Here is a 121,930-nt window from a genome sequence, read left to right on the forward strand (position 1 = left end):
AAAAGTAGGTGTATGCCTCAAATACATACAATTAAACCTCTGGAGCTTATTCAAGGATTTACGGTTTTCCACCCACTCTTGTCAGTTTGAGTGCTGAACATGCTCAAATACTGGTTGGTTGTTTATTTGTGTTTTTAAGTGGTTTTATAAAACATGTTAAGAATGGTTTAATATGAGGATTATGACCAGATGAAACTTCGGAACCCCATAGATGGTATTTTTTAAGCATGAAAACAGGGTGTGTTATGATAATGTTTTTTACAAAACAGCCCTAACAAAATAGCTGACATGTTTGTTGTTTGAATGATTAAATATTTTATAACTTTGGATACTTGTTGCTTTGTGATATAGTGTGAATGGGTTGTTGCCCAGATGGCCTGTACCCGGTTCCTCAACTTACATATACTGTGGGGGCGTTCAGGTAGCCTAGTGGTTAAAGCATTCGCTCGTTACGCCGTAGACCTGTGTTCGATTCCCAACATGGCTACAATGTGTGAAGCCCTTTTCAGGTGTCCCTCCACCGTGATATTGCTGGCATAAAACCATACTCACTCACTCACTCACTCACACTGTGTGCTAGCCTAGTGGTCAGGTTCGATTCCAAACATGGGTACAATGTATGTAACAAATGTGTGGTGTCTCCCAGCGTAATATTGCTGGAATAGAGCTAAATGCGGTGTAAAACCAGACTCACTCACTTTGAAACATTTACATATCCTGCTCACTTACATATACTAATTCCAGTCAGTGAATTTTACACTTTTACATATTCTGATACCAATCAGTAAATTTACAGTTTTACACATTTTGATGATCTGTGAAGAACCGTCCTAGAATAGGTCTTCAGCAACCCATGCATGCAAAAAAAAGCCAACTATGCTTGTCATGAGAGCAATGGATCAGGTGCTCAGGCTCGCTGACTTGGTTGATGCATGTCATTGTATCCCAATTGCATTGATCGAAGCTCATGATGTCAATCACTGGATTGTCTGGTCCAGCCTCGATTAATATTAACAGACCGCTGCATATAGCTGGAATATTTCTGAGTGCAGCGTTAAACAACAAACAAACAAACAAACATATACATCTTCAAACCAGCTGGTGAATTTTACACTAATAATACTTGAATACAATTTCCATTGATCAACACTCAGACTTGTAACTCTTAGAATTACTTTCATAAAGCCATCATAGGTTTTGCTTGTGGTAGATATCTGTTTCACAGCTTAACAAGTGTTCTACCATCAGCTATTGCTGTATCACAAGTTTTTTGGCATGTACCCTGTTCTGACTTCCACAATCCACCCTGTCTTTCCAACATTGCAGCTGAAATTGTGTATATGAACCCAGCAGTTGTGTCTCCTGAACCAGCAGAGTTCCAATACAATGTTAAATATCACTGCCACATTATAAATACCATTTGTGACCAACACTAAACTATTATAGGTGCTTGTCCTATATTCAGTCAGCATGTGGATATATAGTGAAGATGACAAGTTTTCTTCGGAAGAATTCTTGAACCACCTTGTCTTCTTCCCACTCTGAAACAGAAGTAATAATAAAGGATTGTATATGGTAAGAAACAAGACAAATCACGGTCAAGTCGACAATGGGATCTCAATTTGCAATAAAGAAGCCATTTTTTCCTTACACCATGGAAGATATTAACCATTTCCTAGGATAAACCGTGGCCTATGGTATATGTTTGCTTAGTAATACATTTAAGGGTTCCAGGTGTTTAAAAAGGCTCTCATGGTGACCACTGTACCAACAGCAAATAAAATTCAAAGTATGATTGGTTGGTTTGTTGTTTTACGCCACACTCAGCAATATTACAGCTATATGACGGCGGTCTGTAAATAATCCAGTCTGGATCAGACAATCCAGTGATTGATATCATGAGCATCAATCCACGCAATTGGGATTGATGACATGCATCAACCAAGTCAGCGAGCCTGACCACCCGATCGCGTCAGTCGCCTCTTACGACAAGCATAGTCGCCTTTTAGGGCAAGCATGGGTTGCTGAAGAACTATTCTACCCCGTATTTTCACGGGTCATGAGTGCTGCTTTTTGCATGTTTTATATGGAAATGTCCTTGTTAGAATGGACTCTCTGAACATCGTCAAATTAGTTTTAATCTTTCAAACATCCATACAATTGTGAAGATCATGAAGATCGGGAGTAGAATATGCCTTCAGAAACCCATGCTTGCATTAAAAGGTGTCTATGATTGTCATAAGTGGCAACTTACAGGATTGGGTGGTCTGGCCCGCTGACTTGGTTGCATGTCATCTTGACCTAATTGCGTGGATCGATGCTCATGATATCAATCACTGGATTGCCTGGTCCGGACTCGATTATTACAGACAGCTGTCATACACCTGGAATATTTCTGAGTGTGCATTAAACAACAAACAAACATCCATACTCCTTTGTGTCGAATGGGACTTACAGCGGATATTATTTGCATCCATTAATATTTATGATATAGGAGACAGTATGTTGTATCTGGTATGACACTATTTGGTCTATATTTGTTCCTCTTACAAAGGGAAAGTCGGGTCCTGTGGTCCCCAGGCACTGAAAGCCAAAGTTTGGGTTTCAATCTTGTATTCATTTTAAAGTACAAAGATCAAATTAAGGTCAAAATTTAAAATATTGCAACACCTGGATGATATATGTTGGACCAAACTACTTACTCAACGTGTACCATATTGTATTACACTGTGAACAAAAAAATACTGAGCAAAGGTTAGAACTATTATTTTTTTCAAAATGGCTGCCCTCGCAGCCAATATCGAAAATTAATTAAAACCTCTTGAACAAATTGGTGTATCATTATTGGTGGGAACAAGCACATCAAGTTTCAGCTTCATTTGTTCTGATGTTTACAGTGCGATGCATTTTGAGACAATTAAGGAGTGTGGTCAAATAGCAATTTTACATATATATCAAGCCTAACTAACTACACATGTACCAAATTTAACTACATTTTGAACAAAAATGGCGTTATAGGTCCAAAACAAAAAGTTTTTTCAATATGGCTGCTGTGGTGTCCATTTTGAAAATCTGATCCCAAACTCTCGTCCAAATTGGGGTTTCGTAGTTGGTCAGAACAAAGATGGGAAGTTTCAGCTTTTTTCAATATGGCTGCCGTGGTGCCCATATTGAAAATGTGATTTCAAAACTCTTGACCAAATTTGGGTTTCATACTTGGTCGGAACAAAGATTTTAAGTTTCAGCTTTATTGGTCCTGTGGTTTCCGGAGAGAAGATGTTTACCACCGATGACGCACGACAGCCAAGCAGGCCACACCAAAACTCACTTGACTGAAGTCATAGTGACGGATACAACATTCTCAGCCGGTGAGGTTGTCTGTACATGTAGTATTACCTATTTAAAGTAGAGGGTGGACTTCAGTGACACGTGGTCGGATGGGAAGCCCTGGTTGGGGAGTCCACCGTTCTTGTCAATAACCGAGCTGTCCACTATCCCGAGGATGTCGGCCACGCCCAATCCCTCTCTGCCGTAGAAGATGTAGTCCAAGCAGCCGGTGAAGCTGTAGTCACGACACGTGATCTCAGGCTCATGTCCCTGCAACAAGCATGACATTCACTGACCATGATGTGTATAGAGTGAGTCGGATTTTGCGTCGCTGTCAACAGTATTTGTGTTGTATTATGTCTGTCGGTTTCATAGGGATGAAGGTTCTCGTGCTTACCGCCGTGTTGAGGTGAGGTGAGGTGAAATGGGGGTTTAACGTTGCGTTCAAGATTATAGCAATTATATTGCGACGTGCATGCGCGTATGTGGGTGTGTGCCTGCTTGTACTAGTCCGGACTAATGTCAGTTTTATAGCTTCAGCCCACTGAGATACCATGCCTCAGTTTAACATGAATACCAGACTCAGACACATGTACAGTATACTGACTACGAGCCGATCAGTCCTTGTTTTAGCCCCTTAATGCCGAGCACCAGGCAGGGTACCACAAGTACCATCTTTTAACGTTGTTGGTATGACGCGGCCGGGTATCTAACCCACGACATTCCCCCTTCCGGGCAGACGTTCTATCCACTAGACCACGGAGGCGGTTCGCCGCGTTGCAACATACATATACATGTTTGCTGCTGACCAATCATACCCGTGAAGATTCCGGGGTAGAATAGGCAACCCATGCTTGCCGTAAAAGGTGACTTTGCTTGTCGTAAAATGCGACTAACGGGATCGGGTGGTCAGGCTCGCTGACTTGGTTGATGCATGTCATCGACCCCAAATGCGCGGATCGATGCTCACGATATTAATCACTGGGTTGTCTGGTCCAGACACGATTATTTGCAGACCGCCGTCATATAGCTGCAATATTTCTGAGTGCGGCGTTAAACAACAAATCAAAAGCTGACCAACCACGATCTATAACCCATGAGCTAATCTGAGATTCAAAACCCTCGGCAGATCCTGCCATGTCTAGGTTACGCAACCCTGCACATCTGATAATGCCACCTTACACGAGAGGACATGGTGAGGTGAGGTAAAAATGTAGTCTAACGTCGCATTCAAGATTATTGCACTTTAATAGCGATGTGTAAGTACGTATGTGTGGGTGCTTGTACTAGTCTGGACTTACGCCGGTTTTATAGTGCTAGTTGATACCATGCCGTAGTTTAACATGGAACCAAACTCTGACACAGTATACTGACTCCGAGCTGACCAGTCTTTATTTTATCCCCTTAGTGACGAGCGCTAGGCAGGATAATAACAAATACCATCTTTTAACGTCTTGGGTATGGTGCGACCAGGGGTTAGAACCACCGACCTTACGCCTTCCGGTCAAACGCTCTATCCACGAGACCTCGGAGGCGGTGAAGAGGAGAAGTGGACCACCACCGATAAGGTGTTTTAAGCAGGAGTTGACATGAACATGATGGTTTTTTTGTTCCATGTGAGTGAATGAGTTAATGCTTTACGTCACATCGGCAATATTTCAGCCATATCGTGACGATTTGTTCATGTAGTTATGTGAGATGAGTGCAAGGATATCATGATTTTTACCAGGCAGGTTTTGTAGGCACTTGCTATGTTCGATGAAGTGTGTTTGAATTCCTCCAAGAGATAATTAATCAAAGATTTCTGAAACAAATGGAAACCACATTGAGAGCACTGAACATCCCAGTGAATGTCAAATAAAAATAGGAACACGATAATTAAAATGAAGTAATCGTATCAATGGCATCTCTTACGATATTATTTTCAGATGATCCCAATGCTCATATGGCCAAAAATAGTTAAGCGGTGATATAAATGCACCACCTCGTGGTACAGATTCAGCACAGAAAAAAAACATGGGGTATGCTACTGTAAATATGAACATTACTCACAGGTCCTGTTGAACTCTTAATGTTTTTAACTGATGACAGAAATGCCTTGTTAGTGTCTAAAAGGGAGCCATCACACATCAACTGATAGCCAACACTTGTTGGAAACGAGTTGAAATCGCCACAGATTATGTGAGGGAAAGCATCTCCTCCTGCCTGTAGGACGACATGCTTGACTGCAGAGGCTATCTGAAACCAAACATGAACACACGAGTAGGATCTCATTCCACCAACCACAGAGCTGTCTGAAATGAAAGCGACTCAAGCCATTTCCATCATCACATATTTTTGTGCTATGAGCAGAGTCCACTGCACTCTTCCGACTCATGAGCATGTGTTGATGAATCACTATCAAATAGTGATGGTACCATGTGTTCGCGAAAAGGTGAGTGTATCCTGCCCTGCCGGTGGCACCCGTCACGAACACATGCAAAGGCAAGTCAATTGTTCATATGAAACAAAAAAACATACGGTTAACTTAGTAAAATACATCGGACATATTTTTTGTCACTGATGGGTCAATTTTGGAAATGTCCTCCACATGCCTACCATAAAGGCTTTTGAAAGCTTTACTTGGGCCTTGTTGTGGAGATTGCATCGTTTCGCCGGTCTTTTTTATTTCTTGTTGAGGTGGATAAATCAGTGGCAAGGACTTGGCTTGACCGTTATTGAGTGAGTGAGTGAGTGAGTTGGGTTTAACGCCGCTTTTAACAGTATTCCAGTTATATCACGGCGTGTCAGTTTAATGTGGGAGGAAAACCCGAAGTGATGCAGGTCTCAGACGTTTACCACTTCGGTGAAACCCACGAGCACGGGCATGGTGTTGAAAACCTAGAAACATAATCAGGACGAACCACAATCATAGGTTTGTGGCGTGCCCATGGGACGCAACTCTGCACAGCGAATCGCGGCGCCTTAGACGACTGGGCCACCCGTTCCCCCTTGACCGTTATTGAACGATATCATAGCATCGATATCCCTGAAGCTTAATAAAGTAAACTTCTTGGCCAAATTGCCTTGTGTTGATCTTGCTAATCCGAGCAGAAATTCCGATTGATATGCATAAAGAAACAGATCAGCAAGGATGGGAGCACAATTGGTGTCCATGGGGATGCATACTTCTTGCCTAAATATCTTATACCCAAATTCCACATATATGTTATCAATGAGAAAGTCCAGTATTTCACAGATTGTCTTGGCATTAGGCATTTTGTTTACCTTACAATGTACAATGGAGATAAACCTGCCGGAAAAGTTATAGCTATCAGTAAGCAACATGACATTCAAACAAGGAACACCAACCTGTAACGCCTGCACATCTTGTTCACCTTACAATAGATATAGCTATCAGTAAGCAGCATGACATTCAAACAAGGAACACCAACCTGTAACGCCTGCACATCTTGTTCACCTTACAATAGTTATAGCTATCAGTAAGCAGCATGACATTCAAACAAGGAACACCAACCTGTAACGCCTGCACATCTTGTTCACCTTACAATAGATATAGCTATCAGTAAGCAGCATGACATTCAAACAAGGAACACCAACCTGTAACGCCTGCACATCTTGTTCACCTTACAATAGTTATAGCTATCAGTAAGCAGCATGTCATTCAAACAAGGAACACCAACCTGTAACGCCTGCACATCTTGTTCACCTTACAATAGATATAGCTATCAGTAAGCAGCATGACATTCAAACAAGGAACACCAACCTGTAACGCCTGCACATCTTGTTCACCTTACAATAGATATAGCTATCAGTAAGCAGCATGACATTCAAACAAGGAACACCAACCTGTAACGCCTGCACATCCTGTTCACCTTACAATAGATATAGCTATCAGTAAGCAGCATGTCATTCAAACAAGGAACACCAACCTGTAACGCCTGCACATCTTGTTCACCTTACAATAGATATAGCTATCAGTAAGCAGCATGACATTCAAACAAGGAACACCAACCTGTAACGCCTGCACATCTTGTTCACCTTACAATAGTTATAGCTATCAGTAAGCAACATGACATTCAAACAAGGAACACCAACCTGTAACACCTGCACATCTTGTTCACCTTACAATAGATATAGCTATCAGTAAGCAGCATGACATTCAAACAAGGAACACCAACCTGTAACGCCTGCACATCTTGTTCACCTTACAATAGTTATAGCTATCAGTAAGCAGCATGACATTCAAACAAGGAACACCAACCTGTAACGCCTGCACATCTTGTTCACCTTACAATAGATATAGCTATCAGTAAGCAACATGACATTCAAACAAGGAACACCAACCTGTAACGCCTGCACATCTTGTTCACCTTACAATAGATATAGCTATCAGTAAGCAACATGACATTCAAACAAGGAACACCAACCTGTAACGCCTGCACATCTTGTTCACCTTACAATAGATATAGCTATCAGTAAGCAGCATGACATTCAAACAAGGAACACCAACCTGTAACGCCTGCACATCTTGTTCACCTTACAATAGATATAGCTATCAGTAAGCAGCATGACATTCAAACAAGGAACACCAACCTGTAACGCCTGCACATCTTGTTCACCTTACAATAGATATAGCTATCAGTAAGCAGCATGACATTCAAACAAGGAACACCAACCTGTAACGCCTGCACATCTTGTTCACCTTACAATAGATATAGCTATCAGTAAGCAACATGACATTCAAACAAGGAACACCAACCTGTAACGCCTGCACATCTTGTTCACCTTACAATAGATATAGCTATCAGTAAGCAACATGACATTCAAACAAGGAACACCAACCTGTAACGCCTGCACATCTTGTTTACCTTACAATAGTTATAGCTATCAGTAAGCAGCATGACATTCAAACAAGGAACACCAACCTGTAACGCCTGCACATCTTGTTTACCTTACAATAGTTATAGCTATCAGTAAGCAGCATGACATTCAAACAAGGAACACCAACCTGTAACGCCTGCACATCTTGTTCACCTTACAATAGTTATAGCTATCAGTAAGCAACATGACATTCAAACAAGGAACACGAACCTGTAACACCTGCACATCTTGTTCACCTTACAATAGATATAGCTATCAGTAAGCAGCATGACATTCAAACAAGGAACACCAACCTGTAACGCCTGCACATCTTGTTCACCTTACAATAGTTATAGCTATCAGTAAGCAGCATGACATTCAAACAAGGAACACCAACCTGTAACGCCTGCACATCTTGTTCACCTTACAATAGATATAGCTATCAGTAAGCAACATGACATTCAAACAAGGAACACCAACCTGTAACGCCTGCACATCTTGTTCACCTTACAATAGATATAGCTATCAGTAAGCAACATGACATTCAAACAAGGAACACCAACCTGTAACGCCTGCACATCTTGTTCACCTTACAATAGATATAGCTATCAGTAAGCAGCATGACATTCAAACAAGGAACACCAACCTGTAACGCCTGCACATCTTGTTCACCTTACAATAGATATAGCTATCAGTAAGCAGCATGACATTCAAACAAGGAACACCAACCTGTAACGCCTGCACATCTTGTTCACCTTACAATAGATATAGCTATCAGTAAGCAGCATGACATTCAAACAAGGAACACCAACCTGTAACGCCTGCACATCTTGTTCACCTTACAATAGATATAGCTATCAGTAAGCAACATGACATTCAAACAAGGAACACCAACCTGTAACGCCTGCACATCTTGTTCACCTTACAATAGATATAGCTATCAGTAAGCAACATGACATTCAAACAAGGAACACCAACCTGTAACGCCTGCACATCTTGTTCACCTTACAATAGTTATAGCTATCAGTAAGCAACATGACATTCAAACAAGGAACACCAACCTGTAACGCCTGCACATCTTGTTCACCTTACAATAGTTATAGCTATCAGTAAGCAGCATGACATTCAAACAAGGAACACCAACCTGTAACGCCTGCACATCTTGTTCACCTTACAATAGATATAGCTATCAGTAAGCAACATGACATTCAAACAAGGAACACCAACCTGTAACGCCTGCACATCTTGTTCACCTTACAATAGATATAGCTATCAGTAAGCAACATGACATTCAAACAAGGAACACCAACCTGTAACGCCTGCACATCTTGTTCACCTTACAATAGATATAGCTATCAGTAAGCAGCATGACATTCAAACAAGGAACACCAACCTGTAACGCCTGCACATCTTGTTCACCTTACAATAGATATAGCTATCAGTAAGCAGCATGACATTCAAACAAGGAACACCAACCTGTAACGCCTGCACATCTTGTTCACCTTACAATAGATATAGCTATCAGTAAGCAGCATGACATTCAAACAAGGAACACCAACCTGTAACGCCTGCACATCTTGTTCACCTTACAATAGATATAGCTATCAGTAAGCAACATGACATTCAAACAAGGAACACCAACCTGTAACGCCTGCACATCTTGTTCACCTTACAATAGATATAGCTATCAGTAAGCAACATGACATTCAAACAAGGAACACCAACCTGTAACGCCTGCACATCTTGTTTACCTTACAATAGTTATAGCTATCAGTAAGCAGCATGACATTCAAACAAGGAACACCAACCTGTAACGCCTGCACATCTTGTTTACCTTACAATAGTTATAGCTATCAGTAAGCAGCATGACATTCAAACAAGGAACACCAACCTGTAACGCCTGCACATCTTGTTCACCTTACAATAGATATAGCTATCAGTAAGCAACATGACATTCAAACAAGGAACACCAACCTGTAACGCCTGCACATCTTGTTCACCTTACAATAGTTATAGCTACCAGTAAGCAGCATGACATTCAAACAAGGAACACCAACCTGTAACGCCTGCACATCTTGTTTACCTTACAATAGTTATAGCTATCAGTAAGCAGCATGACATTCAAACAAGGAACACCAACCTGTAACGCCTGCACATCTTGTTCACCTTACAATAGATATAGCTATCAGTAAGCAACATGACATTCAAACAAGGAACACCAACCTGTAACGCCTGCACATCTTGTTCACCTTACAATAGATATAGCTATCAGTAAGCAGCATGACATTCAAACAAGGAACACCAACCTGTAACGCCTGCACATCTTGTTCACCTTACAATAGATATAGCTATCAGTAAGCAGCATGACATTCAAACAAGGAACACCAACCTGTAACGCCTGCACATCTTGTTCACCTTACAATAGATATAGCTATCAGTAAGCAACATGACATTCAAACAAGGAACACCAACCTGTAACGCCTGCACATCTTGTTCACCTTACAATAGATATAGCTATCAGTAAGCAGCATGACATTCAAACAAGGAACACCAACCTGTAACGCCTGCACATCTTGTTCACCTTACAATAGTTATAGCTATCAGTAAGCAACATGACATTCAAACAAGGAACACCAACCTGTAACGCCTGCACATCTTGTTCACCTTACAATAGATATAGCTATCAGTAAGCAGCATGACATTCAAACAAGGAACACCAACCTGTAACGCCTGCACATCTTGTTCACCTTACAATAGATATAGCTATCAGTAAGCAGCATGACATTCAAACAAGGAACACCAACCTGTAACGCCTGCACATCTTGTTCACCTTACAATAGATATAGCTATCAGTAAGCAACATGACATTCAAACAAGGAACACCAACCTGTAACGCCTGCACATCTTGTTCACCTTACAATAGATATAGCTATCAGTAAGCAGCATGACATTCAAACAAGGAACACCAACCTGTAACGCCTGCACATCTTGTTCACCTTACAATAGTTATAGCTATCAGTAAGCAGCATGACATTCAAACAAGGAACACCAACCTGTAACGCCTACACATCTTGTTCACCTTACAATAGATATAGCTATCAGTAAGCAGCATGACATTCAAACAAGGAACACCAACCTGTAACGCCTGCACATCTTGTTCACCTTACAATAGATATAGCTATCAGTAAGCAAGATGACATTCAAACAAGGAACACCAACCTGTAACGCCTGCACATCTTGTTCACCTTACAATAGATATAGCTATCAGTAAGCAGCATGACATTCAAACAAGGAACACCAACCTGTAACGCCTGCACATCTTGTTCACCTTACAATAGATATAGCTATCAGTAAGCAGCATGACATTCAAACAAGGAACACCAACCTGTAACGCCTGCACATCTTGTTCACCTTACAATAGATATAGCTATCAGTAAGCAGCATGACATTCAAACAAGGAACACCAACCTGTAACGCCTGCACATCTTGTTCACCTTACAATAGATATAGCTATCAGTAAGCAACATGACATTCAAACAAGGAACACCAACCTGTAACGCCTGCACATCTTGTTCACCTTACAATAGATATAGCTATCAGTAAGCAACATGACATTCAAACAAGGAACACCAACCTGTAACGCCTGCACATCTTGTTCACCTTACAATAGATATAGCTATCAGTAAGCAAGATGACATTCAAACAAGGAACACCAACCTGTAACGCCTGCACATCTTGTTCACCTTACAATAGATATAGCTATCAGTAAGCAGCATGACATTCAAACAAGGAACACCAACCTGTAACGCCTGCACATCTTGTTCACCTTACAATAGATATAGCTATCAGTAAGCAGCATGACATTCAAACAAGGAACACCAACCTGTAACACCTGCACATCTTGTTCACCTTACAATAGATATAGCTATCAGTAAGCAACATGACATTCAAACAAGGAACACCAACCTGTAACGCCTGCACATCTTGTTCACCTTACAATAGATATAGCTATCAGTAAGCAGCATGACATTCAAACAAGGAACACCAACCTGTAACGCCTGCACATCTTGTTCACCTTACAATAGTTATAGCTATCAGTAAGCAACATGACATTCAAACAAGGAACACCAACCTGTAACGCCTGCACATCTTGTTCACCTTACAATAGATATAGCTATCAGTAAGCAACATGACATTCAAACAAGGAACACCAACCTGTAACGCCTGCACATCTTGTTCACCTTACAATAGATATAGCTATCAGTAAGCAGCATGACATTCAAAAAAGGAACACCAACCTGTAACGCCTGCACATCTTGTTCACCTTACAATAGATATAGCTATCAGTAAGCAGCATGACATTCAAACAAGGAACACCAAGCTGTAACGCCTACACATCTTGTTCACCTTACAATAGATATAGCTATCAGTAAGCAATATGACATTCAAACAAGGAACACCAACCTGTAACGCCTGCACATCTTGTTCACCTTACAATAGATATAGCTATCAGTAAGCAGCATGACATTCAAACAAGGAACACCAACCTGTAACGCCTGCACATCTTGTTCACCTTACAATAGATATAGCTATCAGTAAGCAGCATGACATTCAAACAAGGAACACCAACCTGTAACGCCTACACATCTTGTTCACCTTTCAATAGATATAGCTATCAGTAAGCAGCATGACATTCAAACAAGGAACACCAACCTGTAACGCCTGCACATCTTGTTCACCTTACAATAAATAAAACTATCAGTAAGCAGCATGACATTCAAACAAGGAACACCAAGCTGTAACGCCTACACATCTTGTTCACCTTACAATAGATATAGCTATCAGTAAGCAATATGACATTCAAACAAGGAACACCAACCTGTAACGCCTGCACATCTTGTTCACCTTACAATAGATATAGCTATCAGTAAGCAGCATGACATTCAAACAAGGAACATCAACCTGTAACGCCTGCACATCTTGTTCACCTTACAATAGATATAGCTATCAGTAAGCAGCATGACATTCAAACAAGGAACACCAACCTGTAACGCCTGCACATCTTGTTCACCTTACAATAGATATAGCTATCAGTAAGCAGCATGACATTCAAACAAGGAACACCAACCTGTAACGCCTGCACATCTTGTTCACCTTACAATAGATATAGCTATCAGTAAGCAGCATGACATTCAAACAATGAACACCAACCTGTAACGCCTGCACATCTTGTTCACCTTACAATAGATATAGCTATCAGTAAGCAGCATGACATTCAAACAAGGAACACTAACCTGTAACGCCTACACATCTTGTTCACCTTACAATAGATATAGCTATCAGTAAGCAACATGACATTCAAACAAGGAACACCAACCTGTAACGCCTGCACATCTTGTTCACCTTACAATAGATATAGCTATCAGTAAGCAGCATGACATTCAAACAAGGAACACCAAATTATAACGCCTGCACATCTTGTTCACCTTACAATAGATATAGCTATCAGTAAGCAGCATGACATTCAAACAAGGAACACTAACCTGTAACGCCTACACATCTTGTTCACCTTACAATAGATATAGCTATCAGTAAGCAGCATGACATTCAAACAAGGAACACCAACCTGTAACGCCTGCACATCCTGACACCTCAGGTCATCCCATGTGACGTGTACATTGCCTACAGTCAGCTTCTTGTCGGTGTTGCGACAGCGAAGCGTACAGACGCTGATGACGTCGGAGCGGTCCAGGTATTTCCTAACAGCGTCCCAGAGAAACGTGTCCTGTCCTGCACCTTTCACCTTCTGTGGCCAGACATCAATGAGGCATTTATAGATGTCGTTTTGCAGAATAGGCTAATCTTTTTACTTTGTATGTATACACTTATTCACCTACTTTGTCAAGATATGGATGCCAAGATTATGGCCATTATTTTACGATCTACATGCACTGAGAAATAACTTCAGACCTCCAAGTCAATAAATGTTTACATTTAAAATATAATCGGCATTCTTAGTATGTTTACTCACTTTGAAAAAAATAACTGAATAAATAATAGATCTGTTATGGCGTGACTTAGAAGTGACTAACCATTAAATGTGATATCAGTACAAAGTGATATTCAAATAGGTTTTGAAAAGGCCTTGTTCAGTTAATAGGATGTTCTCAAAAAATGAAATTAATCTTCTTTCACTTTGGTGCTCAACCAGAACAACGTAATGCCAAAAACGATATACAGTAGAACCCTCTGAATCCAGACCAGCGTTCACCGTTAAATCACCTGGACTAACAAATGTCCAGATTAACAGATATCCGAGTTTATAAACAAAGTAATAGCAGGTTCTGAACTGAAGAGCTTTCACTGAAAATTCAAAAGTTAAATCATATTGATTTTATAGGAGTAATTTGTTACAACATTTTGACCATGCCTGTGTAGTATCTCTCTAGAAGAATAGCATAATTGATTTCGAAGACAACAGTTTGCCAATGTGAGTAGGAAAGGAGAGGAGTATCACTTTTCACTTGTTTGGTCATCTTATTGGTAAAGAAAAACAAGTTATTTAAATCTTGATCCTTATTATCATACGTTCTCAATAACGACAAGTGATACTAATGTGTTGATTGGAAACAAGGTATAAATTATGTCGTTTCAAATGTGCCATATGTCACTGACAGAAATATAGAGGCATGTTAGGCGTGCCCTTTGGGATAAAAGTGTGCCACGAAAAGAATACTTTTGAACCTTCATCATGCTTGATGATGTCACTTCACCAAGGTTAGAGTATAAATAGTCATTGTTATAATGATAATAATCATTGACTGATATGTTCACATGTTAATCATTTTCTGTGCGTTTGTCACATTTATTTGTAAACATTTCTAAGTGAGTTCTTCAGACACAGGGAACATATTTAACGATGCCATCGGCACTAAGAGCCCTGGGAAATAGTTCCATGCACTTCTTTCAAGCCATGGAATTAATAGACGTTGCAGCAGTATCACTCGCGGTATATGCTTCCCGCGTATGTGCTTGTGGTATGAAAACGGGGGACGCATAAAACTACAATAACCACGAGTGGCACTGCTGCAATGAATTTATCTTGCGGACATGTTTCAATCTGCCATTGTGAAAGAATAAAAACAAATTAGAAATTGAAAGAAAATAGCTGTTCGATTGAGCTGTGGTAACCTCGAGCTCTGTCATGTGATTTTCATTGGCTCGTTAACAACGTGCAGTTTTTTGCTTCGTGGCGGGGAAAAAGGAATGTATTCTCCCTCTCCCTTAATCTCTCCCAGGGGGCGGTCGGGTAGCCTAGTGGTTAAAGCGTTCGCTCGTCACGCTGAAGACCCGGGTTCGATTACCGACATGGGTACAATGTGTGAAGCCCATTTCTGGTGTCCCCCGCCGTGATATTGCTGGAATATTGCTAAAAGCGGCGTAAAATCAAACTCACTCACTCACTATTCTCTCCCAGGCGAGATCGCCAAGCAGATCTCGCCATTCTGACAGGGGCGGTCGGTTAGCCTTATGATTAAAGCGTTCGCTCGTCACGCTGAAGGCCCGGGTTCGATTCCTCACATGGGTACAATGTGTGAAGCCTATTTCTGGTGGCCCCACTGTGGATATTGCTGAAATATTGCTAAAAGCTGCGTAAAATCCAACTCACTCACTCAACATTCTGACACAAAGGTTAAATAAGGAAATGTGTGATAATCTGGATAACGTATCTGCCTTTACGTATGAAATACATAACCTCTGCTGAAAGTAAGTCATATTTAAACAATAAAATCTACATGTATTTGATTGACTGACATTGATACTAATCACGATATAATTGCAGTTCATTGATATGACAACTTGAGTTCGTACATTTCTGAACACGATGTCACTGTAAAGGGACTCCGCTGGTTAGAAACACGTGAGGTATGTCTATATAACAGACACAATACGACCAATGTTGAGTGCCACACTTGCCGTTATCAGATCTGCTGTCAGAGGGATTCCTTTATGGCATTCCAGTGAAAATCGTTTTGTTCTGAAAAATGTTGCTTCCCCTTCATCGAAGAAGTCCTTTGTCCTCTTGATAAAGACTCCTTCATATCCATGTCTGGAAAAGTATAATATGATGTGTTTTTGTCTTAGCAGACTTTTTACTACCTTAAACACTATCAACAGACCCCTGTCAGCTTTGAGCCTCAAACACTGTCTACATGCAGACCGCTCTCAGCTCCACCAACAATATATTCCTTACAATTTCCTGCTGGGACAAATGGGTGATCAATTAACACTTAATAATCAAACTGTCAAAGATGTATTTCATTAAATACAGTAAAGTACGGTTATAACGAACTCAAAGGGACTACTAATTTTAGTTCGTTATAACCGTAGTTCGTTATAAGCATATATACAGCATAACTAAAGCAAATAGTCGGGACCAAAAAAGTAGGTTCGTTATATCCGTCGGTTCGTTATAAGCGTGTTCGTTATAACCGTAGTTTACTGTAGGATACAACAATACTGGCCTTCCCATTGACTTCAATGCAGCTGGTTCACCACACCCACTCTCTCAACTTCCCCCGACCTTAAATTCAGTAAAGCCTGATATGCATCTCGTTTATAGTGAACATGATACTGCAATATCCAGAACACGTATGCTCCAGTACACATAAGTATCACCTTGCAACCGGTATTTGTAACCTGACCGTCATATGCGCAAACAGATGTGTATATTGCATATACAGTTAACTAGGATGACCCATTCAGACACCCAGGTTGATTCAATACTTTGTAGTAAAATGTTATCCCAAATTAGAGATGTTTGTCCCTAATCACACAGACCCACTTACTTGAGCAGAGCTGGATGCAGATGCGTGTTGTAGTAGCTGGGGTTTACCTCTTGCAGGCAGATGACATCAGCGTCCAGGTAGAGCAGCTCCTGCAGCAGCAGCTGATGGCGGAACTCCTGCGTGAGGAACCTCTCCTCTGTGTACAGGTGGTAGTCACCCAGCTTCTTGTGACACTCCGCGAGGATGTTGTAGCTGACCACGGTGAAGCTGTGAGAGGCTGAGCTGTTACAGTCACGGAGCGGATTGTGTATACAGCTTCGATGGAAGATGTCTGGAGATGAATCCATGCTGGAATGTGTCCTTAAGGTGGATGCTATATGTGTGGAATCAGAGGAAGACCCTTCAGCAGGCTTAGCAGCTGTGGGTAATTCTGTAGACATGTACAAGTCATGTGTCTCACCCATGTCAAGCTGGCGACAACACAGAACATCTGTGCTTTGCGTGGCCATGGTGTTGCTGTATCGAGTGGGAAAAATAATAATATCAAATTATCATAATAATATCTAATCAATGTACTAAATGCGCGTTCTTACCAAAATCTACACGCTATTCCCTGGATCATCTGGTAAACTGTCAAAGAATAATTCCTGTTCGGTGATCTTTGTGGTGACTGGTCATTCATATGCTATTGTGAATTAAAACCCGTGGGAAATCCGGGTTAGAAACGTTCCCAGCAACCTACGCTGGTTGTAAGAGGCGACTGAATGGATCGGATGGTCAAGCTCGGTGACTTGGTTGATTGCGTGTCATCGTACCCCGACGGCGTGAATCGTTGCTCTGAATATCGATCACTGCCATCAAGTGAGGTATCGGCACATCGACAGAAGCTTTAGATTTTACTACCTAAACTGGATTGATGCATGCCATCGAATTTCAGTGCTCATGATGTCAATCACTGGACTGTCTGGTCCAAACTCGATACTTTACAATCCGCGATCATATAGCTGGAATACTGCTAAGTGCGGCGATAAAGGTAAGGATGTCCCGCCCTACCGACAGAACCCGCCACTTAAACAATTAGCATTAAAATATATGTGTTGCCTGACATAGCACTGCAGTACACGTACCATGCGTAAACAAACCAGACAATAAAGTAATGGACCAGTAATCCAGTTTCACGATTGCACATTTACTGCATTTGTTGAAAAGGGTATGTTGATTTTCTCTTCTGCTGTGTGCAAACGCAAGAAGAGATTCTGCAGCTTATAAGTAAAGAAAAACGTTTAAGAAATATGTTTGTTTCTATGGATACTTATAACGAGCAATCAAGGGAAGCCGACGGTCCCCCATTTTCTTTCTTAACATGGGTACCAACAAAGCTGGCACGTAGTTGTGTTTGTTGAACTGGAAACTGGGGCACTACTGTTTGGACTATGCCAGAGATAGCCGTTGGAATGTTGTCAAACAGTCCCAATCAATATTAAAACAAAAAAGTCACATTTAAGTCTGTTGTGTTCGTTTTTTGTTCAGTAGTCTGCATGGGGAAGCTAGCGTAGAAGTTCATGAATAGCTGTGATGTTGTTCCTGTTAACGGCGAGTCCCATGGCGTTACTTGTGTTCACAGCCGGGGGGTTATGGTTGTGGTGGTGGACACGGCGCCCCCCGACACTCCCGCCTGGACCACCCCTCCTCCCCCTCCTGGGAAACCTGCTCTCATTGGATACAGATCCCCGAATGACTTTCAGGAAACTGAGACGGAAATACGGGGACATTTACAGCATCTACATTTTCAACAAGCCCGTCATTGTCCTCAACGGTTACAACACTCTGACAGATGCTCTCGTGAAACATGCTGACGTATTTTCAAGTCGCCCCCATTCCTTCCTGACGGACCACTTACTGGGGGGCAGAGGTAGATATTCCATTACCACCTGCGCTATATGTTGCATTACCATCTGTTTTACATATTGCATAACCACCTTTCTACACATTGCATTACCACCTGTACTACATACTGCATTATCACCTGTACTACATACTGCATTACCACCTGTACTACATACTGCATTACCACCTGTACTACATACTACATTATCACCTGTACTACATACTGCATTACCACCTGTACTACATACTGCATTATCACTTTACTACATATTGCATTATCACCTGTACTACATACTGCATCACCACCTGTACTACATACTGCATCACCACCTGTACTACATACTGCATTACCACCTGTACTACATACTGCATTACCACCTGTACTATACACTGCATTATCACTTTACTACATATTGCATTATCATTTTTATGAAATACTACTTTACCACCTGTATTACATATTCCATTACCGCCTGTACTACATATTGCATCACCACCTATACTATATACTGCATTATCACCTGTACTACATACTGCATTATCACCTGTACTACATACTGCATTATCACCTGTACTACATACTGCATTATCACCTGTACTACATACAGTATTATCACCTGTACTACATACTGCATTATCACCTGTATTACATACTGCATTATCACCTGTACTACATACTGCATTACCACCTGTACTACATACTGTATTATCACCTGTACTACATACTGCATCACCACCTGTACTACATACTGCATTATCACCTGTACTACATACTGCATTATCACCTGTACTACATACAGTATTATCACCTGTACTACATACTGCATTATCACCTGTATTACATACTGCATTATCACCTGTACTACATACTGCATTACCACCTGTACTACATACTGTATTATCACCTGTACTACATACTGCATTTTCACCTGTACTACATACTGCATTATCACCTGTACTACATACTGCATCACCACCTGTACTACATACTGCATTATCACCTGTACTACATACTGCATTACCACCTGTACTAAATACTGCATCACCACCTGTACTACATATTGCATCACCACCTGTACTACATACTGCATCACCACCTGTACTACATACTGCATTATCACCTGTACTACATACTGCATTACCGCCTGTACTACATACTGCATTATCACCTGTACTACATACTGCATTATCACCTGTACTACATACTGCATTATCACCTGTACTACATACTGCATTACCACCTGTACTACATACTGCATTACCACCTGTACTGCATACTGCATCACCACCTGTACTACATACTGCATCACCACCTGTACTATATACTGCATTATCACCTGTACTACATACTGCATTATCACCTGTACTACATACTGTATTATCACCTGTACTACATACTGCATTATCACCTGTATTACATACTGCATTATCACCTGTACTACATACTGCATTACCACCTGTACTACATACTGTATTATCACCTGTACTACATACTGCATTATCACCTGTACTACATACTGTATTATCACCTGTACTACATACTGCATCACCACCTGTACTACATACTGCATTATCACCTGTACTACATACTGCATTACCACCTGTACTAAATACTGCATCACCACCTGTACTACATATTGCATCACCACCTGTACTACATACTGCATCACCACCTGTACTACATACTGCATTATCACCTGTACTACATACTGCATTACCGCCTGTACTACATACTGTATTATCACCTGTACTACATACTGCATTATCACCTGTACTACATACTGCATTATCACCTGTACTACATACTGCATCACCACCTGTACTACATACTGCATTATCACCTGTACTAAATACTGCATTACCACCTGTACTAAATACTGCATCACCACCTGTACTACATATTGCATCACCACCTGTACTACATACTGCATCACCACCTGTACTACATACTGCATTATCACCTGTACTACATACTGCATTACCGCCTGTACTACATACTGCATTATCACCTGTACTACATACTGCATTATCACCTGTACTACATACTGCATTACCACCTGTACTACATACTGCATTACCACCTGTACTGCATACTGCATCACCACCTGTACTACATACTGCATCACCACCTGTACTATATACTGCATTATCACCTGTACTACATACTGCATCACCACCTGTACTACATACTGCATTATCACCTGTACTACATACTGCATCACCACCTGTACTATATACTGCATTATCACCTGTACTACATACTGCATTATCACCTGTACTACATACTGTATTATCACCTGTACTACATACTGCATTATCACCTGTACTACATACTGTATTATCACCTGTACTACATACTGCATTATCACCTATACTACATATTGCATTATCATTTTTATGAAATACTACTTTACCACCTGTATTACATATTCTATTACCGCCTGTACTACATACTGCATTATCACCTGTACTACATACTGCATCACCACCTGTACTACATACTGCATTACCACCTGTACTATATACTGCATTATCACCTGTACTACATACTGCATTATCACCTGTACTACATACTGCATTACCACCTGTACTACATATTGCACCACCACCTGTACTATATACTGCATTACCACCTGTACTACATACTGCATTATCACCTGTACTACATACTGCATTACCACCTGTACTACATACTGCATTACCACCTGTACTACATACTGCATCACCACCTGTACTACATACTGCATTACCACCTGTACTATATACTGCATTATCACCTGTACTACATACTGCATTATCACCTGTACTACATACTGTATTATCACCTGTACTACATACTGCATTATCACCTGTACTACATACTGCATTATCACCTGTACTACATACTGCATCACCACCTGTACTACATACTGCATCACCACCTGTACTACATACTGCATCATCACCTGTACTACATACTGCATCACCACCTGTACTACATACTGCATTCCTACCTCTCTCCATATTGCACTGTCACTAGTCATGCGCGAAGGCGTCCGACAGTCAACACATAACCCAACTTCACGGCCGAGAATACCACCTTCATAAATCCTATTTAGACTGTGATGGCCGATTACCCTCGTATTTTCTGAGATTTTTTACAAATATTTCCCTTGGGTTTATGAATGAAAAGTTGATATCGCTGTACTTCCAGATAATTTCCCAATCTATATACGTACTTGTCATAATTTTATTAACACAACTTGAGGTAATAACAGCCCCGTAACCCGTTCACTTCCTCTTTCGACAGTAGAGAGCTGAAATGTTGACCTGGTGTGCGCATGCGCTAGATTATTATAGTTTGTTTCTGCAGGAGTTTTCTACAAGCTGTGTGTTGTACTCTGGTAGCGGAAAACACGCAGTTTCGCACGCTTGCACAGAGGATACATCCAGCTGTGTTTATAACGTAGGCTATTTCCTAATATCACCGACACGGGTCTTCTAGGCATTCATGTCGTAATTTCTTATGGACTGATATATGAAGAAGTATGAGAGGTACGGAATGTATATGTAAAGAGAGAACATTAGTGTTTTGAGATTGATCCACTGCTGGAGTTCCAGGTATTAATAGGTTCAGTTCAAGCATACTCGATTCACCTAAGGTGTTTGTCAATACCATCTAACATTTAAATGAAACAAAACACAATGTGGCATTTATTTCCATCTTCCCGTCTGATAATGATCAAACATCTAACTCTGAATAAAGTACGCCACTGAGGGTATTTCATTGATAAACGATCAGGTTCTAGAGCAGAATTAGCTTTGATAAGGTTATTTGTGGCCCCGTTAGATGATACAGTTTTATTAGATATTATATGCACATGTTAATACCTGTCAGCTTTGGCTTTACAAGTTCGATAGCCTGTGCTTAGAAGCAGTGAACGTGTTAGTCTCGAGCTTAATAAGTCCAAGATAGTTATAGCTGTCAACATTTTCGAGGTGAGGTGAGGTGAAATGGTGTTTAACGTCGCGTCCAAGATTATTGCACTTATATAGCGACGTATAGCGACGTGCATGTACGTGTGTGTGTTTGTGTGGCTGCTTGTACTAGTCCGGACTGATGACGATTTATAGTGCTAGCTCACTGAGATACCATGCCGCAGTTTAACATGAGTACCCCACTCAGACACAGTATACTGACTCCGAGCCGACCAGTCCTTGTTTTAGCCCCTCAATGCCGAGCGCCAGACAGGGTAACAACAATCTTTTAACGTCTTTTGGTATGACGCGGTCGGGGATCGAACACCGGACCTTCCTCTCTCCGGGCGGACGCTCTACCACTAGACCACGGAGGCGGTCTAACATTTTCGAGACAGTGTGGACCAAGAGCATAGTTTAACAAGACGACAAAGTCGTCGATAGCCCCCGCCCTTTGAAATATGTGTATAAGATCACAACCACTTAACATATAATCTTTCAGCCAGTGAGCACACGTGCTATTAAAATTGAAAAGACCAAACCAAATGAATCCTTACTTTCTTTAAATGGTTTCTATACATATTTTCCAATGACGCGAATTAGTGATCATGATCATTTTCAAAACAGTAATTTCTATTTGAAAGCGATGTTACATATAATAACCCTAAATTATTATTACATATAATAACCCTAAAATATTATTCCATGACAAAATAGAATATATTAAACAATTCCTAAACTTATTTATCATGCTTTTTTAGCTAATCATGGCCGTAGTATCATCATTGACATAACACTATCCACCAAGTCACCCAGCTTGACTACCAGATCGGTTTAGTCGACCCTCATCACAAGCAAGTGTTTGTTGCATAGACGAATCCCGAAAAATTTAATCTGAGTACAACGTACAATTTTGTTTGAGTCGTGTGGCACACGGCTGACTTTCGTATATCCCCTAAATAGACCCCGTATCCCGTGCACCAAAAGGTGGATGGCAGCCTGAAACCTTCGATTTGGCAGGGTATAATCATTTTTTGTTGCCTCCAAATATAAATAAATGGCTTCAGATACATCGATATTGAGACTTATTTACAAAAACAATAAAAACGAAGATAGCGTTACTTGTGTTTCATATGCGATTGTTGATAGAGGTACAGAGTCATCGGTATATATCAATAAAGTTAAATTCTTCCTAGGGAGAAGGCGGTAATAAGTACTGCACTTCTTCCCAATCCATTTGTCTTTTTGGACAATAAAATATGTTTAATGATAATGCTTCTTTTGTGCAAGCGCGCGAAACGTGTTTTCAGGGAGTACTTCATGGCTTGTAGAAAACTCATGCAGAAACAGACTATAGAAATCTAGCGCATTCCCACATCGAGATCATGCCAGCTCACCACCATCGAAACAAGAAGTGAACGGTCTGTTATTACTTCCAGTTGTGGTAATAAAATTATATAAAGTACGCGTATAGATAGGGAAATTACCGGGAAGTACAGCGATATCACTTTTTCATTCACAAACCCACGGGAAATATTTCTTTTCAAATCTCAGAAAAATACGAGGGCAATCGGCCACCAGTCTGAATTAATCTACCATTTTCGCGTGTCATTCTTTATCATATTTCCATTTATGCATTAAATATGGGGAATCATAGACCATATGTCGGGACATGTTCTCTAACCAGAGGCCATATATTTGGATATTGTCTCTTGTGGAATGCATACTCTCGTGAACAACACTAAAATTTGTGTTCATATCCTATACACAGCGCGTTCCGTGTCCAATCATTTTGACAGGTTTGAGTCAAAATATGTTTTATAAGATTGTGTCTTACAGCTGAACGTGCTTAGCATTGCGTCCCATTATCCAGAGTATATTATATACACTAGTCTGATGAATAACCACAATACATCCAGACATTTGAATGAAGGGAATGCAAGACACTATCCATTGTAGCTTACTTTATCGTTGTGTCTAGGGTTGTGTCTAACACATTCTTAAACATTCTTAAACATAATTAGATCTAACACCTGGAATCACTATCATTATTACTTGATTGTGATTCATAAACACATGTTCATGCTATAGTCGGAATAAGGATACAAGGAAACTATATCCTTATACATACTATGCTTATAGTGAGTGAGCGTCGTTTTACGCCGATTTTTGTAGTATTCCAGCAACATCACATCGGGTGAAACCGGAAAATGGGCTTCACATTTTGTACCCATGTGTAGAAACGAACCCGGGTCTATGGCGTGACGAGCCAACGCTTTAGCCACTAGGCTACCCGACAGCCCCTACTCTGCCTAGAAACAGTCCTGTTGAGTACCGATTTGAATAATGTTCCTGTGTTCGAACCTTCACGAAAATAATTTTAATTGTTTCAGTGCAATGTACATGATATGATATGATAGGTGTACTATTAAATGGCCTGCACATAATAGAAGGTAACAACATGCTTAATATTGACATAAACTTGTGGCAACGTAGATCTTACTATTGATGCAAACATTAATGTATTCACAGCAGAACACTCGTACATAGCATAGGTAGGTCAGAGATATTTGTAAAAAAAACATGTTTATTATATCTCTCCACTTTTCTATGTCTGCTGTTCCTCCATTTTGAACATTGTCATTAATAATTGATATTACCAAAGTGGATTTATAAGTTACTTATCAATTTTCTCATTGAATAAAACATAATTTAGCCAAGAATATATCTACGAGTGTTTAACAATAGCCACTAGAAATATACTAGTGATATGGTATTTCAGAATAGTTACATTAGTTTTAAAGCATAGCATAGCATAGCATAGCATAGCATAGCATAGCATAGCATAGCATAGCATAGCATAGCATAGTTCAGTTGAATATATAACTAACTCGTATATAGATCATTCAATAAGTAATGTTGCCTCAAACACGGCTAAAAAAGCTTAACACTTAAAGCTTAATAGCTATGGCTATAAAAAGAATGGAATATAATGGTGTCTGATTTAAGAAGTGTCTTGTAGTGACAACTATCCGTCCTTGTTCTGAGCCTGTGTAGGACTGCGTGTTGGTCGCATACACAATGTAATACTGTGTTCCTCTTCTCAGGTATTGTCGGTACATCTGGTGCCACCTGGCGTGAACACCGACGGTTTGCAGTGAGAACTTTAAAGGAGCTGGCATCAAGGTCAACGGGTCTCGAGTCAAAGGTCAACCAGGAGGTGTCACACGTACTAGCGTCCATTGAAAATGAAAGGGGTTCGAGTTTTGACTGCAAAGGTGTTGTGTTCATTGCGGTGGCAAACATCATCAGCTCCGTGGTGTTCGGAAGGAGGTATGACTACAGTGATCCCCTGTTTCTGAAAGTCCTCGGTTGTATGGAGGAGAACGTCGCCAGCTTTGGCTCAGCTAGTATCCTCAACATCTTGCCTGTCGTCCGATATTTGCCAGGGGATATCTTCAAGTTTAAGAAGATTTTGGCCAATTTGGCGTTCACTGAACGCGAGTTCGTACAGCCCATGATCAATGACCACTTGGACAACTACGACGAGGACAACATACACGACTTCACCTCAGCATATATAAAAGAAATGCGACATCACCAAGGAGAGGATACTACCCTGAGCAGTATGTCATGTTATCGTTGCAATACCTCACGGTATATATTTACATATATTGATCATATCTCCGACCCGTGAAGACCCGGGGTAGAATAGGTCTTCAGCAACCTATGCTTGCATTAAAAGGCGACTATGCTTGTCGTAAGAGGCGACAAACGGGATCGGGTGGTCAGGCTCGCTGACTTGGTTGATGCATGTCATCGTATCCCATATACTTGGAAACGTTTTCTCATTACTCAAAATTCATTAATCCCGTAATTCTTTAATCCGGCTTACTAGAAGAAATCTATATGAAGTAAGGGGCTTTAATTATTTTCATGACATGAGTAACGAATCCACAAATAAGGACACGTGTTCCTTGTGTTCTGCAGTTCCTGATCTGCAGGCGTCAGTTCTCGATTTATTCGGAGCCGGGTCGGAGACGACAGCAACCCTCATCCGCTGGGCCTTGGCATTGTTCCTCAACTACCCGGATGTCCAAGAAAACTGTTTCAGGGAGATTGAGGAAAACATTGGTACCAGCAAGAGGCCTTCCATGGCAGATATGCCCAACCTTCCTTATGTAGAAGCGACGATCACCGAGCTGGCGCGTTATGCCAATATCGTCCCCGCCGGTGTCCCCCACGCCATCTCCCGTGACGTTTACTTCAACGGGTACACGTTCCCCGCTGACGTCATGATTCTGCCCGTCCTGGACTCCGTGCTGCACGATGAAGCATTGTGGGGAGATCCGCACAACTTCCGGCCGCAACGTTTTCTAGATGAAAATGGCCAGTTCGTTAAGAAAGACGAGTTCATACCATTCTCACTAGGTGAGCTATATGAGAGGTTCATAGACTAGCGTAGCAATATTTGTAGGGTAGTATATAATTAATTTATGACTCAGTTTTACAATGGGGAGGCTAAAAGAACGACCACTGCATCGAGTCTATGTGCAGTGTGTTGAGAAAATCAGCAACCCTGCAGAGCTTGCATCAAAATGCAACCCTACAGATTTTGCATCAGAATGCAAATATGAAATGTAGATTATGCAATGAATTTAATTGGACTGTCCAACACATTGTCAGTAGATGCCTATCTTTGGCACAAGCACAGTATATTAAGCGACATGATGGCGTAGTTCGATCATTTTATTACTGTCTTCGCCATGCTTGTCGTTTTGACACAGCGGTCCATCCATGGTACGACCCAAAAGGTAGTAGAGGGCGTCATGGAAAATGATCAATACAAAATGCTCTGGAATAGGCATATATACAGCCTCAGTCCCATCCAGGTCAACATACCTGATCTTGTCCTTTTGATAAATCCAATGAATTATATCATTGAATTTTCTATCCCTTATCCAAATGTGATTGACAAGATTCAGGAAAAATATGGCACATATGCAGACCTCGCTTTCGAAATGTCACGTTTGCATCCCAAGTACCAAATTGTCCGACTCCTCATTGTTCTCGGTGCCTTAGATTTGGTACCTCCCCATCTGTTGACTGACATTGGGAGAGTACCCGGGTTTGCTGCCAGGAATACAGCCCTTCTGACAATCTGGGTAATGCAGAAGGGTGCAGTGTTGGGGAGTCTTCACACTCTCCGAAAAGTTCTGCGTGGGTTTGACTAGGCAGCGCTTCCTGGGAGAAGTCCCCTATTCGCTGTCTGGGCTGCGTGGAGAGGGGCGCAAGAGCCCTGAGCTGATATCAGCCTCACCTGACCGTGCGAGGATCACCCAAACCCAGTTTTAAAGATTCTAGCGCTATTGGAAGATTGTTTTCTTGGATGTACTGTAAGCAAAGAATAGGGGAAGAGTGGATGGGACATGATCCGGGAAGGGAAACAAAGAAGATTGTTTTAATCCATTTGTAAAATTAACAATGTGAAATTGACAAAGGACAATGTTGTATTATTGGCGCTATTCTCGTGTTCTTCACAGGTCGCCGAGCTTGCCTGGGGGAGTCCCTGGCCCGTATGGAGCTGTTCCTGTTCATCACAGGAATGGTTCAGAGGTACCGGTTTGTATGTGTGTCTGACGCTGTGCCGTCCCTCACCCCCGTGTGCGGAATTGTTTTCTCTCCAAAGCCATTTCTTGTGCAAGCTGTTGCACGAATATAACACTGCTTGACAATGTAGTGTTTCATATGAACTCTGTTAGTACATTAAAGATAATAAAACTAACGTTCATATGATGATGGTCATATTTCTTCTCCTGTTGTTCCAATGGTTAAAGGGGCGGTCTGATAGCCTCGTGGTTAAAGCGTTCTCTCGTCACGCCGAAGACCCGGGTTCGATTCCCGACTTGGGTACAATGTGTGAAGCCCATTTCTGGTGTCCCCCGCCGTGATATTGCTGGAATATTGCTAAACGCACCACAGTTGATACATCTGGTACACACGTTACAGAGGATGTCAATTTAAATTCAGTACACTGTCTACGTTGTACGTGAATAAATTACATGAAATAAAATATTACCAGTTTAAGAATGATTATAATAACATTACGTTATATCCAAACCAAGGTATGTAACATGTAAGTGAATGAAAGGCTTGTTTCCTTTGGGCAGCTTTGTACAGTGTTCAGTACTACCACGTTTTCGGGTCTCCATGGGGGAGAAAACGGCTTCGTGTCCTCGATGTTGACACTTTGGTGACGTAGGTAAATCATCAAATGGCATATACCTGACGTACCAAACAATTATACTAATGAACATAGCATGTGCTTTTGAGTTTACTAAGTGAGTTTGGGTTGACGCCTCTTTTAACAGTATTCCAGTTATAGGACAACCTGTCAGCTAAATGTGGGAGGAAAGTCCGAAGTTATGTAGGTCTCAGACGTTTACCACTTTTGTGAAACTCGCGAGCATGGGTATGGTGCTGACAAACCTAGAATCATATAATGGCATGGCATGGTTTCTGGCATGCCCAAAGGACGAATGTCTGCACAGTGAATTGCGGCGCCATAGACGACTAGGCCTCCCGTGCCCCCGAATTCCCATTAAGGCGTATGTAAAAGGTCATTTGTTACTTAAGGGCTTTAAGAATGGAGAAAAGATTTCCTTTAATACCGCTTTGAACAGTATTTCGGTTATGCAACGGCGTGTCAGATTAATGTTGTAGCATAGCCCAAGTTGGCTACAGTTCTTCTTGTAAATTGTTACATGCATAAAGAAAATAGTACACTTACCGGAAGCTACCGAGTTGATGTTATCACTTTCAGTCAAAAAACATTCACCGAAGCCCCGCACATAATGACCATACAAATATATCAACGCAGGTTAGCAGAACGCACGCGTACCTTTGTTGTTAGTATTGCTTGACGAACCCCAGTTCTGTCAACTAATACGCAGTTACACAACAACCACCCCTTAGTGATATCACAACACTACAACCGTTCAAGCAGGACATACAGGGCAGGCTTACCCATAGACTAACATTAGTCTATTAAATCATATATTACACAATACCCTTCTCGACTCTAAAATTAAAAAAATAACTTTCATTGTTGATTTCATTGTGGTAAGAGCTGACGAGAGCTGGCTAGACATGCTTTTGTATACATATCTAGATTGTTGGATTTTTTAACATTATATATATTCCGCAGTCATGCTGCAGGACTAGTTTACCCTATTCACGTACACTTGATGTCATCACTGAATTTCATGATCCATTCATCACATCACTATTTTGCCTTTCACTCCTATTGGAATCTGCCTCGTCAGATAATCGAGACTTATTATTCTCTGGCGCTGACTTTTTATATCTGCTGTTCACTGGTAGAACACAGTGAATTCGGTTCATTTGTTGTTCAGTTGACATAAAATCGGTACGTAATAACTGCCTGAACTGCAAGTACATGCATGAGTCGTTTTCCATGCTGACGCGACAGCTTGTGTTGGGAACGCAGGCGTGTCTGACAGCAAGCAACACCGCATCCGCATCCACTACCGTGCTTGCCGTAAAAGGCGACTATGTTTGCCGTAAGAGGCGAGTAACGGGATCGGGTGGTCAGGCTCGCGCATCGATCCCAATTGCGTGGATCGATGCTCATGATGCCAATCACTGGATTGTCTGGTCCAGACTCGATTATTTACAGACCGCCGTCATATAGCTGGTATATTGCTGTGTGCGGCGTTAAATAACAAACAAACAAAACATCTAGAAGTACTTGTAGACTATTACAATATTCAGCTGCTACACTGAGAGTCAGACTGGCAGTGGTTCGCGATATGTTGACAGGCCTCTGTCTGTTGACGTTCATGACCTGTTGACGTTCATGACCTGTCGACGTTCATGACCTGTTGACTTTATACTGATCTGTTGACTTTATACTGATCTGTTGACGTAAATGATCGGTTGATGTTCAAGCTCCTTGACATAGCAGAGGATAATGGATTTGATATAAGAGATACGCCCCGGGTACGATGAGTACCTTGACATGGTAATGGATCATGGGTTTGAAATGTAGACATAGCCTGGGTGAGCTAATTACCAAGTACATATGTGAATGAGTATGGTTTAACGCCGCTTTGAACAGTATTCCAGTTATATCACGCAGTGTCAGCTATTGTGGAAGGAAAGCCCGAAGCGATGCAGGCCTCGGGCGTTTACCACTTTGGTGAAATCCACAAGCACGGTTATGGTGCTGACAAACCTTAAAACATAATCGGGGCGAACCGGAGTTCGAAGCCACGATCATAGGTTTCTGGCGCAAGCTCATTCCCGCCAAACCCAAATGTAGTGACCTTTATACTTTTGTTTATGTCTTTGGGAATGCCATCGCTGTTAATTTTGAAAGGGTTTACGACTGACTATATTTCCCAGATGAATTTACCTTCTTTGATCGGATTGGTTCGAGATTGCTGACGAACGGAAAATCAACCAACTTCTCCCTCACATTCTTATTATACCAATTATGTGATAGTTATAATGAAACAGAAATTCAAATTGACAAACAAAGAAAATAATATAGCAGGGGTAAAAGTATTCGAGTCATCACTCGTTTGTAAACATAGTTGCGAGGTCAACTCCAAGCATGGATGTAGCCAATTATCACAGTGGCGAGCTTTCACTGGTGGCAGCGATAGTACAGAGAGCTCCGCGAAAGGGATATCGCTGCGAGGAGCTTGGTTTATGGCGTGCTCAAGGGACGCAATTCTGCACAGCGAATTGCGGCGCCTTAGACGACTGGGGTACCACTGACCCCGCCTTGTTTAGGTAAGCTAGGAGGTACGGGGACAATGGACGCTGTGTATATGAAATCAAGATGAAGTCATGAGATATATGCCAGTGAGGTATGAGCACATCAACAGAAGCTCTAGATTTGACTACTCTAATTGGATTGATGCATGCCTATGTATTCCAATTGCGTAGGTCGATGCTCATGATGACAATCACTGGATTGTCTGGTCCAGACTCGATTATTTACAGACCGCCGTCATACACCTGGAAGATTGCTTAAACAACAAACAAAACAACTCAAACGGGAACTTCGGCTTCAATGATGTCCAAACACTCGAAAACATGATACAGTAGATTACACGCATGTGTCTACACGTGTGTCGTAAATATATCTCTGTTATATACGATACAAAGAAGCGGACTTACCTGTTAACTCTACTGAATCTGCTAAAACTAATATAGTATAGAGTTGCTTATTAAAATTTATGGTAGCGTTCACATTTGAATTGCAAACTGGTGCGATCTGTTTTATGTATTGCGCATGAAAGCCTGTAGTTGAAAGACTGAAATGCAGGCTATCAAGTCTACGAGGTCGTGCCCATATTCTCCCATGAATTTGGAAAATACTTGATTTGATTGGTCAATCAGGGGTATCAATCACAACGAACCATCTCTGATTGACACAGAAGATTTTATGGCCCTATAACCACTGAAGCTACTATTTTAAGAATACAAACTTCGTTTTGGTCATTGTCTGTCTTAAATATATGTACAATATAGGCTATAAAATGCAAAGTTGCGGTTACTTTGTGTGGATGTGTGGCAATATGTTTTGAGCAGAAAACATGTTAGAAATCTACAAAGAGAAAGTATTTCAAGTTTTGAAGACAACAGAGAGCTTGTTATTCGGCGCTTTTCTATATACGACTGTGACGTCATATCGTTTGCGTCACAATTAGGAGATAAACCTCTTATTTTTTACATTTGAAAGCTCGCGCTAAAGCGCTCTGTTCCAAATTAATATAAAACGTGTCTATTCTACAGTGGGACTACAGTCCTGTACGTGACACTGTACTCTGCCTTGAGACAGGTATTTGTCCGGTACGTGGCACTGTACTCTGCCTTGACACAGATATATGTACGGTACGTGACACTGTACTCTGCCTTGACACAGATATATGTCCGGTACGTGTCACTGTACTCTGCCCTGACACAGATATATGTCCGGTACGTCACACTGTAGTCTGCCCTGACACAGATATATGTCTGGTACGTGACACTGTACTCTGCCCTGACACAGATATATGTACGGTACGTGACGCTGTACTCTGCCCTGACACAGATATATGTCCGGTACGTGCCACTGTACTCTGCCCTGACACATGTCTTTGTCCGTTACGTGACACTGTAGTCTGCCCTGACACAGATATCTGTCCTGTCCGTGACACTGTACTCTGCCCTGACACAGATATATGTCTGGTACGTGACACTGTACTCTGCCCTGACACAGATATATGTCCGGTACGTGCCACTGTACTCTGCCCTGACACAGATATATGTCCGGTACGTCACACTGTAGTCTGCCCTGACACAGATATATGTACGGTACGTGTCACTGTACTCTGCCCTGACACAGATATATGTACGGTACGTGCCACTGTACTCTGCCCTGACACAGGTCTTTGTCCGTTACGTGACACTGTAGTCTGCCCTGACACAGATATATGTACGGTACGTGTCACTGTACTCTGCCCTGACACAGATATATGTCCGGTACGTGCCACTGTAGTCTGCCCTGACACAGATATATGTCCGGTACGTCACACTGTAGTCTGCCCTGACACAGATATATGTCCGGTACGTGACACCACTCTGTCCTGACACAGATATATATCCGGTACGTGACACTGTACTCTGCCCTGACACAAGTTTATGTCCGGTACGTGCCACTGTACTCTGCCCTGACACAGGTATATGTCCGGTACGTGACACTGTACTCTGCCCTGACACATGTATATGTCCGGTACGTGACACTGTACTCTGCCCTGAGACAAGTATATGTCTGGTACGTGACGCTGTACTCTGCCCTGACACAAGTACATGTTTGGTACGTGCCACTGTTCTGTGCCCTGACACAAGTATATGTCTGGTACGTGCCACTGTACTCTGCCCTGACACAAGTATATGTCTGGTACGTGCCACTGTACCGCTGTCTGAAACACTCTATACGCTATCCTGTCTGGTATTTTTCATCTAGGTCATCGACCGACACAAGCGAGGTTTATCTCGTAAACGTCAATATTCTCATGTACTGTTAAAGTAGGTTATTATAGAATGATATTCACATTACGGACATGCTGGTACCTACAAGGGCATGTAATGTCCACTGAAAAGTCACTCATAGCACATGACCATGAAGTATTATGTCAATATAGCCACACCACGCTTTATCAGTCGCGTATTAAGGCTTGCCCAAGTCCCCTAGGCAATGATTATTAGTTTAAATCATAATATCTGGATTACATATACTAAAAAACAAGGATTATTTGTCTCTGGCTTGTACTGTCCGCTTATCTAGACTTGCCTGTTAAGGACAGACATACATCCATGGACTAAATCATTCAGTAGCGAATTGAAGCAAGGCCATGACTAAAGCTCTACTTCCAAAAATGGAGCGGCGAAGGTAAACATTCATAAGATTAGGCTCGTTGAGCTGTGACTCACCTGCGGGCACGCTAAACTGTCACCTTGTATGGTTCTGTCGTACCATCGACGCCATAAACACCACGGTACTGGCCGACATGCGCATCGTGAGCCATGTGTGATATGAGTGATATGTGTGTGATTGTGATTCTCCGCATCAATACACGAACAACACGTAAGCATTGAAGGGTCGTTGCTATAATGTTTGTCGAGAGTCTCACGTCGACGACTGTACTAGTGTTTGTGACGGTGTTGTTGCTGCTTAGATGGCTTACTCGGCGCCCCCCTCACCTCCCGCCTGGCCCCGTTCTCTTCCCCTTGCTGGGAAATCTGTTGTCCCTAGGGCCCGACCCCCGGCCCGTCTTCAGGCGATTACGGAAGGCGCACGGGGACATCTTCTGTGTGTTTATCTGCCACAGGCCTGTCGTCGTGCTCAACGGCTACGATGTGATCCGCGACGCTGTCGTTAAGAACGGCGACGTCTTTTCCAACAGACCTCACTCATTCTTCTCCGACATCATCAACGACAACAGAGGTAAATTCACTCTTTTGTAAATTTGTAAGAGATGTGTAGGTCGTGTGTGTGTATGAGTCTTCTGTGAAAGATGTGTATGTGTGAGACTTCTGTGAAAGATGTGTATGTGTGAGGCTTCTGTGAAAGATGTGTATGTGTGAGGCTTCTGTGTGTATGTGTGAGGCTTCTGTGAAAGATGTGTATGTGTGAGGCTTCTGTGTGTGATGTGTATGTGTGAGGCTTCTGTGAAAGATGTATATGTGTGAGACTTCTGTGAAAGATGTGTATGTGTGAGGCTTCTGTGTGTGATGTGTATGTGTGTGTCTTCTGTGTGTGATGTGTATGTGTGAGACTTCTGTGAAAGATGTGTATGTGTGAGGCATTCTGTGAAAGATGTGTATGTATGAGGCTTCTGTGAAAGATGTGTATGTGTGAGACTTCTGTGTGTGATGTGTATGTGTGAGGCTTCTGTGAAAGATGTGTATGTGTGAGGCTTCTGTGTGTGATGTGTATGTGTGAGGCTTCTGTGTGTGATGTGTATGTGTGAGGCTTCTGTGAAAGATGTGTATGTGTGAGGCTTCTGTGTGTGATGTGTATGTGTGAGGCTTCTGTGTGTGATGTGTATGTGTGAGGCTTCTGTGAAAGATGTGTATGTATGAGGCTTCTGTGAAAGATGTGTATGTGTGAGACTTCTGTGAAAGATGTGTATGTGTGAGGCTTCTGTGTGTGATGTGTATGTGTGAGGCTTCTGTGTGTGATGTGTATGTGTGAGGCTTCTGTGAAAGATATGTATGTGTGTGGCTTCTGTGTGTGATGTGTATGTGTGAGGCTTCTGTGAAAGATGTGTATGTGTGAGACTTCTGTGTGTGATGTGTGTGTGTGAGACTTCTGTGTGTAATGTGTATGTGTGTGTCTTCTGTGTGTGATGTGTATGTGTGAGACTTCTGTGAAAGATATGTATGTGTGAGGCTTCTGTGTGTGATGTGTATGTGTGAGGCTTCTGTGTGTGATGTGTATGTGTGAGGCTTCTGTGTGTGATGTGTATGTGTGAGGCTTCTGTGTGTGATGTGTATGTGTGAGGCTTCTGTGAAAGATGTGTATATGTGAGACTTCTGTGTGTGATGTGTATGTGTGAGGCTTCTGTGAAAGATGTGTATGTGTGAAGCTTCTGTGAAAGATGCCTATGTGTGAGACTTCTGTGAAAGATGTCTGTGTGTGAGACTTCTATGTGTGATGTATATGTGTGACACTTCTTTGTATGATGTGCATTTGTGCTACTTCTGTGTTGTGTGAGATATGTGGGATGCACACGCGAGTTTTCTGTGTATGATGCCCGTGTAGGAGTCTTCTGTGTAACTTGTGTGTGATATATGAAGTATGCCCATGTGAGATTTCTGTGTGGGATGTCCATGTTCGAGACGTCTTTGGAGGATGTACATTTGCGGATGGTTCCGTGGAATGTCTATGTGTGTTACGCCGGTGTGTGATGTGAATGTGTATGTTGCCTTGTAGGATGCCTGTGACTTAGACGTATGTGTAGGATGGCCATGTGTATGGTATCTTTATAGGATGGCATGTGTTGATGTCTGTGTAGAATGTCACTGAGTTAGGTTTCCGTGAAGGATGCCCATGTGTGATCTGTTCAGGATGGCATTTGTGAGACGTCTGTGTAGGATGCACATTGTGAGATATCTGTGTAGGATGGCATTTGTGAGACGTCTGTGTAGGATCCACATTGTCAGATGTCTGTGTAGGATGCACATTGCGAGATGTCTGTGTAGGGTGCACATTGTGAGATGTCTGTGTAGGGTGCACATTGTGAGATGTCTGTGTAGGGTGCACATTGTGAGATGTCTGTGTAGGATGCACATTGTGAGATATCTGTGTAGGGTGCACATTGTGAGATATTTGTGTAGGATGCACATTGTGAGATGTCTTTGTAGGATGCACATTGTGAGATGTCTGTGTAGGGTGCACATTGTGAGATATCTGTGTAGGGTGCACATTGCGAGATGTCTGTGTAGGATGCACATTGTGAGATGTCTGTGTAGGGTGCACATTGCGAGATATCTGTGTAGGGTGCACATTGTGAGATGTCTGTGTAGGGTGCACAATGCGAGATGTCTGTGTAGGGTGCACATTGTGAGATATCTGTGTAGGGTGCACATTGCGAGATGTCTGTGTAGGGTGCACATTGTGAGATGTGTGTGTAGGATGCACATTGTGAGATGTCTGTGTAGGATGCACATTGTGAGATGTCTGTGTAGGATCCACATTGTGAGATGTCTGTGTAGGATGCACATTGCGAGATATCTGTGTAGGATGCACATTGTGAGATGTCTGTGTAGGGTGCACATTGTGAGATATCTGTGTAGGATGCACATTGTGAGATATCTGTGTAGGGTGCACATTGCGAGATATCTGTGTAGGGTGCACATTGTGAGATATCTGTGTAGGATGCACATTGTGAGATGTCTGTGTAGGGTGCACATTGCGAGATATCTGTGTAGGATGCACATTGCGAGATATCTGTGTAGGATGCACATTGTGTGATGTCTGTGTAGGATGCACATTGTGAGATGTCTGTGTAGGATGCACATTGTGAGATATCTGTGTAGGGTGCACATTGCGAGATGTCTGTGTAGGGTGCACACATGTGATATCTGTGTAGGGTGCACATTGCGAGATGTCTGTGTAGGATGCACATTGCGAGATGTCTGTGTAGGGTGCACACATGTGATATCTGTGTAGGGTGCACATTGTGAGATGTCTGTGTAGGATGCACATTGTGAGATGTCTGTGTAGGGTGCACATTGCGAGATATCTGTGTAGGATGCACATTGTGTGATGTCTGTGTAGGATGCACATTGTGAGATGTCTGTGTAGGATGCACATTGTGAGATATCTGTGTAGGGTGCACATTGCGAGATGTCTGTGTAGGGTGCACACATGTGATATCTGTGTAGGGTGCACATTGCGAGATGTCTGTGTAGGATGCACATTGCGAGATATCTGTGTAGGGTGCACACATGTGATATCTGTGTAGGGTGCACATTGTGAGATGTCTGTGTCGGGTGCACATTGCGAGATATCTGTGTAGGGTGCACATTGCGAGATGTCTGTGTCGGGTGCACATTGCGAGATATCTGTGTAGGGTGCACATTGCGAGATGTCTGTGTAGGGTGCACACATGTGATATCTGTGTAGGGTGCACATTGCGAGATGTCTGTGTAGGGTGCACATAGCTAGGGTGCACAAATGTGATATCTGTGTAGGGTGCACATATGTGAGATATCTGTGTGGGGTGCACAAATGTGATATGTGTGTAGGATGCACATTGTGAGATGTCTGTGTAGGATGCACATTGTAAGATGTATGTGTAGGGTGCACATATTTGATATCTGTGTAGGGTGCATATATGTGATATCAGTGTAGGGTGCACATATGTGATGAGTCTTCTTGAAGACATGAAGTCTAAAAGTGGGTTGCTGCCTCGGAATTCTAGATCCACCTGCGATTATGATGCTAAACACCCGCGTCATTCTGCCAAACCTCCAACACCACTCCATCCCACCACCCCACACCCCCACACCCCCACACCCCACCAACGAAACCCCAATTAAGCTGTAAAATAACCGAAATACTGGTGAAGACATTAGATCCAACTGACTCACGTTGTATCGCCAGGCATCATGATGACTTCCGGGAAGATGTGGAAGGAGCAGCGAACATTTGCTCTGACCACGCTGCGAGAGTTCGGGATGGGACGGAGTCTGCTGGAGGAGAAGATCCAAGAGGAGACGGAGCAGTTCTTAAACGCTGTGGCAGCCCGACAGGAAGCACCCCAGGACCTGAAGCATCTCATCACGAACTCGGTATCCAATATCATATGTTCAATCGTGTTCGGGCGGCGCTTTGAGTACACGGATCCACGGTTTGTGCGGTATCTGGAGGTCACGAACGAGAACATTGAGAACCTTCAAATCACAGGAATACTTCAGATTCTACCATTTCTCAGGCATCTTCCCGGGGACGCGTTCCGGCTGAAGAAAACGGTACACAATGTGGATGTAGTCCAAGATGAGTTTATTGAGCCAATGGTACAAGAACACATTGACAACTACGACGAAGGTGACGTGAACGACTTCATCGCGGCCTACATTAAAGAGATGAGACATCGCCAGCAACAAGGGGAGACAACCATGGAAGGTGTGTATGTTTTCTGAGCAACATGTTTATCAAATTGCAATACAAATAACAATTCCTCGTGAAAGATTCGCTGTGTAGAGTTGCGTCCCCTGGGCGCACCAGAAACCTATGATTGTGGGTTGGAATTATGGTTCGCCCAAATTATGTTTCTAGGTTTGTCAGCACCATACCACTGCTCGTGGGTTTCACCGAAATGGTAAACGTCTGAGATCTGCATCACTTCGGGCTTTCCTCCCACATTAAGTTGACACGCCGCGACATAACTGTAATACTGTTTAAAGCGGCGTTTAACCCAACTCACTCGCTCACTCACCTTGCGAAAGATATTAATTTTGTAGGTAATTTTATATGGTGGCTGGTATCAGTCCTCGTACCAGTGTCTTTTGTGATCTAATTATGTTATCGGGGCTGTGGGGTAGCCTAGTGGTTAAAGCGTTGGCTCGTCACGCCGAAGACCCAGGTTCGATTCCCGACACAGGTATACTGTATGAACCCATTTCTGGTGCACCCGCCGTGACATTGCTCGAATATTGCTAAAAGCGCCGTAAAACCATACTCACTCACTAATTATGGTATCATTTACACATCATCTTTACGTTTGTTCAATTTCTCCAGTAAAGACTCTCCTGAAGGTGATCATGGATTTATTCGTGGCTGGGTCTGAAACTACATCGACAGCCGTCCGATGGGTTCTAGCGTTGTTTCTCAACTACCCGGATGTTCAGGATAGGTGTTTTCGGGAGATTGATACGCACATCGGCGTGAACAGACGACCAGGTATGAAGGACAAGGTCAGCCTTCCGTACGTGGAAGCCACGATCATGGAGACCCTAAGGTACTGCGATATCGCCCCTCTCGCCGCCCCCCACTGTGTCGCGCGGTGTACACAGTTCCGGGGCTACACCCTGCCGGAGGGTGCGTCCGTCATGGTCAACCTGGACTCCGTGCTACAGGATCAGGGCATCTGGGGGGACCCGCAAAACTTCCGACCAGACAGATTTCTAGACAGTTCAGGAAAAGTATTTAAACCGGAAGAATTCATTCCATTTTCTATAGGTAAGTAAAAATCGTGCTTGCAATTGCTCCCAAAGCAGCTCTTATTAAACTTTGCTTGGATACAATTATAGAAATATGGTGGTTTTCATATTCCTGTCGACACATAGCAGTCAACTCAGCGATTCACTGGGCATGTTTATATAAAGAAGACAGCAATCTATTAGGTTATCTTGGACAGAGAATGACCATCAACCATACTCTGCTATGAACTGCCTCACCAGAGAGAGTTTCTTTTACGGATATCACTCTTTTTTATAATACTGTATTTGATACATCCAAATGATTTTTTGCATGTATAAAAGCAAGATCATATCGGACGTTATTTGTCATATTGATTTTAAGTTTCATTATTTTTTACAATAGTTTAACCGAATGGTCTCAAATACAATCATGTGGGTAAGGCGTTTTCTCGTCACGCCGACGCCCCGAAAACCGAGTTCCTTAAATGGGTGAAGCCCATTCTCTGTGCCCCTCCCCGCCCCGTCGTGATATGTGCAAACAGCGGCGTAAAAACAAACTTCTTCACCCGCCCGTGCTTTTTTTTTATTCGCAGGGCACCGGGTGTGTCTCGGAGAGTCTCTAGCCCGGATGGAATTGTTCCTGTTCGTTACCGCCCTGGTTCAAACGTTCCACTTCACGTCCCCCGGTCAACCCCCAACCCTGGAGGGGGTCCTGGGACTCACATACTTCCCCAAACCATTCGAGGTTATAGCAACAGCAAGAACATAAAACAGGCGTGTCGTTTTGTACTACAATCTGTGACAGCCAGTCGAACAGGACAGCTGCTATGTAGTAAGCAAAGGTCACGCTTGAGGTCTCGGTTGATGAAACTGTAATTTTCTGAAGTCTTCAGAACCGACCTGAAACTCGCCCAACCACCTTCACACTCTCTCGCCCAACCACCTTCAAACTCATTCTCCCAACCACCTATCCATTCTCTCGACAAACCACCTTCAAACTATCTCGCCCAACCACGTTCGTTCAAGCTCTCTCGCCCAACCACCAAACTCACTCTCCGAAACACCTATCCACTCTCTCGCCCAACCACCTTCAAACTCACCCGCCCAACCACCTTCAAACTCACTCGCCCAACCACCTTCAAACTCACTCGCCCAACCACCTTCAATCTATCTCGCCCAAGCACCTTCAAACTCACTCGCCCAACCACCTTCAATCTATCTCGCCCAACCACCTTCAATCTATCTCACCAAACCACCTTCACACTCTCTCGCCCAACCACCTTCAATCTATCTCGCCCAACCACCTTCAATCTATCTCACCAAACCAGCTTCACACTCTCTCGCCCAACCACCTTCAAACTCACTCGCCAAACCACCTTTAATCTATCTCGCCCAACCACCATCAAACTCACTCGCCCAACCACCTTCAATCTATCTCGCCCAACCACCTTCACTATCACTCGCCCAAACACCTTCAAACTCACTCGCCCAACCACCTTCAATCTATCTCTCCCAACCACCATCAATCTATCTCGCCCAACCACCTTCAAACTCACTCGCCCAACCACCTTCAATCTATCTCGCCCAACCACCTTCAATCTATCTCACCAAACCAGCTTCACACTCTCTCGCCCAACCACCTTCAAACTCACCCGCCCAACCACCTTCAAACTCACTCGCCCAACCACCTTCAATCTATCTCGCCCAACCACCTTCAATCTATCTCACCAAACCACCTTCACACTCTCTCGCCCAACCACCTTCAATCTATCTCGCCCAACCACCTTCAATCTATCTCACCAAACCAGCTTCACACTCTCTCGCCCAACCACCTTCAAACTCACTCGCCAAACCACCTTTAATCTATCTCGCCCAACCACAATCAAACTCACTCGCCCAACCACCTTCAATCTATCTCTCCCAACCACCTTCACTATCACTCGCCCAAACACCTTCAAACTCACTCGCCCAACCACCTTCAATCTATCTCTCCCAACCACCATCAATCTATCTCGCCCAACCACCTTCAAACTCACTCGCCCAACCACCTTCAATCTATCTCGCCCAACCACCTTCAATCTATCTCACCAAACCAGCTTCACACTCTCTCGCCCAACCACCTTCAAACTATCTCGCCCAACCACCTTCAAACTCACTCACCCAACCACCTTCAAACTATCTCGCCCAACCACCTTCAAACTATCTCGCCCAACCACGTTCGTTCAAACCCTCTCGCCGAACCACCTTCAAACTCTCTCGCTGAGGAACTTCTACACCAAATCAGAACTAGTCCTTCAACAAGCGTTTTCTTACAGCCTTCAGTGCAAGTTGAATCATATGGCAGCTATGATTGGATGATTTTGTGTAATTATGTTTTTTTAAATAAACACCCATCAAGTAATTAAAACTGACCTTGTTTTTCTATATTTAGTGCTGACTTTTTTTTAGCATGATGGCTTATGCTAAATGTGACCCTAGATATGTTCAAGCAAGTGACAAAAATGCTTGATGCGAAAATGGGGGTGGTGTGTTCAGCTTCTTGAGTTCGAAAAAGGAGCTGGCGAAACTAGTGTACTTGTCAAATGTTTCTATTTTTATTGTTACTTTAAAGCCAGCAAGTGAACACATGTGCAAGATATAGCTGTTATTATTATGCTTGGTTAATTTATTTTTTTAAACTATAACGTTACTATATCAGTCTATGGGAAAACATTTGGTTGTGTGTAACCTCAACGACCTTCAAACTCACTCGCTTAACGACCTTCAGTAACTGAGGCGGTACCAAATCACCCAATCACGTGCAGCGATTTCCAGGCAGACTGAAACTTTAGAAGCACCCTACGATATATGTCTTGTCCCTCGCTATATGAAATGGCTGTCCAACTATACTGATCAATCATTGTCCCTATTATGTGGAGGAACTGGGAAGAGAACGGGCACTACTAAATCTAGTTACATATTTGGAAAACTAAAACATTAGCTCTATGACTCCAGTATAAACAAGTGGTCTAGTGGATGGAGCGTCTACCCGGGGCGCGGTGGTTCGATCCCCGGCCGCGTCATACAAAAACACGTTAAAAGATGGTACTAACGTCTGACTTTTGGCATTGAGGAAATAAACAAGGACTGGTCGGCGCGGAGTTAGATTCCTGTTTCTGAGTGGGGTATCCATGTTAAAATGTGGCAATGGGCTAGAGCTACAAAACGGGCATTAGTCCAGACTAATACAAGCACACACACACACACACACACACAGACACACACACACACACACACACACGCCAACACACGTACACGCACGTCGTATGTAAGTGCAATAATCTTTAACGCGATGTTAAACTCCCTTTCTCCTCACTTCACTTTATAAACAGCGTCCTTATGAGAAACTAACAGGCGCCGTCCAACTTTGATCTTATGTTGTACCAAAATGTACATGTTTTATACCCTGCTTTGAAAATAATAGTATTATATCATAATAGCCATTTCATTTGTCTATGCTTGTTTTTACGCCACGGGACCCCTGAAGATTCGGGGGAAGAATAAGTCTTCAGCAACCCATGCTTGCCGTAACAGGTGACTATGCTTGTCGTAAAAGGCGACTAACGGGATCGGGTGGTCAGGCTCGCTGACTTGGTTGATGCATATCATCGATCCCAATTGCGTGGATCGATGCTCATGACATCAGTCACTGGATTGTCTGGTCCAGACACGATTATTTACAGACCGCCGTCATATAACTGGAATATTGCTGAGCGCGGCGTTAAACAACAAACCAACCAACCAACCAATCAACTTTATGCCACGGTGAGCAGAATTCCAGCTACATCATAGAGTCCTGAATATATATCAATCAAGGTCACGCAAACCAGTGGCTGAAAGAATGAGCAACTACCCAATTTAAGGCCAAACGAAACCAGCTACAGGGTGCTGGGGACAATCTATTCTGACCCGGGTCATGGCGAGAGCGTTAAGCGTTAACACGCTTCTTCAGACAGTGAAGTATATGATTTTCTAAAATGATTTCCCCAGTGAAGTTATCAAGAGCAATTAAGGTATATCCGGAGGTATGGGTATCAGATTGTTCCCCAATGATTGTAGTAGTGAAACAACACGATATTGTGCCAGCGTTACTATAAACTATTCGTTTCTCTTATCGATAAAAGCCATCTTTAACAATCGACCCGTTGGTTAAACACCTTCAGACACACAATAACCTTTGTAGAATTGTATGTTAATGTTTTTGACATTTCTAAATAGTCACAATCAACCCCAAATACATCGACAGACGACACCAGCTTATGAATATAGGTAGATATATACTAAATACATGGCTATCTTTTTGACGCAAAGGATGCAACAACCATGCAATACCTAAGGATCGACATCAGACAAAATCTTCATGTGCTGGAGAGAGGCGAGTGGAGAAAAGATGCCCGATACAATTCCCTATTTTGGCTTGTACCATATGTTCCCGTGATTTTTCTTTTTCAGGTGAACAATTGACTTGCCTTTGCGTATGTTTGTGACGGGTGCCACCGGTTCGGCAGCATACACTCACCTTTTCGCGAACACCTGCTATCATTACAATTGTATAGTGATTCATAAATGCATGCTCATGATATAGTGGGAATCGTACACTCGATTCTGCGTTTTGATAAAGATTTCTTATGAATAGGGAAAGGCTTTTGTCGGTTTCATCTACTATGTTCACAACAGGTGTGTCAAGCAAGTATAACCATTCTTGATATGTGTGGGTTAGGATGGCATATCTGATTATACATAAAAATGTACCTGTCTTTATGCACATGAAATCCATAACCAAGATAACAATACCAAATCTTCATACATTTATACAGCCTTAGAAATTCGTGATTAAATGGCTAGTCCAGAGGACCGGTGTAAACCATGTTTTAGCTACTCCTGCTTGAACGAGACCAAACTGATTACTATGTTTACATTTTCTGTCAGTTTTATTTAGTTTCAGTTCGTAGCAAAACGTGAAGCATTGGTACCTGTTTCAAAATTGCAACCCTCAACTGCTATATTCATGTATCAATGAGGAGCGGCCGAACTGGAATTTTCTTTCCCAAGCACAATTTAGTAGTCACGGCTAGCGGACAAGATTTAATTTCAAAGGTTGAGAGAAAAAGAGGGAACGAGAGGGAGAGTTGGCTTTCAATATTGCGATTTAAAAATATTCGATTCGAAATCCCTACGTGGAGAAATGTACCCATTCTCTGAGACTTACCTTATTTCTTTGTCGCGACCTTCTCCCCTGTAGCACTACGCAGTCGGTTCACTTTCCTCTGATGTCTCTTATCATCAATCACAAGCAAACAAAGTGGTCCCCGCATCAGCTGTGAATCTAGCCTGCCCACAATGAGCGAACAGCTGAGGACATACTGCAGCTTTAGTCTTCACGGAGTGCTCAGCGGCCATACAATCTGAACACATGTATCTGACAGCGTTAACGTACACGTACACAGTTCAGCGTCAGATGTATCCACGATCAACTAATTTATGACATCTCAACGCGGTGATGACTAATGCCAAGCCTACCAAATATGTCTGCGGTATTCTGCACGCGTCTACAATGCTAATCAAGCGGAATCATGTTCATGCAGGCGAATACTATGCGCTATGTTTTCTAATGACACGTTCCTAGTTCGTGTGACCTACATCAGGAACATCATCGTATCTATATGCTGTGGTGCAGTATCGAATATTTTCAATACTTTCAAGGAATTTTCTTGGACGAGTCGTGCATAACCTATGAAATGTGTTCACCCGTAAACTAGTATCATACACACTGTGACCCACTAGTTTTATGGTGATGCTTAGAGGTTATGAAATAGCAGTTTTCATATCATACCGATATCAACCTTTCTGATATGGGGGGTCTCGGGTTAACATGGGGTACAATATGAAAACTGCCATTTAATAACCCTTCCATCATATAACATAACTTCAAATTGTAAAATGTATCTATTTGCAAGTGTATGCAATACCTTATCACCTCATTTGGAAGACATTAAGGGACACGAGAGCGGAAGGTTCGGGGTTCGATCCCCGGCCACGTCAGACCAAAAGACGTTAAAAGATGGTACTTGTTGTTACCCTGTCTAGCGCTCGGCATTAAGGGGCTAAAACAAGGACTGGTCAGCTCGGAGTCAGTATAATGTGTCTGAGTGGGGTATTCATGTAAAAATGCGGCATGGTATCTCAGTGAGCTAGCACTATAAATAGGCATCAGACCGGACTAGTACAAGCAACCAAACAAACACACACATGTGCATGCACGCCGCTAAATAAATTTGCCCAAGACTTGCCTGGGCCTTTAGTAAACAAAATTCTTAAACTATATCAATTCCATGGTCATGACGTAGGACTAATCATCTACTTAAGGAGTCAGCGGCTGTAAATGATTGCAAGACCCGCTTTCTTTTAAATCAGTTCAATTTGAATCAGAGGTATAGACGCAGCTTCGGAAGGGTGCTCTCATATTTTCTCGTTTCAAATCAGGAGCTACCAAAGCATGACGAGTAAGATTGTATGATTTATATCAACACAAGAGTCAATCAAGAATGAAGAGACATTCAATTGAAGTCATCCAAGAGCCAAAACGGACGTGTTTACAACAGGCAAGTGATAACTCGCCAGCCAGATAGAATACATGTATCTGATGTGGACACCACAAGCGTTTACTCCCCGGTAAACGCTTTTGTGAGGGATGCTCCCTCAAAGACCGGGAATGTCGCCAATGCATAGACCGAAACCAGAGCGTTTCTACAATGACCAAGTGCACGTTTGTGACAGCTGTGTGCGGCGAAGGGGGCGATACTAGGAGTAGTGTTTCAGTTGAAGAAACAGCTTTGCAGGAATGTGTTGAAACAACTGTCTCCAAATGAGACGAACAATATTGACATTTACAGTTTCTTGAAGATGAAAGAGTTGATATTGAAATTATTTTTCATGACTTTCTTACAAAGAAAAAGACATGAAGTGGGGTTTAACACTTAAACTAAAATTTATCAAGTATGAAGAAGAGTGAGTTAGTTAGGTTTAATGCTGCATTTAGCAATATTCGGGGGACACCAGTATTGGGCTTCACACATTGTACCCATGTCGGGAATCGAACCCGGGTCTTCGACGTGACGAGCGAACGCTTTAACCACTAGGCTACCCGACCGCCCAGTATGAAGAAGAAGAAGAAAAATATTTATTGTAAAATAAACACCCACTGGTGGAAGGGTACAACACATAAACACGACTAATTAAACCATTGCCATACACAGTAGAATACAAAGATTGCTATGATTATATTGCGAGAGAGGAGATGCAGATTTTCTTTGCCTGAACATTTTGTGAATGAAATTGGAGATAATTTTTTGCGAAAGCCTCTGGTGGATTTAATAGTATGTTTAGCGATATTGGGCGCATAGCTGAGATGGGTGATGAATATAGTTCCTGTCTCAGGTCTTTGTAGAGAGAACATCGCAACAGGAAGTGTTCCTCATCTTCCGTTTCATCAATATCACAGAAGGTACATATTCTTTCTTCTTTTCCCGAGGTGTCTGATCTTATGTGGTTTAGTGGATGGGGCTTGGTCAGTTTCACTGAGGTATATGGACATGAACTTTTCAAGTACAGGTTTCTTAAATTTTCCAGGAGATATGTTATTGTGAGCCGGATCAGGGAAAAGGTAGTTGATTAGAGTATTTATTGAAGAGGTTCATGAGTTCAATGATATGATGAAAACAATGAATCCCACTTGGCAGAACCTAGCCTTAGGAGTGTGAATTTTACTACCGCGCTTATCTAGCATTTCAAAAATTACACTCGGCCTTCTCAGGATTTCCAAAAACAGGGAAGTGGGTTGTTGTTAGACAAAATTATTCACATAGAAGTAAATGAAGCAGTGTATGTCCTTTATTCTTCCAGCGGTTATGCTCCCCTTCCTGACTATCTTACCCATTAGGAGGCACGGGTGGCCCAGTCTTCTAAGGAGCCGCGATTCGCTGTGCAGAATTGCGTCCCTTGGGCACGCCAGAAAACTATGTTTGTGGGTCGAATCCCAATTCGCCCCGATTATGTTTCTAGGTTTGTCAGAACCATACTCGTGCTCGTGGGTTTCACTGAAGTGGCAAACGTCTGAGACCTGCATCACTTCGGGCTTTCCTCCCACATTAAGCAGACACGCTGTGATATAACTGGAATACAGTTAAAAGTGGCGGTAAACACAACTCACACACTCACTCTTACCCAATAGAAAGCCATACTTAACATTAAGAATGAAGGTAATACATGATTTCCTTGGTCTGTGTTTTCAGCTCTACACCCTGTTGGTGGACTAAACCATCCAGTAGGGTTGGTAAATACACACAGTACGAATCGGAGCTCAACTTCGAGGGAATTGATATGCCAATCACTCTGGCTCAAATTCAAAATTTGAAAAGCAAAACAATATATTTGTGAATGAGTGTGGTTATGATCCAGAGGATGGGTTCTTTCCCTTAAATAAAAATGCTTTAAATCTTACAAAAGAAATCAATTTTCTTCTTATCAGTCTGGATGGCCAGAGACAGTTTTGTAAAATAACACGTTTTAGCAGACTAGTGGAGGATAGGACAAACACACAATGAACAACCTTTTTTTGTAAACATTGTCTACATTGGTTTTATCACAAATCGTATTGTACTCCTCATGGCGTACAAAAGGTCAGTCTTCCAGAAAAGGATGAGACATGGTGAAATATAAAAATATTCGTAATTAACTTTGTGTTCCATTTGTCATATTAGCGGATTTGGAATCTATTATCATTGAAGTCAGATGCTGTAAACACCACCCTGAGTCTTCTTACACAACTGTCTATCAAATGCAGGAACCTTCTGGATTGTGTTGTAAAGTGATTTGTACATATTCCGCTTATTACAATCCAGGGTGACGTTTCGCGAAAGTCTTTCAGCGCTTCGAGTATATAGGTAAAGTTAATCAACAATCATTCGAGCATGATTCACATTGTAACAATTGCAATGAAGGACTACCTGATCAACTTAGACATAAAAGAGACATAACCCTTCTGAAAGGTACAGAGACACTCCGTTACCTGAAATGTCATATAGCTACAGGTTGCGATGGAATAAGAGTTACTAAACCATTCTACAATTCAAATATTTCCGATACCAATGAATTTGTTTAATAAATAATGAAACCTGGGATTTCCCCGATTGATTGGTGCAAGGCAGTCAAATGCCCTCTTCACAAAAATGGCACTTTATCTGACCCAAATAACTACAGAGGAATCTCTCTATTACCAGTGATTCGAAATGTTTTCACCAAAATATGAAACCAGAGACTCCAAAATTGGTCTCATGAAAATAATGTTATTTATGTAAATCAAGCTGGATTCAGGAAAGGTTATTCGACGGTGGAGAACACGCTTTCTCTTTATGGGATGACTAGTAAATACCTCTCTAAATCTAACAGGTTGCAGATTATGTTTTCTTCATAGACTTCTCAAAAGCCTTTGATTGCCTAAATCACACTTTACTTTGGCATCGACATATTTTCTTTGGAATACATAAGAAAATATTTTTTACTGTTTTAAGAAAAAATGTATTCAAAACTAAATCCTTTTGTAAGGACAGATCAGGGTCTCACAGACTTTTCTCAGTGCTGGGTTGGTACTCGCCAAGGATGTATGGTCAGCCCGCTGTTATTTTCATTTTACATCAACGACTTGGTTACTGAAATGACTTCTTCAAACTGTAGAGGTATCTTCATATCTGAAGATTATCCCAATATATGTTCACATCTCTACGCTGATGATGTCGCTAACTCTGCAGATTCCGCAGGCAAACTCCAAGAACAAATAAATTGCGCTAGCAACTTCTATGAAAAATGGGGTATGAACGTACATGTACAAAAATCGAAGATTGTTGTATTCCGAAATAGTGAATATCTACGACAATATGACAAATGGTATTACAGGGCCTCTCAGATCGAAACCGTCTACTTTTATAAATATCTTGGTCTTTGTTTTACACCTAAACTATTTTGGACGAGATTGAAACAGGTGTTGGCAAAGCAGGGGGCGAAAGTATGCTTACTCATACAGATTGCACTCTATGTGTGGTGGCTTACCAATTACGACTGAACTAAAGATTTTCGATAGCATGGTTCTGCCCATCCTAACATACGGCCCCGAACTTTGGGGATACGAAGTTGTGGATCAAATTGAGAGAGTTCAGACAAAGTATATAAAACGAATTCTGTATCTGCCTCTGAGTGCTTGTAATGATGCTGTTCTTGGAGGAAGTGGTCGACCTCTATTATTTCTCACCTATGTGACAAAATGTGTAAAATATTGAGCTAAACTTGTCACTATGAATAATAGCCGACTACCGAAGCAAAGGTATCTGATGCTGTATGGATTGGATTGCGTAAACTGAACTTCCTGGGCAACTAAAATAAAACATATCTTATTCCAGTTTGGCTTTGGGTACGCCTGGATTATGCAAGATGTTGGAAGTGTTTATATTTTTATTATTTTCAGTTTAAGCAACGTGTATCCGGTTACAACATCCAATGACGGCATTCATCAATATCATCAAATCCAAAGCTATATTCAACCTACAAATCGGTTTTACAGACCGAAGTATATCTTACACAAGTTGACTCTACACAATTGAAACAAGCTTTAGATGTGGTTGTCATGGATCAGCTGATGATCGAAATGGGCAGACGCATTGGCATCGATCCAGAATGTCGTGTGTCTTCGATTAAATATTAGTCAAGTGGAAAATGAAAATAATTTGGCACTTGTATGCCCTGCTTTTAATGATTTAAGATATCGATGCATTGATCCTAAATACTTTGTAAATCCGTCACTGGAATCCTTTGCTCGACAGATGCCATCTAATCATAGACCCATTATTGTACAGTTATCAAAATTCATGTTGAATGCAATAATTCCTGTAATGTTATGTTCTATGGGCCTGTGGCCTCTAAGTTGTTCGATAGTCCACACTCGTCACAGGAAGGCATGTTTTCGCTTTCTGTATCACTATTGTCAATGTTCTCAATGCTGTCTTCAACCCTGAGAATCTGCTTCATCTGAGGGCTTACCACTGTTGTGCACAGTAGACTGGTTGTTGACCAGTTGTGAAGATTCCTGTACTGACAGCCCTTTTATAGGCTGATGCTTCTTCCTCCAGAATATTTGGAACTAATTTTTCAGTTTCATGGGTAGTTGGTTTTACGCCAATGGTTAGATTCCCAAAAGGTTTTATGAACACCCGAATCATACACAGACATAAAACGATCTGCGGTATTGGTGTACAGCTGGCAAATAAATTGACTTGATGTGTTTATCATTCTTCACTTCACACTTCAAGTCATCAAGCACTAAGACATTATTGTTCCAGGAATCAAAGTAATTGTCATCCTGTAAATTGTAGGGAATGTCTTCACAAATGTCACATAGGGTAACATTTCACTGATTGTCTCGCATAGAGGTGACCCGGTGAAGATCCGGGGTAGAATAGATCTTCAGCGACCCATGCTTGCTTTAACAGGCGACTATGATTGTCGCAAGAGGCGACTAACGGGATCGGGTGGTCAGGCTCGTTGACTTAATTGATGCATGTCATCGATCCCAATTGTGTGGATCGATGCTTATGATATTAATCTCTGGATTGTCTGGTCCAGACTCGCTTATTTACAGACCACCGTCATATAGCTGGAATATTGCTGAGTGCGGCATGAAACAACAAACAAACCAACCAACGTATAGAGGTTTCCAGTCTGTATAACACCAGGCGTTGGTGTCATACATCCTGCTTGAAGCACTTGAAAGACATAGTTTTGCCACATCCCCACCCACAAAAGCATCATTAGAAGGGGTGGTTAACTTGAAGTTACGCATCATGCCTTAGAAATACTGTGACCTTGGATTCTCTAAATGTTGACCGTCTGGTTGTGGTGGTGATTGTGGTTGTGGTGTGGTGGTAGTGGTGTTGGTGATGATTGTGATGGGGCTGGTGATTGTGGTGTGGTGGTGGTGGTGGTGGTGGTGGAGGTGGTGGAGATTAGTGTGGTGATTGTGGTGGTGTTGGTTGTAGTGTTGGTTGTGGTGGTAGTGGTGTCAGTCTAATGTCTAATCATAGCAACCCTTTGAAGAATGTCTTCTCACACTCTGGACGCAATGTTGATCTCATGGCGGATCAGTTTGAATTGACAGCTCGATATATATTCTTTCCCTTTCATACATTGTGAACTGTTAAACTTCTTAGCGTAGCCCACCCATTTCACAAGGACTTCCTTCTGACCATCTCTCTTTCTTTCCTTAAATATTTTCTCAATTAGCCACATACTATTACAACTTTTTTTAAATAAAAACTACCGTGAACCGGATCATAAGCCCTATCTTTCGCCTGATAAACAGGTATCTCATCTCGATAGTAACGCTTTCGAATGATAAAGACTTCCTCCGTCTAGTTTTCTTGATTGTCTCTTTAAAACGTATGTTTCACCTGAGACCTTCCTCCTTGATCATCCCCTTTAGACTCGAAGTGTTTTTTCAAAGGCTTATAATTGGTTTGGGTTTCAGATTTGGTGGGATTGATTAATGTATCAATGTATTGTTCTTTTCATACTATAGCTTCATTCTTGTCTAATGCAGTTCTTTCATTGAGTGATCTGTGTGGTCTGTGATCGTATAGTCTTTAACCAGAATTTGTAGTACATCCAGATAATGATACGTTTGCTCGTGAATTATCGGAACATGGTAGTCTTGAGGGTACGAATCACGCGCTCCGCATAGCAGGATTTGGTTTCATTCTTGGTCACATAATACGTAAATCCCTCACTTTGTAAAAGTCCTTTCACTCTGTCATTATTAAATACGCTGCCTGTATCCGACCTTTTGATTTTTGGCAAAGGAGCAGTTGTAAATATTTTCCTCATGGCTTGGACCTCAGGGTCTGGGGTCTTCTTTGTCATGGGTTCAACCCATAGATATCTTGAAACAAAATCTATTTCTGTATACAAGTGACCGCCTCCGTGGTCTAGTGGTAGAGCGTCCGCCCGGAAAGCGGAAGGTCCGGGGCTACCAAAAGACGTTAAAAGATTGTACTTGTTGTTACCCTGTCTAGCGCTCGGCATTAAGGGGCTACAACAAGGACTGGTCGGCTCGGAGTCAGTATACTGTGTCTGAGTTGGGTATTCATGTTAAACTGCGACATGGTATCTCAGTGAGCTAGCACTATAAATCGGCATCGGTCCGGACTAGTGCAAGCAGCCACACAAACACACACACGTACATGCACGTCGCTATATAAGTGCAATACTCTTGGACGCGACGTTAAACCCCATTTCACCTCACCTCACCTGTATACAAGTACTTGACATTATCATTCTCCGACGCCATGTTGGACACGTCTGCTAAGTCTATATCCCACCGAGCATTCAAACCTGTAGCCGCCACTCTGTTGCGCTTGAACTTATACCTCAAAGGCCTCTGAAGCAAAAATGCATCATGGGAAGCAAGCCACGTCTTGATGCGATGTTATCCGATATCAAATATCCTGCTTATTTTACTGACTTGTCACGGCGAAACAATTCGTTCAAATGACGCAAATTGATTTTTTGAGGGGTAGGGCTGATGAATCAAGCCTCGTTTTATACAAGTTATTTTAGTCTCCACAACCATATATTTGGCACCCTGCCCGTTTATTTACGAAATGCTCTCTCACGTCAGCTTTCCGCCTATGGTTAAAGATCATATTATTGTGTGACACTCAGCGAACCCTTGTTCGCAAAGAAAGGTTGAGCTAGAAAACTATTTGACATGTTCATTTGTGTGAATGTATGAAGAGTGTAAAAAGTAAACAGTTTTATTGCAGAATTCTATTCTTTTAGACATGTACGTGTAATTGTCAAATGATGTCTTTCCTGCAGTGAAATTGTTCCTTTGTACTATTTTTCTCTAGGGGAATTATTCCCATGGAACAGGTTTTTACTAACAAAATGTTACCAGGATACATTCACACTGGCAATATAATTCCGGATGGAATTAATTCCACGTGAATCAGACCATCTTTGACGTAATCATGTCTTATGAAGAATGCCCGATTTTGTTTCTAGGTTTGTCAGCACCATCCCCTTCCTACTTGTCATCGAAGTGGTAAACGTCTTAGACCTGCATCACTTCGGGCTTTCCTCTCACATTGAGCTGACACGCCGAAATATAACTGGAATACTGTTAAAAGCGGCGTTAAACCCAACTCACTCACTTATGATTATTTCAGTCGTTATGTCAATTTCTCAAACAGCGAGAAGTTTCGTAAAATCCGTAGGGGACTCGCGTGTTATAATCTCCAGCTGATTCAAGACGTATTTTGCTGAGAACACGTACCCTCCTTGTGGAATGTATAAACACACCTATCTTGAACTATATGCATAATAAATAAAGTGAAAGTATCTGTAATTATACCTCGAGCCTATGGGCCGACCGTGCAAGACCTAATCCGCCATTCCGAGAGTCATGAGTAGGATATTGAAAACCCTCGCGTGTTAACAGAGGATGTAGAGCCTTATTGTTGCCTTTCACGTTGAGAGACATCACCGTAATCAAACTATTGTTTCACTGACGTCATACAGATAATCTCTGACGTCACGTCCAACTGGGAGAATCTTCGTGTCTGGGAAATATCCTGAGGCGATCAAGTCATAAAAGCAAACGACACAATACTGTCGCGAATAAGCTGGCCTGAAGCGAATTGAATAGTTCTCAATTTTAATTGCAGAAAATATCACCCATAGAATCTACACTTTCCAATTGACACATATCACATCGAAGACATTACGTAAAGAGTTAAGATATCAATAAGAGAAAACGGAATAGGGTACATTAAACCGAGAGTTTGATACACATGCAAAGGCAAGTCAATTGTCAAATAGAGAATTGCATCGGACAAAATAGATGTTAATAGCTTTATTGGGGCCTTGAATGTTGTAGCCCTGACCAAACAACTTTGGAATCCACTACAATAGGAATAACGCTGATCAATTCAATCTCTGATGTGTGAGTTGATCAATGGTGCCTCTCGGATATATGAGTTGATCAATGGTGCCTCTCGGATATATGAGTTGATCAATGATGCCTCTCGGATATCATCATAATGATGCATGTCTGATGTATGAATTGATTAATGACGCGTTTCTGATGATATCTGAGTTGCTCAATGATGTGTTTTCTGATGTATCCTTTGAGAAATGATGTGTTTCTGATGTGTGTGGTGATCAGTCAGATTTATGAGTGGATCATTGACGCCTCTCCTCTATGAATTGCAGAATTATGTGTGTGTTCATCAAATATGCGTTTCTGGTGTGTAAGTTGATCAATGGTTCCTGTCGCATATAGGTGTTGATCAATGACGCCTTTGTGATCAATCACAAGGATGCGTTTCTGATGTATGCGTTGATCAATGACGGTTCTCTGATGTCTAAGTTGATCAGTGGTGCGTTTCTGGAGTATGCATTGATCAATGATGTGTACCTGATGTGTGCGTTGATCAATGATGTGTATCTGATGTGTGCGTTGATCAAATATGTGTATCTGATGTGTGCGTTGTTCAATGATGTGTATCTGATGTGTGCGTTGATCAATGATGTGTACCTGATGTGTGCGTTGATCAATGATGTGTATCTGATGTGTACGTTGATCAATGAAGTCTATCTGATGTGTTAGTTGATCAATGATGTGTATCTGATGTTTGCGTTGATCAATGATGTGTATCTGATGTGTAACTTGATCCGTGATGCGTTTCTGATGTGTGCGTTGATAAATGATGTGCATCTGATGTGTGCGTTGATCAATGGCAAAGCTATCAGTCACACAAAAATTAATTGACAAAATATCTTATTGGGTTTGGTTCTATCTACTTTAATACTTAATCAATCACATACTTTTATTGAGGGGAAATCATATTCATGTATGTGGAATCATAGGAATCAAACCGAAAATACATACACTACTTAAAAACATATACTCAATCGAGAAATTTATTTCTATATAAATGTGTGACGAAAATAACTTTTATTCTCAGCATTCGATTCTAAGCTGTTTGTTGATACCTGCTGTGTTTGATTCTGAGTGTGTGTTGCAACCTTTCTAGTTTGAAATGTAACACAGTTTGTTTCAAAACCTTTAAATTTAAAAAGAAGTGTGTTGTGTCTTTCTATTGCAAACCGAAATATTTTTATACTGAAAACTGCATTACTCTACAGCTCTGGGAGAAACAAAAAAATAAGTTTTAAAAAGTTGACTAATGGCACCTCTGTGACGTATGAGTTGACCAATGAGGCCTCTCCGATTTATGAGTCGATCAGTTTTGCATTTCCAATGTGTGAGTTGATTAATGATGCGTTTCTGATGTGTGAGTTTATCAATTATGCGTTTCTGATGTATACGTTGATCAGTGATGCGTTTTTTATGTGTGAGGTAATGAGAGTAACTGAGGCATGAGTTAAGTCAATATACACTCAGTTCTAACGGAAACATGATTCGCATACAAAACAATGACAGCGGATACAGATCCATAACAGTATTGATGGTATCTGCCTCTTTTCAGGCGATATGTCAATCAATATCATCATGAACTAGTTTACTAGGATTAGCGTCGTATTTACTGTCATTGCCCTGGTTTCACAGCATGCTTCAGTGGCCTCAGTTAATGATGGTACAGAAAACAAATCAGCTATTCAAAAACTCCATTACCAACATTTTTTAATTTTGGGTTTTTCTTCTACTACACGTTCATCGATACATGCATATACTACATCGAGTTAACAAGTATAACTCCGCAGTTAGGCATCCTATAAGGTTCTTATTTATATATGAGGGTTGATTAGCATCGATTTTTGGTGAATCTACATCTATGACATTATATATTGCCCACATGACAAAATTTATCACTCTTACCCAATACCTTCAATGTGAGGCTCAGAACTGTATATCAAATAATCAGAGTTGTTCCGATAGTTGAGTGCTTTAATGAAAACACAAAAGTATCGCGATCGATAAAGGCTAAGTGGGACATCTGTTTCTTGCCATGACGACTTCACTTCCCCTCGTTGACGCGTCACGACCATCACGTCTGTTGGGTATTGACTTTGCCTGTATCAACTGTACTAGGTGTGACTACTGTGCCCGTCTCTTCTGATTTCTTAAGATCTTTGGACCTGTGTACCGTTTACATCCATCGACAGGGAAAAGGTAAGTTGAAGACTCTCTTCAGCAAAGATCTGTTTGTTTATTTGTTTGTTTGTTTGTTTGTTTGTTTGTTCGTTTGTTTGTTGTTTACCGCCACACTCAGCAATGATCCAGCTATAGGAAGGCGGTCTGTAAATAATCTAGTCGGGACCGGACAATCCAGTAATTAAAATCATGAGCATCGATCCACGCAAATGGGATCGATGACATGCATCAACTAATTCAGCGAGCCTGACCACCCGATCCCGTTAGTCGCCTCTTGCGACAAGCATAGTCGCATTTGCGGCAAGCTTTGTTTGCTGAAGATTTGTTCTACCCCGGATCTTCACGGGTCACCTCTATACGAGACAATGAAATACTCTATGTGACATTTGTGAACGACATTCCCTACAATCTACAGGATAACAAGTACTTTGATGCCCGGAACAATAATGTCTTAGTGCTTGATGACTTGAAGTGTGAAAAACACATCTCTGAACTGTTGACGCGTACCTCTCACCATTGATCTTGGCAATTAAGTTTATTTTTTATTCCCCAAACCACCAACGGCTGTACATGAGTATATACATATATACACAATACAGTACTCATAACAAGATGAAAAGTATGCAAAATGTTTTATTTGATTTTCTTCAGTTTTACTTAACAGTTGTAATCTGGCGAAATTTCGTAAGTCCATAACGTCACATAAGTTAAGTAATTTATACGTTTTAATAGATTTGGCCAGATGGTAAATTTATTGGGAAATAAATCAATTCTTTATCGGGGAAGGGTCTCCATCTAAAGAGATAATGAACTCGTCTCCAACTGCAGTAGAATTACATAAATGGCATTGTTTCTAGGTACACCGCGACATCGGGGTAAGTTAAGATTAGATTTTCGGAATTTTAGAATGGGGAAAGACGTCTGTTAAGGGAGAAGAAGATAATGTTTTGGCTTTCCTTGTAATGTTAATACTATTGTCCCTTAATAAGGGCCGAAGGTGATACTGTTTCTCCAGTTTTGAAAGAATTGGTCTTTTGGTATTTATTCAACCATCGAGACTAACCAGGGCCTGGTGAGTGAGTGAGTGAGTGAGTGAGTGTGTGAGTTGGGTTTAACGCCGCTTTTAACAGTATTCCAGTTATATCACTGCGGGTCAGCTTAATGTGGGAGGAAAGCCAGACGTTTACAACTTCAAACCCACGAGCACTGGTATGGTGCTGACAAACCTAGAAACATAATCGGGGCGAATCGGGATTCGAACCCACAATCATAGGTTTCTGGTGTGCCCAAGGGACGCAACCCTGCACAGCGAAATCGCGGCGCCTTAGACGACTGGGCCACCCGTGCCCCTGGTAGTGGTGAACACTAAAGGATAATAGAATATCTGTTTTATAATGTGTAAGCATGGGTGAGTATTCGAATTAACGCCACTTTCTAATACGATAAAATTATACAGCATAGGACATAATTTGGGAGGACCATTTTCAAAAGAAAGCTTATGCCAAAAGGATATTACTCGTTTACAAACTCTAAAATTAAAGGTTCTCGACCCAATTCATCATAGACCATTGTGTTGAATTTCTGAGATGCATCGGCTGGACTATTTGGGAATTTTAGATGCACTACATTTCTACATTTTAGGTACAACCAAGGTATAAAAGCTTTTGAGGCATTTTCATTTATTATATTTGGTCTATAGACAAGTCATCTGTTCCCATGTAATTGGATTCCAAGGTATGTAAGACTATCAATAATTTCTGGAACCGTTTTTTCCAAAAGAGAAATGTAATTTTAAAATATGCATTGGTGTATATCAGACAAAAATGTTAATTACGGACATAAACCGTTTGCGAAAACCTGATCGAGCTGGGGATGTGATACCATTATCATCTTGAAAATTTGATGTTCATGTGTTCAGAATCCGGGTGAATAATTTCCCGAAACAACGTAATAATGTTATTGGTCTATAAATGATTACCCTTATTTTCGTAAATAGTTTTTATTATGCCTGTTAGCCATATACCAGGCAGTTTCCCAACAGGTGAACACCAGATCAAAATATTCAAAGCAAGGAGGAGCTAAACGACCAATGGTATACATGATACAATCATTTTCAACGTAATTTAATGTCCGCGTGAATACGCTCTCCAAGGGATAGCCATCGCGGTCAATTAGTGGCGATGCAAACGAGATATACTGGTCCAGCAGCTTGCATATTATAAACATTTTCCTGTTAAGCTTAGATTGTGAAAAATATATTTAAAAAGTATAAAGACGTATATGCACTGTAATACATGTAGTTCCCCTGCAGCTTGTTTAACTTCTTCTATTGATATTCTCGTATTTCATATTTGGCAATCATACACTTGTCTGTCTGTCAAATTTCGCCAGGGTTATAATCGGTGTCATTTTCTCGGGTTGGTTTAATGTTTCAAAGAAATTATAGAAAGCATCAATATCTCTGGCTTTGAGGCATTTGATTGTGTGTTGTTTTTATTGAAAAACTTCTATTGATAAACTGTAGTCTCACTGTCTGTCATAGCATTACACAAAGAAAAAGTGTTCACATTCTGATAAACTGTAGCCATTTGTAGCAAACACAGAGGTGTGACAGCGCCTTTGTTAATTCCTGTTTAACTCATGGGTATCACACATGACTTCCCAGTTATGCTCGTATGTCGACTTTGGCCACCGATCCTGATTTGAATAATAACTATGAAAAAAGTCATATTCCCGGGGTTTGTCTACTTATAATAATGAACAGAAATTAAAGCCTTCCTTTGGTATGTCTCTTAACAAATGTATTTGTTTTATTTTGTATCGACAGAATTTTTTAAAGATCACATTAAAGCAAGTATGCAGCAGAAAAATAACCAAATAACTAACATGTTTGACGGAATAATGTTTTAATGCAGATTGATAACAACATATTGGCACATCAATACATTGCTTATATTCAATAAACGGCAATCCATATGCATTGTTTGATTTGCTTTGAAAGAAGTTCTGGATCTAAACATCTTACACCAATGATTTCCAATAACAACGTCTTTAGAGATAAGAAACGTTGTCCTGGCATCATCGATCGTTCCAGGAAACATCGAACTTCCTATGAATTAGGAGGCTAAAACAAGGACTGGTCGGCTCGGGGTCAGTATACTGTGTCTGAGTGGGGTATTCATATTATACTGCGGCATGGTATCTCAGTGTGCTAGCACTATAAATCGGCATCAGTCCGGACTAGTACAAGCAGCCACACACAAACGTGCATGCACGTCGCTATATAAGTGCAATAATTTTGGACGCGACGTTAAACCCAATTTTACCTCACCTCCTATAAATTATCTTCATATGAATGAGTAAATGACGCCGATTTTATGATAATGTGGTTTTTCGCCTCTGGAATATATCCTAATGTTGCCTTTACGGAAGATATGTTGAGTTGCAGTTTATACGCTGAATTTTAATACTGCCTTTACCGAAGATAATGTTGTCTATATGCTCTACTTGGTTGACAGAAACATTCCATCCCCAATCGGATCTCACTACAAAATACCTGCATGAATCTAAAATTGCAGTACAAAGATACCCAAATTGTTGTATTGAGTGACATAGTATATCAATTTATTACCCACGTGGTGAAGATACAGGTGGTAAGATACTAAATCCGTACGTCACACGTGTGTCGTACAAGGTTGACCTTGTTTTATTCGTTTTGATTGGATAACCGTGACCTCTGTCACACCGGGACTACTTTTTTCATTCATAAAAAATCGCGAGACGTCATTCATTTTGCGATTACAAGGCAGAACTGAAGAAATTCATGAGAACGAGAGATATTTACAAACACTTTATTAAACCAAACAAGATAGTCACACGCATCAAATTCGGTTTGCATTCAATATAAGTTATGCATAGAGCTCCTACAGACGTATAATCGAGCTAGATCTATAAATCGATTTACAATGTACGACTGCCGATCGAGCGCGTCCCTTGAGCGTGACGCACCCGACCATTTTCGCAACTTTCAATTTGATTTAACGTAAAAGGATAAGCGTGGTGAAATGAAGTCTGTTTAAACTATCTGGACAGATATCTAGACTTACTTGCGATGATCCGGTTGTGCCATCGGTGTCCCCTTTGAAGCGTATTTTGTGGCGCTGTTTCGGTAGGTGTTGTTCATGAATGAACGAACACGACAGCACGACCAGATCACTTAAAGTTCACAGTTCCGATAAAAATCATTCGAAAACTCCGTGGAAGTGTGCCTGACTTCTGATTTTGTGGCCCCAAACATCCCAAATGTGAACAGTAACATTCCCTATCTCTAGCGTAAAATGCTGTGAGTGGATCGCGGTTGTCTTTTCTTATTACGGTGGCGACCTTGCCCTTCGATCGTTCGAAGCTGTCACTGACATGCAAGCAGACTTGAGTTTGTTGATTTTCACGTCTTCAGTGAAGGGTGGTACAGTTAACATGAATGTCTTTGGCGAACAGTCTGATTTCCCTCTTCCAAAATGGTACGGACATGATATAAATTCAGCTGATAGATCAAGGAAACCGAACCATTTTGATTGCACAGACAGGACCCCGGCAGTGTGACCGACTGTTGGTCCGATATTCAAAGCGCGGCGCTAATGTGACATTTCAAATTTTCTTATCGGTGTCCTGCGTACTAACAACATGGCGCTTGAATTGCCATAAGTTGAAGACTTTCTTCCAAAAGGATCTTGAGCGTCGGTGCTGGTTTGTTTGCAAACAGAACAGCAGGCGCATGTTGTTAATGCGTATGCATAAACATGTCAACAATGCCCATATTTGGTCATATATCAATATTCATGCGCAACCAGATTTTGCAACCGGTTTCAGTTTGGTCTGTCAACGAACGAAAGTTGTTATGTATTTACACTTAAATATATATTTAACGTGGGTAATAAATAAAATACCACACTCATTCTCGTTAGATACCATTTTTACGAAACTCGTGAACTTTCTATGGTATCTGACCTCGCTTTCGCTCGGTCAGATACCATAGAAAGTCCACTCGTTTCGTAAAAATGGTATCTAACGAGAATGAGTGTAGTATTCTCTATGTATGTTCTTGTATCAGCGTATATGTATTATGTTTTATCATCCAAAACTAGCTCCAACAGGAGATATCGCTTGGATTAGATCAAGCGATATCTACACTGTAGATATCGCTGCAATGAAATTACATCACAATGCTTTGCAGACCATTGTGACGTCACCGGTTACCATGACGTCACAATCAAATGACATCACTAATGGCACTGCTACTGAAGCTGTTAGCAGTACTTTTTACACTAAAGACACTGCTAATTGCTGTCTACAAATTGAAAAGTTGGAAGAATGATGTTGGATGATAAATAAAATCTCACCCTCGTGTCTTTTGATATCAAATATATCAACACTCGTTGATAAAAGTGGCAAAAATCCTCGGCAAGCCTCGGAATTTTCCACTTTTATCAACTCTTGTTGATATATTTGATATCAAAAGACACTCGGGTGAGATTCTCTATTTCTAATGATAATGAGATCGAAGTATAAATATAATACTAGTTAATATAGATGTAAGCAACAACGTCAGGTTCCAGGGACACCTTTACCTCCTGCTTTACCAAGATTGAGATAGACGCCCAATCGTATGGTCTCACCTTTGCTTCATCAGAAACGACAGCAATGAATTAATGTTCTTCGAATTAACCGTTTTAGCTCATACGTTTGGTCTTATTAAGGAAAATCAACATGTTCCTTATAGCCTTGCTCCTATAACCAGAAAATTAGTAGTCCGTAGATCAGTTTGTTTGAGGAAATAATCACTTCAGACAGAAGTGGCCGCCACATCATATCATATGACTTTTGACATATCACCAAGAACAAACACTCTTCACCAGCCAATAGCAATATACGGAGCTGCCTATGCAACTACAGTACACGGGAACTTTGCATGCTAGAAATAGCATTAAGAAGTCATGAATGATATAACAACTTTGGCCCAGAGGACAATACTCGACTCAGTGTCGAACAAAACAAAAGGAAAAGACCATAATGCATGAAATTGCATTTTGTTTTCACGTGATCGATCAAAGCGATATTCTCTTTAGGAATAGCTTAGGTTTCCTTGAAGTGTGCATTTCGACATCAGTTATGCTATTTGAAATAACCACAAGTTCGTCATTATTATCTATTGGTTGGGACATCCACAACATGGACTTTATTCGTTATGAGGACGTCACGCTACTGTTCTTGCAGTTCATTCTGAGACAGGAGTTCACTGCCCATTCTGAACGTGCATTTGAACACGTAAAACTGTCACGTAAACTAAAGGTCATTATACAAAATAATAGAGAAATTAAATATCAACCAGTAGATCACTCGAATCTGTTGATTCTTTTTTCAGAATCATCAATGTCGGCACCACAGAAACAGGCGTAGCCGTTACATTCACTAATGGAGAAGTCCATCGAATTCCGGAAGTAGAATAAATTCGCCCCATTTTTCGCCCCTGATTTCTTCCTTATTGATTGTAAAGGCTGTGTCCGTTTCACTGGTGTCGAACTATAATAGCCACATAGAGAAACTGTGCACGGAGAAAATATATTCTGGATTGAAATACAACACAGCAAGAACAAAATGATGCAGACGCTGTAGCAGCTGAATGATCGGACCATAAGAAAATGTCAACGGGACCTGAACAACATCTGTTACGATGACGTCAGAAGATCAAAATGGAGTAGGGGGTCAAACGACAAAGTCACAAAGTCAAAAACGGGTATTACCACCCTGTGCGTGAATCACAGCAGTGCATCGGCGACGCATGGAGTCCACCAAATGGGCATGGAAGGCATGGGGAATGGCCTGCCATATCCTCCTCAAATCCTGTGCCAAGGATGTTATCTGGAGGATGTGGAAGACGGCGCAGACGGCGCTCCATTTCATCCCACACATGCTCTTTTGGGGAGAGATCTGGAGAATTTGCAGGCCATGGCAGTAACATGACATTGTTATGGTGAAGGAAATGCATTGCGACCCTAGCCGTGTGAGGACGAGCGTTGTCCTGTTGAAATGTCAATCCCGGGCCATGACGTTGCAGGAAAGAAATGACCACAGGCCTCAGAATCTGATCTCTGTAGCCAACACCGGTGAGATTGCCCTGAACAACCACCAAAGGGGTTCGTTGCCGTGCTGTTATCCCACCCCAAATCATCAAAGAGCCACCTCCAAAACGATTCCTCTCCACAATACAGTTGCGTGCATAACGTTCTCCCAAACGCCGGTAGACACGTTGGCGCCCGTCACTGTGGGAAATGTTGAACCTCGATTCATCTGTAAAGACAACATTTCTCCACCATATTCGAGGTTGGCGAACATGATTTCGACACCATCTTAGACGGTTGACGCGATGAGGGTGTGTCAGGATGGGACGTATGGCAGGGCGTCGTGGTCGAATCCCGTACTGACGTAAACGATCCCTGACAGTGTTGGGATGGATACGGTGTAGTCCAGGAATTGTCTGGGACGTCGTTACTGCCGTTTGGAACCTGTGTCAGAGATGTGTAACTCGAATCCATCTGTCCTGTCTTGGCGTCGTTACTCGGGGACGTCCTGAACATGGGTGGTCGGCAACGTCATTTGTGTTCTGATAACGCCTCACAAATGCCGATATCGTGTTACGATGGCATTGGAAATGTGTTGCCACCTGCTGTTGCCTCATTCCCACTTGGATCATTCCAATGGCTTCATGGCGCTGTGCAGCTGTCAATCTTGGCATGATTTGCTTGTGATATGCTTGTTTTGAATTTTTGAATGACCACAGATCATGCTTTCCAAAGTGACAGCGAATTTTGAGTTGCACATGCTGTGTACAGCTGCACAGGATGCACGCGCAGTAACACATTGTACGTCCATAGGTCCCCATCAGTGACGTCATATCGCATGGCACGTGCATGAGCGTTTGAATGTCTCCAATAATTGCTGTGTTCAAACCTATATTTCATATATGGACCGTGTGCCCTTCTATCTATATTTTCTCCGTGCACAGTTTCTTTATGTGGCTAGTATATGTTACATTTCTTTGTTCAGGTTATATTCCTGATTGAACCTGAATTTGTCAATGACGACTTGATAAATGTCCCTGCTACAGGCAAAGCATCATTTCAAGCTCCTTACGTGGAGACTGTGGCGTAATGTATATTGATATGGACTTTAAGTGTAGGTGATGTTGAGCTCACCTAGCAATATGGCGACAAACAATGCATTGCATCCCAATCTATAAAAGATAAATATATCAGGAATATAAATTCTATCGACCTCAAGTACACGGGCACATCAATGGCATTCCCTTCTTGGTAAGCCGACAACTTAAAATATCTCATTGTTGAAGACAAGGATAAACAACAGCTCTACATTACAGTCAGTAAATGCAGCATCAAGATATGTATGGTATTGTTAGATGCAGCACTTAACAAGAAACTAGACATCCACTTCAAGTTAAGGCAACATCAAGATTTCAATAGATATTTTATACAATTCCTATGTAATAGATAGAGAACGAGTGCCAGTACTTTATCGGGATATAAACGTACTGTTGCGAGAACAAGGGCGAGGCGAATATATTGATGTTGAACTGAGTCAAACTTTGGATGATTTTGAAACGTAACCCAAATTTAAAACCATCGACCTCAAAAGACCATGATCTTTTTGCATCTAGTGCTTCAGCCATGATAGATGATGAATACCAGGATCAGTGGGGTTTTAACATTTGTACAGAATGGGAAAAAACATAAAAATAGAAACGTCTATGGTCATGAACCTTCATATCCGTACCACTTGATTTTAGAAGAAATAAACCATTGGCTACCCCCCAGATCTCTTTATCAGGCAGCGTGCGCTATGTGGGGGCATATGAGGGACAATTATTCGAGATTGTGTTTTGGATTTTCAGGCTGAGAAATCAAAACTGTCTCTCTGCAATGACCAATCAAGTCCAGGGACAGGTTTCAAATTTAAGCAAAGCGACAAAGAGATCCAGATCGCTTTGGAATAGAAATTTAGCCAGCAGAATTTATGAAATCAATTACAAAAGGTGGTTATTGGTTTTAAACAAATAAAAGAACCCATTCTTTGTTGTTTAAGTCCTGGCATGCTGAAAAATTTCATGAAGCACGAGCGTTTTACGCCTATATAAACTGTATACTTTACATAACTATATCAGCATATAAATATGGACCGCCTCCGTGGTCTAGTGGTAGAGTATCCGCCCAGAGAGCGGACGGTCCGGTGTTCGATCCCCGGGCGCGTCATACCAAAAGACATTAAAAGATGGTACTTGTTGTTACCCAGTCTGGCGGTCGGCTCGGAGTCAGTATACTATGTCTGAGAAGGGGTATTCATGTTAAATTACGACATGGTATCTCAATGAGCCAACACTATAAATCGGCATCAGTCTGGGCTAGCAAAGCAGCCACACACATACACGTGCATGCAAGTCGCTATATAAGTGCAATCATCTTGGGCGCGACGTTAAACCCCATTTCACCTCACCTCACCTCAGCATATAAATGTACTCCACAAGATCGAAATAGTGACCACCCATTGGACGAAAGTATTTCCCTGTGCTCTATCAAGATTTGTGTCATTGTTCTCGAAAAGGATCGATGATGTACAGACGCCACATTTTATCACTAAACTATTATTGATATAGACGGTGTTATTGGTAATCACTGATGGGAGTGCTGCCTGCGGGTTGTATACTGATATTTATGGACGCCTTGCATTGTGTTGATATATCTTCAGAACAAATTTTAGTACAATCCCTTAAACCTCACAAAGTCAATACCGTAAGGTTTTGCGTTCGAATCAAATCAACTATATAGATTTTTGTTGTCAGGCTGACTCGTGAGCACGATGTCAATTTCTTTAGTCCTTAATTTCTATTGTTTGGATTACACGTTTGCAATTTTCGAAACCTTGTGTTGGCCCAAATTAAAAAATATAAAGAATCCTATAAAACAATAAAGCTGAGGTTTTTTAAAGCAAACAAATGACTTCTTGCAATCCTGTTCAAGGACACAAAGTTAATACTTATTCTGCATCCGTTGCTCCACTACGACATTTGACAGAATCATGATAATCATTTTCCCAACACGCGAGTGAGATAATATTAGTTGACTGGCGTGTGAAGTCCCCTGTATCGTTTTTGTGTTTGTCATTTCCCAACGGTCCTAAAATACTATTCCGCTGTATAAAAAATAAACAAAGTTTTTAAATTCACCAACGTTTGAATATATACCATCCCGCTTTGGACACATTTCAGCTTCATTAAAGTGGGGTCCGATCGGGTAGCCGACTGGTTAAAGCGTTCGCTCGTCACGCCGAAGACCCGGGTTCGATTCCCGACATGGGTACAATGTGTGAAGCCCATTTAAGGTGTCCCCCGCCGTGATATCGCTGGAATATAACTAAAAGCGGCGTTAAACCATACTCACTCACTCTCATTTTGTAAATAAAGCCACAGAAAGTTTTCAGAAGAGAAACATTGAGCTGATTCACGCCCTTGAGGACGGCGGTTCTGTTACATTTAAACAGATTATTTTTCAACTGAATGTGTACCGATTTATTGTAAGAATTGGAATAAATATACACTTAAAAAGTGAAACCTTACATAGATTTTATAAGCTTATAAACAGAGTGAGTCAAAGTGATTGATACAAATATAACAATGTGGCTAAACCACAGAACCATGATGCATTACAACTGTCCAGGACATGATCACCTGTGAACTGACCGAACAACATTCAAGGGTCAGGTAAAGACAATAGGATAGACCACAGTGTCATGATGCATTACAACTGTCCAGGACATGATCACCTGTGAACTGACCGAACAACATTCACGGGCCAGGTAAAGACAATAGGATAGACCACAGTGCCATGATGCATTACAACTGTCCAGGACATGATCACCAGTGATCTGACCGAACAACATTCACGTACCAGGTTAAGACAATAGGAAAGACCACAGTGTCATGATGCATTACAAACGTCCAGGACATGATCACCAGTGATCTGACCGAACAACATTCACGTACCAGGTTAAGACAATAGGAAAGACCACAGTGTCATGATGCATTACAAACGTCCAGGACATGATCACCTGTGAACTGACCGAACAACATTCACGGGCCAGGTAAAGACAATAGGATAGACCACAGTGTCATGATGCATTACAACTGTCCAGGACATAATCACCTGTGATCTGACCGAACAACATTCACGGGCCAGGTACAGACAATAGGATAGACCACAGTGTCATGATGCATTACAACTGTCCAGGACATGATTACCTGTGAACTGACCGAACAACATTCACGGGCCAGGTACAGACAATAGGATAGACCACAGAGTCATGATGCATTACAACTGTCCAGGACATGATCACCTGTGAACTGACCGAACAACATTCACGGGCCAGGTAAAGACAATAGGATAGACCACAGAGTCATGATGCATTACAACTGCCCAGGACATGATCACCTGTGAACTGACCGAACAACATTCACGAGCCAGGTAAAGACAATAGGATAGACCACAGAGTCATGATGCATTACAACTGTCCAGGACATGATCACCTGTGAACTGACCGAACAACATTCACGGGTCAGGTAAAGACAATAGGATAGACCAAAATGCCAGTGTCTGTTGTGGCGTCCAAGATCATTGGTTAGAGCTTTACAGCGGCGACCCATGGAGGCAATGACATCCTGGGTTTCGCGTTGAGAAATGTTGCTGCAGTACCACAAACAGTGCCTGGTGCGTTTGCAGGGGTGGATTCCGTCGGCGCACACGGCGATCCACAGCATCCCGCAGATGCTGAATCAGGGTCAGGCTCGCAGACACGTGCAGTATATGAGGTCGCGCGTTGTCTTGTTTGAAAAGTCCACCATTGGCGTTAATGAACGTGACGAAGTGACGTTGCAAGATCTCGTCTCGATAGCGGACCGAATTCAATGCACCTACCACATGCCAAAAATCAGTCCGGCCGCCATGATGGATACCAGACCACACCATGACGCTTCCACCACCAAATCGATCCACCTGTTGCACACTTCGGAGGAGAAAGCGCGACTGTGTGCACATATGTTTCCTTCAACTGTAAATGCAATATCACGCTATATGCGTGATATTGCATTTACTGCACATGATGCCGCATATGTAATTATATGTTTCCTTCAACTGTGAGATATAGCGTGATATTGCATTTACTGCACATGATGCCGTATATCTAATTATATGTTTCCTTCAACTTTGACATATAGCGTGATATTGCATTTACTGAACATGATGCCGTGTATCTAATTATATGTTTCCTTCAACTGTGACATATAGCGCGATATTGCATTTACTGCACATGATGCCGTATATCTAATTATATGTTTCCTTCAACTGTGACATATAGCGTGATATTGCATTTACTGCACATGATGCCGTATATCTAATTATATGTTTGCTTCAACTTTGACATATAGCGTGATATTGCATTTACTGCATATGATGCCGTATATCTAATTATATGTTTCCTTCAACTGTGACATCGTGATATTGCATTTACTGCATATGATGCCGTATATCTAATTATATGTTTCATTCAACTGTGACATCGTGATATTGCATTTACTGCACATGATGCCGTATATCTAATTATATGTTTCCTTCAACTGTGACATATAACGTGATATTGCATTTACTGCACATGATGCCGTATGTCTAATTATATGTTTCCGTGTTGCCACTGGTGCGTTCCTATCTTGTTCCGTTAATTTCCTGGCCATTTAAAAAAGCATTCTGCAAGTGGTTCCAGAGCATTTGAAACATTCCCGACATGCGCAAGTTACTGGAGGCCCGCCGGACACAGGCGGCCGTGGCCGTGGTGTTGGGAGCAGAATAAGGTAGACTTGAGGCGATAGATAATGGCTGTATGGACATCCAGTGCCATAGCAACCTCATGTGCACTTTCACCATCACAAAGTCGACCAATGGCTCTTTTCTCTTTCCAAATATGCCAGTACATATCACAATTTGAACAACAAACGAACAGTGTAAGTACATTGCTGGCTGGGGCATGTCGTGCAGCTTGTTTTTCAATGCCTTGTAAAACCGTATCCCTTTTGAAAAGCATTTTATTGTCGTTCCGTTTACAGCAGGCACAAAATCACTTTATATATATTTATATACATATAATATTCAGCATTGCATTATATTCACCTCAATAGTTGTAAATGTACATAAAATATGGTTTAGGTAGATCAGTTATTACAAATGATAGTATTTGTAAAAATCCAGAGTAGTATATTCTTAATAGCAAGTATATTCTGAACTAAGAGAAGAATCTCACAAGAAAAAGGATCTAAACGGAAGGAAAGCTAAAAGTACATACTATGCGTTTTCCAATTACTGCAAAAACTATTCAGAGCAAGGAAGGCCATAGAAAGCAATTCTTTTGAGTACTTAACATAATCTTTCAGGGACATGTCCGTCCGATAGGCGTAAACGTAATTGTTTGTAGTGGTGACGCGCTAAATTGATTCAACAACTTGTGGCTGTTTAATGGGCAGATTGTGTCCAAGTAGATGTTTGGGTCTTACAATTAACGCTTATGTAAACTCTGTACCCCCTAAGCATTGCAGATTAATTCCACTGTGTTTTCTACTGTGAGGCATTTATAGCCAATATCGAAAAAACATATCTCCACTTTCGAACATTTTGAATCTGAGGTGAGGTGAAATTGGGTTTTTAACGTCGCGTCCAAGATTATTGCACTTATATAGCGACGTGCATGTACGTGTGTGTGTGGCTGCTTGTACTAGTCCGGACTGATGCCGATGTATAGTACTAGCCCACTGAGATACCATGTCGCAGTTTAACATGAATACCCCACTCACACACAGTATACTGACTCCGAGCCGACCAGTCCTTGTTTTAGCCCTTTAATGCCGAGCGCCAGACAGGGTAACAACAAGTACCATCTTTTACCGTCTTTTGGTATGACGCGGTCGAGGATCGAACCCCGGATCTTCGCTCTACCACTAGACCACGGAGGCGGTCATTTTAAATCTGAAACGGGAAAAGGGAAATGCACCACGATTAATGCAATTATTATATATCGTTTCAATTTGTTATAACATAGAAAAGACATATTTCTTATGTTTGAAGCAGAATTTGACATGTCAAACCCTATGTTCAGTAATGCAAATGAGTTTTATGTGTACTTATTGCAAACTTATTGGCATAATACCCATCATGAGTTGCCGTCATCTTGAACGGGTACAGACACAAGTGTAAACACTACTTTCCCAGCCTATTCCAAACCTTTCAGGAAAGTATTATGATTGGAAGTAACATTAAAACAGTAAGAAATAAATGGAAAGTGGTGCATCGATGTATATATACGTATATATACGATATATTCCAAACCCAAACTAGTCCACTTTTATATGGAGTGATTACTTTGATAGGATGCCGATACGGTACCTATTCTAACCTGCTGGCTACAAATGGTGATTCAAGTGGTACTTGATTGACCTCAACGTCATCAGCTTAGGTTCGCACGCTGCGTCATAATAGTTAACATCAAGCAAAATGACTTTGAGAACATGGCGCCGTTAAAAAAGCGAAAATGTTTATATCAGTTTTTTTCGCACGTCTTCTACTTCCGTCGACTTACCGGACGAAGAGATAGGATGTGGTAGCCCTTGAGACACGAACATGATTAACTCATTGATAAATTGGCATTAGGATCTGGGTGGCCTAATCGCCCAAGGCGTTGTAATTCTCTGTGCAGAGTTGCATTCATTAGACGTCAGTGTAGGGTCGAATCCCAGCTCGCCCCGATTCTGTTCCTAGATTAGCTAGCATAAAATCTTTTGGGGTTTCCTCCAACAATGAAGCGTCGTTAAACCTAACACAAATCTGTTTTACTGTTCGACAGGCTTGTACTCGCCACATTAATCATTGTGCCAGTCGGTCCCTCGTGCTACACTGAAGCTGGTGTTCCATGCACTAGTTGGTTATCCTACGGGACCGGTATGTTAGTTAACCGCAAGGTGATAGATATGTTGGTCAACTTTATACATGTATGGACTGAGATAGCTTCAAAGGGATGGCAGTGTGATTGGATTGTTAGTTAACTCACATAGTCTCAAGGTGATGGCAAGGTCATAGATATGTTAATTAATTTTGTGTATTAAACTCACATAGTCTCAAGGGGATGGCAAGGTCATAGATATGTTGGTTAATTTTGTGTATAGAACTCACAATGTCTCAAGGGACTGGCAACGTCATAGATATGTTGGTTAATTTTGTGTTTGGAACTCACATAGTCTCAAGGGAATGGCAAGGTCATAGATATATTGGTTAATTTTGTGAATTGAACTTACATAGTCTCAAGGGAACGGCAAAGTCATAGAAATGTTGGTTAATTTGGAGTATAGAACTTACATAGTCTCAAGGGAATGGCAAGGTCATAGATATGTTGGTTAATGTTGTGTAATGAACTCACATAGTCTCAAAGGAATGGCAAGGTCATAGATATGTTGGTTAATTTTGTGCATTGAACTCACAATGTCTCAAGGGAATGGGAAGGTCATAGAAATGTTGGTTAATTTTGTGTATGGAACTCACATAGTCTCAAGGGAATGGCAAGGTCATAGGTATGTTGGTTAATTTTGTGCATTGAACTCACAATGTCTCAAGGGAATGGCAAGGTCATAGATATGTTGGTTAATTTTATGTTTGGAACTCACATAGTCTCAAAGGAATGGCAAGGTCATAGATATGTTGGTTAATTTTGTGCATTGAACTCACAATGTCTCAAAGGAATGGCAAGTCATAGATATGTTGGTTAATTTTGTGTAAAGAACTGACATAGTCTCAAGGGAATGGCAAGGTCATAGATATGTTGGTTAATTTTGTGCATTGAACTCACAATGTCTCAAGGGAATGGCAAGGTGATAGATATGTTGGTTAATTTTGTGTAATGAACTCACAATGTCTCAAGGGAATGGCAAAGTCATAGAAATGTTGGTTTATTTTGTGTATGGAACTGGCATAGTCTCAAGGGAATAGCAAGGTCATAGATATGTTGGTTAATTTTGTGCATTGAACTCACAATGTCTCAAGGGAATGGCAAGGTCATAGATATGTTGGTTAATTTTATGTTTGGAACTCACATAGTCTCAAGGGAATGGCAAGGTCATAGATATGTTGGTTAATTTTGTGCATTGAACTCACAATGTCTCAAAGGAATGGCAAGTCATAGATATGTTGGTTAATTTTGTGTAAAGAACTGACATAGTCTCAAGGGAATGGCAAGGTCATAGATATGTTGGTTAATTTTGTGCATTGAACTCACAATGTCTCAAGGGAATGGCAAGGTGATAGATATGTTGGTTAATTTTGTGTAATGAACTCACAATGTCTCAAGGGACTGGCAAAGTCATAGAAATGTTGGTTTATTTTGTGTATGGAACTGGCATAGTCTCAAGGGAATGGCAAGGTCATAGATATGTTGGTTAATTTTGTGCATTGAACTCACAATGTCTCAAGGGAATGGCAAAGTGTTAGATATGTTGGTTAATTTTGTGTATGGAACTCACAATGTCTCAAGGGAATGGCAAGGTCATAGATATGTCGGTTAATTTTGTGTAATGAACTCACAATGTCTCAAGGGAATGGCAAGGTCATAGATATGTTGGTTAATTTTGTGTATGGAACTCACAATGTCTCAAGGGAATGGCAAGGTCATAGATATGTCGGTTAATTTTGTGAATTGAACTCACATAGTCTCAAAGGAATGGCAAGGTCATAGATATATTGGTTAATTTTGTGAATTGCACACACATAGTCTCTAGGGAATGGCAAGGTCATAGATATATTGGTTAATTTTGTGTATTGAACCCACATAGTCTCAAGGGAATGGCAAGGTCATAGATATGTTGGTTTGCCGTCTCTGGTAAACTCATTTGGTATTAAGGGAGCACAGGGCGATGGATGTACTTGTTCAGTCTATGTCTTTTTTTTATATTTCAGATTGTACGTTATGGTATCTGAGACACTACTTCTGTTGTTGGCTGTGACCATGGCCGCGTTGTCCGACAAGATATGCACGGACGTGGGCAACCTACCATTCCAGAACAACTCGCGCCTCACCCACCACACCTTCCTGTCCATGCACATGTCAAGTGTTATGATATGTGCCCGGGCTTGCATAAACAGGGGGCGCTGCAAGTCCTTCAACTTCGAACTCTCGTACCGGTCCTGTGAGCTGAACCAGGCCAACTACGCCGAGACGGGCGCCCTCAGTAATGACGATTCGTGGGTGTATTATGACATTGCAGGATTCCCTCAGGTAACATATAATATGATAATGATATAATATTGTCCACCAAGTCATACAACACGCTCGTTAATACACACACTGTTAAAAAGTACACCTTGTTAAAAAGAAGCCATGTAGTACAACACCCAAGTTAATTCAGTACACAAGGTAATACAGCACGCAAGTTAATACAGTACACAAGGTAGTATAGCACATCAGGTAACAAACCATATCAAGTAACACAGCACATCAGGTAGAACATCACACCAGGGAATATAGCACACAAGGTAATACAACACGCCAGGTAATACAACACGTCATTCAATACAACACAATGTATACAGCACACACGGTAATAAAGCACACAAGATAATATAGTACACAAGGTAATACAGTACATCATGTAATGCAGCACACCAGGTAATACAGCACACCAGGTAATAAAGCACACCAGGTAATACAGCACACAAGGCAATACAGTACATCATGTAATGCAGCACATCAGGTAATACAGCACACCAGGTAATAAAGCACACCAGGTAATACAGCACACAAGGTAATACAGTACATCTTGTAATGCAGCACACAAGGTAGTACAGCACACAAGATAATATAGTACACAAGGTAATACAGTACATCATGTAATGCAGCACACCAGGTAATACAGCACACCAGGTAATAAAGCACACCAGGTAATACAGCACACCAGGTAATAAAGCACACCAGGTAATACAGCACACAAGGTAGTACAGCACACAAGGTAGTACAGCACACCAGGTAATACAGCTGATCAAGTAATACAGAGCACAAGGTAGTACAGCACACCAGGTAATACAGCATACAAGGTAATACAGGACACCAGGTAATACAGCACACAAGGTAATACAGCTGATCAGGTAATACATGTACAGCACATCATGTAATACAGCACACCAAGTCATACAGCAAACAAAGTAATACAGCACACCGGGTAAAAAAGCACAGCAGGAAATACAGCACTTTAGGTAACACAGCACATCAGGTAACACACTGCACCAGGTAATACAGCACACCAGGTAATACAGCACACCAGATAATGATATAAGATTGTCCACCAAGTCATACAACACGCTCGTTAATACACACACTGTTTAAAAGAACACCATGTTTAAAAGAAGCCATGTAGTACAACACCCAAGTTAATTCAGTACACAAGGTAATACAGCACACAGGGTAATACAGTACACAAGGTAGTATAGCACATCAGGTAACAAACCATATCAAGTAACACAGCACATCAGGTAGAACATCACACCAGGGAATATAGCACGACTTGGTAATACAGTACACAAGGTGTATAGCACATCAGGTAACAAACCATATCAAGTAACACAGCACATCAGGTAGAACATCACACCAGGGAATATAGCACGCTAGGTAATACAGTACACAAAGTGTATAGCACATCAGGTAACACACCATATCAAGTAACACAGCACATCAGGTAGAACATCACACCAGGGAATATAGCACGCTAGGTAATACAGTACACAAGGTGTATAGCACATCAGGTAACAAACCATATCAAGTAACACAGCACATCAGGTAGAACATCACACCAGGGAATATAGCACGCTAGGTAATACAGTACACAAGGTGTATAGCACATCAGGTAACAAACCATATCAAGTAACACAGCACATCAGGTAGAACATCACACCAGGGAATATAGCACGCTAGGTAATACAGTACACAAGGTAGTATAGCACATCAGGTAACAAACCATATAGGGTAACACAGCACATCAGGTAGAACATCACACCAGGGAATATAGCACGCTAGGTAATACAGTACACAAGGTGTATAGCACATCAGGTAACAAACCATATCAAGTAACACAGCACATCAGGTAGAACATCACACTAGGGAATATAGCACGCTAGGTAATACAGTACACAAGGTGTATAGCACATCAGGTAACAAACCATATCAAGTAACACAGCACATCAGGTAGAACATCACACCAGGGAATATAGCACGCTAGGTAATACAGTACACAAGGTGTATAGCACATCAGGTAACAAACCATATAGGGTAACACAGCACATCAGGTAGAACATCACACCAGGGAATATAGCACGCAAGTTAATACAGTACACAAGGTAGTATAGCACATCAGGTAACAAACCATATCAAGTAACACAGCACATCAGGTAGAACATCACACCAGGGAATATAGCACGCTAGGTAATACAGTACACAAGGTGTATAGCACATCAGGTAACAAACCATATCAAGTAACACAGCACATCAGGTAGAACATCACACCAGGGAATATAGCACGCTAGGTAATACAGTACACAAGGTGTATAGCACATCAGGTAACAAACCATATCAAGTAACACAGCACATCAGGTAGAACATCACACCAGGGAATATAGCACGCTAGGTAATACAGTACACAAGGTGTATAGCACATCAGGTAACAAACCATATCAAGTAACACAGCACATCAGGTAGAACATCACACCAGGGAATATAGCACGCTAGGTAATACAGTACACAAGGTAGTATAGCACATCAGGTAACAAACCATATAGGGTAACACAGCACATCAGGTAGAACATCACACCAGGGAATATAGCACGCTAGGTAATACAGTACACAAGGTGTATAGCACATCAGGTAACAAACCATATCAAGTAACACAGCACATCAGGTAGAACATCACACCAGGGAATATAGCACGCTAGGTAATACAGTACACAAGGTGTATAGCACATCAGGTAACAAACCATATCAAGTAACACAGCACATCAGGTAGAACATCACACCAGGGAATATAGCACGCTAGGTAATACAGTACACAAGGTGTATAGCACATCAGGTAACAAACCATATAGGGTAACACAGCACATCAGGTAGAACATCACACCAGGGAATATAGCACGCAAGTTAATACAGTACACAAGGTAGTATAGCACATCAGGTAACAAGCCATATCAAGTAACACAGCACATCAGGTAGAACATCACACCAGGGAATATAGCACGCTAGGTAATACAGTACACAAGGTGTATAGCACATCAGGTAACAAACCATATCAAGTAACACAGCACATCAGGTAGAACATCACACCAGGGAATATAGCACGCTAGGTAATACAGTACACAAGGTGTATAGCACATCAGGTAACAAACCATATCAAGTAACACAGCACATCAGGTAGAACATCACACCAGGGAATATAGCACGCTAGGTAATACGGTACACAAGGTGTATAGCACATCAGGTAACAAACCATATCAAGTAACACAGCACATCAGGTAGAACATCACACCAGGGAATATAGCACGCTAGGTAATACAGTACACAAGGTAGTATAGCACATCAGGTAACAAACCATATAGGGTAACACAGCACATCAGGTAGAACATCACACCAGGGAATATAGCACGCTAGGTAATACAGTACACAAGGTGTATAGCACATCAGGTAACAAACCATATCAAGTAACACAGCACATCAGGTAGAACATCACACCAGGGAATATAGCACGCTAGGTAATACAGTACACAAGGTGTATAGCACATCAGGTAACAAACCATATCAAGTAACACAGCACATCAGGTAGAACATCACACCAGGGAATATAGCACGCTAGGTAATACAGTACACAAGGTAGTATAGCACATCAGGTAACAAACCATATAGGGTAACACAGCACATCAGGTAGAACATCACACCAGGGAATATAGCACGCTAGGTAATACAGTACACAAGGTAGTATAGCACATCAGGTAACAAACCATATAGGGTAACACAGCACATCAGGTAGAACATCACATCAGGGAATATAGCACGCTAGGTAATACAGTACACAAGGTAGTATAGCACATCAGGTAACAAACCATATCAAGTAACACAGCACATCAGGTAGAACATCACACCAGGGAATATAGCACGCTAGGTAATACAGTACACAAGGTAGTATAGCACATCAGGTAACAAACCATATCAAGTAACACAGCACATCAGGTAGAACATCACACCAGGGAATATAGCACGCTAGGTAATACAGTACACAAGGTGTATAGCACATCAGGTAACAAACCATATCAAGTAACACAGCACATCAGGTAGAACATCACACCAGGGAATATAGCACGCTAGGTAATACAGTACACAAGGTGTATAGCACATCAGGTAACAAACCATATCAAGTAACACAGCACATCAGGTAGAACATCACACCAGGGAATATAGCACACAAGGTAATACAACACATCAGGTAATACAACACGTCATTCAATACAACACACAATGTATACAGCACACAAGGTAATAAAGCGCACAAGATAATACAGTACACAAGGTACTACAGTACAGATAGATAATATTGCACAGCAGGTAGTACAGCACGCAAGGTAGTACAGCACACAAGCTAATTCAGCGCACCAGGTAATACAGCACATCACGCAATACAGCATATCATATAACACAGCACACCAAGTAATACATCACACCAGGCAAGACAAAACATGAGAAAAACAGCAAAGCAGGCACTATCTCAGGCGAAGTATTATAACCTACAGGATGATACGAAACTCAAGGCACTACACCATGCTAATACAGCGTAATAGGTACTATGAAACATCAGGCAATGCAGTTCGTTAGGTTATAAAGCACGCTAGATGATATAGCATGCCAGGAAATGAGTAAGTGAGTGAGTGAGTTTTACGCTGCGTTTAGCAATATTCCAGCAATATCACGACAGGGGACACCGGGAAATGGGATTAACACATTGTACCCATGTGGGGAATCGAACCCGGGTCTTCAGCATGACGAGCCAACGCTCTAACCACTGGGCTACCCCACCGCCCGCCAGGAAATGAAGCATGCTGGATAAAACGGTTCGTAATGACACACCAGACATGTTATTACAGCAAGGTATGATTTCCGTATCCATTGGAAAGTAATTTATCCTTGATGTTCTGAAAATAACATGGTGGTGACATAGCCAAGTGGTTAAAATGCTGGCTCATCATGCAAAATGAACTGGTTCGATTCCCCACATGGGTACAATGTTTGAAACTTATTTCGCGTGTTTCCCGTCGCGATATTTCCAAAACCTATTGCCGAAAGCGGCATAAAATCATATTCCCTCACTTGAGTGAAAAGTCATGAACCGTGTTGTCTGAGCGGACTCCTTTCTGTACAAATGTAGTGCTGATAGCAGACAATAAAAGCATGTTGAGGGCTAGTGCAGATTATGCCATGTTCCGCTCTGAACACAAATGTAGTATGTTGTGATCACTGCTGTCGTTAGTAATATGGTGTCAGTTTTCTCTTTTCTTGGGTGCCACAAAAATCAAGTTATATGTCCATGTTGTTTATTTCAGAAAGTGCGACAACAGTGCCAGGGTGTCACTTGTGGTTATAATGAGACGTGCGAGATTTCCTCGTCACTCCAACCAGCCTGTCACACATGCAGCATCGCAGCAGTCTGTGGAGTATGCTACCCTATCACAGGTAGGTACACTGTAGACCATGCTTCGCTACCACAGGTAGGTACACTGTACACCATGCTTCGCTACCACAGGTAGGTACACTGTACACCATGATTCGCTACCACAGGTAGTTACACTGTACACCATGCTACCCTACCACAGGTAGGTACACTGTACACCTTGCTACCCTACCACAGGTAGGTACACTGTAGACCATGCTTCGCTACCACAGGTAGGTACACTGTAGACCATGCTTCGCTACCACAGGTAGGTACACTGTACACCATGCAACCCCACCACAGGTAGGTACACTGTACACCATGCTACTCTACCACAGGTAGGTACACTGTACACCATGCTACCCTACCACAGGTAGGTACACTGTACACCATGCTACCCTACCACAGGTAGGTACACTGTACACCATGCTACCCTACCACAGGTAGGTACACTGTACACCATGCTTCGCTACCACAGGTAGTTACACTGTACACCATGCTACTCTACCACAGGTAGGTACACTGTACACCATGCTACCCTACCACAGGTAGGTACACTGTACACCATGCTACCCTACCACAGGTAGGTACACTGTACACCATGCTACCCTACCACAGGTAGGTACACTGTACACCATGCTTCGCTACCACAGGTAGGTACACTGTACACAATGCTACCCTACCACAGGTAGGTACACTGTACACCATGCTACTCTACCACAAGTAGGTACACTGTAGACCATGCTACTCTACCACAAGTAGGTACACTGTAGACCATGCATCGCTACCACAGGTAGGTACACTGTAGACCATGCATCGCTACCACAGGTAGGTACACTGAAGACCATGCTTCGCTACCACAGGTAGGTACACTGTAGACCATGCTTCGCTACTACAGGTAGGTACACTGTAAACCATGCTTCGCTACCACAGGTAGGTACACTGTAGACCATGCTTCGCTACCACAGGTAGGTACACTGTAGACCATTCTTCGCTACCACAGGTAGGTACACTGTAGACCATGCTACCCTACCACACGTAGGTACACTGTACACCATGCTACTCTACCACAGGTAGGTACACTGTACACCATGCTACTCTACCACAGGTAGTTACACTGTACACCATGCAACCCCACCACAGGTAGGTACACTGTACACCATGCTACCCTACCACAGGTAGGTACACTGTAGACAATGCTTCGCTACCACAGGTAGGTACACTGTTGACAATGCTACTCTACCACAGGTAGGTACACTGTACACCATGCTACTCTACCACAGGTAGGTACACTGTACACCATGCTACCCTCCCACAGGTAGGTACACTGTAGACCATGCTACCCCACCACAGGTAGGTACACTGTACACCATGCTACTCTACCACAGGTAGGCACACTGTACACCATGCTTCGCTACCACAGGTACGTACACTGTAGACCATGCTACTCTACCACAGGTAGGTACACTGTACACCATTCTACTCTACCACAGGTAGTTACACTGTACACCATGCAACTGCACCACAGGTAGGTACACTGTACACCATGCTACCCTACCACAGGTAGGTACACTGTAGACAATGCTTCGCTACCACAGGTAGGTACACTGTTGACAATGCTACTCTACCACAGGTAGGTACACTGTACACCATGCTACTCTACCACAGGTAGGTACACTGTACACCATGCTACTCTACCACAGGTAGTTACACTGTACACCATGCAACTGCACCACAGGTATGTACACTGTACACCATGCTACCCTACCACAGGTAGGTACACTGTACACCATGCTTCGCTACCACAGGTAGGTACACTGTTGACAATGCTACTCTACCACAGGTAGGTACACTGTACACCATGCTACTCTACCACAGGTAGGTACACTGTACACCATGCTACCCTACCACAGGTAGGTACACTGTAGACCATGCTACTCTACCACAGGTAGGCACACTGTACACCATGCTACTCTACCACAGGTAGGTACACTGTACACCATGCTACCCTACCACAGGTAGGTACACTTTAGGCCATGCTTCGCTACCACAGGTAGGTACACTGTACACCATGCTTCGTTACCACAGGTAGGTACACTGTAGACCATGCTTCGCTACCTCAGGTAGGTACACTGTACACCATGCTTCGCTACCACAGGTAGGTACACTGTACACCATGCTTCGCTACCACAGGTAGGTACACTGTACACCATGCTACCCTACCACAGGTAGGTACACCGTACACCATGCTACCCTACCACAGGTAGGTACACTGTAGACCATGCTTCGCTACCACAGGTAGGTACACTGTACACCATGCTTCGCTACCACAGGTAGGTACACTGTACACCATGCTACCCTACCACAGGTAGGTACACTGTAGACAATGCTACTCTACCACACGTAGGTACACTGTACACCATGCTACCCTACCACAGGTAGGTACACTGTACACCATGCTTCCTTACCTCAGGTAGGTACACTGTACACCATGCTACTCTACCACAGGTAGGTACACTGTACACCATGTTACTCTACCACAGATAGGTACACTGTACACCATGCTTCGCTACCACAGGTAGGTACACAGTAGACCATGCTTCGATACCACAGGTAGGTACACAGTAGACCATGCTTCGCTACCACAGGTAGGTACACTGTACACCATGCTACCCTACCACAGGTAGGTACACTGTAGACAATGCTACCCCACCTCAGGTAGGTACACTGTGGGTGATAGGCTACACGAGCACAGGTAGGTACAATGTGGATGATAGGCTACACGAGCACAGGTAGGTACACTGTGGGTGATAGGCTACACGAACACAGGTAGGTACACTTTGGATGATAGGCTACACGAGCACAGGTAGTTACACTGTGGATGATAGGCTACACGAGCACAGGTAGTTACACTGTGGATGATAGGCTACACGAGCACAGGTAGGTACAATGTGGATGATAGGCTACACGAACACAGGTAGGTACAATGTGGATGATAGGCTACACGAACACAGGTAGGTACACTGTGGGTGATAGGCTACACGAGCACAGGTAGGTACAATGTGGATGATAGGCTACACGAACACAGGTAGGTACAATGTGGATGATAGGCTACACGAACACAGGTAGGTACACTGTGGACGATAGGCTACATGAACACAGGTAGGTACACTGTGGATGCTAGGCTACATGAACACAGGTAGTTACACTGTTGATGCTAGGTTACATGAACACAGGTAGGTACACTGTGGATGCTAGGCTACATGAACACAGGTAGTTACACTGTGGATGCTAGGTTACACGAACACAGGTAGGTACACTGTGGGTGATGTGCTACACGAACACAAAGACAATGAAGAGTAGTCTACCCTACAAAAGATATAGACAATATCGAATATAGACAATGGCAAACAATACCAGTCACATGCTGTGATACACTAGTGTAGAGTGACCGACCACAGGTAGGAACACACTATGTGTTACCCTACAGTGTACTGATGGGCGAGTGATGACTGTGTTTGTCGGCGACACAAGGTATTGCATGGCTGGTGACAACAGTAAGTGTACTACGTTCTACAGCTGTAGAACTATCATCAGGTGACACCTTGTCATCAGTAAAACACCTTGTTATAACACAATATACCCGGCAGGTTAATTCATTTATTCCCCTTTGTTTAGAGGTCGCAGGGAGGCGATACCGATCCTACGGCTGCTTCAAGTCAGCAGGCGGAAATGTCCTGCCAGAACTCCTTGTCAACCTGCGAAACGGCCTTGACTGGAATGATCTCACCAAGACGCTGGATGCTTGTGCGCTTGCATCTGCCTCGACGAACAGGGAGTTTTTCGGGATACAGTTCTGGGCTGAATGCTACATTGGGAATGCCACCGAGGCCAACTTCCAGACCCCTGTGACCATCAGCGCATGCGCAGATGTGTGCCCGAGTTCTGTTGCTGACGGTTCCTCTACACAGGTGTATCAGTGGATATAGCATGTACCTTGTACTTAACAACCTGACACCGTCGCCTTGTGTATCAGTGGATATAGCATGTACCTTGTACTTAACAACCTGACACCGTCGCCTTGTGTATCAGTGGATATAGCATGTACCTTGTACTTAACAACCTGACACCGTCGCCTTGTGTATCAGTGGATATAGCATGTACCTTGTACTTAACAACCTGACACCGTCGCCGTGTATATCAGTGGATATAGCATGTACCTTGTACTTAACAACCTGACACCGTCGCCTTGTGTATCAGTGGATATAGCATGTACCTTGTACTTAACAACCTGACACCGTCGCCTTGTGTATCAGTGGATATAGCATGTACCTTGTACTTAACAACCTGACACCTTCGCCTTGTGTGTCAGTGGATATAGCATGCACCTTGTACATTGCAACCTGACACCGTCGCCTTGTGTATCAGTGGATATAGCATGCACCTTGTACATTGCAACCTGACACCGTCGCCTTGTGTGTCAGTGGATATAGCATGCACCTTGTACTTTGCAACCTGACACCGTTATATGTAACATTAATACAATATTATCACGTTGCATCTTGTATCAGTGGATATAACATATCACCTTGCATCATGTAGTATTGATACAATACTACAAAGTTGCATCATGTATCAATGATACAATATTATCACGTTGCATCTTGTATCAGTGGATATAATATTATCACGTTTCATGACGTAGCAATGATATAATATGATCTCGTTTCATCATTATCCTGTTGCAATGATATAATATTATCACGTTGCATCATATAGCAACGATATAGTATTATCACGTTTCATCATTTAGCAATGATATAGTATGATCTCGTTGCATCGATATCATGTAGCAATGATATAATATTATCACGTTGCATCATGTTGCAATGATATAATATTATCACGTTTCATCATGTAGCAATAATATGATATGATCTCGTTGCATCGATATCATATAGCAATGATATAATATCATCACGTTTCATCATGTAGCAATGGTATAATATTATCATGTTGCATCGATATCGTGTAGCAATGGTATAATATTATCATGTTGCATCGATATCATGTAGTAATGATATAATATTATCACGTTGCATCATATATTAGCGGATATAACATCAAGTTGCATCATGTAGCAATGATATAATATTATCACGTTTCATCATGTAGCAATAATATAATATGATCTCGTTGCATCGATATCATGTAGCAATGATATAATATTATCACGTTTCATCATGTAGCAATGATATAATATAATCACGTTGCATCATATATTAGGGGATATAACATCACGTTGCATCATGTAGCAATGATATAATATTATCACGTTTCATCATGTAGCAATAATATGATATTATCACGTTGCATCATATATTAGGGGATATAACATCACGTTGCATCATATATTAGGGGATATAACATCACGTTGCATCATATATTAGGGGATATAACATCACGTTGCATCATGTAGCAATGGATATACCATGTAACGTGTAGTCACATAATGTTCAACTGTCCATTACCTGTCAGGGAAACAATATCTGACAACGTCTTACGTGCCAGTTTGGTTGCTTAATTTTCCATTGTTATGATATTCAACTGTACTGAATTTGTCAGTGTTATGAAATTCAACTGTACTGAATTTGTCAGTGTTAAGATTTTTAACTGTACAGAACTTTTTTACAGAGATTTAATATTCAGTTGTGCAGAACGTGTGACTGGTGTGATAGAAGGGTGTCAGTAGATTGCCAGGGTAACATCGCTGAATTGTTATTATCTTAATTGTTATATAATATTTTCTTTACAGACAGTACACATTGTTTTCCCTCTACTGTTATGTTTGTTATGTGACATCGTTGTTTGTCATGTGTACTTGAAATTCCTAGGAATGTGACGATAGTACATTTGTTTCAAAGTATCCGGAATTGGTATCGTTTTCAAGATGGGTGTGGTCAACTCACGCTTTACGAAAACAATCACAGCAAGGGACTATTCTTCCCCACAAGTTAACAATCACAGCAAGGGGCTATTCTTCCCAACGAGTTAACAATCACATCAAGGGGCTATTCTTCCCAACGAGTTAACAATCACAGCAAGGGACTATTCTTCCCAACGAGTTAACAATCACAGCAAGGGGCTATTCTTCCCAACGAGTTAACAATCACATCAAGGGGCTATTCTTCCCAACGAGTTAACAATCACAGCAAGGGACTATTCTTCCCCACAAGTTAACAATCACAGCAAGGGGCTATTCTTCCCAACGAGTTAACAATCACATCAAGGGGCTATTCTTCCCAACGAGTTAACAATCACAGCAAGGGACTATTCTTCCCAACGAGTTAACAATCATAGCAAGGGACTATTCTTCCCAACGAGTTAACAATCACAGCAAGGGGCTATTCTTCCCAACGAGTTAACAATCACAGCAAGGGACTATTCTTCCCAACGAGTTAACAATCACAGCAAGGGACTATTCTTCCCAACGAGCAAACAATCACAGCAAGGGACTATTCTTCCCCACAAGTTAACAATCACAGCAAGGGGCTATTCTTCCCCACAAGTTAACAATCACAGCAAGGGACTATTCTTCCCCACAAGTTAACAATCACTGCGTACTAGGGACTATTTTTCTCCGCACGCTAACAAACACAGGCTACGAGGGATTACTCTTCTACACGAGCTAACAATCACAGGGAACTAGGGACTGTTTTTCTCCAGGCGCTGTCAATCACAGGGCACGAGGGTCTATTCTGCCCCATGGGCTAACAATCACTGGGTACTAGGACATGGGAACAATAAAATGCTCTTCTTTGCCATATGTATTTTTGTTGTATTACCTGTTCTTAACACCGTCAGTTATTATCAATTGTTCCACAAGCATCGGTGCGGGGTGAGAAGCAATCACCTTTCAACAAACCAATTCATGGTCGCAATTAAGTCCACTTCAAAGTGAGTGAGTGAGTTTGATTTTACGCCGCTTTTAGCAATATTCCAGCAATATCACGGCGGGTGACACCAGAAATTGGCTTCACACATTGTACCCATGTCGGGAATCGAACCCGTGTCTTCGGCGTGACGAGCGAACACTTTAACCACTAGGCTACCCCACCGCCCGCCAGGAAATGAAACATGCTGGATAAAACGGTTCGTAATGACACACCAGGCATGTTAATACAGCAAGGTATGATTTCCGTATCCATTGGAAAGTAATTTATCCTTGATGTTCTGAAAATAACATGGTGGTGACATAGCCAAGTGGTTAAAATGCTGGCTCATCATGCAAAATGAACTGGTTCGATTGGCCCAAAACATTCAAAGATACGCCCTCACCCACCAATCTGAATCGCGGAAAGAGGATATCAAACATAATGCAGTCATCAAGTGTTTGATACTCATGACTTTCATTTCATTATTTTGATTTATATTATATTTTGTTTTACTTCAGGGGTATATATGTCACGAACTTCAAATTACGAACACATGTCATTTCACGTCAGGGAGGGGACATGACCCTTCAGGCGTTGCAGAATGTGACTTCTAGAACCAGTTGGCTGGAGTCAGTCGACGTAATTGCCACGTTGCCGTCCCGACCTTCACACCCAGTAATTGGTCAGGGAGGAAATAACACAGTTATGCCTGCTAGGGCTTAAGTCGATTATATCATTAGGTCTGTATTACAACAATCAGGCGACTGTTTGCCTCTGTCTGACCTCTGCACGAGGCACGAACACGACGAAACAACTAGCTGAGATGGCATTAACAACTTCAAGCGAATCTCTGCCGGTGCCGCGTGTAGAGCAAATTCAATTTGTTTTTGGAACTGAAAGCATATAGTGCTAGAGGTAATCATGAGCACATGGTCACATATGTATACCAGGAACGTGATGACATTACTTGTCCAGTCAAAGTATTGTACACCATGATGACATTACTTACTCGGTTAATGTCACCATACCGTGAACACACTGCGGGGAGAGACCACATGTTGTACGCCAGGAGCGAGGACATACTGTCAACAAAGACCATATATTGTATTTGCAGCGTGAAGATATTGCAAACCTAGACCATATATTGCATCACAGGAGCGTGAACATACTGCAAGCTTAGACCACATATTGTATTAGAAGCGTGAACATACTGCAAGCTTAGATCACATATTGTATTAGGAACGTGAACATACTGCAAGCTTTGACCACATATTGTAATAGGAACGTGAACACACTGCAAGCTTAGACCACATGTTGTATTAGAAGCGTGAACATAATGCAAGCTTAGACCACATATTGTGTTAGGAACGTAAACATACTCCAAGCTTAGACCACATATTGTATTAGGAGCGTAAACATACTCCAAGCCAAGACCACATATTGTAATAGGAACGTGAACGCACTGCAAGCTTAGACCACATGTTGTATCCCAGGAACGTGAATATGCTGCAAGCAGAGACAACATATTGTATTAAAAGCGTTAACCCCAAGTTACATTATTTGCTTTCATATATATTTATGTGTTCGCTGTCATTAGTATAGCAGATCTCATCCTGGAATTGCTATACTTATGACACTTGTCAAATCATGTTTGGATATTATATACTTCTACCACATGTCACCTTGGGCAGAATATCATAAACTTAAAATATACCATTTCCTAATTTCAAACACACCCATTCTAGAACAATGACGAGGTCGTAATCCCGACCATCCCTAACTTCTTGTCTATAAATCTCGCAATGTGTCAGAGATAAATACCGAGAATGTATACCAGTCCGAGGGAGTGTGTTTGTGTATGGACCCAGGTATATGTACTACTGGACAACGCGCAGCTTTGTAGTGAAGACGTAATGTAAACATCTGTACATCCCTGTGATATCTGCGAACAGTTAACATATACACCTTGACACTAGCAACGTGTGTATATCACCTGGGTAGCTCTCTCTAGGTAATGTGTGATATATACTGCCTGTGGGTTACTGTGTGATGGATACTGACCGTGGCATACTGTCTTGTAGATACTGCCTGTGGGATGCTGTGGGGTACAGTGTGATATATACTGATTGTGGGATACTGTGAGTTAGATACTGACTGTGAGATACTGTGGGATAGATACTGACTGTGAGATACTGTGTGATAGATACTGGCTGTGAGATACTGTGTGATAGATACTGCCTCTGGGATGGTGTTTGATGGATACTGACTTATGATACTGTGTTACAGATAGGGACTGTAAGATACTGTGTGATAGAAACTCACTGTGGGATATTGTGTGACAGATACCGACTGTGATATCCTGTGAGATACTGTTTGAAAGACACTGATTTTGAGGTACTGTGTGATAGATACTGCTTGTGAGATATTGTGTTGTAGACACTGACTGTGAGATACTGTGTGATAGATACTGACTGTGGGATACCGTGTGATAGATACTGCCTGTGAGATACTGTGTGATAAATACTGCCTTTGAGATACTGTGTGATAGATACTGCCTATAGGGTACTGTGTGATAGATACCGACTATGGGATACCGTATGAAAGGTACCGCCTGTATGATACTGTGTGATATATACTGCCTGTGATATACTGTGTGATAGATACTGCCTGTGAGATACTGTGTGATAGTTATTGCCTGTGTGATACTGTGTGGTAGATACTGCCTCTGAGATACTGTGTGATAGATACTGCCTGTGAGATACTGTGTGATAAATACTGCCTTTGAGATACTGTGTGATAGATACTGCCTATAGGGTACTGTGTGTTAGATACTGCCTGTGAGATACTGTGTGATAGATACTGACTGTGAGATACTGTGGGCTAGATACTGACTGTGAGATACTGTGTGATAGATACTGCCCCTGGGATGATGTTTGATGGATACTGACTTATTATACTGTGTTACAGATAGGGACTGTAAGATACTGTGTGATAGAAACTCACTGTGGGATATTGTGTGACAGATACCGACTGTGGGATTCTGTGAGATACTGTTTGATAGACACTGCTTTTGAGATACTGTGTTATAGATACTGCCTGTGGGATATTGTGTTGTAGATACTGACTGTGGGATAATGTGTGATATATACTGACTGTGAGATACTGTGTGATAGATACTGCCAGCGAGATAATGTGTGATAGTTACTGCCTGTGGGATAATGTGTGATAGTTACTGCCAGTGGGATACTATGTTGTAGATACTGACTGTGAGATACTTTGATATACTGTGTGATACATACTGACCGTGGGATACTGAGTGATAGATACTGAGTGTGGGATACAGTGTGACAGACACTGACGATGAGATATTGTGTGATAGATACTGACTGTGAGATACTGTTTGATACTGACTGTGGAATAATATATTATAGATACTGACTGTGGAATGCTGTGTGATAGATAATGACTGTGGGATGCTTTTTATGGATACAGACTGTGAGATATTGTGTGATGGATACTGACTGTGGGATAATTAAGAATTGACCTTCACTTTGTGTGAGTTCATTGGAGTATGAACCTTCATAGAGTGAGGGCCAAACTGTATGAACGTCGGGGCTTGCGACCTCAAAGGATATAGGTCAAGATGTAAACACAATTTTATTTAGTACGTGTGACTTCATGTTTACACTGACAGCCATACAACATCCAGCTATATCGCAGAGTAAAATAGTTCCTCAAAAAGAGAGTTGACATGGGCGTATGGATGCACAACTTGCTCTTCAGAAACATCTTACGCAGCACATGTGTTCAAATCATATCCTCATTAGATGAGAAAGGTCTATAAAGAACTACCTCAGTAAGTCAGTCACAATGACAGCGCGTCGTAATACATTTACATCAAGTACAAGACGTCAAAATGGCCGACACGATAAACGTGACGGGAGAGATTTCCGAAGGTTGTTAATCAACTGGCCGATCATTGAAAGGTGAATAAAGATGCGTCAAACAGACACTAAGGTAAATTCATAGATTGCTGGAGACTGTCAATGTCAGCCTAGGCACGGATCGAGTCGATACTACGATAGTTTAGATGTGCATTTCTTCGTTTATTCATTACGATGGGTCGTAGCGAGGATATTCGTGAACAATCATGCAGTCACGCTCTCTGACATTTCTCAATGTATACTGAAACGCTGAGACCAAGAATAAAGGTTCTAAATGATCGGAAAGAACGCTTATGCATGTTTTCGTGCTAGGGAATTCCCAGGGGTTTCCCAGGGAATGTGGAAGTAGTCCGTCAGTGTTTACGTCATTTCAAGAACACGGCCTCGTGAAAAACGTATGAACGTCAAAATTGTGTCGTTCATACACTTATGAACGTCAATTTCGCGGTCATGTGACCGACCTCTCGTCCAATGGAAAAGCCGTATATCGTGTAAACTTCAAATTAAAAAATTATTGCGTGATACATACTGACTGTGAGATATACTGTTGTAGATACTGACTGTGGGAAACTGTGTGATAGATTCTGACTGCGAGATACTATGGGTACTGTGTGATAGATACTGACTGTAAGATACTGTGTTGTAGATACTGACTGTATGATACTGTGTTGTAGATACTGACTGTATGATACTGTGTTGTAAATACTGACTGTATGATACTGTGTGATGATACTGACTGTGGGATACTGTGTGATAGATTCTGACTGCGAGATACTATGGGTACTGTGTGATAGATACTGACTGTAAGATACTGTGTTGTAGATACTGACTGTGTGATACTGTGTTGTAGATACTGACTGTATGATACTGTGTTGTAGATACTGACTGTATGATACTGTGTGATGATACTGACTGTGGGATACTGTGGGATAGATTCAGACTGCGGGATACTATGGGTACTGTGTGATAGATACTGACTGTAAGATACTGTGTTGTAGATACTGATTGTATGATACTGTGTGATGATACTGACTGTAAGATACTGTGTTGTAGATACTGATTGTATGATACTGTGTGATGATACTGACTGTAAGATACTGTGTTGTAGATACTGACTGTATGATACTGTGTGATAGATACTGACTGTAAGATACTGTGTTGTAGATACTGACTGTATGATACTGTGTGATGATACTGACTGTAAGATACTGTGTTGTAAATACTGACTGTATGATACTGTGTGATGATACTGACTGTAAGATAATGTGTTGTAGATACTGACTGTATGATACTGTGTGATGATACTGACTGTGAGATACTGTGAGATACTGTCTGATAGTTACTGACTGAGATATTGTGTGATAAATACTGACTGTGATATACTGTGTGATAGCTACTGCCTGTGGGATACTGTGGGATATATATAGCCTGTGGGATACTGACTGTGAGATAATGTGTGATAGATACTGACTGTGTGATAATATGGACATATAATGGATGTGGGATATATTGTGTGATGGACACTACTGGGATATATTGTGTGATTGACCCTAACTGGAATATATTGTGTGATGGACACTAACTGGATATATTGTGTGATGGACACCGACTGGGATATTCTGTGTGATGGACACTGACTGGAATATATTGTGTGATGGATACTGACTGGGGTATATTGTGTGATGGATACTGATTTGGATATATTGTGTGATGGATACTGACTGGAGTATGTTGTGTGATGGATACTGACTGGAATATATTGTGTGATGGATACTGCCTGGGATATATTGTGTGATGGATACTGATTTGGATATATTGTGTGATGGACACTGACTGGGGTATATTGTGTGATGGATACTGACTGGAATATGTTGTGTGATTGACCCTAACTGGGGTATATTGTGTGATGGATACTGACTGGGATATATTGTGTGATGGATACTGACTGGGATATATTGTGTGATGGATACTGATTTGGATATATTGTGTGATGGATACTGACTGGGATATATTGTGTGATGGACACTGACTGGGGTATATTGTGTGATAGATACTGACTGGAATATATTGTGTGATTGACCCTAACTGGGGTATATTGTGTGATGGATACTGACTGGGATATATTGTGTGATGGATACTGATTTGGATATATTGTTCGATGGATACTGACTAAGGTATATTGTGTGATGGATACTGACTGGGATATATTGTGTGATGGATACTGTCTGGGATATATTGTGTGATTGACCCTATATGGAATATATTGTGTGATGGATACTGTCTGGGATATATTGTGTGATGGACACTGACTGGGATATATTGTGTGATGGACACTGACTGGGGTATATTGTGTGATGAACACTGACTGGGGTATATTGTGTGATAGACACTGACTGGGGTATATTGTGTGATGGACACTGACTGGGGTATATTGTGTGATGGACACTGACTGGGATATATTGTGTGATGAACACTGACTGGGATATATTGTGTGATGGACACTGACTTTGGTATATTGTGTGATAGATACCAGCAAGAAGACATAATGTGATAGTTTCTGGTGAACGTTGTGAAATACGTCGTGATAGACGCTGTCTGGCAGACCTCTGTGGTCTTCACCAACTGTCAGTCACTAAACTAATTGCGTGCTTACTGTAACAGATATACTAATCAGACTCTCTTCAGCGCTGCCATCGGCACCAGGAGCTGGCAGCGACAGCAGCAGAAGAAGCTGGTAGCGGCGACGGCGCGTTGCTACTGTGTTGGGTAACACTGACTGCCGGAATCTACACTCTGGAGAGGAGACTAGCACCACGCGACAAGGCAGCACCCCCTCTCACATTTAGGCGGCGGCACAGTCAGAATAATGACGATATAGTTAGCACGTGCCTGGACAAGCCCCGTGCGTCCTCGTCATGTTGTTCCTGGTTCAAGTGTGCTATGTGTGATATGTGATACCTGGAATGACGAAACTCACAGAGCGAGATTAGAATGAAGGGATGGGAGACCAATTATGACGTGTAACAATTCTTCCTTGCGTTGAGAATCAAAGAACCACATCCTGGATAGGTCATCAACGTCACCACCCGCCTCCGACTACCCCTTCCCCGAGCCCCTCCCCGGGGACGATGCACCACTAAGCAACATGATCTACGGAGCAGTCAGACACCATGTACAACTTGGCGAAACAGCTTCAGATTGTTTATGTTGCTACATTATCAGTGATTACACAGTTAGCGTTATAAAGCAGTTTATTGACTTAGTCTGATATTCCACACAGGGGAGGTCTTCAGTAATAGGATTTATTGCTTGTTTAACAAGGAATTGAGGCCATTCTCTTGGTGGTCCACAACGCACCAACTACAACGACGACATGTTGACCACACTCGTGCACCTCCTCAGTGACCACTGGGCAAGCACAGCCGCTCTGATCCTCTTAGCAGTGGTGTTGTTGACATCGTCACGACATGCCAGTCCCCTACCTCCAGGCCCAGCTCCTATTCCCTTTCTAGGCACCATCAGTCTTCTCGGAGGTGGAGACAAACGAAGGGTTTTTAAGGAGATGAGAGAACGTTACGGGGACGTGTTCAGCTTCTACATCGGCTCCCGTCTCATCGTCGTCATTAATGGTTTCGATGCTTTGAAGGAGGCCTTCGTGAAACGGGGGGACGTGTTCTCTGACCGCCCTCACGTGTTCACCGTGGACAAGGTGGGACAAGGCCGAGGTAAGTGACTTACTGTTAATGAAAACCCAAATAGTGGTATTACTATGTCTGATCAATCCATAGCGATCCATCACTGGTTAAGGTGAGAGGACGAATTTTGTTTTGCGCTGCAGTAAGAAATAATCAAGCTTTATCATCCAAAACTGGCTCCCACGGGAGATATCGCTTGGGTGAGATCAAGTGACATCTACATTGTAGATATCGCTGCAATGAAAATGAATCATGCAGACCATTGTGACTTCATTGTTAACATGACGTCACAATCAAGTGAAATCACGAATGGCTCTGCTACTGAAGCTAATAGCAGTACTTTTCACACTTACAAACTGAAGAAGTTGGAAGAATTCGGTTAGATGATCGATCCAATCTCACCCTCGTTACTTTTGATATCAAATAGATCAACACTCGTTGATAAAAGTGGAAAAACTCCAGGACGTCTTACTATAGCTAGAACTTGACTGCGGCGTAAAACAACATTCCTCTCGCTTACATCAAGGCCCGTGAAGATCCCGGGGTAGAATAGGTCTTCAGCAACCCATGCTTGCCGTAAAAAGCGACTATGCTTGTCATAAATGGCGAATAACGGGATCGGGTGGTCAGGATCGCTGACATGGTTGATACATGTCATCGATCCCAATCGATGCGCATGATGTCAATCACTGGATTGTCTGGTTCAGATTTGATTATTTACAGACCGCCGTCATATAGCTGGAATATTCCTGAGTGCGGCGTTAAACAACAAGCAAACAAACACTTACCTCAAGAAGGCGTTGACTGCTCTCTGAGCACATGTACATGTATCACATACAATCACAGTTGTGTGTGCACGGTTTAGTATTGGTGGGAAGTATCAGATACAGTCGTAGTTGTGTTTGCACGGTTAAGTATAGGTCGAAGGTATCTGATACCGTCGTTGTTGTGTGTATGGGTTTAGTATAGGTGTGAGGTATCAGATACAGTCGTAGTTGTGTGTAGGGGTTTAGCAGAGTACAGGGTTTAGTATAGGTGTGAGGTATCAGATACAGTCGTAGTTGTGTGTAGGGGTTTAGCAGAGTACAGGGTTTAGTATAGGTGTGAGGTATCAGATACAGTCGTAGTTGTGTGTAGGGGTTTAGCAGAGTACAGGGTTTAGTATAAGTGTGAGGTATCAGATACAGTCGTAGTTGTGTGTGCACGGTTTAGTATTGGTGGGAAGTATCAGATACAGTCGTAGTTGTGTGTGCGGGGTTAAGTATAGGTGTGAGGTATCTGATACAGTCGTAGTTGTGTGTGCGGGGTTAAGTATAGGTGTGAGGTATCTGATACAGTCGTAGTTGTGTGTGCAGGGTTAAGTATAGGTGTGAGGTATCAGATACAGTCGTAGTTGTGTGTGCGGGGTTAAGTATAGGTGTGAGGTATCAGATACAGTCGTAGTTGTGTGTGCGGGGTTAAGTATAGGTGTGAGGTATCTGATACAGTCGTAGTTGTGTGTGCAGGGTTAAGTATAGGTGTGAGGTATCAGATACAGTCGTAGTTGTGTGTGCGGGGTTAAGTATAGGTGTGAGGTATCTGATACAGTCGCAGTTGTGTGTACAGGGTTTAGTATAGGTGTGAGGTATCAGATCAGTGAACGTTGTGTGATGGTTTTAGTATAGGTGTGAGGTATCAGATACAGTCGTAGTTGTGTGTACAGGGTTAAGATAGATAGATAGATAGATAGATCATCTTTATTTCCTCCAATTTATGAAGATAAATTGATATGACATATATCGGTGTTCTACAAATGTATATATAACACCTGATAATTGTATGTACATGCAGTTTCACATCGTTATCAAATAATGTTTCTTCGTAGTTTTTTCCACATTTTAACAGTTTTACATACTCGGAGCATTATATTTGTCCATAGATTGTATTCAATTGCCAAAGTACTTTCTGTTGGCAAACCGCCAAGTAAAAAGGACTGAAAGGTATCGTCATCATCGTTCCAGATACTAGAAAAAGGTGGCACATCTAGTAAATCAATAATAGACTCAATAAGAATATTTCTTTGTTGTTGAGTCTCTTTGCAACAGATAAATACATGTTTGATAATATCAAAAGCAAATGTGCCGCATAAACATTTATCAGATTGTATACTGTAGGTGCTAAAATATAATAAGATGCTAAATCATAGAAGTGTTCCGGCCTTTCAGTTGTTAGTAACCAAAGTCTGTGTACCTTAGGTGATCGTATAAGAGAGTATCGTTTTAGTATAGGTTTTCTCTTTAATGAATCTCTGCATGAATTACGTTACGGTCACATATGGTTATTTGTTCTTTAACTCGACTCGCCCATGCATGTTTTGGGGGGAAATGAAAATAGGTGGTGTAGGTGTTTATATCATTATTGAGTTCATACTTGTTTACTAGTGAAAGCATGTGGTATACGGGTGACATTTTACCTTTATCATCTTTTTCTTTAATTGTATCGAGTTCATACTGAACAAGTCTGTGCTGCTATAGTCTTTTAAATGCAAAGTTAATGTCACTATTATATAGTCTTCCAAGGAATAAGAGAGCTCGTTGAGCAATGTACGCCTGGAGAGAAATTAAACCGAGACGACGGAAGGAGTGCGTCTAGACAATCCTTGAATCTTTTTACAAAAATAACGTTGAATAATTTCAAACATTTCGTTTTCCTTTGGTGACAGTTTACCCCATACACTACAAGCAAATAATCCACATGGTAAAATTACCCTTTCCATATACGAACAGCTGGGATAGGATTTAAACCACCAAAGTATAGTCCATGATTATAATTTATATTGACTAACATTCTGAGTTTTTCACATATTAGATGGGTACGTTCTAAGGTTTTCTTTGATGTACTTAGAAGCAATCCAGCATCAGTTACATTTTCCTTTTTAGGAAGTACTTGTGAACCAATGTAGACACATTGACAGACAGATTTGCGAATATTCCCAAACGGTAGAAATGCACTTTTACTGGCATTATGTTTCAAATTCAATCTATTAGCATATGTGTAATACTATATATCATTCAGTAGACATTGCAGTCCGTCAGGGGAGCTGCTCAACAACGTAGTATCGTCTGCTAATAGAATGCCGGGTGTATTACCCCATTGAAGACACAAACCACGCCCTGAATCATCAAGTGAATACAACAAGTCATTGCAAAACAGAGTAAAAAGCCATGCCGATAAAACACGACCTTGACCAACACTTTGCTTGACATGAAACACATTTGAGGTAAAACCTCCATTGCTTACACGTGACTGCATTGAAGTATATATTGTGCGTAAAAGTCGCCATAATTTTCCATTAATACCAAAGTTATACAATTTAAAAAAATACCATTAAGCCAGCCTCTGTGAAAAGCTTTCTCGTTGTCGAGAAAAGCGCAGTAAACTGGAGAGTGTATTTCTTTGTAATAAGCTATGCTTTCCATTAATGTAAACAGGGCAGTTTCTGCCCCAGCCCCTCGTTGTGTGTACAGGGTTTAATATAGGTGTGAGGTATCAGATCAGTGAACGTTGTGTTACAGGGTTTAGTATAGGTGTGATGTATCAGATCAGTGAACGTTGTGTTACAGGGTTTAGTATAGGTGTGATGTATCAGATCAGTGAACGTTGTGTTACAGGGTTTAGCATAGGTGTGAGGTATCAGATCAGTGAACGTTGTGTTACAGGGTTTAATATAGGTGTGATGTATCAGATCAGTGAACGTTGTGTTACAGGGTTTAATATAGGTGTGATGTATCAGATCAGTGAACGTTGTGTTACAGGGTTTAGTATAGGTGTGAGGTATCAGATCAGTGAACGTTGTGTTACAGGGTTTAATATAGGTGTGATGTATCAGATCAGTGAACGTTGTGTTACAGGGTTTAGTATAGGTGTGAGGTATCAGATCAGTGAACGTTGTGTTACAGGGTTTAGTATAGGTGTGAGGTATCAGATCAGTGAACGTTGCGTTACAGGGTTTAATATAGGTGTGATGTATCAGATCAGTGAACGTTGTGTTTCAGGGTTTAGTATAGGTGTGAGGTATCAGATCAGTGAACGTTGTGTTACAGGGTTTAGTATAGGTGTGAGGTATCAGATACAATCACAGTTGTGTGTTCACAGTTCAGTATAGGTGTGAGGTATCAGATCAGTGAACGTTGTGTTACAGGGTTTAGTATAGGTGTGAGGTATCAGATACAATCGTAGTTGTGTGTGCGGGGTTAAGTATAGGTGTGAGGTATCAGATCAGTGAACGTTGTGTTACAGGGTTTGATATAGGTGTGAGGTATCAGATACAATCGTAGTTGTGTGTGCGGGGTTAAGTATAGGTGTGAGGTATCAGATACAGTCGTAGTTGTGTGTGCACGGTTTAATATAGGTGTGATGTATCAGATACAATCACAGTTGTGTGTTCACGATTTAGTATAGGTGTGAGGTATCTGATACAGTCGTAGTTGTGTGTACACGGTTTAATATAGGTGTGATGTATCAGATACAATCACAGTTGTGTGTTCACGATTTAGTATAGGTGTTAGGTATCTGATACAGTCGTAGTTGTGTGTACAGGGTTTAATATAGGTGTGAGGTATCAGATACAATCGTAGTTGTGTGTGCGGGGTTAAGTATAGGTGTGAGGTATCAGATACAGTCGTAGTTGTGTGTGCACGGTTTAATATAGGTGTGATGTATCAGATACAATCACAGTTGTGTGTTCACGATTTAGTAAAGGTGTGAGGTATCTGATACAGTCGTGGTTGTGTGTACAAGGTTTAGTATAGGTGTGATGTATCAGATACAATCACAGTTGTGTGTTCACGATTTAGTATATGTGTGAGGTATCTGATACAGTCGTAGTTGTGTGTACACGGTTTAGTATAGGTGTGAGGTATCTGATACAGTCGTAGTTGTGTGTACAGGGTTTAGTATAGGTGTGATGTATCAGATACCTGATGAGGGGTGACCGGGGAAGAGTGGGGATGGAGTTGGGAGAGGGGCGAGGCATAAAGGTAACCAACCAGGGTTATCAGGGTAATTACATTTACATTAGCAAATCCGCTGAAATGTTTATGAGAGGGTTGTATCTATAAAACGACCTCTTAGTAAGTTGATAACGGGGAATAAGTCTCATAAGTCAGTTCCCTATCTAGACGGCCGCGCCATGTTTTCCATCAAGCAACACCTGACGTGCGGGTTGGGATGAGATCGGTGTCTTTGTGATAGGGATGGTGGAGGGGAAGTATTTTTTTGTAGTTTTTATGTGGTTTTAGGGGGTTTGGTGTTTTGTGTGGGGTTGTATTAGTGAGATGTGGTAGGGTGGAGATTGTATGTTGAATAGTGTGGAAATGTTGGCGTTGACGGGGATGGTGGGTGCGAGGGTGTCGTGGTTGTTTGCGGTGAGTAGTAGTAGTAGTAGTAGTAGGAGTAGTAGTAGTAGTAGTAGGAGTAGGAGTAGGAGTAGTAGTAGTAGTAGTAGTAGTAGTAGTAGTAGTAGTAGTAGGAGGAGTAGGAGTAGTAGTAGGAGTAGTAGTAGTAAGAGTAGGAGTAGTAGTAGGAGTAGGAGTAGTAGTAGGAGTAGGAGTAGGAGTAGGAGTCGGAGAAGGAGTAGTAGTAGGAGTAGGAGTAGTAGTAAGAGTAGGAGTAGTAGTAGGAGTAGTAGTAGGAGTAGTAGTCGGAGTAGGAATAGTAGTCGGAGTAGGAGTAGGAGTAGGAGTAGTAGTAGGTGTAGTAGTAGGAGTAGGAGTAGGAGTAGGAGTAGGAGTAGGAGTAGTAGTAGGAGTAGAAGTAGGAGTAGGAGTAGTAGTAGGAGTAGGAGTAGGAGTAGTAGTAGGTGTAGGAGTAGGAGTAGTAGGAGTAGGAGTAGGAGTAGGAGTAGTAGTAGGAGTAGTAGTCGGAGTAGGAATAGTAGTCGGAGTAGGAGTAGTAGTAGGAGTAGGAGTAGGAGTAGTAGTAGGAGTAGGAGTAGGAGTAGTAGTAGGAGTAGTAGTAGGAGTAGGAGTAGTAGTAGGAGTAGTAGTAGGAGTAGGAGTAGGAGTAGGAGTAGGAGTAGTAGTAGGGGTAGGAGTAGGAGTAGTAGTAGGAGTAGTAGTAGGAGTAGTAGTAGGGGTAGGAGTAGGAGTAGTAGTAGGAGTAGTAGTAGGGGTAGGAGTAGGAGTAGGAGTAGGAGTAGTAGTAGGAGTAGGAGTAGGAGTAGTAGTAGGAGTAGGAATAGGAGTAGTAGTAGGAGTAGTAGTAGGAGTAGTAGTAGGGGTAGTAGTAGGAGTAGGAGTAGGAGTAGTAGTAGGAGTAGTAGTAGGAGTAGTAGTAGGGGTAGTAGTAGGAGTAGGAGTAGGAGTAGTAGTAGGAGTAGGAGTAGTAGTAGGGGTAGGAGTAGGAGTAGGAGTAGGAGTAGTAGTAGGAGTAGGAGTAGGAGTAGTAGTAGGAGTAGGAATAGGAGTAGTAGTAGGAGTAGTAGTAGGAGTAGTAGTAGGGGTAGTAGTAGGAGTAGGAGTAGGAGTAGTAGTAGGAGTAGTAGTAGGAGTAGTAGTAGGGGTAGTAGTAGGAGTAGGAGTAGTAGTAGGAGTAGTAGTAGGAGTAGGAGTAGGAGTAGTAGTAGTAGTAGTAGTAGGAGTAGTAGTAGGGGTAGGAGTAGGAGTAGGAGTAGTAGTAGGGGTAGGAGTAGCAGTAGTAGAAGGGGTAGGAGTAGTAGTAGGAGTAGGAGTAGTAGTAGGAGTAGGAGTAAGGGTAGTAGTAGGAGTAGTAGTAGGAGTAGGAGTAGTAGTAGGAGTAGGAGTAGTAGTAGGAGTAGGAGTAGGAGTAGTAGTAGGGGTAGGAGTAGGAGTAGTAGTAGGAGTAGGAGTAGTAGTAGGAGTAGTAGTAGGGGTAGGAGTAGGAGTAGTAGTAGGAGTAGTAGTAGGGGTAGTAGTAGGAGTAGTAGTAGGGGTAGGAGTAGTAGTAGGAGTAGGAGTAGGAGTAGTAGTAGGAGTAGGAATAGGAGTAGTAGTAGGAGTAGTAGTAGGAGTAGTAGTAGGGGTAGTAGTAGGAGTAGGAGTAGGAGTAGTAGTAGGAGTAGTAGTAGGGGTAGTAGTAGGAGTAGGAGTAGGAGTAGTAGTAGGAGTAGTAGTAGGAGTAGTAGTAGGAGTAGTAGTAGGGGTAGGAGTAGGAGTAGGAGTAGTAGTAGGGGTAGGAGTAGCAGTAGTAGTAGGAGTAGGAGTAGTAGTAGGAGTAGGAGTAGTAGTAGGAGTAGGAGTAGTAGTAGTAGTTGTAGTAGTAGGAGTAGGAGTAGTAGTAGGAGTAGGAGTAGGAGTAGTAGTATGGGTAGGAGTAGGAGTAGTAGTAGGAGTAGTAGTAGGAGTAGGAGTAGTAGTAGGAGTAGGAGTAGGAGTAGTAGTAGGAGTAGGAGTAGTAGTAGGGGTAGTAGTAGGAGTAGGAGTAGGAGTAGTAGTAGGAGTAGGAGTAGTAGTAGGGGTAGGAGTAGTAGTAGGAGTAGGAGTAGTAGTAGGAGTAGGAGTAGGAGTAGGGGTAGGAGTAGGAGTAGGAGTAGGAGTAGGAGTAGTAGTAGGAGTAGTAGTAGGGGTAGGAGTAGTAGTAGGAGTAGGAGTAGGAGTAGGAGTAGTAGTAGTACATCGGGAAAAAGTATTTAAATTTAATAGATACCTGAGAAAAATTTGATAATAAGAAACCAACAAATATAAAATTAATCAATGCGCAATATTCTTCCTAAGTCTGCACAACGAAAAGGCAATATTGTATATATGTAATGAATCGACATAATATATTGTCAGATTCTCAATGTGCAGAACGCAAGTTACAAACGTTGGTTTAATGTTTGATCAGGAAATATGGAGTAGGTTCCATTTAAAACCCATCAACGTCGTAACACCAGACTCCTCCTGGTACAAACGTTGGTTAAATGTTTGATCAAGAAACATGGAGCGGGTTCCACTTACGTCCCCATCAACGTCGTAACACCAGGCTCGTCCTGGTACAAACGTTGGTTAAATGTTTGATCAAGAAACATGGAGCGGGTTTCATATAAGTCCCCATCAACATCGTAACACCAGACTCGTCCTGGTACAAACGTTGGTTAATTTTTTGATCAAGAAACATGGAGTGGGTTCCATGTGCCTCCCCTTCAACGTCGTAACATCATCGTGCTGATGGGGTCGTCGCAACGTGACCTGGCTGTACCACCATGCCCCGACGCCCTCGATCGTTGCTCATCAACTACTGGTTTACATGACTTGATTATTTACAGTCGAATGTGACTGACTGCTGCGTAAAGCAACATTCACTCAGTCACCCCAGAATCCCACGGGCCACCCTCAGGATGTTTACTCATATGGGATGTCTCCATACACAAGCATGGAAAATAACGCCGTGGATTGTGTAGCTATGAATGCATGTATCCGAGTTCAAATCGGCACGTGATTACGTATGATGCGGAATTCATGAGAGACATGACCCCTTGTTAACCTCCTATCCCTTATCAAACCACAGACCGCGCCAGCGTCTGTGTTCCACGTGCTGTATTGACTCGTGCAGGAAACCACGATGGTAACCCTTGAAATTAGAGATCTACCAACAGTCGTTGTAGCGATGCAGCCTGCACTATTCTTGCTTGTATTTCAACGCCTCATTCCACACCGACACCGTTTAGATGCCACGATGAGGGAAAAAGGGGTAAGTGATACCAGGCTGTACATACCTGGTCGGCTTGACATGCTGGGGAGTGTATAATGCATGTAGATAATTGACAGAAATGTTATACTTGTGTTGAAAAACATATCCCTGACAGACAGATTTTTCTCCCACGGGTTCACGGTTTAACGAAAACAGAGGCATTCTGCTGCCAACTGACAGACAGTGCCTTTGTTGCCGGTAATGGGTGGTAACGAGCCACGCCTTCGTGCTTATAACAACATAACAGGGAGGCACCTTCACTGAGTAAGTGAATGAATGTTTCTTAACGCCGCAGTCTTCAATATTCAAGGGCTTGTAACGCAAACATTTTCAACTCGAGAGATACGGTCACAAGTAACCAGTTATGGATATAACGAGCACAACTCACTAAGTTCGGTTGAGGACGAATTCAACGGTCACTGGAAATAACTCCCCCCCCCCCCCCTCTCTCTCTCTCTCTCCCGCAAAAAACAACAACAAACAAACAAAAAAAAAACAACAAAAACAAACAAAAACAAAAAAACAAAAATTATACACTTACCTCAAGGAAGAACATTTAATTTAAATAAACAGATTCCAGTCATACCTCGGCTGCCTGTTACATACCTGTTGCATCCTGTCTTGTTATCTCGTCACACCTACTCGTCAAAGAGACGTCATACTGTCGTACACGCGTAATACAACGTTATAAACACGTCATAAAGATTGCACGCGTTATAAAGACGCCATATCGTTATTCCCACGCCAAAAAGACGTCATGTCGTCTCCTACACTTGTCCAACAGACGTCTACGGTCGTACACGCTTTATAAAGACGTCAGCAGAGCGTTATAAAACATCTAACATACGTCAGAAAGACGTCATATCTTCATACATATGTCATATAGACGTAATAACATCTTAAACATCTTATACACATAATATATCCTCAGATGCCATACAGATATCATATAGTCATACACACGTAATGAAAACGTCATATCACAGTCGTCACGTAATTTCGGCATGCACACAATATAAACATTCCATGACGTCATACATATATATTCCCGTCATACACGAGTCATACAAATGTGCAATGCCGTCATGTATACTTACCATACGTCAGAAATAGTGCATCACGTCATACATACCTTTTTTGTTTGTGGTTTAACGCCGCACGCAGCCAGATGACTGTAAATAACTAGTAAATAAACGAGTCTGGACCAGACAGTCCAGTGATTGACATCATGAACATCGATCCACGCAATTGGGATACGATGACATGCATCAGCCAAGTCAGCGAGCCTGACCACCTGATCTCGTTAGTCGCCTCTTACGACAAGCATAGTCGCCTTTTATGGCAAGCATGGGTTACTGCTGGCCTTTTCGAGCGTGGATCTTCACGGGTTCATTCAAAGGTAACCTTGCCATACAGACGTCGTCCGAGAGGCGGTGGATATTTAACTTCATATAACAAGGTAAATGGTGTTTTGGGTGCAACAATGACGATTAAAACAAATTGGATAATGTAATGTTTTAATTCATTTACCATTCGAGATTCGTTGAATGACTGATTCGCTTCGCAAATTCCCATACAACAAAACACATACAAAATATCAGTACACAAATTTTGCAAACTCGCCGTAATACGCGGCATACACCTAAACAACCTACTGCTACATAGAATGAACAATAGGCTTAAGTATAGGGCAGTGCAGTATTCCAATGACAATGACTTGAAACGTTTCAAAATGAAAGGGATACGGGCAACTTTTGAATCTGCAAAGTTGTTTTCGAGTTTAGATCTTTGAATTAGTTTTCGCCATAGGTTACCAACGAAACCTGATTTAGTTCAGTTTGTTTGTTGTTTTACGCCGCACTCAGCACTATGCCAGCTATTTGACGGCGGACTGAAAATAATCGAGTCGTGATTATTATTAACATCATTAGCATCGATCTACGCAATTGGGATACGATGACATGCATGAACCAAGCTTGCGAGCCTGTCCACCCAATCCCGTTAGTCGCCTCTCACCTAGTATCTAGGTGTCATGTCTGCCATCTAGAGAGCAGGGGATGAATGTACGAGACGTTTGTGATAAATGTCCTCTGGCTCATCCCAGATTGGGAGCCCCCACCTCCACCCCTCCTCATTTTTAAGGCCACGTTAAATCTGGGATCCGATAACGGAGACGGTTCAAATTTGAATATACAGATCCCTATACCACCCTAATGCCCACCTTGTCATCATTTAAAGGCACAGGATTGCTATGTGACCATCAGTTAACGTTGTGTTTGTCTGCAGGTATTGTGAACACGTCAGGCAAAGTATGGAAGGAACAACGCCGCTTCGCTCTGGCAGCGCTGAAACAGTTCGGCTTCGGCAAAGCATCCTTTGAGGATAAGGTTCAGGAGGAGGTGGCAGCATTTGTTGCCGTGCTGGATCAACACGCCGGGGATGATGTCGACCCGCAGAACATCATCCAGACTGCCATTGCTAATGTCATATCGTCCATAGTGTTTGGGAAAAGATTCAGTTATGATGACCCGCTGTTTAAGAAGTTCCTGGAAATATTTGACGAGAACATGAAACTCGTTGGAGGAACCTCCATACTAAACTTTTTCCCGATATTACAGTATTTGCCTGGTGACATTTTCAAGTTCAACAAAGTCCTTAGTAACGTGGACTTTGTGCAGAAATTCATCCGCAACACTGTGCAGAGACACATCGAGAACCTGGACACGCTCCACGTCCGGGACTTTGTTGACGCCTACCTGAAAGAAATGCAGGAGGAGGCAGATGATCCTGAAACAACACTCAACTGTGAGTAGACGTAGATTCAGCTGTGAATAGACTTAGATTTAACTGTGAGTAGACTCAGATTCAGCTGTGAGTAGACGTAGACTCAACCGTGAATAGACGTAGACTCAACCGTGAATAGACGTAGACTGAGCTGAGAATAGACGTAGACTCAACCGTGAATAGACGTAGACTCAACCGTGAATAGACGTAGACTCAACTGTGAGTAGACGTAGACTCAACCGTGAGTAGACGTAGACTCAACTGTGAGTAGACGTAGACTCAACAGTGAAAAGACGTAGATTCAGCTGTACGTAGACGTAGACTCAACTGTGAGTAGACGTAGACTCAACCGTGAGTAGACGAAGAGTCAACTGTGAATAGACGTAGAGTCAGCTGTACGTAGACGTAGACTCAACTGTGAGTAAACGTAGATTCAGCTGTTGAGTAAACGTAGATTCAGCTGTGAGTAGACTCAGATTCAGCTGTGAGTAGACGTAGAGTCAACTGTGAGTAGACGTAGATTCAGCTGTGATTAGACGTAGACTCAACTGTGAGTAGACGTAGACTCAACTGTGAGTAGAAGTAGATTCAGCTGTGAGTAGACGTAGACTCAACTGTGAGTAGACGTAGATTCAGCTGTAAGTAGACGTAGACTCAACTAAGAGTAGACATAGATGAGCTGAGTAGACGTAGATACAGCTGTTAGTAGACGTAGACTCAAGTAGATGACGACACTAGCATTGTAAGTTGGGCATGTAAACCTTCCAAAGACATAGACAGAGCTTGTAGATAATGTTTCTACTTGCATTCCTACGTAATCACTGCTCACTACATTACTGAATAATATCTCTGTCTCAAGGATACATGAGAACATATGTTTCTATTTGCCGTGAACGTATTTCCTTCTGTAGTTAATACTTAATATGATCAAATTGTTTCTGACCGCCGTCATATGGCTGGAATATTGCTCCAGTGCGGCTTTAAACAACAAACAAACAAACACTCAAAACAGAAGAGACATGTACTCTACATTGTCCATAAGCATCACTAAATTTTGTTCTTTCTTTTCAGACGACCAGTTGGTCAAAGTGATCGGTGACTTATTTGTGGGTGGCACGGAAACAACTTCCACAACCATCCGATGGGCAATCATCTTCCTTGTACGCAATCCGGAAGTTCAGCAGCGCATGCGTGATGAGATAGACCGTCACGTGGGGCGTGCAAGACATCCGAGTGTTTCCGACAAGCCCAACTTGCCCTTCACTGAAGCCACGATCCTTGAGATCCAGCGGTGTGCCGACATTGCCCCCTTCTCCGTGGCTCACGGAACCTTACAGGACGTCACGTTCAGGAACTTTTTAGTACCTCGGAACAGCATCGTTATCCCAAACATTCATTCAGTACTGACGGACCCGGATCTGTGGCTTAACCCTTCCGACTTCCGGCCTGAGCGGTTTCTTGATGACGCCGGCACTGTCACCAAACCGGAGCAGTTCATTCCATTCTTCATGGGTAGGTATAGACAAACACATAGTCCCCCAAAATAAAGTCATATATAAGCTTAACAATGATTCCATGAAAACAAAACCTTGTGTATTTATGAACCCCGATGTAAAATCTATTAATGTCATGTCGGAAAAGAGAAGGGGAAGAAAATGGAAAGGGGGTGGGGGTGGGGGTATGTTTTTAAATTTGCTCATATGAGGACTTCGGTATGTGTGCAACGCCCTGACATCTTCTCATTCACCACGCGTCCACCCGTGGGGATCCCGGGTAAGAATATACGACACCAGTAAGCTATGCTTTTGAGAGGCGACTGAGGGGATCGACTGCTTGGTTGATTGCAAATCCCAATTTCGCGGATCACTGGATCGTCTGGCCCAGACTCTAATATTTATAATACATATGTCGTCATGCAGGAGGAGAAGCTACAGCAATATGTTCCTCATCTACATAGGAGGAGAACATGTAGGTGTAGAGGGAGCAGGTCACTGTAGGTGGTAAGAATGGTGCGGACAAACCTAGAAACTTAACTAGGATTCGAAACCACATTCATGGGTTCCTGGTGTGCCTAACGAACGCAACTCTGCTCTCATAGAATTGAACTAAAGCAGTTAAAAAAAAAGTTGACTTGAATCAAACTTGCCAGTACAGCCACTTTGCACAAACCTTGCACCCCTTTAAGTAAACAGAAAGCATGTTGCACACCAGGCTGTCGACAGTTGGGCTAAATTAGCTGCGTCTCCCCGAAGAGCACCGTCATTATTGATGCACTGAACACAAATACAGCGAGTTTTCATAATTGATGTTCACCACATGCTAAACAGCGCAAAGCATTTAACGCATTGATCGACGAACATGTACCTTGGAATATCTCAGTGACATCGCTGAGGTTGGGATGTTGTGAACGACGTGACCACAGCAGCAAGTGTCCCTGCATGGTTTATGGATGAGCACCTGATTGACATTGTTCGTCTTGTATTCAGGACGCTAGGTGGTATACAACAGTTATCTAAATCCACTATGGTTTAAGTAAATATGTATGTTTGTGCAGTATTCAAATTTAACTGTTCTGTGTTATTTAAAATTTGATTTGCAAGAAAAAAGGAGAATTGTCATGGAGACCAGAGTAAGCTTAGAAATATTGACAACCAAAGTGTTAGCTGTTTTGTTGTGGTATGACAAGACCAACAACACCTGCACGCAATTGGGATCGATGACATGCATCAACCAAGTCAGCGAGCCTGACCACCCGATTCCGTTAGTCGCCTCTTACGACAAGCATACTTGGTTGATGCATGTCACCGTATCACAATTTCGTGGATTGATGCTCATGATGTCAATCCCTGGATTGTCTGGTCCAGACTCGATTATTTACAGACCGTCGTCATATAGCTGGAATATATTGCTGAGTGCGACGTTGAACAACAAACGAACAAATCAAAGCGGCGACAAACCCAACTCACTCACTTACTATCATCCCAAATGCTTGACATTTTTCTTTGCATCCCGAACGACGCACGTGTCCCACGAGGAAAGGCCGTTTACGGTGTCACATGTTGTTGTTGTCGAGGAGATACTTTATTTCCTTTGAGATTTTCTATACAGTTCCAGAGGAATGTACATTCAGAGCGAGTGACGAATGCTCTTTTAAGTCTGGCATGCATAGAGGACTTGAGGAATGAAAGCTGCCGTTCACACGAGACAACACTGTGACCCAGTTGTAAATGTCAACCGCATACGATAGTCCTGTGATGGACATATACACACTTGACCTTCACATTTGAAGGATATGCAGCAGATATAGTTCTTCGTGTATCCGTGGCTCTTGAAACATCGACATCACTGACATTTACATACAACAGCACTAGCATTTAATATTTAACATAATAAGGAACAAATAACATGTAATAGCATTGCCCTGCAGACATAAGTGTTTATACATCACACATAATGGGGTATCCATGATGTGTGGTTGCTGTGTAAATACTTGTACGTACAAAAGATTCCTCTCATGTCAGCCTGGATCAGGGCATTGTTCCACAAAGCGATCTTAGCGCTATGACTATCGTAAGCCAGTGTTAAAGTATGGGAGTTACGATCATCTTAGCGCTAAGGTGGCTTTGTGGAACGGGAACCCTGGACGCATTCATACAGATCGTTGTGTATGTAAGCTTCCAGTTAACCATTAGGAAGACGTCAAGCTATTGTTCTTACAGCTGATTCTGAACTAGGAATTCACTGGCCATTCTGAACCGTTTCATCCTGATCGAACCCGTGAAGATCAGGTAGAATGGGTCTTCAGCAACCCATGCTTGCCGTAGGAGGCGACTATGCGAAATAACTTTTGTTAAATTTGATGATGTTTATTTATCCGTCACTCATTCCTGCAACAAAGTAATCTTTGGCTGGGTAATTTTGTGCAGCAATAAATGGGTTCAACGAAGATTGGGTAAAAAATGAATTTGCAACCACATGACCCCTACCATGTTTAAAATGTTGTAAATTTGTGCCGAAAAAGATTATTTTATTGATTTTCTTTTCAAAGATAACATGTCTAAGATACCCATCATCAGTTGTACCAAATACAGTTCCACTTAGAAAATACCCACCACCCCAATTCGACGTTCTTGCGACAGATTGCTGCGCATGATATTATGCAACATATACCAATCTCCGAATTTGTTACAGGTTTCCCATCTTCCCGAGACAAGCATGTCCACTACCCTATATCAAAGCCTAGTTTCAACCCTTGCCACATCAAGGCCACTTTTCTTGGCTCGACCCTGGCGCCACCTCGCGAATATACCCCTTGTTATGAAACGCGATATCCAATCAGATCTAGTATAGCTTCGCAAAGATAGTGACTACCATTGGCGACGATCTAGTCGATCAGATGACGAAAACATGGGTCATTTCATCCCTGACACAAAAGCATAGGCAATCGTTTGGGGGTTTAAACGATGACAAAGACATATTCATGTCAACAAAGACAGGCAGCGGTAAATCACTTTCATACGAAGGTGTACCAGTCATGGATGTTGATTTTATTAAACGTTCTCTGATTGGACCTTCGATATGTGCGATAGTCCAATCAGATCTAGCACAGGAAAGTGGGCTTGATGTGGCAAGGGTGGAAACAAGACTTGATAAAAAGGCTGGTGGGCGCTCTGGCCTCGGGTAGATGCAGGTTTATATGCGTCTATATTATCACTTCACCACTCTCCGTTCATGTTGCAGGTCGCCGCATATGTCTGGGGGAGTCACTAGCCCGGATGGAGCTGTTCCTCTTCATTTCCGCCCTGGTTCAGAGGTATGACATCCGGGTGGCTACCACCGGTCAGCTACCAAGCCTAGAAGGTCAAGTCGGCCTAACGTATACCCCGCCGGACTACACAGTCCGAATGGTCAAAAGGTTCCAGGACGACACAGATACAGCTATGTGAAACCAAAAGACTGTCGCTGCTTGTTTTGTTTGTTTGTTTGTTTGTTTGTTGTTCAACGCTGCCCTCAGCAATATTCCAGCTCTATGACGGCGATATGTAAATAATCGAGTCTGGACCAGACAAGCCAGTGATTGCCATGACATTCAACTGGGATACGATGGGATACGATGACATGCATCAACCAAGTCAGGGAGCATGACTCCCCGAACCCGTTAGTCGCTTCTTACAAGCATGGGTGGGTTGCTGAAGACAAATTCCAACCCGGATCTTCATGGGGAGTTCACAACTAACCAGCTCTGCTGCAGACACGGTTAATGACATGGGAGCTGACACAATTACCTCGAACTTTGGAGGACAGTCGAGACGCTTTCAAAAATTCCGAATTTGTGATGCACATCTTCCCGGGGTAAGGGTTGGTTGTTGGTTGGTTTGTTGTTTAACGCCGCACTCGGCAATATTCCAGCTATGTGACGGTGGTCTGTAAACAATCGAGTCTGGACCAGACACTCCAGTGATTAAAATCATGATCATCGATCCACGCAATTGGGATCGATGACATGCATCAACCAAGCCAGCGAGCTTGACCACCCGATCCCGTTAGTCGCCTCTTGCGACAAGCATAGTCGCCTATTACGGCAAGCATAGGTTGCTGAAGACCTATTCTACCCCGGATCTTCACGGGCCCCCGGGGCAAGGGGGTTAACTGACTATAAAAGTACTAGGCTTGAGTTATGGAGTTATATTTTAGCTGGACTAACTAGTCTATGTATAGTCCAATGAAAATCGCCTTACGAAATCATCATCCGATTCGTAAACTGCCGTGCAGATTCCTGTAGAATACAGGATTTGCAAAGCATGTGTACCGTCAGCTTAGCGTAAACATATATTTTCCAAATCTTTTCACGTTTTCAGTCAAGGTGCTCACGTGGTTTGATGCACTTTGCGAGGACTTCGGGAAGATGTGTGCCACATAATGTGACTGTACTTTGGAAATGTGCTCCTATTATCTTTCATGTCTAGGCGGAATATCATAGCTCCACTACCGCCAGTGTTAGAGATAGCCCATTTGATATTCACGCTACGTCTAGGGCAAAACATTTCACGAATACGGGTCCAAACTCTATTTGCATGTTTATCATACGTTGCCTGACGTTGTGTGAGGCGACTACGTTTACAGCATACACTGTACATCATCGAAAAGAGGCCCGTACATCTAATAGTATATGTTCATGTTTTGGACCTCCATACGAGACTATTATTATTTTGAAGCTGGTTGTTATCCATAACGAAAATATTGTTTAATAGTTCAATAAATAATATTTACATCAAGTCAACTGCAAATAACTGTGTGTTGATTATGGTGGCGGTGAGGTGAAATGGTGTTGAATGTCGCGTTCAAGATTATTGCACTTATATAACGACGTGTGTGTGTGTGTGTGTGTGTGCGTGCGCGTGTGTGTGTGTGTGTGTGTGTGTGTGTGTGTGCGAGAGTGTTTGTACTAATCCGGACTAATGACGATTTTATAGTGCTATCCCACTGACATACCTACCATGCAGGAGTTTAACATGAATAGCCCACCCACTCAGACACAGTATACTTATTCCGAGCCGTCCAGTCCTCATTTTAGCCCCTTAATCCCTTTATGTCGAGCTCATGGCAGGGTAACAACAAGTACCATCTTTACGTCATTTGGTATGACGCGGCCGGGGATCGAAGCTCCCAGACGCTCTATCCACTAGACCACGGAGGCGGTTATTGATTATAGTCATGAAAGAATAGGATATTACAATGATTTATAATTAAACAAGGAACACAAGAGTATTGTTCTTTACAAGTTCAGACGTGGGGTTAAATCTTGCTATGCATTCGATGATAACTGTTCTAAGCTGGAATGAATATACACTCATTCAAACAAGTATGGGAACACCAAGGTGCTGGTATAGGACACAAACACACTACAATAGACAGAAAATGATAATTTCAATAGCGTTTACCAAGGAGCGATAAAGTATGGAAAAACAAGGTAACCCAGAAATCGCATTAAAACCAGTAGTGTCACTTCATAATGTCACAAGAATGACAAGAAGTGAGTGAGTGAGTTGGGTTTAACGCCACTTTTAACAGTATTCCAGTTATATCACGTCGGGTCAGCTTAATGTGGGGGGAAAGCCTGAAGTGATGCAGGTCTCAGACGTTTACCACTTCGGTGAAACACGAGCACAGGCATGGTGCTGACAAACCTAGAAACATAATCGGGGCGAACAGGGATTCGAACCCACAAACCTAGAAACATAGCTCGGAGTTAGTGAGTGAGTAAGTTTGGTTATACGCCGCTTTTTGCAATATTCTAACAATATCACGGCGGGGGACACCCGAATTGGGCTTTACACACTGTACTCATGTCGGGAATCGAACACGGGTCTTCGGCGTGACGAGCGAACGCTTTAACCACTCTTCTACCCGATCGGACCCCACTTTAATGAAGCTGAAATGTGACTGCGACGATAAACAATTACTCACTCATACTGCAGCCATGAGCCATTCATACTGCAGCCATATAAGCCACTCACCCACACTGTAACCATGATCCACTTTCATACTGTAACAAAAAGCCACACTGTAACCATGAGCTATTCATACTGTAACAAAACACCTCACCCACACTGTAACCATGATCTACTTTCATACTGTAACAAAAAGCCACTCACCCATACTGTAACCATGAGCCAAGCCATTCCTACTGTAACAAAAAAACTCGACCACACTGTAACCATGATCCACTTTCATACTGTAACAAAAAACCTCACCCACACTGTAACCATGATCTACTTTCATACTGTAACAAAAAGCCACTCACCCATACTGTAACCATGATCTACTTTCATACTGTAACAAAAAGCCACTCACCCACTCTGTAACCATGATCTACTTTCATACTGTAAGAAAAAGCCACTCACCCACTCTGTAACCATGATCTACTTTCATACTGTCACAAAATGCCACTCACCACACTGTAATCATAATCCACTTTCATACTGTAACAAAAAGCCACTGACCCACAATGTAACCATAATCCACTTTCATACTGTAACAAAAAGCCACTCACCCACTCTGTAACCATAATCCACTTTCATACTGTAACAAAATGCCACTCACCACACTGTAATCATGTTCCATTTTCATACTGTAACAAAAAGCCACTCACCCACACTGTAACCATGATCCACTTTCATACTGTAGAAAAAAAAGCCACTTACCCGCACTGTAACCATAATCTACTTTCACACTGTAACGAAAAGCCACTCACCCATTCTGTAACCATTATCCACTTTCATACTGTAACAAAGAACCATTCACACGCACTGTAATAATATGAGCCTCTCACTCCAACTGTAGGAATGGGAGTCATGCAACTTTAGAACCGGCATCGATTCAACATTTTACATTGTTTATGGATCCACAAAAAACAGAAAAACCCCTATTAATGTGAGCAATATGAGCACAAGTGTAAAGTTCTTCGTGAAATCCTTCAGTCGTACGTCCTTTATGACGTTGTATACGTCTCTTCTAGGGGACCATTCATCCTCAGTATTATCTAATGTTTATGCGTCTTTATCTGTTGGAACACTCGCAACGTTTCACCAATAGATAATATTGTCTGAAGTCAAATGTATAATTAGGAGACGATAAAAGTGTCCAAACGTTTCCCCACGTTTATCGAGAATTCTGATATGTATCAGATATCGAGCGACACGAGGGCGAGAGTTTATTTATCATGAAAACATATTCTGACTCATAAATGTTAATACAAAAAGGTTTCAGATTCGGTCCCCAATGTCCGACTATTTGAAAAATGTAAAAGCGCATTAGAGGATAGGGATTACTGAGGATTTATCGACATTGCATCGCTTTCATGCCACTGTGTGAATAACATGCATCATTATCAAAGCGTGAGGGGTTTTACGAGCTGAATTTCATTTTGCGCAAACACATATGTACACTAAGGAAAACCAATGAAGGAAAACCAGAGCGTCCCTAGTGGAATATGTGTTCTGGCATAACGAACTTTCAATAGCGTACAATCCGCCACGAATGTCCTACACAATTATATTATACTGAGAAGTTTCGACGAACTATTGTTGTGAAATATTGGTCGTGCGTCATCTCCGTTCCTAATTTTGTAATTCAATTAGTATCAACGACGTTCAATGTACAGTAAACTACGGTTATAACGAACTCAAAGGGGCCACTAATTGTAGTTCGTTGTAACCGTAGTTCGTTATAAGCAGCATAGATACAGCAGTGCCCGGAACAAAAAAAAAATAAGTTCGTCATATCCGTCAGTTCGTTATTGGCGTGTTCGTTATAAACGTAGTTTACTGTATTGTTAATGTGATGCAGACATCAATGTTGGCGTACTTCGTAATGTCGTCACATCATGTCAAAATGTTAAGCTGAACACGGGTGTACATAGAAGACACTACCTCGTAACAACAGCACGTTAAGTTTTCTAAGAGAGTGAGTTAGTTGGGTTAAACGCCGTGTTTGACAGTATTCCCAGTAATATCACAGCGTGGCAGATCAAAGTGGTAGTGAGTGAGTGACTGGGTGAGTATGGTTTTACGCCGCCTTTAGCAATATTCCAGCAATATCACGGCAGGGGACACCAGAAATGGGCTTCACACATTGTACCCACGTCGGGAATCGAACCCGGGTCTTCAGCGTGACGAGCGAACACTTTAACCACTAGGCTACCCGACCTGCCCTCAATGTGGGAGGAAAGCCCGAACTGATGCAGGTCGCATGACGTTTACCACTTTGGGGAAACCCACCAGCACAGGTATGGTGCTGACAAAGTTTCCAATAGAATATTCATGTGCGCAGCAACGCGTTCCATAGTGATGGCGACCCCTCCGTGGTCTAGAGTTAGAGCGTCCACCCGGAGAGCGGAAGGTCCGGGGTTCGATCCCCGGCCATGTCATACAAAAAGACGTTAAAAGATGGTACTTGTTGTTACTTGTGGTACCCTGTCTGGGGCTCGGCATTAAGGGGCTGAGACAAGGACTGGTCGGCTTGGAGTCAGTGTACTGTGTCTGAGTGGGGTATTCATGTTAAACTGCGGCTTGGTATCTCATTGGGCTAACACTATAAATCGGCATCAGTCCGGGCTAGTACAAGCAGCCAAACAGACACACGTACATGCACGTCGCTATATAAGTGCAATAATCTTGGACGCGACGTGAAACCGAATTGCACCTCACCATAATGGTGGGACGTAGCTAGTTTCGCAGGGAGCTGTATTAAATGCGAACAAGGAAGAAATGCGAACATGCATGAACATGTAAATCTAAATGACGGCACAATAATCAGCTGGACATCTTACAGCTGAATTGTACTGACTTTTAAAAGACGGCCAATCATATATCCTGTTCTTAAATGGAACTGAAAAAAATCCTTTACAGTGAGTGAGTGAGTGAGTGGGTTTTATCAATATTCCAGCAATTTCACGGCGGGGGACACCAGAAATGGGCTTCACACATTGTGCCCATGTCGGGAATCGAACTCTGGTCTTCGGCGTGACGAGCGAGCGCTTTAACCACTAGGCTACCCGACCGCCCCAATCCTTTACAGCCTGAGAACATCACGCTATTATACATGACGTCACGGTATACACTGACTCCCTGAGGAGTGAGTGAGTGAGTGAGTGAGTGAGTTGGCTTTTAACATTATTCCAGTTATATCACGGCGTGTCGGCTTAATATGGGAGGAAAGCGCGAAGTGATGCATGTCTCAGACGTTAACCACTTCGGTGAAACCCACGAGCATGGGTATGGTGCTGACAAACCTAGAAACATAATTGGGGCGAACCGGGATTCGAACCCACAATTAACCCGACCCGACTCCCTGAGGAAACGTTGCTATTGGTTTTAACCAGTCCTTAAAACGTCCAAATTCCCACAGCCAAAGACATATATTCCTGTAGTTATTACAACATTAGAAAAATAAATCATTTGTAAACCTAATTTGTTTATCAAATGGGTCGGCTAGAAAAGTATCATTTATTTGAAACATGCCTGTTAAGGAAAGGGATATCATTTGATATTTGTACTTGTTAATCTCAAGTATGGCTATCAAGAGAGATGGCATGAGCAATGTTCCATGCAGTTGGCGTCACCATTGGGAAGATGTAAGTGTTTCGGGACTACCACTTAATATCCTCCGGGATGATTTGTTATCAGTCACTATCTAAAAACACGTTTTCTCTGTTAGGATGAGCCCAGCAATTTAATATTTTATCATAACATCTATTTTCAGAGCACCCAGCATCACCAGCACACAAATTCCTCTTCTGTTATTTAACACCATAGAACAAATTGTGTTTTCCTTTATTTTCGAGAAATAAATAATCGTTTATTTTTTAAATGCGAACATCCGGCTTCGGAAAAAACAGGATACCTAATGCAATACAAATCTGAAACAGAAAATCCTATGCCTGTTGCTTTTTCAACAAATCACTTCCGTTTAAATGACCTTGACCTTGAAAGGACCCGGTGCCTCTCACCTGTGAACATCAATGGGATCATGTTTACAAAGGTTCATCTACTTGCAATCATAAATGCTCAAGATCTTGTGTACATAATTTGTTTTAATGTCGACTTCACCCGCAATGGCATTAGATCACTTGTAAGAACAATGCTCCTTCACACTTGCAAGGTAGTGTCACAAGTATGGAGTTTCCATATCATGCTTATACATCCTAAATGGTATGTGTTGAAATCGAGTTCATAATAAATAAATGCAATAACCTTTGATTGTTATTGACTAAATGAGAATTTTCTGAAAAATTGACATTTCGTAATTTGACCTCTAGTGGCCTTGACCATACAGAGGTCTCCCAAAAGTTGATGTGCTTAAGGCCCTGCATTAGAGATAATGTATATTGAGTTTCATCAAATTCCAATAACAAATACTCAAATATTCCTTGCACTCAAATCGCACTGAGGGACCTTGACCTTCAAAGTTGTCCAATGCAATAACTTTACTTGTTTGAAACTTGTTACACATGTGAAGTACCCATATAACACTGCCCATACCTTCTGAATGAAACAATTTACAAGTCATGTCATGAGTGAATATCCTTCGAAGTCAACTACTATTTCATTTTAAAGTCATCATGTCAGTAATCTGTGCTTGACGAAATATACAAATAAAGTGAGCACGATAATTTAATCTTTAATAATTCCTGTCCTCCCCAGTAAGTGTCATTGCAAAATGGCAATTGCGCAGGTCGATGTTATATATATTCCTAATTCTCCTGGTATACAGAGTTTAGAGTACAATGGGCTTTAATTCGGGGTAACATATAGGGGCATATCTAGGGTCGGGGTCGGGGCGTTCCGTAAAACAGTAAATACTTAACACCTTACTGTGACCCTTCAATTGACGCAGAAACTCATACACAAGTCACAGAGCGTGATGACCTGATCCCAATACCGTGGCAGGCATGAGCTACAGGGCCTTTATGGTTGATGCTTTCCTTCTTATCCTGACACCCATGGGGCATCATATGTCTTGCAATATGAATGATCAATATGCACCGGTGAACACTACTGCAGTTATACCATAGCGTGCCAGCTTAACGTGAGACTTAAACCTAAAGTGATGCAGGTATTAATGTTTACCACAATGGTTAAATCCACAAGGAGAGACAAGGTGCTGACAAACCTAGATACATATTCAGTGCAAATCTGCAAAGTGTATAGAGCATATTTGCAACAAATACATGAATCGTCTTCATAAAAATAGAGCTGTGAAGATCCAGGTCGAACAGGTCTTCAGCAACCATTATGCTTGCCGCAAAAGGCGACAATGCTTGTCGAAAGAGGCGACTAAGGGGATTGGGTGGTCAGGCTCGCCGACTTGGTTGATGCATGTCATCAAATCCCAATTAGGTGGATCGATGCTCATGATGTCAATCATTTGATTGTCTGGTCCAGATTTGATTATTTACAGACAGCTGTCATTTAGCTGACATATTGCTGAGCGTGGGGTTAAACAACAAACAAACAAACAAATCATAAAAATAGTTTCATTTTCACCAAAATTGTCTTTTTTATATAATAAATAATTGAAAATATTGTGAGGATAGAACTTAATAACTATCATTTTCAAGCGAAAATGGACATTTGTCTACTTACAAGCAAGAAATCATACAAACTAAAGATCTTGAAAATGAATGCCTTACTGACTTTACATTTCACTCATTCATTATAGAACACCAATGCAGATCTTGCAATAAAGACAAAATCAATATTAATCATGCAGAACCACATGCTGACACATCATTTAACATATTGATGACAACTGCAGCCAAGAAAATGAACGTAATTTCTTTCTCTTTCTCTCAGGTAAAATAACTTCGTTGGGTTGGGATGGAATATCGAAAAATGGATGTGTGCAGTGCTAATTAAGACTCTTTTTGTAGGTGGTGCAGCCTGACCCATTGTATGAACATTTTACTGGTAGTGAACACCTTAGTTTACCTTCTAAGAATAAACACCACAGCTTTTCAGATTGTTATTGTCCTTGTTTGTAAGGGACCTTGAAATCTTTAATCAATGAATCAGTGATGCTTGTGAGGTTTGTGCGCAGAAACATTACCTAAGTTGCAAACATAAAATCAGAGAAATGTCAATACAATCAAAAAGTAAAAAAATTGTTCCTTGACAATGCATATCAACTGGATATGTAGTAAACACACCTTAAGTCAATTGCCACCATAGATACTAGACATAATGCTACAGTAAATACTGTTTTACAGCATCTGGGAGAGAGGAACAGACTTAAATTTGGCTTTCCATGACCAGCAGAGCACTGTCGACTAAATAACATACATGTATTAACAGTTGACACAAAAACAATAGCTGATGTTTGACTTTTGAAGAGTTTAGAAAGATCATGTAACAGAACACGGGTTGCACATACTACTGATCCATGGTGTGATAACGACACATGGTGTGATAACAATAACACATGGTTGATAACAATGACACATAGCTGAATAACAATGACACGTGGTGTAATAACAGTAACACATGGTGTGATAAAGTCACATGGTGTGACGACAATGACACATGGTTGATAACAATGACACATGGCTGAATAACATTGACACATGGCAGGATGACACTGACACATGGTGTGATCATTCATATGTGTAAAGAATAATACATTGTGTGATGATAACAATGACACAATGTGAAATAGCAATGACACCTGGTGTCATAATGATACTTGGTGGGATGACAATGACCCATGGAGTGATGACAACAGTGACACATGGCAGGATGACACTGACACACGGTGGAATAACACATTACATTACTGCTCACTACATGCTTGGATGAAACGAATGACAATGTGTCACTGATAAGGGCATTAGGTGGCTTGACACCCATATCAACCCAAATACACATGCATCACTGGGTGTCAGTCTAATGTCACAGGTGAGATAATAGTGTTGTAGTAAGTGAGTGAGTGAGTGAGTATAGTTTTACGTCGCTTTTAGCAATATTCCAGCAATATCACGGCGGGGGACACCAGAAATGAGCTTCACACATTGTACCTATGTCGGGAATCGAACCCAGGTCTTAGGCGTGACGAGCAAACGTTTAAACCACTAGGCTACCCGACCGCCCCTAATAGTGTTGTAGCTGTAGGTAGTAGGAGTTTGATGACAACCCACTTTGACATAACCCATATATAAGATGTAGATGTAACCATCATAATATCGCATATAAACCCACTATCAATGGATTGTGATCAAGGCTATGGGGTGAAACTTTGAACCATTGATTGCAGCAAAGGTCTTCAACAACTGATAAATATTACCACATGACAATGCATAATGACATATTGATAATTACAATTGAAATGGTAAGTGAAGTATTAGTGCAACATGCATAATAAACAAGAGATAACAATAAGGCAATGAGACTGAAACAAAGGGAGCTGTTGGTAGCACAGATCAATATCAGCATATAGTACATAGAAACCTAAACAATTGTTGACAACATTGTCATTATACAATGCTGGCAATGCATCACATGAAATATTGACATCGCCTACATAAAATCGCATCTGAGGAAATCTAGTCAGGGATTTCAATTGACGGGGAGGGGGATTGGTGGCAATGACAGGTCAGAAGGAACCATTTGGAGGGCAGGGGAGGTCAGAAGGTTCCATCTGGAGGGAGCTGCTGATCATGAGGTCAGGAAATGCCATTTGGAGGAGAGGGGAGTCAGAGGGATCCATCTGAAGAGAACTGTGGTGGCTACCTGTTGAAATCAGAAGGTTCCATTTAGAGGGGAGGGAGGGCCTGCTGGGGTCATTGAGATCAGAAGGTTCCATCTCATGGAAGCTACAGAGACTGGATGTTGAGGTCAAAAGGTTCCCTCTGAAGAGAGCTGTGGAGACTGTATAGTGAGGTCAGAAGGTTATGGAGGGAGTTGTGGTGACTGTATGTTGAGGTCAGAAGGTTATGGAGGGAGTTGTGGTGACTATGTTGAGGTCAGAAGGTTATGGAGGGAGTTGTGGAGACAGTATGTTGAGGTCAGAAGGTTAAGGAGGGAGTTGTGGTGACAGTATGTTGAGGTCAGATGGTTATGGAGGGAGTTGTGGTGACTGTATGCTGAGGTCAGAAGGTTATGGAGGGAGTTGTGGTGACAGTATGTTGAGGTCAGAAGGTTATGGAGGGAGTTGTGG

General features: G+C 41.9%; 6 protein-coding genes across 6 annotated transcripts; 5 read left to right on the forward strand and 1 right to left on the reverse strand.

The window, feature by feature from the left end:
* Nucleotides 1-3,396: 3,396 nt before the first annotated feature.
* On the reverse strand, nucleotides 3,397-34,445 carry LOC139473905 (uncharacterized). The gene is made up of 7 exons (XM_071256704.1): nucleotides 34,332-34,445; nucleotides 17,040-17,495; nucleotides 16,168-16,300; nucleotides 13,817-13,996; nucleotides 5,380-5,565; nucleotides 5,054-5,131; nucleotides 3,397-3,597 (listed from the first exon to the last, which is right to left on the reverse strand). Exons 2-7 carry the CDS (start codon nucleotides 17,486-17,488, stop codon nucleotides 3,397-3,399), a joined length of 1,227 nt encoding a protein of 408 aa, XP_071112805.1. The 5' UTR covers nucleotides 17,489-17,495; nucleotides 34,332-34,445.
* LOC139475175 (cytochrome P450 2K4-like) lies at nucleotides 18,555-28,545 on the forward strand. Its single transcript, XM_071258431.1, has 4 exons — nucleotides 18,555-18,891; nucleotides 25,931-26,449; nucleotides 26,814-27,254; nucleotides 28,367-28,545. The coding sequence occupies exons 1-4, from the start codon at nucleotides 18,555-18,557 to the stop codon at nucleotides 28,543-28,545; spliced, it is 1,476 nt and encodes a 491-aa protein (XP_071114532.1).
* LOC139473904 (cytochrome P450 2D14-like) lies at nucleotides 34,325-40,955 on the forward strand. The gene is made up of 4 exons (XM_071256702.1): nucleotides 34,325-34,845; nucleotides 38,512-39,033; nucleotides 39,649-40,089; nucleotides 40,643-40,955. Exons 1-4 carry the CDS (start codon nucleotides 34,512-34,514, stop codon nucleotides 40,816-40,818), a joined length of 1,473 nt encoding a protein of 490 aa, XP_071112803.1. The 5' UTR covers nucleotides 34,325-34,511; the 3' UTR covers nucleotides 40,819-40,955.
* LOC139475267 (uncharacterized) lies at nucleotides 40,954-42,456 on the forward strand (the record flags this gene model as incomplete). The annotated part of the gene is made up of 1 exon (XM_071258500.1): nucleotides 40,954-42,456. A coding segment is annotated over one exon (1,359 nt), but the record flags the coding sequence as incomplete, so codon positions are not given.
* Nucleotides 42,457-57,250: 14,794 nt separating this feature from the next.
* On the forward strand, nucleotides 57,251-84,744 carry LOC139475726 (uncharacterized). Its single transcript, XM_071258914.1, has 4 exons — nucleotides 57,251-57,327; nucleotides 74,415-74,733; nucleotides 80,085-80,214; nucleotides 83,870-84,744. Exons 2-4 carry the CDS (start codon nucleotides 74,425-74,427, stop codon nucleotides 84,178-84,180), a joined length of 750 nt encoding a protein of 249 aa, XP_071115015.1. The 5' UTR covers nucleotides 57,251-57,327; nucleotides 74,415-74,424; the 3' UTR covers nucleotides 84,181-84,744.
* A 9,067-nt stretch (nucleotides 84,745-93,811) lies between these two features.
* On the forward strand, nucleotides 93,812-112,483 carry LOC139474858 (cytochrome P450 2B4-like). Its single transcript, XM_071258013.1, has 4 exons — nucleotides 93,812-94,795; nucleotides 105,722-106,240; nucleotides 107,291-107,731; nucleotides 110,960-112,483. The coding sequence occupies exons 1-4, from the start codon at nucleotides 94,444-94,446 to the stop codon at nucleotides 111,163-111,165; spliced, it is 1,518 nt and encodes a 505-aa protein (XP_071114114.1). The 5' UTR covers nucleotides 93,812-94,443; the 3' UTR covers nucleotides 111,166-112,483.
* The last annotated feature ends 9,447 nt before the right edge of the window (nucleotides 112,484-121,930 follow it).

This window comes from Haliotis cracherodii, unplaced genomic scaffold, assembly GCF_022045235.1.
Source record: "Haliotis cracherodii isolate W230 unplaced genomic scaffold, xgHalCrac1.p SCAF_3, whole genome shotgun sequence".
NCBI lineage: Eukaryota > Metazoa > Mollusca > Gastropoda > Lepetellida > Haliotidae > Haliotis > Haliotis cracherodii.

Excerpts from the sequence above, each read along its gene's own strand:
- LOC139473905 (XM_071256704.1), bottom strand. The coding sequence starts at position 17,488 with ATGGCCACGCAAAGCACAGATGTTCTGTGTTGTCGCCAGCTTGACATG. Across the intron at positions 5,566-13,816 it reads AGGATGTGCAGGCGTTACAG|ATAGCCTCTGCAGTCAAGCA; the intron begins GTTGGTGTTCCT and ends GTTTGGTTTCAG. Across the intron at positions 5,132-5,379 it reads TTAAGAGTTCAACAGGACCT|AAATCTTTGATTAATTATCT; the intron begins GTGAGTAATGTT and ends CATTTGTTTCAG.
- LOC139475175 (XM_071258431.1), top strand. The coding sequence starts at position 18,555 with ATGTTGTTCCTGTTAACGGCGAGTCCCATGGCGTTACTTGTGTTCACA. Across the intron at positions 18,892-25,930 it reads CCACTTACTGGGGGGCAGAG|GTATTGTCGGTACATCTGGT; the intron begins GTAGATATTCCA and ends TCCTCTTCTCAG. Across the intron at positions 26,450-26,813 it reads AGAGGATACTACCCTGAGCA|TTCCTGATCTGCAGGCGTCA; the intron begins GTATGTCATGTT and ends TGTGTTCTGCAG.
- LOC139473904 (XM_071256702.1), top strand. The coding sequence starts at position 34,512 with ATGTTTGTCGAGAGTCTCACGTCGACGACTGTACTAGTGTTTGTGACG. Across the intron at positions 34,846-38,511 it reads CATCATCAACGACAACAGAG|GCATCATGATGACTTCCGGG; the intron begins GTAAATTCACTC and ends TTGTATCGCCAG. Across the intron at positions 39,034-39,648 it reads AGGGGAGACAACCATGGAAG|TAAAGACTCTCCTGAAGGTG; the intron begins GTGTGTATGTTT and ends CAATTTCTCCAG.
- LOC139475726 (XM_071258914.1), top strand. The coding sequence starts at position 74,425 with ATGGTATCTGAGACACTACTTCTGTTGTTGGCTGTGACCATGGCCGCG. Across the intron at positions 74,734-80,084 it reads ACATTGCAGGATTCCCTCAG|AAAGTGCGACAACAGTGCCA; the intron begins GTAACATATAAT and ends TGTTTATTTCAG. Across the intron at positions 80,215-83,869 it reads AGTATGCTACCCTATCACAG|AGGTCGCAGGGAGGCGATAC; the intron begins GTAGGTACACTG and ends CCCTTTGTTTAG.
- LOC139474858 (XM_071258013.1), top strand. The coding sequence starts at position 94,444 with ATGTTGACCACACTCGTGCACCTCCTCAGTGACCACTGGGCAAGCACA. Across the intron at positions 94,796-105,721 it reads CAAGGTGGGACAAGGCCGAG|GTATTGTGAACACGTCAGGC; the intron begins GTAAGTGACTTA and ends GTTTGTCTGCAG. Across the intron at positions 107,732-110,959 it reads GTTCATTCCATTCTTCATGG|GTCGCCGCATATGTCTGGGG; the intron begins GTAGGTATAGAC and ends TTCATGTTGCAG.